The 144,179-nt window shown below is 43.5% G+C and overlaps 1 protein-coding gene across 2 annotated transcripts; it reads left to right on the forward strand.

Annotated features, from left to right (window-relative positions):
* Window positions 1–11,272: 11,272 nt before the first annotated feature.
* Window positions 11,273–113,912, forward strand: scarf2 (scavenger receptor class F, member 2). 2 transcript variants are annotated; one of them, XM_072247984.1, is made up of 11 exons: window positions 11,273–12,214; window positions 12,944–13,002; window positions 13,089–13,190; window positions 25,398–25,914; window positions 47,173–47,391; window positions 48,543–48,671; window positions 69,342–69,445; window positions 80,963–81,080; window positions 89,063–89,187; window positions 108,252–108,404; window positions 111,469–113,912. In XM_072247984.1, exons 1-11 carry the CDS (start codon window positions 12,081–12,083, stop codon window positions 112,701–112,703), a joined length of 2,895 nt encoding a protein of 964 aa, XP_072104085.1. In that variant the 5' UTR covers window positions 11,273–12,080; the 3' UTR covers window positions 112,704–113,912. The 2 variants fall into 2 exon arrangements, with proteins under 2 accessions (XP_072104085.1, XP_072104086.1); XM_072247985.1 differs by having other exon boundaries at window positions 11,273–11,447.
* The last annotated feature ends 30,267 nt before the right edge of the window (window positions 113,913–144,179 follow it).

Here is a 144,179-nt window from a genome sequence, read left to right on the forward strand (position 1 = left end):
GGATGTGGAGAGGATATTTCCTATGGTGCAGGCATCCAGGTCCAGAGGGCGTAGCCTCAGAATAGAGGGACGTCCATCTGGAAAGGAGATGAGGAGGAATTTCTTTAGCCAGAGAGTGATGAATCTGTGGAATTTGTTACCACAGGCGGCTGCAGAGGCCAAGTCATTGGGTGTATTGAAGGCAAAGCTTGATAGATTCTTGATTACCCAGGGCATGAAGGGATACGGGGAGAAGGCAGGAGGTTGGGCCTGAGAGGGAAAATGGATCAGCCATGATGAAATGGTGGAGCAGACTCGATGGGCCAAATGGCCTAATTCTGCTCCTATATCTTATGATCTTATGAATCTTCACCGAAGTGAAGCACTACCCCTTAGGAGATGTAGAAGATCTTAATTCATTAGTACACTTGCTATTAAATGGAACAAAATATCATCTGATATATGGGAACAATCATTATCATTAACCTAGACATAACATTTAAATGAAACAAGCCATAGTATATCTGGAAGGCCAGACTGACCCATGATTGCCAGGTGATGGGGGCCCTGATATAAGAGCTGATGGACAAATGACCATCAAAGCTGTATCTGGTAGCTGACTACCCTGATCTCTTGTAATTAATGTAAGCTGACAGATCTGCTGTGTTCACAGTCTCTCTGGAGCCAGCAGCAGGCACAAGTCAGGTGAAACATTCCTGAAATGTTCCTGAGTTAGTAGGTATTTTTCATTGCTAGCACATTCAATGATATATTCCCATCAGGAAGGCCTTAAAGCTCTCTGCTTCTTTCTGGACAACAGACTCGACCAGTTCCTCTCTACTGTCACTCTCCTCTGTCTGGCAGAACTGGTCCTCACCCTGAACAATTTTTCCTTCAGCTCCTTCAAACCCAAGGTGTAGCCCTGTGCACCCGCATGCGACCCAGCTATGCCTGCCTTTTTGTTGGCTACGTGGAACAGTGCATGTTCCAAGCCTACACTGGCATCACTCTCCAACTCTTCCTACGCCACTACATCAACGACTGCAGAGGTGCTTTCATCAACGTTGTCTCCACCTTTGACTCTGGCCTCAAATTTACTCGGCCCATTTCCAACACCTCTCTTTCCATCCTCGATCTTTCTGTCTCTATCTTCTGATAACGTTTTTCAACCCACTGACTCTCACAGCTACCTGGATTATAACTCATTCCACTCTGTCACTTGTAAGCATGCCATTCTCTTCTCTCAGTTCACCATCTCCACTGCATCTGCTCTCAGCATGAGGCTTTTCATTGCAGAGCAATGATGTCCTCCTTCTTCAAAGAAAGGGATCACCCTTCCTCCACCATCAATGCTGCCCTCATCTGTACCATTTCATGCATGTCTGCTCTTACCCCATCCTCTTGCCACCACACCAGGGACAGGGTTCCTCTTGTCCTCATCTACCACCCCACTAGCCTCTGCATCCTTAACTTCCGCCATCTCCAACAGGATCCCATCTCCAAGCACATCTTTCCCTTAACTTCCCATTTTCTGCTTTCTGCAGGGATCGCTCCCTACATGACTCCCTTGTCCTCTCATCCTTCCCCACTGATTACCCTTCTGGCACTTCCCCTTGCAAGCAGAACAAGTGCCACACCTGCCCCTATTTCCCCTCTCTTCAAGGCCCCAAACAGTCCTTCCAGGTGAGGCAACATTTCACCTGTGAGTCAGTTGGGGTCATCTACTCTTGGTGTGGTCTCCCGTATATCGATGAAACGCGACATAGATTGGGATACTGCTTTGTCGAGCACCCTTGTTCTGTCCATCACAAGAGGCGAGATTTCCCAGTGGTCACTCATTTCAATTCTACTTCCCATTCCCATTCCAACATGTCAATCCATGGCCTCCTATACTGCACTATGAGGCCACACTCAGGTTGGAGGAGAAGCACCTTATATTTCATCTGGGTAATCCTTCAACTTCATGGTTTGAATATCGATTTCTCAAACTTCCAGTAATTGCCCCCCACCTTCACCATTCCCCATTCCTGTTTCCCTCTCTCACCTCATTTCTTAACTTGTCCATCACCTTCCTCTGGTATTCCTCCCTGTTCCCTTTCTTCTATGGCCTTCTACCCTCTCCCATCAGATTCCTTGTTCTCCAGCCTGTCATCTCATTCACCAGTCAACTTCCCAGCTCTTTACTTCACCCCTTTCCTCTCCCGGGTTGATCTATCACCTACCACCTTGTACTTCTTCCTCTCATCTTCTTAGTCTGACTCCTTCCCCCTTCATTTCCAGTCCTGATGAGGGGTCTTGGACCAAAATCTTGACTGTTAATTCTTTTCCTTGGATGCTACTCCAGCATTTTGTGTGTGTCGCTTTGGATTTCCAGGACCTGTAGATTTTCTCATCTTTATTAACCATTTTTCAAATATAATTGAAACTGAAGTCCCCTGCAGAGGAAGCTTTCCAAGTTTCCTGTGTCCGCAACAAGTGAGTGTGGCAGAGGCTAAGGCATTGTACTTTAACTAAGTATGAAGACTGTACTGGACAGGAATTCATCTGAGCACAGAATGACAGATCTATTAACTTATCCTCTGGTATATCTAAAGGCTTTGAGTCCAGTGTCCCTTTAGTTTCCAGTAAATATTTTGGATTTACATGATCTCTCTCTCTTTTTTGAAGAATACACAAGCTCTTTGCTGTTTTTACTAACTTGAAAAAGTGGCACTGATTACCCTCTCTGTACAGCCTGCTTGAGCTGGTGATGACACTTTCGTTGAGGTGCATGTAGTTTCAGTGTGGTTTCTTCTACTAAACTGAAAATTTGATGAGGAATTGTATTCATATGATGTGGGCGATCTTGGTCTTTCCAGGACCATCATTATTCTTGCTTTGCCATTGCCTCTTTCTGGGCAGCGTCTTTCAAAGGTGGGTGACCCCACCCTCCCAGCCAATATCAATACTCTTTAGGGATTGTCTGCCTGGTGTCAGTGGTCACAGAGCCAGGACTTGTAACATGCACCAGTTGCTCATACGATCATCCATCACCTACTTCAGTGGCTTCATGTGACCCTGATTGGGGAGCTAAGCAGGTGCTACACCTTGCCCAAGGGTGACCTGCAGGCTAGTGGAGGGAAAGAGTACCTTACACCTCCTTTGGTAGAGATGTATCTCGACCCCACCACCCAGGAATTATATTCACTTTGTTTATTGTTGCTTCACAGTGGATGAAAGTAAAATCTATAATCTTCCCTCTCAGTTTTTCCTCTATCATTTCTCTCTCATTTTCAATTCACCAAATGCTTGCATACATCCTTTATTTAATCTCATTTGCCACTAATTAATAATGCAAATATGTCTCATTCTTGATTTAAAATTTTGATGTCTCCTTCCATTCTCAAGAGCAAACCACCACCTGCATAGTTGATCACTTTGTATTGACTGTGCATGTCTAATGTACCTACATATACCAGAACAGGATCTAGCAACAATATTTGGTATTTTCCACTCAATAAAGCTGCCTGTCCACGTCCGTAAGTTAATTCTACTTTATTTTAACAAAGGAACCACACAGAGTCTTAGAGGATGCTGCTTAGAAAGGGTTCTTAGAAATGGAAAATATGTCTTAAAGACTGTTGGTAAATTTTGCCTGCCAGACAATAATGGAATCATTCTAGTTATAGAAGAGGTTTGAGAGAAAGGTTTCAGGCTGATTTCAGGACTCTTAATCCTAATCGATTTTAACTTGTGAACACATCTCTCAAATGCCTTGGCTGGTGCGTGTCTATCAGTGCTGGCATCCCCATGCATCTTCTTCCCTTGACCTTCCAAGAAGTAAATGTATGGGTTTGTGAGGCCATTATTAGGTCATGTTCAATTAAGTAATTAGTATAGTTGTTGGATTAGAATACAAGTTTGTTATAGTTTAACTGCTCTGAAGCTTGCTTGAGTTTTTATATAATTCTGATATACAGTACTGTGCAAAAATCTTGGGCACACAGATATAGCTAGAGTGCCAGAGGCTATTGCACAGTACTGTAGTAATCTTATGTATTGCATTGCTCTACTACCACAAAAAAAATTCTATTATGGGCAGAGAATGGGGAGGTGGCAGGAAGAGGGGAATCATAGCTGGGAAAACGGGAAGAGTGAGGGAAGGAGTGGGAAGCACCAGAGAGGTATTCTGTAAAGATCAATAAACCAATTGTTTGGAATCAAATGACCTTGCCTGGTGTCTTAGGGCTGGATGTGTCTACCTATGCCACCTCCCGGCCCTGGCACACCTTCTCTGCCACCTATCCCACAACCCTGCCAAGGCACTCCACCCTCATCATTCCCAATATTCTTTGCTCCCACCAGATTTAAAAAACTTGCTCTCCACTCCACATTGACAAATAATACAGTACTGTACAAATGTCGGCACCCTAACTATATATAGCGTGCCCACAATAGATTTTTTTTGTGGCAGTAGAACCGTGCAATACATAAAATTACTACAGTACTGTGCAAAGGTCTTTGGCACTCCAGCTATATCTGTGTGCCCAAGACTTTTGCACAATACTGTATATTTAATTGTCTAGCGATGTTTTCAGCAATTGTAGTACAGTTGGTTCTGTCATGCCACTGAATCTGGCTACTTCATAAGTTATTTTTATCATTGATATGCCTTGTTTTTGTGTAGTTTTAAACACAAGAGGTACTGCAGATGCTTGAAATCTAGAGCAATACACACTATGTACTGGAGGAGCTGGTTTATTGTTATCCAAGGAATTTCTGTTACCTCAAGAATAAAGGTGATAGCTTTTTCAAAGGTGCCGTCTTTTTCACTGAATCTATTGAATTAATATTAATCTCCGCTTTGCTTCTCAGCTCTTCACTTAGTCTTAAATGCTTTGTTCTTTATGAAACATTTGTGAAGAATCAATGCATCAAAGTTTCTAGCTCACTCTTGAACTTCCAAAAGAATCCAAGTATCAAAAGTAATCAAGATTGGACACCAACCATGCTTTTGCATACTATTATTAGCATTCGATATCAGACATTAAAATCTGTATAATCTTATTATTCCTGAATCTGTCTGAAAGAAGTTCAGCACCCTTATGATATTACTTCCTTAGAGTTGTTCCAGTAGAAGTTTTGTATGTATTTGCTTTGATGCAGTATTACATCCAAACAATTTGCTGTTGTGCTTAACACTCTCAGGATGTGTCAAAGATCATAGATTCACAGGTGTGCAGGTGAGAAGCTTCTTGATGAGCAAACAAAAAACAGACAGAACAAAGTGTCAAAGATCAGATCCAAAGGGAAAGAACCTGAGTTTCAAGGACTGCTGTAGAGTTTTATTTGCTAGATGACTGAAGCCGTTCTGGCTAAGGAGGCGTCGAAGGAAAAGGTGATTGATAGCAGCAATGAAAAATGGGTTCTCAAGAAAATAGGTACAGTATATACTCTCAGTAGCCACATTATTGGGTACAGGAGGTAACTAATAAAGTGGCCACTGAATGTCTACTGAATTTAGTGTAGGAAAACAATACAAGAGACTGATCTGAGAAAATCAGACAATTGACATGGAGCCAAAGGCATATTTGATATGATGCATAAAGCTCTGAACAAAGAGGTAAGGGTTAAGAGTGATCTTAATAATGAGAGAGATAGAGAGACGTAATGCAATTTGAAGATGGAACACTGCGGCTATTGCATTTGGACATTAAGTTATAAGGGGCAAGATAAAGGGTTTTATCAAGACAATTCGTAATGGAAAATAGATGACTGGGTTATATTTGTGTGGTGTCCCTGGAGTAGCGAATGGCTTTGTCAAAGGAGAATGGGATTGATACAGTGTGGTAAAGGAAGATTAACCTGGAACTAATAAAGAAAAGTTGTGTATTGTATATCCTCCAAGAGGACTATAACATTGTTGTTGTTTGGGGGCTTGCGTGCCTCAATGACCCGGAGAGCTGTGCTGGCTGGAGTCAGGGCTTTATACTTTGGCTTTTGGTAGGATCACCCATGCCAAACAGGTCATAGGGTAGCGGCCAGACTAAGGGTGGTCCACTGGTCCTCCAGGGCAGACTAAGGGTGGTCACCCGTCCTCCAGGTTTGCATGCCCGACAGAAGTGAAAATCGAGTGGAAGCTACTGAAATGATAAAGCAAGTCCTGAAGCACTGATGGAGGACCTTTATTGCTGCCCTAAATGCCAGTGGTGTACTGGGGAGTAAGTAGCTAAGTTTTACACACGTTCATCAATATATCTCTTGGATTTAAGGAATGAAGGTGGAAAGGTGGTGGAGTGAGTTGGATTGGGATCAAGGACCTGGTCTCTGGAGCAGATTGTAAACAAGAATAAATACTATTCTTATGTACAAGGCTAGAAATTTGTGTACACCTTTTGAGAGCAAATTGGACATACAAGTGATTTAATATGGAATAGGTCATGTTAGCAACTATTTCTGGGTGATCCCATTAGAAAATGAATCTCTATTTCCATCTGCAATTTTCCTCACAGTGACATTTACCTAGCACCAATTGTCACCCATGATACATTGCACTCTTCTAACATTTCAGGTGTAATTTGGAACATCTCGGTGCAATCTATAACCTTCCTGGAGAAGCCTAAAAATATTGTTTCCTCCATGATAGCCTTTTTTCAAGGGTTTAATGAAAGGGAAGAACTGAAGGAAATCAGTGTTAGTAAAGAAATAAAGGCTGATGCATCTCCACCTCCTGATAATTTCCATCCCAAGCTAGTAAAGGAAGAGGCTCCAAGATGGTGCACCTCTGGAATACTCCTCCACAAAAGTCAATGGCAGCCAAGGCATTAAAAACGTTCAAGAAGGAGGTAGATATATTGCGTTCCTTCAGTTCCTGACTCATGACTGTTCAAGAGTTGAGGAGAAAGGTGGAATATTGTACTAAGATAGATGTTCAGCCACGATCTGAATGAATGGAGGAGAGGTTGTAATGAGAGAGCTATAGACAGTGATGAACGCAAGTGCAGAGTAAGGTATAGAATTGACTTAGACTTGAAATAAATAAGACAACATAAATTAAAGTACTCAGCAACCTCAAAGGTCTTAAGGTGGATAAGTCACCTGGACCAGATGGACTACATCCCAGAGTCCCGAGAGAGATTGCTGAAGAGATAACGGATGCATTGGTCATGATCTTTCAAGAATCGCTTGATTCTGGCATAGTCCCGGAGGACTGGAAGATTGCAAATGTCATTTCACTCTTTACGAAAGGAGGAAGGCAAAAGAAAGGAAATTATAGGCCAGTTAGTCTAACCTCAGTGGTTGGGAAAGAGTTGGAGTCTATTATTAAGGATGAGGTTTCGAGGTACTAGCAGACTAAATCAAAGCAAAATAAATCAAAGTCAGCATGGTTTCTGTAAAGGGAAAACTTGCCTAACAAAGCTGTTAGAGTTCTTTGAGGAAGTAACAAGCAGGGTGGACAGAAGAGAGGCAATGGACGTCATTTACTTGGACTTTCAGAAGGCGTTTGATAAGGTGCCACACATAAGGCTGCTTAACAAGATAAAATCGTATAGCGTTACAGGAAACATACAGGTATGGATAGCAGAATGGCTGACAACCATGAGGCAACGAGTGGGAATAAGAAGCGCCTTTTCTCATTGGCTGCCAGTGACTAGTGGTATTCCTCGAGGGTCAGTATTGGGACTGCTGCTTTTCACATTGATTGTCAATGATTTGGATAATGGAATTGATGGCTTTGTGGCAAAGTTTGCAGATGATATGAAGAGAGGTGGAGTGGTAGGTAGTGCTGAGGAAGCAATGTGATTGTAGATCTAGACAAATTGCAAGAAAGGGCAAAAAAGTGACAGATGGAATACAGCGATGGGAAATTTATGATAATGCATTTTGATAAAAGGAATAATAGTGCAGACTATTATCCAAATGGAGGGAAGGTTCAAACATCAGAGGTGCAGAGGGACTTAAAAGTCCTTGTGCAAGGCTCCCAGAAGGTTAGTTTACAGGTTGAGTTCATGGTAAAGAAGGCAAATGCAATTTTGGTGTTTATTTCAAGGGGAATAGAATATAAAAGCAAGGAGATAATGCTGAGCCTTTATACGACACTAGTCAGGCCACACTTGGAGTATTGTCAACAGTTTTGGGCCCCCTATCTCTGAAAGGATGTGTTGTCATTAGAGACAGTCCAGAGGAGGTTCACAAGGATGATTCTGGGAACGAAGGGGTTAACATATGAGGAGCATTTGGCAGCTTTGGGCCTGTACAACTGGAATTTAGAAGAATGCAGGGGGGATCTCAATGAAACTTACTGAATGTTGAAAGGACTTGAAAGGGTGGATGTGGAGAGGATGTTTTCTATGGTGGGTGTATCCAGAACTAGAGGGCATAGCCTTAAAATTGGGCGGTGACCGTTTAGAACAGAGGTTTGAGTCGGAGAGTCGTAAATCTGTGGAATGCTCTGCCACAGACTGCAGTGAAGGTTAAGTCAATACATATATTAAAGGAGGAAGTTGATTGTTTCCTGATCAGTCGGGGCATCAAAGGATATGTTGAGAAGATAAATGTATGGGGTTGCGTGGGATCTGGGATCAGCCACAATGCAATGATGGAGCAGACTCGAAGGGCTGAATGGCCTAATTCTGCTCCTATGTCTATTGGAAATCCAAAGACTGTCATGGTCTGGTCCGTGAAGTCTGCATTCTGGTTCATGGTCTAGTCCATTGATTCTTATTCCAGGTTTTCCGGTTTTCCCTTGTTCTGTTGGGGCCTTAATTGAGGCACATGATTCTCATTTTGGGCTGGCTACATAAACAGCTCCTGGGTTCAGCTTCAGTTGCTGGACTGTTCCCTTCCCTTCCCCTTCCTTCTGTAGCCCTCGCCTGCTACCTTCACCTGAAACCTCGCCTGAAACCTTTGCCTGAAGCCTTGCCTACTACCTTGCTTGTGTCCATGCCTCCGCTAGGTAGGTCTGACTGTTTGCCGCTACCTTCTGTTGGGAACCGTCTCTTTGTGTCCTCACATCTGCTGGGTAGGTCCGGCCGTTTGCCACTATCTTGAGTGGAGATCTGTCTCTCAGTGTTCTGTGTATGAGTGCCAGCCCTACGTCCTGCTCCCTAGGAGGGGTCTTGACTCTGTGTAGAGCTCCGACCCCAAGTCCTGTTCCCAAGGAGGGGTCCTGGCTCTGTGTTCCATGTTCCTGTTTTCCCTTGACCAAGGCTGTGCGTTCTTGTTCTCTCAAGACCAAGTCAAGGCTTCAGGTTCTCATCCTGTCCATGTGCCTTGTCCTGTAGCCATGCCACATCCTGTAGCCACGTCTTGTCCTCGCCTAGATCTGGAGTCCAAGCCCGAGTCAAGACCTAGGTTCTGGGTCCCTGTCCAGTCTCTGGCTTGAAGTCCTTGTCCAGGTTTCAAGTTCCTAGTTCCTTGTCCATGTTCCGTTTTCCTAGTCTAGTTCTAGCCCAGGCCCTGTATCCTAGTCTCATCCAAGGCCTGTGTCTTGTCCAGTGTCGTTTCTTCCCCACTTCCCTTGCTTGCTTGACACACCTAGTCCTGTTCCTAGTACTTCAGTGTCTGTGGCTTGCATTTGGGTCCGCTCCCAGCGCCCCCGTTATGACAAGGACAAAAACCCAAACAGTCGTGAAATGCTTATGATTGAGCACTGAATGCTCAGCATGAGGTCTTTGGTACAGATCCTCCATGAAGGAATGTGGCAGGCAATAACTGGCAGTCTGAGTCTTAAACGGACAGTGGCAGCTAACCATCCTCCAGGGAATTGGAGCGCCGGAACTTGGATGCTTGCCGCTGTTCAGTCGGGACCATAGCAGAGGTTCCTAAAGATGGCACCTCCTGCACCCATTTCCTAAATTTCTATGTTCTTGTGGCCACCGTGAGCCTATTGCGCTTCCCAACTATCCGAGTAGCAATGACACACTGACCGTGAGCCCTTCATGCACCTGTTGGGTGAACATCCCGCACTCACTCTTTGTGCAGGAATTCCCAACCTGGAATCCATGGATCCCTTGCTTAATGGCATTTGTCTGTGGCATAAAACAGTGAGCTGTTGGACTCCCTCCCCAGTCGCTGTGGCAGGAGCGATCTCTCCCCCCTCCCCCCCTCCCCCTCCCCTCCCCTATCTGTATCTCTATCTCTATCTCTCTCTATATAGAGAGAGACCCTATCAGATGCCAAAGTGTTGGGATGGGCAGTAGTTTTTTGATGGACTGTGGATCATGGATTCTGGGGGCTTTGTTATTGCTTGCATTATGGGTGGTGGGGGTTAACGCTTTTGCTGGAGCAAGTGGGAGGGATAGGAGGGGGAAAGGTTGCTGCCTTTAGTGCTGCTTGTGCGTGGGAGTAGGATGAGGGCTTTGGGGCTCTAACGTTTTCTGTCATTCATACTTTGGGGTTTTTCTTCTGTTTCAAAGATGTCTGTGAAGAGTAAGAATTTCAGGTTGTATACTCTATAGATTCTCTGATATTAAATTGAACCATTGTCATTTCTGAGTTTAGGCCCAATTTAATGAATTTTTCAGGGCATCTAAATGAAAATTAATAACATGCGTGTTATGTAATGAGCACACCAAAAGAAAGTGAAGCCCAAATTCTAGGCAACAGTCACATCATTGTCTGCTAATATTACACAAATTCATCAAGGACATTGGTGCACATACACAGAAGCCCAAGCAGTGTCTGTGTTGTGAGAAAGTTAACATTTCAGGTCAACAATATTGCATAACACATTGTTACACTTTCCACAGTTACTACCTAACCCACTGAGTGTTTCCTGTACCTTCTATTTTTGTTTAAGGTGTTCAGTAACTGTAATACCTTTTTTTATTTTCTAGTACACCCCTCCTTTATTGTGTAATCCCACCACATCTAGCACTCATACCTGATTTATGGATTATTGGTAAAGACAAGGCAATTGTTTTCTTCTGCGTTTAGGCAGTACAAACACAATTGAATTTCTTCCACATCAGGCCGAAGGGATATTGGTGGTGTTATATATTTGGCGGTAAGATGTTTGCGACTAAATATAATTAAGAGCCTAAAAGTTTACGTTACTTGCGACTTGCACTGAGCTGAGCCAGAGAGACCGGGATAAATTCTGCAACATCTATTCTGCAATGGTTTTTTATGAAGGTTATCCCAGATGTAATCCGTTTTTTTTTTGGTGGGGGGGGGGTCTTGTCGGAATTCTCTGAACTTGGGCCCGCATTTTGCGGCAGACTGCGTTAAACTGCAGGGCTTCGACAGCATTTTCCGTTCATACTCACAGGTTTGGATTGTGTGTAAAGAGCAGCCCATTCCTGAACACCTCTGGGAATTGGCCTGACAGGAGGAACTCGAGGAGGTCACGTCGAGGAGAGAACTTATAAAACTTAAGGCAGAGGGAGAGAGAAAGAAAAAAAACTATCCTGCATTGATTCAGTGTGTGTGCGCGCGCGCCAGCGAATGATCCTCCGCCTCTCTTCAAGTCCGGAGCAAGAAATACGGTAACGAATCAGGAATTTATCTTCCTAAGACACCCCCTCTCCACCCACCCTCCCCGCTGGAATTGCCCTGCCGACTTTGCCGTAGCTGCCAAAATTCCGCGGCCAGGACCCAAGCGAGGGGAGGAAAATAAGTGGGCAACTTTACGCGGCTCTGGGAGTGCGTGGAAATTATTTACTCGCTGGATAAAGGATGCAAGCTTGGAAGGGCGACCTGTAGCCAACCCTGGCGAGCTGACGGCACTGGGATAATTTAAACAAAACTCTCCCTCCTTCCAAAAGAATATCAGTCATAACGAGTTTGGAGCTGTTTTTTTCTCCCCCCACAAGGATTTCAAGTATGGAGAGGTGGAAGTAGATCGAAATTGCAGGAAAGGCACAAATCTTCTGATATTCACTCACCGTGGATCTTTTTGGGGGGATTTTAAGAAGTATTTATCTGGGATTACAGTTTGAGGGATGCTCGCAGACTGAAGCCGCTGGATCGGGGAACAGTGCGCTTTCCTTGCGGGATGACAGCGGACTGTGTGTTACGGGACGTCTGTGAAGGGCTGCTGGATGGCTAACGGCTGACTCTCTCCCCCACCCCCCCACCACCCCTTTTACCCCAGTCCTCTGCCGCTGTCTGTGTGAGGGATGCTGAGACGGGCTGTCCCAACAATGGATCCGGGCACTGGCTGCTGCCTCTGGGCTGCCCTGCTGTCTTTGGCGACTCTGAGTCGCAGCCAGGAGCTCAGTCCTAGCGGCAGGAATGTGTGCAAGGCACAAGGGTAAGGAATTGGGGACTGGGGGAGCGTGGGGTGAGGTGGAGCGGGGTGGAGAGCGAAGATCTTGAGATCTCGGTATTCCTTGGCAGATACTGGGGGATGGGGGGCATTCTAGGACACCATTTCGCGAGAATAACAGCTGGGCAGTTCCAACCGTTCGTGAAGCTGTTATCTTTGCAAATTTGCTCTTCAATTAAATTTTGCGTCTTAGTAAGTTTCGCCTGCCTCTTCTCCCAAGGCAGAACTCACACGATACCCTCTATAACCCACATCTGGTGATGAGGTCAAATGGTTCCTGTCTCTTCCCAGTGCTTGTATCAATGTTTTGGTTGTCTGCTTCGCCAGCCACGGCGCCGGTCTCCCCCAAAAATGTAAAAAGTGTAAAAATTATGGCGGGGAATATGATCAATGAGCCGGAGTGAAGAGGTCTGAAGACATCCACCCTCACCCTCCGCCCCCCAGCTCCTGTCCTGGGACTGAACGAGCCTGAACTTCTAAGACTAACCTGAGATGGAGCGCAGTTATTGTTGCTGTAGTTGGAAAGCACGGGGCTGGGGTGTGGTCTGTGAAACCCTGAAGTAAAGAAACGGAGGGGGCAGGATTTTTAAAACTAGAGGTTGTTTCATTTGCCGGGAAGGTTGGGTTAACTTATTATGAGTGCGCAGAATAATTTATAACGGTCTTTGCAAATAAAATATTCTGAAACTGACTTCTCTGTCTCTCCCCTCGAAGTTCTTCTGCAAGTGTGTGTTGCCCTGGGTGGAAGCAACAGGGCCAGGAATGTCCTATAGGTTAGTAACATCAAATATCTTTCAATATTTCCTGATGGTTCATCATGCCCAGTGTCTTGACGCATTCTTTCGCTGTTTCCTTTCAGCTCTGTGTCAGGGAAACTTCACCTGTAAAGCAAATGAAATCTGCGTCAGACCCAACCAGTGCCGCTGTAGGCATGGATATTTTGGAGCCAACTGCGAGACCAGTGAGTAAAACCCAGACCCATCATTGTGAACCAAGTGGTAAATCCCAGCACCTGTTTAACGTGGGGTCCTTGTCCTGCTGAATAAATACATACTCCCTGCAGTTACAAAATCTGAATCAGAATCGGAGTCAGGTTTAATATCGCCAACACGTGTCATGAAATTTGTCGTCTTCGTGGCAGCGATACCATGCAATACATAATAATAGAAAAAAACTGTGAATTACAGTAAGTATAATATATATATAATAGTTAAATCAACTAAGTAGTTCAATAACAAAATGATTAGTGAGGTAAAGTTCATGAGTTCAATATCCATTCAGAAATCGGATGGCAGAGGGGAAGAAGCTGTTCCTGAGCACTGAGTGTGTGCCTTCAGGCTTCTGTACCTCCTCCCTGATGGTAACAATGAGACAAGACATGGCTTGAGTGATGGGGTCCTTAATGATGGATGACTGCCTTTGAGGCATTGCTGCTTGAAGATGTCCTGGATATTATGGAGGCCAGTGCCCATGAAGCAGCTGCCTAAGTTTACAACTCTCTGCAACCTACTTCAATCATGTGCAGTACCCCGCCCCCCCATGCTAGCCAGTTAGATTGCTACATGGTACACCTGTAGAAATTTGCGAGTGTTTTAGATGTCATACCAAATCTCCTCAAACTCTTGATGAAGTATAGCCGCTGTCGTGCCTTCTTTGTAGCTGCATCAATACGTTAGCTCCAGATCAGATCCTCAGAGATATTGACACCCAGGAGCTTGAAATTGCTCACTGTCTCGACTTCTGATCCCTCTATGAGGACTAGTGTGTGTTCCCTCATCTTACCCTTTCTGAAGTCCACAAGCAGTTCAAAAATTAGTTACCCTAGTTGTGTTGGGCACCTGGCTGAGTGGTTAAGGCATTCGTTTAGTTATCTCAAGGTCGCTAGTTCGAGCCACAGCTGTGGCAGTGTGTTTGTGCCCTTGAGCAAGGCACTTAACCACACATTGCTCTAGTCTCTGTGCGAGGAGTGGCGCCCCACACAGACTTCCAATCTGCGCCTTGTAAGGCATGAAAGTGCCCAACGCAGGCCTCTCATGGTCTGAGTTGACGTTCCCTCCCCTCCCCTCCCTTCCCTTCCCTAACCTTGGCGAACAGCGTATAATTCTATGGCCCTGCTAGTTAAAATAACCTTCTCTAATAACCCTTAAGTACTGCTTCTTTCTAAATAGTGTGATCTTGTTGAAGTCCCGTTATCTAATGTCACTTTACACTATCCACATGGCAGCTTTGGTAACATTAACATGACAATTTGCTATTTGCCATTCGTTGATTGTATCGAATGCCAGTCTTTAAAATTCATCTTTAATTTGTAAGCAGAGGGCACAATCTTCAGTGGGTGATGTGAGTAGATGCTGAGCTTCCAGCCACGTTTTAATATTGATAGATGACTAAGAGACCTCTGAGAGGACCTAAACTTTGTTGTTAGGTTTGAAGGATTCAATGACCTGGAGAGCTATGTTGGCTGGAGTCAACCAACCTGACTCTTGGTAGGGTCACCCATGCCAAACAGGTCAAAGGGCAGAGGCCGGGCTAAGAGTGGTCCACTAGGTTCGGGGGTTCAGCTCAGGGCTAACGACCCTGACTGGTCAAACAGAATTGTTACAGAAATGGCAATAATGAATCCTTCGACATCTGAGTGCGAAGGTATTCCTGAGTCTCCATCCGGGACATGCATGACTGACAATAGTGAAAACTGACACGCTGAAGGAAGTCCAGAATAGCACCAGAGATGGAGGACCTTCACTGCTGCTCTAAATGCCAGCGGCGTAACAGGCAGTAAGAAAGTCTGACGAAGAGAGTGACAGACTTTGAAAGTGGTCCCAGATAGAGGCAAAAAATCTCCACCGCACTCCAACTGACAGCATAACTGAAGTAAAGAGCAAAACGCAAGATTTAGAGATGTAAATCTACATTTGCAGTTTCCCGTGTGTGGCCAGGTAAAACGTCCGTCATTGGCCCATGCACGGAAAACTCATATTAAACAGCTTGTGACGAGAAACCCAGGTGAGGATGGTCAGGGCCAAAGTGCTGCAGTATCCGAGACTAGAATAAGGACAGGGTTCTAAGTGAGCCCCTAGACAAGGATCCAGAGTAGAGCTGATGATTGGGCACTGAGCCTCAGTTCAATTGCTCTTTAAATATTAAAATGCTGGCGCCAAAACATGGCCGCCGATTAGCTGGGTGGGCCTGAGTCTTTAAAGGGGCCACGCTAACTCCATCATGGGCTCTAGCCTCCATAGTATCCAGGGCATCTGCAAGGAGCGATGTCTCAAAAAGGTGGCGTTATTCATTAAGGACTCCCCTGCCCCCCATCATTCAGAATGTGCCTTCTTCTCATTGCCGCCATCAGGAAGGAGGTACAGAAGCCTGAAGGCACATAACCAACAATTCAACAGTAGCTATAAAGAAGGCATGACAACGGCTATATTTCATTTGGGAGTCGGGGCATCTAAAGCCCCCAAAATTGGCATGCTCGGGAGCGTATCGTAACACAGCTCATTTGACAGATAAACCAATAACGTAATTTCAAATTACACCACGAATTTTCAGAAAATATTATTATAATTTATTAAATCTTGGTGTTTTCATTTTGTGTTGCCTTTGTATAATGGCAGCACGTGCTCCAGAGTGTCCCAGCTCAGTGTGTGTTAACCACCCTGTCACTGCCAGAGAGGGGGTGGTCTGCAAGATTGATGAAACTCCATCTGGCTGAACTATTACATTCACCAGAACACATTCCCGTCTACGTTTAGTGTTTTATAGGAGGAAGTCCATAATTGATTGCAGAGGTGCATCTTTAGTCTTATAAAGTCACCCTGTATGTATTGGTGTTGTCTTATTATTGCCTCGTATACTGAGATGTAATGAAAAACTTCTGCTTGTGTGCCATCCGGGCAGATCTCGCCGTACGTGATTCCGTTTATTTATTGATTGATTGAGATGCAGCACGGAATAGGCCCCGCTGCCCAGCAATCCCCTGATTTAATCTGAGCCTAATCACAGGACAGTTTACAACGACCAATTCATCTACCATCCCATACACGAAGGCAGCTTAAAAAATATAATGCAATGCAGAATTTGTGTAGCACACCCTCGCTCAGAATGCTGGGGGAACCCGGCAGGTCAGGCAGCATCAATGGAGAGGAATGAACAGTTGAAGTTTCAGACCGAGATCCTTCATCGGGACTCATGAAGAATCAGCAAACTAGTGTGCAGCGGTTACAGAGGGGGTGCGGTATAGATAAACAAATAAATCACAAGAAGATGGAGTGGCGGATCAAGAGTTCATCTTAACAATTGAGAGGTCCATTCAAGGGTCTGATAATGGAGGGCAGGAACTGTCCTTGAATCTAATGGTAGGTGCTTTCAAGCTTTTGATTCTGGTGCCTGATAGGGGAGGGTTGGGAGTATTGGCTGCATTGTTATCTGATCACTGCAAAATATGGAATGCGAAATAATTTTGTACAGAATCCCAGACTCATAGAAAGTAATAGCACAGGCTGAATGTATTGACGCATCCTCGTCCACATTAGATGAGAAAGATTTATTGAGACCATTTGCACTTTCCAGCTCTCAGTCTGTAACTTTCAAATTAGAGCTCATTAAGTGCTCTGCGATGTTATCTTGCAGTGTGATGAGGCTTTCTGTTGCACTTCGAGGCAATGACTTCCAGACAGCTGCAAATATTCCCCCCCACCCCCGCTTCCTTTCCTTTCTTGATCCTTTTACCTTAAACCAGGGGTTCCCAAACTTATTTTATGCCATGGACTCCTACCATTAACTAAAAGGCCCGTGAACCACAGGTTGAGTCAGAGTTCAGAGTTCAAAGTAAATTTTATTATCAGAGTATATATATGTCACCACGTACAACCCTGAGATTCTTTCTCCTGCAGGCATACTCCACAAATCTGTAGGATAGTAGCTGTAAACAGGACCAATGAAAGGTGAAGTAGAACATAGAAGGCAACAAGCTGTTGAAATGCAACTGTAAATAAATAGCAATAAATAACTGGAGCATGAGATGACAGAGTCCTTAAAGTGAGATAATTGATTGTGGGATCATCTCAATAGGTGAATGTAGTAATCCCCTTTTGTTCAAGAGAATGATGGTTGAGGGGTAGTAACTGTTCTTGAACCTGGTGGTGTGAGTCCTGAAGCTCTTGTACCTTCTACCTGATGGTGGCAGCGAGAAAAGATCATGGCCTGGGTGGTGAGGGTCTCTGATGAAGGATGCTACTTTCCTATGACAGCGTTTCATGTGCTCAGTGTTTGGGAGGCTTTACCCATGATGTGCTGTGCTGAATACACTATCTTTTGTAGAACCCCTGCCTTGAATGGTACCTGCTCTCCTAAATAAATAGCAATGATTACTGGCGTTTTAGCGTCAGTGTCACGCAGCAGACAGAAGTCCAAAGGCTGATTCAACTAGATTTCTTTTCCAGAAGGATTGGTAGTAAGTTGCAATCGAGATTTAGTTGCATTAAGTGCGAATTCCTGTGCAGTGGAACAAAAAAGGATTAAACACTGGAGGAAAGCAAGTTGGCTGACCGTCATCAGAGATTCAGCAAATGCAGAATACAGGTACAATGATGAAAACTGTAAAAAAAAGGTTTCCTAATGAAGTCCCTGAAAATTAGAGTGCTAAGAAACAGGAGCTTCTCAGGCAAGAAAGGATTTCATTGATGCTTCTGCACCCATGTTAGGGCTGCTTTTCTTTATTAGTTACATGTGGATTTAGAATCTGAAAAGTGTTTACAGTTTTCCAAGCATGGTCTGGTAATAGAGCTTTCAGGGGCAGGGGCTGGTGGTATAAAATTTAAATTAAAGCTAGGATTTCAGGATGAAGATCAAAAAGTACATTTTTATGCCGCACTTTTTTTTTGGCTCCCAAAAGGCTGCAGAGACACGGGCTGGAACTAGTAGAACTGTGATTCAAAGTCTAAGAATCGTACTGCACAGAAACGGGCTTGTTCACCCACCGTGTCCATGGCAACATTATTGTCCATCTACACTGATCATATTTGACCACATTAGAACCATATCTTTCTATGCCTTGTCAATGTAAGTGTCACTTAATTGTAGCGATTTTATCTGATTTCACCACTAGCTCTGGCAGTGAGTCGAGATATCAACCACTCTCCATGTAAAAACAAAAAAAAAATCCACTATAATGTTCTCTCTGTAAATCTAAGCCCTCTCATTTTTGAGATCCCTACCATGGGCAGATTATTCAGAGTATCTACCCTGGTCTTTGCCTCTTAGAACTTTATATGCATCCACCTCCTCGGCACGGTAGCGTACTGGTTAGCATAACGCTTTACAGTACAGGCAACCCAGGTTCAATTCCCACCACTGCCTGTAAGGAGTTTGTACTTTTTCCCCGTGACCGCGTAGGTTTCCTCCGGGTGCTCCGGTTTCCTCCCACAGCCCAAAGATGTACTGGTTGGCAGATTAATTGGTCATTTTAAATTCCCCTGTAATTAGGCTAAGATTAAATCAGGGTATTGAAGGGCCTATTCCATGCTGTATCTCAATAAATAAGCTATCCTTCAGGAAAATAAACGTAGCCTATCCAAGTTCTCTCCACAACTAAAGTCCTCTAGTCCAGACAACATCCTGGAGAATCAGCTCTGTCCATACCTGCTGGTAAGTTTATGTTGGTGAGGTTGTTATGGGTTTAGAGAAAATTAAGGTTATCTAGGAAAGGATGTGTTGGCATTGGAGAGGGTCCAGAGGAAGTTCAAAGACTCAAAGTATGTTTATTATCAAAGTATGCAGTATAAAACCCTGAGATTCATCTTCCCCACAGGTGGCCATGAAACAAAGAAAACCACGGAATCCATTTGAAGAAAAACATGAAACCCTCCCATGCATTAAAAAAAACAAATTGTGCAAACGACAACAAAAAAATACGAGTGAAAAACACAGATTATAAAACACAAAATCAAGGGAGTCCAGGCATATTCAGTTCAACTCAGTGTTCGTTATCTGCAAGCTGCCCTGATTCAAAATCACCCAAAATAGTAACAAAATGAGAATAGTCCTGGAAATGAAAGGTTTAACATATGAGAAGCATTGTGCTGACTGGAGTTTAGAAGAATGGGGTGGGGGGGGAATGAATCTCATGGAAATCTACCAAATTTTGAAAGATCTAGACAGAGTGGAGGCAGAGAGGTTGTTTCCTACAGTGGGGAAACTGTAAGACCAAAGTGTACAGCCTCAGAATATAGTGTAAGTATTTCCCTTCTAAACAGAGATGAGGAGGAATTTCTTTAGCTAGGGAGGGAACGTCAACTCAGACCATGAGAGGCCTGCGTCAGGCATTTTCATGCCTTACAAGGCGCAAATTGGAAGTCTGTGTGGGGCGCCACTCCTCGCACAGACACTAGAGCAATGTGTGGTTAAGTGCCTTGCTCAAGGGCACAAACATGCTGAGGCTCGAACTAGCGACCTTGAGGTAACTAGACGAACGCCTTAACCACTTGGCCACATGCCCAACACTAGAGGGTGGTGAATCTGTTGCAATTCACTGCCACAGATGGCTATAGAGGCCAAGTCATTGGATATATTTAAAGCAAGAGGTTGATAAGTTAGTGACTAGTAAGGGCATCGAAGATTACAGGAAGGAGAATGGGGTTGAGCGAGATAATAAGACAGTTGCGATAGAATGGTGGAGCAGATTGATGGGCCTAATTCTGCTCCTTTGTCTTATGGTTTTATGCTAGGTGAGCAGAGATGAATGTAGGTAAATCATGATATCATTGAATGTCACAGCATAGGGTAGGAGAGTTGCAGGAGGTAATGCTGCCACAGAACAGTTTAATGCTGATCCCTAATACTGTCTGCATGTGTGTAGTATGCATTTTCTTCCCGTGACGACATGAGTTTCCGCTGAGTGCCCCAATTTACTTCCCACTGCCAAGGGTGTGCTGACTGGTGGGTTAGCTGGTCATTGTAAATTGCCCCAGATGTAGTTGATTGTAGGAATGGATGAGCATGTGAGAGAGTTTTCAGGGAAAAGATGAAGGAATAGGATCGGAGGTGGGATTATTCTGCGAGCTGGCAGGGTCTCAATGGGCTGAAAAGTTTCCTTCTTCATAACATGAAAAAAGCTCTACGAATGTTCAGGATGATAAGTGGCTGCTTCTGTTCCTAATATTTCTGTGGTTGGCAAATTTGAAATAAAACAACCCATAGACCTAATCAGTGTGTAGACTGGAGCAACTTGATTGTTACCATGAATAAAGGAAATGTAGTAGACGAGGAATTGTAGGCAGCTGTTCTGTAAAATGTAAAGATTCGATCAATGTAACTAATGAATAGAAGGCTTAGATCAGGGGTTCTTAACTTTTTTTATGCCGTGGACCTCTTTGGAGATCCGGTGAAGCCTATGGACCCTTCTCAGAATAGTGTACTTGTGTATATATAAAATAACATACAGAAGGTTACAAAAAAAAAACAATTATATTGAAATACAGTTTCTCAAAATATTGAAGAAAAACAAATTCGTGACATAGTAATATGTGCATTTTTTAATTAACACATTAAATAACAAGACTATGCATTTAAAATGTAGGCAAGTTAAAATCAAATTTTATATTTTAAAGACATATCAGTGTGAAGACTGTCATTTGCTTAGCCTGAATAAGACCATTAAACCGTGGGGTGGTCTCTGACAAAGTTTCATGCATGTCATGTTGGACATCCAATTGGCTACAATTTTTTTTTGTTTTAATGTTACAAACGTTGAAATCCTCATTTGCAAAGATATGTTGCAAATGGAAATACAGCTTCCATAGCTTGCTTTTCAAGGCAAGGAGATCAACACAGAAGTCTAAGTCACAAACATGACATCACCATTTGGTGGCTGAAGGACTACTAGGCGCAGGGCTGCCCGATAGTTGGCTAGCTGCATCGCAGAAGCACCTGCAGACAGAAGGACTGTGATCGCATTTAACCTAGCAGTGGGTCTAGTAACTACTGCAATTTTGAAGTAGCGATGAGTAGTAAAGGATATTTTGATGTATTTGTAACAACTGTAAAGTGATATGAAAATCTCTGTGATTTCTATTGGTGGCAAAGTCACAGGCACTGCTAATACTGTGGTTTGTTGCCTACATTCATAATTGAAGGAAATGCCAAATTTCAATCAGAGATTAATGAAAATACAGATGTAATTTTTTTTCCCCATCAAAGTTCATGGACCCCCTGGAATCTATCTACAGACCCCTGAGGGGCCCCAAGTGGTCTGTGACCCTAGGTTAAGAACCCCTGGGTTAGATGATGAATAATGACTGGAATAAAGAATAGAACTCAGTCTGATATGTGAAGATGTGTTAATAATGGTCCAAAAATCTATAATCAGTGGTGAAACGATGTTGCACATGGCCAGACGTAAATGCAGCTCCGCACAAGGTTCTCTGTGGCACGGACCTGCCCTTTCCTGATGCAAGTTATTGTCAGGGGTAGGTTCAATAGAACCTGCAGCAGTGGTAGTGTCATTAAAATGGCTGAGCACCCAATCACATTAAACAGTTCACACATCACAAACCAGGAATGAAGTCAAAGTTTATTTTATTTCAACCATTACATAGCCTCTTAAGTCATAGTTGAGGGAGCTACATGAGATTATGGTAGAAGATAAAGTGTTGTCATCTGATTTCTAAATGGACTTTGAATTCAGAACATTATCTCACTACTTTTCTTTTGTTTCTGTTTTTGCACTAGTTATTAACTATTTAATATACTGTACATATATACTTACTGTAATTCAGTTTTTTTCTATATTTATCATATATTGCATTGTATTGCGGCCACAAAGTTAACAAATTTCACGACATATGCTGATGATATTAAACCTGATTCTGATTCTGAAATAAGTATTCTAAAGATAAAAATCCCTTATTATTTTGTATTTGATATTTGATATTTCAATTACATTTGAATAATCTTGTGTGTGTGTGTGCGTGTATATATATACACACACACACACACACACACACACACACACATACATGCATACATACATATATATATGATGAAGCATTCTTGTTCATTTAAATAATTCATTACAGGTTATATGTAAAAATATGTGAATTACATACATCATCACACTACCACGTGATATGTGTGTTTATCGCTTGAAGTAAGGCCCACATTTCGGACTCCTGTGTCTTTCTTTCAATTAGTTTAATGTTTACAAGTTACAAAATGTAACACTTAAGGTTTGAAATAGTTGCAATAAAAGATTTATAATACACTTGCTATCTTTGAGTATTCGCTAAGGAGTAATGTAGCTCAGAACAATACTAAATACATTAACTAGGACACATTGGGACCTGTACATTTTGACCGAATTAACCGGTTGTGGTTACTCTCCCATAACCGTGAGAGATGGGAGCAGCTGGTGCAGCGCTCATCTGTTCAGTTCCTCTACGACCCAGGCGGGTTGCGGCATCCGTAACCATAACGTAACCGTAACTGTAAATGAACAAAATCAGTGCAGACACCTAGTGCAGATAATCAAAATAATCAAAATGATCAAAAATCAAACCTAGTGCAGATAATCATTGCTCTCCTGCGTAAAGTCAAAACTTAAAAAAAAAACAAAATGATCAAAAATCATTACTTTTTGAATTGGCATCTGCCAAAATGGATGAAATAACACAAGCACACGCAACTGATGCTATTTTAAAACTATTCACTCTGTAACATCTAGTAGCCATTTCTGGCATTTCCAAGCCTGAATCCTTGAAAGCACAGGTCTCAGAACAGTTTTGAATTGTCTTGCTGCTTTTTTTCTTGCCAACTATCAGTGAGAAAAACACAAAGACTCGGCTGACGTATTTAAAAACTGTTCACTCTGAGCACAGTGTAGTGTCTAATGGCCATATAAGTGTACACAACCAACACTAGTTAGAAACCATTCAGCAACAATCCCAGTTAAGCAGCATAGTATCCCAAATAAACAAAATCCTGGCTATTTTCTTGGTGAATTTTTGTTTTTTAAGTGTTGTCCCAAATAAACGGCTGCTACAATTCATTGATGGCCCAATTAACCGGAATCCGCTGTACTCTTTTACACTAAGCCAATAGACTGTTAATGTATTTTGATGCAGGATGTCTTGTCTGTTCATATGATTTCCTTGGGTTATATAAAGCCAGTGAAGGAAGGCTGAATTTTTTTTAATCAACTTTGCCTCTTCCTTTCAACTATACACATGGGAATTTCTAAATTTGTTATTTTCTCACAATAATAATGATGAATCTAATACAAACATGCCAATAAGATTAGCTGTACGGACTCAGTCCCTCGACTCTCTTCCACCATTTAACATGATTATGGTTGATGGAGGCACAATTCTGAAAAACTCAGGCAAAAACATCTAAGTTGCACCATGAAATACTAAAGTTCAAAGTAAATTTTATTATCCAAGTGCATACATGTCAGCAAATACAACCCTGAAGTTCACTTTCCTGTGGGCATGCTCAGCAAATCTATAGAAGAGTAACTATAACAGGATCAATGAAAGATCAACCAGAGTGCAGAAGACAACAAACTGTGCAAATGCAAATATAAATGAATAGCAATAAAATGAGAACATGAGATAATGAGATAAAGACTCCTTAAAGTGAAATCATTGGTTGTGGGAATATCTCAATGGATGAGCAAGTAGGTGTGGTTATCCCCTTTTGTTCAAGAGCCTGATGGTTGTGGGGTAGTAACTGGCCCTGAATATGGTGGTGCGAGTCCTGAGACTTTGCAGTGTGCTGGGGTTACTTGTAAGTTGTAGAATTGTTAGAATATCAATTACCTCTGAACTTTGCAAGGGCATCTCATCTTGACTGTTAAGGTAACTGCTCTTGAATAACATTTGATCTGACTTCCAAAGCATATAGGATCTCACCATCTTCTTCAATTCTTTTTCTCCAGGTTATGGGCACATCTCAATGTATGGGCAAGTGAGTGTAGTTATCCCCTTTTGTTCAGGAGCCTGATGGTCATGGGGTACTATATTCCTTTGCTGAAGAATGATAAGCATTTGAAATGACCTAATATTTAAACAAAGCATCAGAGGTACAGAAAGGGCAATTGAAGATTATAACAGGAGTATTGTAAATTCTGAGATTGCTTTTCTATGTTGGTATATTAAGTATTAGAATGGTAGAGCAAGGATACTATCGCTCAGATCAGCACTTAACTGGTTCCACGACCCATGTACTCACTTTGAGGGACTCTACAATAAATGTTCTGAGAATTATTTATTTACTTGTTTTTTATTTGCACAGTTTGTCTTCTTTTGCACATTGGTTGTTTGTCAGTGTGTAGTTTTTCATTGATTCCATTGTATTTCGAAGTTCAAAATTCGAAGTACATTTATTATCAAGGTATGTATACTTTATACAGCCTTGAGATTTGTCTCCTTACAGGCAGCCACAAAACAAAGAAACCCACTTCAATATGCTCTCCGCCCCTTTGTTCTACTATGAATCCCTGCAAGAAAATGAATCTATATGGTGACATAGATATAGTTGATAACAAATTTAGTTTGAAGACCATAAGACCATAAGATATAGGAGCAGAATTAGGCCATTTGACCCATCAAGTCTGCTCCACCATTTCATCATGGCTGATGACATTTTCCTCTCAGCCCCAATTTCCCACCTTTTCCCTGTTTCCCTGACCAATCAAGAATCTGCCAACTCTGCCATAAATATATGTAAAGATTTGGCCTCTACAGCTGCCTGAGGCAAAGAATTCCACAGATTCATCGCTTTCTGGCTAAAGAAATTCCTCCCTATCATTGTAAAAGGGCACCCCTCTATTCTGAGGCTGGGTCCTGTTGTCTCAGGCTCTCCTGCCATAGGAAGGATCCTTCGCACATCCACTCTGTTGATAGGTTTCAATGAGGTCACCCTTCACTCTTCTGAATTCCAGTGAATACAGGCCCTGCACCATCAAATGCTCTTCATATGACAAGCCCTTCAATCCTGGAATCATCTTCGTGAACCTCCTTTGAACCCTCTTTGGTTTCAACACATCCTTTCTAAGATAAGGGGCCCAAAACTGCTCACAATGTTTGGAGTTATAACTACCTGTGCAACACAGATCACAGGTGGGGTGCCTTTCTCCCAGTACTGACTAAACCACTGTCCTTTGCACTTTCAGAGTGTCCTGAACAGTTCTGGGGCCCAGACTGCAAGGAGATGTGCCTGTGCCACCCAAATGGGCGCTGTGCCGACTCGACGGGTAAATGCACCTGCAACCCTAACCGCTGGGGCCCGACCTGCAACAAGCTCTGCCTGTGCCACAACGGGAAGTGCGACCAGGACACGGGGAAGTGCAAGTGCGAGCCACACCGGTGGGGCACCACCTGCTCCAACATGTGCTACTGCAGCCCCAACTCCCAGTGCGACCCGAGGACGGGCAAGTGCATCTGCCAGCCGGGCTGGTGGGGGCGCAGCTGCCGCAACCAGTGCGCCTGCAACAACTCGCCCTGTGACCAGATGCAGGGCAGGTGCCAGTGCAAGGAGAAGTTTTGGGGGCCAAGGTGTGAACGCTGCCAGTGCATCCATGGGAAATGCAACCCTATCAATGGATCATGTGCTTGCTATCCTGGGTACAGAGGGAAATACTGCACAGAACCCTGTCCCGCTGGATCTTTTGGGCACGGCTGCAGAAGGAGGTATGCTTTACTGATCTTGCTTTTGCTTTGGTCACCTGGGCGCTTGGTAGAAGTGGTAAACCATTACCCTTATCTCCTTCGATCAAGGACAGCAAAGTTGGTTTCTTGCCATAGCTTTGAGTGCACATGCTGTACCCATTACGTAAGCGGACCGAAGTCAGTCTTAGTTTGGCATGATCTAAAGGTAAAGGTGCACACATTTGTTTGACATTAAATGTACCTATTGAAATTTGAGTAATGAGGTTCTTGATGAGATGGAGCTCACAGGGCTTGTGGAGCTGATGGCGAAGAATCCCATGTCCGTTGATAGACTAAAGCTCTAGGCTCCATCAATAAGCCTAGCTGAATGGTATCACCTTACGTTGCCAACTTAATGTGTTTATTTCACGTGAGCTTCACTGGTAAGGCCAGCATTTAACTTCCAAACATAATTCCCCTTCAGTTGACTTCTTAAGTGGTTTCAGTCTTGCGAGGAAAGTATTCCCATAATGCTTTTGGGTGGGGAGTGCTCAGATTCGGATCCAACAAACATGGAAGAATGGCAATATACTTCCGGTTCAGGAAACAGTGAGACTTGAACAGGAAACTTACTGGAGACAGCATGCCTATACCCCTCTATTTCCAGATACAGAGGTTGCAGGATTAGAAGGTGCTCGTGATGAAGCTTTAGTGAATAGCTTTGTAGACTGTTTATTTTATTTATTTGTTGAGATACAGTGCAGAGAAGGCCCTTCAGGCCCTTTGAGCCACGCCACCCAGCAACCCCCCAATTTAATCTTCCCACATCTCGGACTGTGGGAGGAAACCGGAGCACCTGGAGGAAACCCACACAGTGACGGGGAGAATTTACAAACTCCTTGTAGGCAGTGGCGGGAATTGAACCAGGGTCGCTAGCACTGTAAAGTATTGTGCTAACCACTACGCTACTATGCCACAGCAGCCACGCGCCACCACTGATGCGGAGAATGACGGCTATGTTACTGCCTGGACATTCCTTGTTTGGGATGTTGTCGATCTTCTTGGGCTTTGTTGGAGCTGTGCTCAGTCCAGCCAGTGGGGAGCTGTTAATATGCTCCAGGCTTGGGCTTTGCAAAAAAGCTCCACAAGATAGATGAGTCACTCGCTGTTAGACGCATGGACTCAGCCCACTGGAGGAGTCTGGGTGTCTGGTTCAGACAAGCCTAGGGTCAATGGTGATCCCCATGATTTTGGTAGAAGAGTGTTTAATGGCATCAACTCAGTTCCAATCTAGGTAGTGGATTAACAAGTTAGTTCAAGTCTCCAATAATCACAAGCATTGTTTTAGTACCAAGTTAAACCAATGAGACCCACTTCGCAGGCACTGCACCCTTGGAAGATAAGGGGTTAATTAGCTTGCGTGTGTCCTTCTTCTTCTCCTGTAAGGATCCTGTGTGCTAAGAATAGCATTAGGGGAAGCATATCTTAGGCTGTCATTTCGATGTGATCTGAATAACATGGTTGTTCGCATTCAGATTGTTGTGTTTGAACACAGTAATGGACAGTGACAGCACATGACACTCATGAGTTACATCAAGGGATGGACAGGCAAAAGTACTAAAGAACTTATTGGAACTTCTCAGATTAAAGACAGATTGAAGACCATGATTGCCCAGGTCATACAGCGTGATGATGATGAATGGATGAAACTCAACGGCCAACAGTTAGGCTGACCTGCAACTCCTCTTCTCCAGACAAATCCGTCACCTGTGAGAGAAGTGTTTCAAATGCTGACTATGCCAAGATGTACACTTGGCAATTAAGATGAAAAGTATTATCTAACGGGGCTGGAATTTGAAGTGAATAAAAGCTGAACAAGATATAGTTTCTCCCTATCCTGTGTGAATACTGTGCTATGAAGCTGAAGGAAGACATCACCTCAGTAAGCGTCATTATCATCATCATCATCACTACGTGCTAAGTCGTATGACATGGGCGATCATGATCTTCCATCTATCCTTGACCATGATTGTTCTTGCCAAATTATTCTATAGAAGTAGTTTGCCATCGCCTTCTTCTGGGCAGTGTCTTTACAAGACGGGTGACCCCAGTCATTATCAATACTCTCCAGAGATTGTCTGCCTGGCGTCAGTGGGCGCAAAACCAAGGCTGGTGATATTCACCAGCTGCTCCCATGGATTCACATGGCTCTGATCGGGGGCTAAGCAGGTGCTACACCTTGCCAAGGGTGACCTTTAGGCGAGTGGAGGGAAGGAGCGCCTTACACCTCCTTTGGTGGAGACGTGGAGACGTATCACTATCTTGCCCCCCCCCCCCACCCCCGGATCCATAACAGTAGTATTCCCTTAATACCACAATGGGAGAACCTGCATAGATCACCCATCCAGCTGATGAACAGCTATGGGAATGTCTGAGGTCAAAGAAGGACAAATTATATCAAGGAATGCAAGAAGTCTTAAACAGGCCAGGCAGCATCTATGGAGGGAGGAACAGAGTTTACATTCCAGATTGCTAACTTTTTGTTAGAACCTGAAATGTTAATTGTGTTTCTTTACAGTTGCCTCCAGCTTCTGCCTACAGCTTTTTGCCTTTCCATTTGCTCGGGCTTATACCTTCTTCTTTCATTGGGGCTGAAAGTTTGTTCCACCCCAGATCAGGATTCTGATTGACTGCATTTAACAGGATATGGGATGAGGTACAGAGGGAATTTAGCTAGGATAGAGTCATAGAGTCACAGAAAAGTACATCACAGAAGCAGGCCCTTTGGCCCATCTAGTCTGTGCCAATCCATTTAAATTGCATGGTCCCATTGACCTGCACCCGGACCACAGCCCTCCATATCACACCCATCTATGTACCTGTCCAAACTTCTATTAAACATTGAAATCCAGCTCACGTGTACCACTTATGCTGACAGCTTGTTCCACACTCTCACTACCCTCTGAGTGAAGAAGTTTCCCCTCATGTTCCCCTGAAATGTTTCACCTTTCACCCTTAACCCATGACCTCTAGTTGTAGTCCCACCCAACCCCAGTGGACAAAACCTGCTCTATTTATACTGCACATAATTTATATGCCTGTATCAAAACTACCCTCAATCTTCTATATTCCAAAGAATAAAGTCCTAATTTATTCAATCTTTCCTAATAACTTCAGCCCTCCAGTCCTGGCAACATCCTTGTAAATTTTCTCTGTACTCTTTCAACCTTACTTACATATTTTCTGTAGGTAGGACATCAAAATTGCACGTAATACTCCAAATTAGTCCTCACAAACATATTATATCACTTCAGCATAACATCCCATTTCCTGTACTCAGTACTTTGATTTATGAAGACCAAAACTAGATAGAAGTGAACTCATTAAGCTAAATCACTGTGTTATTTTGAAAGGGTTTGTAATGGTGATAGAAGTCACTGATTACATAACGCGATTCATAAAGTCAAAAGACAGACATGCTTGAGTAATAACCAACAGTTTTTCTGCCTCGTACATCCGGCTCAGTTCCCTTTCCACAGCACACAGCTGTTCATTAAATCATTTCTCTGGTTGTAACCTACATTGCCACACCAAGGTCCCCTCTCCATGGTCAAATGGTTCTTCTTCTTAATAGACACAGTCTTCCATCATTTGAATCTGTGTGCCCTTATAATATAGGCTGAGCTTAAATTTGGACAAAATATTCCATCTCAAAAGTTGATTACGTGCCAAATGCGAGTGTTCAAAATAATGGTGGGTGATGTGGGAGGGGAGGAGGTAAATTGGTCTTGGAGTAGGTTAAAAGGTCAGCTCAACTGCGTGGGCCAAGGCTGCCTGTGCTCTGCGGTACTGTTCTATGTTCCATGTGCTAATACTAGAAATCTGAAGTCAATAAAACAATAACTGTTGGATTTACACAGCAGGTCAATCTGCATTTGACAGAAGCCTGAAACTTTGGCTCTGCTTCTCTCTCTGCTGATGCTGTCCGGTGTTCAATTTGCAGAATTTTCTGAGTTGGTTGCATGTGTCCTGTCTGACGGATAAGTTCACAGCAATCGTGGCGTCAGTGCGAAGCAGTTTCATCGAGGAACTGGGGCATAAAGTGGTGGATGAACATGATGCAGGAATGAATTGGGTGAGATAGGCCTTGTTACCAGCCTCCAAGGAAACGTAGTGTTGATGTGAAGCCCGTGTGGGAACATTCCAATGCTGGAGCTGAAGTTGTAAATCTCCCTTTCATGATGCTGGAAAGTACAAAGAAAAAGGACAGAAAGACTTGAATTGATATATTATCCTCAGGGAATTGGGATATCCCAGAATGATTCATTGGCCAAAAGCTTATTGGAATATCACTAACACGAGAAGGTCTGCAGCTGCTGCAAGCTCAAAGCAACACACACAAAATGCTGGAGGAATTCAGCAGGTCAGTCAGCATCTACGGAAATTAAAAAACAGTCGATGTTCTGTGCCACAATCCTTCTTCAGGACTGCAAAGGAAGGGAGGAGACACCAGAATGAAAATGGGGGGGGGGGCAGGGGAAGGAGGATAGCTAGAATGTGATAGGTGAAGCCTTGTGGGTAGGAAAGGTAAAGGTCTGGAGAGGAAGGAATCTGAATGAAGAGAAGAGTGAACCACAGGAGAAAGGGAAAGAGGAACAGACCCAGCAGGGAAGTGATAAGCAGGTGAGAAGAGATCAAAGGTCAGAATAGGGATAGGAGAAGTAGGGAGGGGGAGGGAATTTTTTTTAGATTGGAAGGAGGAATCAATATTCATGCCATCAATTTGGAGGGTACCGTGACAGAACAGAAGGTGTTGTTCCTCCTCCCTGAGGGTGGCCTCATCGTGGCATAAGAGGAGGCCGTGGACCAACATGTCAGAGTGGGAGTGGGAATTAACAGGGTTGGCCACCGGGAAGCTCTGCTTTTGGCAGATAAAGTGGGGGCGCTCTGCGAAGCGGTACCCCAACTTATGACGGGTCTCACCGATGTAGACGAGGCCGTATTGGAAGCTCCGGACACAGTAGCCAATCCTAGCAGATTCGCCGGTGAGGTGTTACCTCACCTAGAAGGACTGTTCGGGGCCCTGAATGGAGGTAAAAGGTATATGACTGAAGTGATATAAAAGTCTTCAAAAATTGCAACAGCTTTATTTGTGGTCACTTTAGAAAACAAGTTGTGAGGTGATATAATAACTGTAATTAAATATTGACCAGTTAGTCCAGTTCAGTGATACTGGTTGAGGGATAAATATCGACTAGTACACTGGATTGAACATCCCTTAATTTGGCTGAATTTGGTTCTGGGAGGTCTGTTCCAAACAGGGGAACAGACCTACAGTTTAATGGCTCAGCTGAAAGACATCACCTTCTATTAAATAAACATTTCCAAAGTACTTTATTGTCGGCTGGTGGTGTAGTGGCATCAGCATTGGACCTTGAAGCAAATGGTCCCAGGTTCGAATTCTGGCTGGCTTCTTGCAGGTGTCCATCCGTGCAGGGTTAAGCATCAAGCAAGCAACTCGGCCTGGTTAGAAACAGACAAAATGCTAAAGAAACAGCAAGGTTGCTACCCGATATGCCACAAGACATGGAGAGGAATAACAGCAACATAATGTCTCGTTGTGAGGACCAGTATGGATTACTTGCTTGGCTCTAAGGTGAGCTTATCAGAAGTATTTAAACTGGAGGAATATACATTTTTGAAAAATTAGAAGATTGGGTGCTGTGGGGATCTAGCAGAGAAAAGGTACTGTAGGTCAGTCATGATTGAATGGTGGGGCAAGTTTGAGGGGTCGAGATGACCCCCTTGCAGCTCTTATTTTCTTGCTGGTCACCAGTCTGAGGCTGTAACCTTAAACATCTGGCCTCATTGCACAGCACTGCAGAGTGAGGCACAGTTGACACTAAAGTGAATGCTTGGGTAGAGCCTGTGAAAGGAAATTTAATGGAGAGAATTACCCACCTGACGTTCTTCCTTGAAGCCAGAAGTAAGGTATACACATACTAGGTACCTAAAAAAAAAGATAAACTGCCTTTCTTGCTCCAGATTACAGCATCCTACAATCTCTTGTGCTTCAACTGAGAAAATATGCATTGTTTGGTTCTGATAAAGGCCCTTCGATCTGTTTCTCTTTCCCACAGATACAACCTGACCTACTAAGTATTTCCAGTATCTTCTTTTTTTATTTAAGATTTCCAAAGTTTGTATTTTTGATTTCCATACCTTTGGTTACCTAGGTTACCTAGGCAGGGGAATACCGTTATTGTTTCCCTGTGCACTAACTTCAAATAAATGCAAGCGGTTTCAGTGAAAGGAACTTGATTTCTTGGGCTGACGTATACATAATAATGTCAATTCCTAGTTGTGGTTCACAGTGACAGAACATTATTCACTTTCACTTAGTCCCATTTTTTTTTTGTAGGTTTATTGGTGTGGTGGAGCTCAGAGGCCTCATTAACTCTCCGATATAAGAATCACACTTGGGCACCATGAGGAGCCTTGTTGTAAATAAGTTTGCAGATTCTTCTGGGATTTTGAGTGAGGTTATAAGTAATTTACTAGAATATGAGTCTGGTTTACAGTGAGTGTTTCATTGTTGAATTGGTGTACTATTAAGATATGAATTCTGACGGCTGGTTGTTGGCTACCCTATATATCACAATAACACATGCAAATATTTTAAAAGGTTGAATAAGTAACAAAGGTAAGCTTATTGGATCTTGGATTAGAAGCATTGCATACAGAAGCAAAAAGGTTCTTTTAACTCCCTTTGAAATACAGATCTATATACATGTATTTCTTGTACATACTCAAGCGATGTAGACGTGGTTGGATGTCGGGCCAGCACAGAAAGAGTTGCCAGCATGTTCCGGGATCACAGCTTCTTGCGGGCTAGAGGCACGAGCGACGGTGACCCCCCTAGGTACACAAATTGGCGAGAGTGGAGTTCGAGGTCAAGTGTGCAGATCCCTTCCTCGATGAATCTGGAGTTCGAGTCCTCGTCCAGAGTGCTTCATAGATCATCAGCGGCGAGTGCTGGGTCGACACCAAAGGTCAAAGCCCGAATGTCATTCAGAAGTCCAGATCGAAGCCCGAGTGCCAGTCTGAAGTCCTGAAGCTGAGGCTCCCTGGCAGAGCTCCAAATGTGCAAATTTATGTGAGTCCGCTGGGGAAGTCAAAGGCCTGTACTCTGTGATCCCCGAGTCTGCCGGAGGCTGGAGCCGAAGACAGGATTAGAGGCAATGCATGCTCATGGGTGGGTGTGTAGATGATGTAGTGGGAAACGAGGCTTGTTTTGTTGTTGTTGATTCGTCGTTTGGTATGTTATGGTCTGTTCTGTATGATCTGCGTTCTGCCAAGTGAGTATGCCAGCGAAATGTATGGTGACACTTGCAGGCTAGACCTGAGTGCATCCTTGAGTGTATTGGCTGTTAATAAACATGACTCATTCCACTAGAATAACACACATACAAGATTCTGGGGGAGCTCAGCAGGTCAGGAAATGAATAAGCAGTCGACATTTCGGCCGAGACCTTTCAACAGACCACATTTCACTGCATGTTTCAATGTCCATGTGTTAAATATATCTGAATCTAAATCTGAAGTACAAAAGACAAGCTATAGCCAGAGTTAGGGTAACAGGACACCATGTTGGAGAAAGTTTGTAACGGCATAGAAAAAATTTATTAAATCGGTTCCAGGATGGGGTGACTTCAGTTATTTCTGGTGTCGAATCTGAGATTGTCTACTTCACAGCAGATAAGTTTCAGAAGTGATTGGAGCGAGGTTTTTACAATCATGGGGATCTGAATCGGGGGTTTACAACCTTTTTTATGCCATGGACAAATACCATTAAACAAGGCATCTGTCGACTCCAAGTTGGGAACCCCTGGTCTAAATAACCTAGGCAAAAAAGATAATCTGTTTTCAATGATGGAAAAATTCAGGCAGTAAGCATTTGTGATCTAGGATTCGCTAACTTAAAGATAATGAAAACAGATTCAATCATTGCTTTCAAAGGGGTGTGTTCTATAGTTACTTGAAAGAAAAAATATTGCTAGCACACAGAATCAGAAGCAGGTTTAATATCACCGGCATATGTCACGAAATTTGTTAACTTTGCAGCAGTAGTACATTGCAATACATGATAAGTGGAAAAGAAACTGAATTACAGTAAGTTTACTGTATATATGTATATTAAATAGTTTAATTAGTGCAAAAAGTGTGGGCACGTGGCCAAGTGGTTAAAGCATTGGACTAGCGACCTGAAGGTCGTGAGTTCGAGCCCCTGCCGAGGGAATGTGTTGTGTCGTTGAGCAAGGCACTTAATCACACATTGCTCTGCGACAACACTGGTGCCAAGCTGTATGGGTCCTAATGCCCTTCCCTTGGACAACATCGGTGTCGTGGAGAGGGGAGACTTGCAGCATGGGCAACTGCTGGTCTTCCATGCAACCTTGCCCAGGCCTGCACCCTGGAGAGTGAAGACTTTCCAGGCACAGATCCATGGTCTCGCAAGACTAACGGATGCCTTAATAAGTGCAAAAACAGAAAAAAAAATAGTGAGGTAGTGGTCATGGGTTCAATGTTCGTTCAGAAATTGGATGGCAGAGGAGAAGAAGTTGTTCTTGAATCATGGAGGCTTCTGTACTGCCTCCCTGATGGTAACAGTGAGAAGAGGGCAGGTCCTGAGTGGTGGCGGTCCTTAATGATGGACGCCGCCTTTCTGAGGCGCCGCTCCTTGAAGACGTCCTGGACTGCGGAGGCTAGTGCCCATGATGGAGCTGACTAATTTTACAACTTTACAGGGAATGAGCTGGAGGATGGAGCTGTGTACACTGGACTGAATAGCTTCAGCAGGCAGAATGTGGCTTCAATGGCCAGAATGGCCTTGCTTTTTAGGGTTGTATAGATTTCCCAGTTTCAATGAATGTAAAATGCTTTAAAAATGTACGTGCATAGAACTATTTTGCAGAAGATGGACTTGCTACAATAAAACAGTGCTGTAGCTAGTAGATCTGCTGCCCCACAGCTTCAGTGCCCTGAGCTCAATCCTGACCTGTGATACAGTTTGTGCGGAGTTTGCACGTTTCCTCTTGCTCTGTATGTTTGCTCTTTTTCTTTGAACCAGAGTTAAGTCATGTCCCGTTAGAGGCTGATTTTCAGATATTAGATTAGATGGACTTCTGGTGAGATGGTGGCACACTTGACTGCAACTGATTCAACAGGGTTAGCCAGTGAGTTGCTCATTGTTGGAGGAACTGAGGAGCTGTTCTTGGTGCGGATTGTGCAGCTGCCTGCATCGGAGAGGTGTTGGATAAGCTGGCGCGTGAAGGAAGTGATCAGTCTGAAAGTGAGTTATTGCCATAGCCGCTTTTCTTGTGTTCATTAGACTCTTTGGGGCATTATTAATGTGGAATGCTGTAAGTCCGATTCACTGACTTGTTGGTGAGTGGCGGGGGAGCTACGTGACCTTGGTGATAGCGAGGACTAGGCCTCAAGCCGTGGTGTCACATGTTTATAGCCACCCAGGAGAGAGGCATCCGAGGCGTTGTGATGTGGCATCCAAGTTGGATTTAGTGCTGCCCCCTGTGTTCGTTCAGCAGAAGACAAGCCATCTTGTGTTCAACTGCAGTATGCTGTAACATTCACGGACTCAGGCTCTTGGACTATGCAGTTTTTTGTTTGTATGACTGCATTTTCCTGCTATCTTCTATGAGCTTGTTATCTTAGATATGCCTTGTGCTGTGTGTGACTATTGATATTGTGTTTTGCACCTTAGTTCCGGAGTAAGGCTGTTTCGTTTGGCTGTATTCATGAATGCTTGAATGACAATTGAGCTTGAATTTGAGATTAGATTACATTATCGTCATATTCATCAGAGTACAGTGAAATTCCTTGTTTCCATGAATCTCACAGAATGAACAGTACACCTAGTAATAATGAAAACTAACAGTAAATACTGTCAAGATATTAAAGGCATCAATCAGTACCACTGCACAACAATTTTTTTCGGAAGTGTTGATTTATCAGAATTTTTTTGTTTATGAAAGTCCGCTTGAAGCCGAACACAAATATAATTTCGGACTACTTGTATCACGTAGGAATTTGGAGAAACAAGAAATGAACTTTTATTGAATATAATGCATTTAGTTGCATAAAGGTGCTGACACTTTGCAATAGTTCAACTAAGCTAAAATGTTTTGTTGATGATTTTCATTTATACTCATTGTCTGAGGTTCTTGCTTAAGTGTCTGACAATAATCAGCCGGCACTGATGGATTCCAGTTGCCTTGATACCATTTCTCCATGACGGAAATGTCCTGGTGAAACCTTTAAACATGTTTGTCACTGTTCTTTAGTGACGTGTTGCACTTCATGGTTTTGTATACTTGAACCATGTTGGCAATCAGCTGCATGTAATTTGGTGCTCTGTAGATGGCAAGAAAATTTTCAACAACATCCTTGAGTGCCTTCCATGCGATTTTCTCCAGTTCCACTAGAAGTTCTTTGAAATACCTGTCATTGATAACCTATTCGATTTGTGGACCAACAAAACTGCCTTCCTTAATCTTGGCATCAGTTATTTTGACTTGAATTATGAATTAAAATAACAAACATCGGTGATTTGCAAAAAAAATGGTGTGGGATGGGGAAATTTCAAGATGATTTTCATGATCAGCAGACCAAAATCCATAAGATACACCCAAAAGTATCCAGGAAGCAAAATCATTGTTGTGAAGTGTATGTGGTCACTGTAGGAAAAGGATCAACTATTATTTGGCTGATGAAGAGGGGATGAACACGGGGCCAAATGGCCTTATTCTGTTTCATTTCCTTATGTTAAAACTGCATGTGGAATATCTACTCAAAAGAATTTTAATGCATTATGGAGATTTACAGTAGCTGAGTAATTCAAAGGATCAGTGAACAATGAGTATGTTCCAGTGTTGAGATGTTCACCATAACGCTCAGTTAAAGTGTCATTTTCCCAAGATGTGCCAATTGTTAAAGATCCCCTCTGAGGTGTTGAGCAGGATCATATAACGTACTAACAGGGGGTGAGCCACTGATACCTGTCAGAGCTGGAACAGCGCGTAAAGGCATTGAGCCACAGGGTGAAATGAAGAGAAATTTAGTATTGTACAAACCTTTGGTACTGGGGTGGAGATATGTGTCTCTATCAAAGGAGGTATATAGTTCTCCTTCCCTCCACTAACCTGCAGGCCACCCTTGGGCAATGTGTAGCACCTGCTTAGTGCCCCGATCAGGGTCACGTGAAGCCATAGGAGCCGGTGGTGGATGGTCCTATGAGCGGCTGGTGCATATCACAAGTCCTGGTTATGTGACCACTGATGCCAGGCAGGCAATCTCTGAAGGGTATTGATAATGGCTGGGGTCATCCATCTTGTAAAGACAGTGCCCAGAAGAAGGCAGTGGCTAACCACTTCTGAAGAAATATTTGCCAAGAACAATCATGGTCATAGAAAGACCATGATTGCCCACGTCATATGACAGATCAGCATGGTGGAGACAATGGAGAGATGAGTTCTTAAACCCAGTGTGTACCTGGTCACTGAATTGTAACCATTCCGACAATTGGATCACAGCTGGGCTCACTGCTGGTGAGCAATGGTAGGCAATATAAACATTCAAAGATCCATTTTATTGTCAAAGTATGTATACAGAATGCAACTCTGAGATTCCCCTTCCCCAGATTGCCAGGAAATACAGAAAAAAACAAGTGAGTCATTGAAAGAAAAGACATCAACCCACCCCAACCCACACACACACAAAAAAAAACTTGCAAACTCCAAACACCCCAACCCATCCCCTGCACAAAACTAACAGATAGCCCACTCGGAAATTAGCAGCTAGAGCATCGAACCCCAAACCCCCAACATGTGAACATACAAGGCAGGACTCCTGGTTTAATGATTCTCACAGGCCCCGGACAGAAAGTGCAGTCGCGTGGATGTTACAATTAAGGATTTGGCCCAATGGTCATGACCTTCATGGTGATAGAGGCCTGCTGGCACTGAGGAAAATATTACCGGGGTAGAATTATTCAGGAGAAGAGTGGGGAAATTGAGAAACAAGCAACAAAACTATATTCTTCTGATTTGAACTACAGTGCCTCATGTAAAACCGGATTCTAAGGATTCAAAGTACATTCATTATCAAAGTACGTATGAATCATACAGCCTTGACTTGATTCGTCAGCTTACTGGCAGCCACAGAAAAAAAGAAACCCAAAAGAACCCAATTTTTAAAAAAAAGACCAACACCCAATACGCGGAGAAGGAGGGGGAAAAAAAAATCACAAATCATGCAAAGAAAAAAAGCTAGCAGCAGCATTCTAAACTAACTGGAGTTCATGGACCCGAATCCTGGAGCGGTCTGAGTAGGCCCATAGTCTTGTTCGCAGTTCGGCCTATTGCGGGGCAGATCTCTGTGAAGCTTGCAGACATGAAGCACGTGGCTGCTGGAACAATCTCACAGCCTCAGTGCCACGGAGAGAGGAATGAACATCCCTGAACAACGAACAGAATTGGCATGACCCTCGGCGTCGGTACCGACACCCTGCCTTTCCAGCAGGGTTTAGTAGATTGTAGGTACTGTTTGCAAGTACAAGACTAAAGTGATCTTGCAGAAAAGTTTGACCGTGTTCCTGGGGCTGAGAGATTGGGAGCAGGCAGAGGCCAGACACGTGACACGGCTGCAAACACTTTAAAGCAAAAACGTGTGGAACTCTTCAAATCAGATCCCAGCACAAGGCAGAGGAAAAATGTAAAACAATCTGGAAAACAGTCTAGACAACAGGAAGATCTGATCAAAACATGCAGGGAGCAACAGTTTGTGGGAAGGCATGCAGAATATTAATGCAATGAGGCCAAGTTTTCAGTGGGGCTTATGAAATGCCCCTTGGCCTCACCCCTCAGCCCTCTCCCGTCATTCCTGTCTAAAGCATTTAGGGCAATGACAGGGCAGTTCACCAGAATGAATGCTTGTTTACATGGCATTTGATTTTAATCCCCACACAGAAACATTAGGTCAGGGTTCAGCATGAACAAATTTCCAATTCCCATTGGCTAATCTCCCAGGTTGGCATCCTGGAGCATGCATTTGTCATAGATGACCAGTTTTCTTCAATAATTTCTGATGTGCATGTTGAGCAGAAGTCAAAAGGTATAAATGAACCACAGTTAGTTCCTTGGTTTCTATTTTATGAGGAAGGACCCAGGGGATGAACTTGTTTACAGTATCGAATGGAGCTCTGTAAGGCTTAAAGATCTGTGAGGACTGCAGGATGCAAGTTTAAGCAAGGACACGTTTTGAACTGTGAGCCTGGAACTCGATGATGCATGTTTAAATTTCACAAGGGTTAAGGAACCAGAGGCTAAGGTTTTTTTTTCTCTTTCACAGCGTAGTGTAGAATGTGGAACGGAGTCACAGCTGATAGCAATTCTTGCTGTACTAACTAAATTTTCCAAATATGAGGACTGGGCAGGAATTATAGGATGAATGTGGGTGGCTCTGAGGAAAATCTGTGGGATAGGCATTGATCTAGAGTGGACCACAAGCAGCCAGGGAGGTTCCACGTAACCTTAGTCAGGGTGTCTTGTTACTGAGATGGGACTGGACTCCATAACCACTCTGCCCCCTTCCTGACGTTTATTGCCAGTCCTTGGCAATTCCCTCCTAACTTTATTGTGAAACAAGCTTCACACTATGGACTATTTGAGGGGGGTGGGGGGTGGGAGTCAAGAAAGAGGTCCACTATCACCATCTCCAAGTCCCTGTTGGGAACAATAGCAAGGAATAGTGAAAGCAAAGTATTTATCATCTCAGAGATGCGATGCTGTCAGCGTTTTTGGTTGCGATCCCTTTTTGTGCTCCTGTTGATGCATGGTTTGCAGTTGGTCCTTGTGGGGCTCCTGCAGCTGCTGGACGGTGGGCAGCTGTCGCTGTGACTGTTAATTCTGATTTGCATTCCCATTCGGACACGTTGGTCCATGGCCTCCACTTGTGTCAAATGAGGTCACCCTCGGGGTGAAGGAACCATCCGGGTAGCCTCTAACCTGATGGCATGAATATCGATTTCCCCTTTATGTTTAAAAAAAAGAATTGAATTGCATTCCCTCCCCCTTTCCCTTCTTCTTCTATTCCCCGCTCTGGCTTCTACCTTTTCTCTTCACCTCTTCCAGGACCCTCCTCCTTCCCTCTCTCCTATGGTCCACTCTCCTCTCCTGTCAGATCCTTTCTTCTCCAGCCCTTTATCTTTCACCTATCACCTTCCAGCTATCCTCCTTCCTCTCCCACTGCCTTTTTATTCTGGTGTCTCCTCCCTTCCTTTCCATGCCTGAAGAAAGGCCTTGGCCTGAAATGTCGACTGTTTATTCACTTCTATAGATGCAGCCTGACTTGCTGACTTCCTCCAGCTTTTTGCATGTGTTTTGCTTGTGATCGTTGCGGGCATGTGGCCAAGTCGTTAAGACATTCGACTGGTGACCTGTAGGTCGTGAGTTTGAGCCCCAGCCGAGGCAGCGTATTGTGTCCTTGAGCAAGGCACTTAACCACACAGTGCTCTGCGACGACACCGGTGCCAAGCTGTATCGGCCCTAGTGCCCTTCCCTTGGACAACATTGGTGGCATGGAGAGGGGAGACTTGTAGCATGGGCAACTGCCGGTCTTCCATACAACCTTGCCTAGGCCTGCGCCCTGGAGAGTGAAGACTTTCCAGTCGCAGATCCATGGTCTCACGAGACTAATGGATGTTTGTGATCATTATTGTTGTTGCTGTTTCTATTCGCTGTTGCAACAAAGCTTCTGTTTGGTGGTGGCGATCCTCTTGGTGTTGATAGAGCCCTTGTGTTTTACGATTAGAGCTCGTGCAGTTGTGTGTTACTGGTGGTATGACTGCACAGTGGTGTTCAAAGTTCAAAGGTTCAAAGTTCAAAATGTAAGTAAGTATATTAACAAGTATGTACATGTTACCATGCACTATCTAGAGATTCATTTCCTTTCAAACATTTACAGGAGAAAATGTAAGTACAATAGAATTTATGTAAGTATTCAAAGGCTGTAAAACAATACATAGAAGATGACAAACTCGGCAAGTGACGGTGGGTGAAGTTATTCATGCCGCATCAGCTGCTGGAATAAGTGTAATAAGTGATCCTAAAATTTACTTTGAACTCTGAACTTTGAAACTGGTTGTGCAGGAGAAGAGGGCGTGGCTTGGATGGTTTGGAGGGGGTGGGGTTGATTATAGAAGCTACTTTCCTGTGCCATGTACTTTATGAGGGGAAGGAAATTGCCCACTTCCTGTAGTCTCACTTCGGGGACGCTGCAGTTCATGTTCCATCTGTTACTTGTTTACCATTTTTACTATTTGTCCTCAGAATCAGAATCTTTTGCACGTTGGATATGTGACGGTCTTTCTTGTGTGCGGTTGTTTGTGCATTCTCTTGTGTTCCTTTGCTTTGTGCTACCCTGCAGAAGATGAACCTCAGAGTTGTACAGTATATGGTATGCATGCGTACTTCGATTATAAATCCAAACTTCGAACTTGGAACTTTTCCGTCCCTGGTCATTGGTATTTCCATAGCAAGTCGTGATGCAGCTAGTTCGGGTAAGCTCCACTTTGCCTCTCTAACAAGATGCTGCAAGGGTAGTTGTTACTATGTTTGAAGATGCTGCTAAAGGTGAGGGGTGCTGTTTGCTGAAGCACAAGTATTGCTGTAGCTGGTGGTCCTCCTGTACTGGAGCGGTTGTAGAAGGAAGAATCACTGTAGGTGGTAAAACTGTTGGTATGACTCTGACTGGTAGATACGTTCTTGGGGTAGATGTTGCCGGAATGCTGTTTCATTTGGCTGTGTTCCTGTATGGGTGAATGATAACCAAACTTGAATTTGATTTGATTTAACTATGATTTGGAATCGGTGGTCTTGCTGTAGGGGAGATATTGGTACAGTTGGTGATACCGCAGGCAGAATGGAGGTGCAGCAGCAAGGATTATTTTAGATTGAAGCACTACTACTGCTGTAAGTGGAGATGGTGTTTGGTGTTGCAGGTTGAGTTGTTGCTCTTGCCATGGTATTACAGTGACTGCGATATGATTGTATAGATGAGGTTGCTACAGATGTAGGTATGGTTGTTACTTTAAGTGTGGAAGCTGCTGTTGTGACTTTAAGTGAGGGTGTTGTGAGATTGAAACTTGTAAGATACGCTGAGCTGGCCACAGGCGCTAAGTAGCGTGGATGGAAGGTGGAGATATTCCCAGCGCAGGGTTTGTGCCTACTTCCTGGGTTGGATTGCTGAAGGGATTGGGAGTCCGACGCCAGGGCCAGTGGCAAGCTATGAAAGAACTCTCAGAGGCAGCCGGACGGAGCAGATGCTGGTTTTGGATGAAGAGGAATGATGGCAGCTGGGCCCTAAAATGACCCATGGGTGGCCAGATGTGAAGGTGGGGGGGAGGAGGGTGCCGAGTTGCACTGTTGAGCCCTCTGGAGATGTAGTGGGCTTAAATTGGTGAAACGTCTAAGTGGGGGGGGGGGGTGCTCACCTGATGGCCCCTGGGAAGCATCTGCTATCCACCAAGTCCCACCTCAAGATCTCTACGCTATGACCCAAGTTAGGATCTGCTTATCAAAGGGATTGAAACATCTAGTCCTATGAGCTCGAACTATAGATGAGGTTGCTACAGATGTAGGTGAGGCTGTAACTTTAAGTGTGGATGTTGTTGTTGTTACTTTAAGTGAGGGTGTTGTGAGATAGGTTGTTGAGGTTCAGGTTGTAACCCTAAGTCAGGAGTTCCCAACCTTTCTTAAGCTAGGGACCCTACCGTGAACCAAGGGGTCTTTAGACCCCCAGGTTAGGAACCCTTGCTTTAAGTTAAGATACTGTTGGTGACGTTGTGGGCGGTGCTACTTAGCAGCGGCCACGTTAATGGTGTTGTCGGAGACGTTGCTTCATTGGAACAAGATGGTATTGGCTCACAGAATGTGAGCAGTGGTTTTGCCTGAGGACGTCCTGGTTTTGGAGCTGGTGCTATGGTAGGAGGCTGTGCTTCCGCAACAGATGTTCATGACTCATTTTTTTCTACAGAAACATCTATTCAGTGTTGAAAAAAACAAAGAAACGTTAGCTTTTATTGGTCACATGTACATCAAAACATACAATGGAATGTGTCATTTGTGTCAACGACCGACACAATCCGATGATGTGCTGGGGGCAGCCCGCAAGTGTTGCCATGTTTTCAGTGCCAACGTACCACGCCCACAATTTACTAACCCTAACCTGTATGTTTTTGGAATCGGGGGGAAACTGGATCACCCAGAGGAAACACACATGGTCATAGGGAGGATGTACAATTTCCTTACAGATGGGAATTGAACTGTGATCGCTAATCCCTGGTGCTGTAAAGTATTGTGCTAACTGCTACACTCGCATACTGCCTGTACACGACTGTGCCTTCCTGCAGTCGGTACCATTGTGAGTACTGGTGAGATGCAAGGGTGTTGATGCCAGTGTTAGTATTAGTCCCAGAGAGCTGTACAATGGGTACAGGAAAGCAAAGTGTACTACAGAGAACTAGGTGAGTTGTGTCTGTTGGCTTTTTAACTGAATGGTCTGTTTCTCCCTTGATGCTATCAGAGCATGATGTCAGAGTTCTGGGTCTTGGATAAAGTTTAATTGATGCAGTTTGCAGATTGGACTCTGTAGAATCACGTTATGATGTGTTTCTGGTTTCTGGTCAATCCCTTTTTTTGTTCCTATTTTGGGCGACTTTGAATCTGAGCGGCCTGCAGATAATGAACTGAACTGAATATGCCTGGACTGTTCTGATTTTGTGTTTTATGCTCTGTGTTTTTCGCTCTTCTTTTTTGGTTGCCGTTTGCACGATTTGTTTTTATTGCGCTTGTGCGAAGGAGGTTGATTTTTTTTCTTTGAGCAAGTTCCAAGGTGTTTCTTTGCTTCATGGCTGTCTATGGGAAGATGAATCTCAGGATATATACTTTTGAAAATAAATGTACTTTGAGTCTTTGAATCAGATATTTTAACTCCATTGAATTAGAGATTAAGATATTTTAATCCCTCAGTTTCAAACTCTTCAATTTTCATTTGAAAGTTGGAGATGTTTCCATTAGTCTTTCACGCAGTGCATCTGCGCCACCCAGCAATCCCTGACTTAACCCCAGCTTAATTATGGGACGATTTACAATGACCAATTAGCCTGTCAACCGGTACGTCTTTGGAATGTGGGCGGATACCAGATCACTGGAGCAGCCTTGGGGAGAATGTACAAACTCCTTACAGACAGCGAAGGGAATTGAACTCGTGTCTCTGGTACTGTAAACTGCTGTGCTAACCACTACACTAGCATGCCGCCTGATACTGCTCCCTCTGACAAGAGTGTTAATAGGCAAAAAAGGGTTGTAAAACTAAGCAGGCACCAGAGTGAAATTCTGATAACAAAGTGCGCTGCAGGATGACTTTGTTAGAAAGAATAAACACAAGGACTTTTCTAAATGGGAAGGAAATTCTGAAATTGGAGGTGCAAAGGGAAGGAGAGTGTCCATTTCAAAGTATATTTATTTTCATGTAACTCTGAGATTCATCTTTCCCACAGACAGTCACGAAACATGCAAACTGTTCAGAGAGGGAAAAAAGAACAACCCATCCTCACATACAAATAAAAACAAATCACACAAATGGCAACATAAAAAGAAACAAGAAAAACCACAGGATATAAAACACAAACTCAGAAGGCATATTTCAGTTCAGCTCAGTGTTCATTATCTGCAGGCCGCCCTGATTCAAAATCGCCCAAACTAGCAACAAAAAAAAAGCGACCGGAAACTAGAACACATCGTAAACGTGAATTAGTGTCCACAATCCACAAACCGCGCCAATTAATCTTGCTCCAGCAGCATCCTCTGACAGCATTGAGGGACAGAGAGAGAGAAATCATTCAAACGCATGGACATTCCCTCAGGAGCAGCAAGCGAGAAGGAGGGAGAGGCCATCACACACAGACACCCTCCCTCTGCAATAGTGAGCGAGGGGCGGGTAGATGGCGCTGATCACTCGCTTGCTGCTTATCTTGTTTCTTTTGTTTTACTTTCTCTTCCTTTTAATGATTGTCTTGAACTGTGGATCATGGCCCTTCAATTCAGCTCGAAGCAAAAAGTGATATCCAGAAGACTTTATGGAGATTTGACAGTAAAAACCTTTGACAACTTGTTCATGCCATGAGTGAAATCATTCACTTACTGTAGGCAGCCCTCATCCATCTACTGACATGCACGTTTCCAACAGTCCATCATTATAATATTCCATAAAAATGTGGTACAAGTTATAAGATCCAGTCTATGTATTTTCTGGCACGCTAGCATGCTCAGAGGCCCAATATGCCAGAATTTCTATGTGAAACAGGTTATGTGAGGTTATTTAATGTGATGGTATGGAGACAGCCTGAGTCTCTATTTAACCTGCTTTATACCTTATTTGAAAGGGACACCAATGGACAAAGCTTAACTCTGGACTAGCACACACTACAGATTATTTGAATGTTTATTTTTTCCATATTAAGGTAGAAAAATCTTTCCTTGGCCTCTCTATTTAGCTAAGAATTGATTAATCAATGAAATATCCACATCATTTGAGGAGGCACTTAATTGCGTGCATGCTTATTTTGAGGTGATTAGTGGTGCTTGCTGTTTATTAAATAGAGGTTCTGAAATCTATTTAAGATCTAACTTCTAAAATAATGTTAGAATATTCTTCTTTGGGGTCAAGAAAATGGAGATGGAGGACTGAAATGGCAGTAAGATGAACTACCTGAAGATAAAAGAGAAGTATCAACTCAGTTCTCCCAGGAAGATTGTTACCAGCTGATGATGCACAATTAGCCAGATGGTCCAGATGCTAAAAGCCTGAAACCTAAGTTGAAATATCACCATGGCAAGCTGTGAAATTTAAACTCAGTTAATAATATGGATTCTGAAAACATCAGCCACAAAACATAATAATAACAACTGTGAAAAGTAGCAAATTGTCACATTTGATTCATTGTTGTCCCTCATGGAGGAAATTTGCTATCTTTAGCTGGTCTGATTGTTGTAACTGTGAACAAAGTCACCAGAGGGACACAGCTGGTGGATATAACTATCTTTATTTGGAACACACGCAAGCTGCAGATTTGAAGTTGAGAGAGAGAGAAAGGAAAAAAGACTCCCGACCCAACATGCAGCATTTTTATAAGTAAAGAACAAAGGTAACAGGACAAGTTCTATACTTACAATGCCCTCATAATACTTCTTTTGAGTTACATGTGACATCCTCCCACCAAAGTGAATCTTAATTACTGTGGTCTCTGAATCAGATTCATGAAATGGGGTGTTGATTGCTTTCATGCATATGCAGACATATATTAGTCAACTGGTGTTTCCTGGTCTGCAACTTACTGTTCCAAGCTGCATTTTAAATTCAACCTACAATCCATATTCAGGTCTGAATGCTGGTTGCTGTTGAGGTTAATATTTTCTAGATACCCTAACTCCAGAATGCATCCTAACATGGCCTAAATGTGACTCCAGACTTATCTTGTGTGATGACTTTTAAATGGCCTAATAAGCCACCTTTTATAAGGGCTATTTGATAGAGTGATGCATAGAATCTAAAATAATATAAATTATGGATGAACCTTCAATTAAGTCAGGGATTCCCAGCCTGGGGTCCATGGACCCCTTGCTTAATGGTATTGATCCATGGCATTAAAAAAAGTTGTGAACCCCTGATTAATTGTACGTGAAAATGCTGGTTCTTTTCTCTGAGCTCCAGATAACACTACAGACAACATGATAGCAGCGATTATCACCATTGACTGTTTAGATTTAATGCCGACATGGTCATAATTTCATGATACAAGCTCATGGCATTTCCCAGGTGTATGAATTAACAAAGTTGGAGACCTGATGATAATGAGGCAGAGGACCAAACAACTGAAATTCTTGGCTTCAGGACCTGCTTTGAACTTTGCCTGGCCTATTGGTGTTAACAGGAAAGGATGACAGTTTTCCAACACGGAAGGAAAAGGGCTGAAAATAGAACCTTAGAAATAACTACTTCAGCGAACACCAGTCCAATTGGCCAGCTTCCATGTTAAATTAGCAGACTAATAAAGGTCAAGAAGTCCAATTAATCAGATAAGCAGCCATTTCTTTTGGCTCAATGTATAAGAAAAGCCATACTTTAATTAACCAATCGGATGAATTTTCTTTTGTGTAACACTAGGTGCGGCCAGTGTAAGAATCACCATCCCTGCACAATCGCTGATGGCCGGTGTCTAGCCTGTGAGCCTGGCTGGAATGGAACCAGATGTGATAAAGTATGCTCTGCAGGTTTCTATGGAGAAGGGTGCAGAGAACAATGTCCTCGTTGCAAGGACGGGCATACTTGCAACCACATCACCGGGAAGTGCCTGCAATGTAATCCTGGATGGATTGGAGCTCAGTAAGTATTGTATTTTTTTTAAGATAAGAGAGAGCTTGTCTGAGATGTCGAAGTGTTGGGATAGATAGTAGTTCTTGATGGACTCTGGGTCATAGTCTCTGGGGTCTTTGCTATTGCTTGCGTAGAGGGTGGTGGGGTTGAATTCTTTTGATGGAGCAAGTGGAGGGAGGGGGAGGGTTAATGCTTTTGCTGCTGCTTGTGTGTGGGAGGAGTGACAGGGCTTTGGGGTTCTCACACCTTCTGTCATTCATTCTTTGGGTTTTTTCTCTGTTTCATGGATGTCCGCGAAGAGTAAGAATTCCGGGTTGTATACCGTATACATTCTCTGATATCAAGTTGAACCATTGAGCTTAGGGTGAACAAAGAAGAAAGTGAATTCTAACATTTTTGTCTATTCCTTATTTTTGAAAAGGCATTGATTTGTGGACGTTCAGCTAGCAGTCATTCGTCCAACAGTGAGCAGGCTGATGCCGCTTAAAGGCAGACCATCATAATGAGCTTGATACTATTCTTCCTGAATCTATATGCACTGAATAGAGGGATAAAGATAATTAATAGGAATCCTAAGTCACAAATTCCTTTGAAAATCCTGTAAACTAACTTTAGTTTCAGGACTGATAACGGGTCTCAGACTGTTTATACCTCTCCATAGATGCTGACTGAGCAGCTAAGTTCCTCCAGCATTTCCTGCGTGTTGCTTTAAATCATCTTCACCGTCATTATGTGACGTGTCGTATGACGTGAGCAGTCATGATCATAACGGTTCTAGGCAATTTTTTCCCCACAGAATTGGTTGGCCATTGCCTTCTTCTGGGCAGTGTCTTTACAAGACAGGTGACCCCAACCATTGTCAATACCTTTCAGAGATTGTCTGCCTGGTGTCAGTGGTCGCATAACCGGGACTTGTGATAGGCACCGGCTGCACATACGACCATCAACCACCTGCTCCCACGGGTGCACGCGACCCTGATCGGTGGCGGGGGGGGGGGTGGGTTTAAGCAGGTGCTGCACCTTGCCCAAGGGTGACCTTCAGGCTGGCAGAGCACTTTACACCTCCTTTGGTAAAGACGTATCTCCACCCCCTCACCTAGCTGGTTTAAACATACTGTTTTTTCTCGTTTCAGTGATGAGTCCATTCTTTGTGTTAACAGGTGTGACTTAAAATGCCAAAATGGAACCTATGGGGAAAACTGCGACTCAGTGTGCACGGACTGCTTCAATGGGACCTGTCACTTTGAAACAGGAGAATGTGTCTGCCACAAAGGTTTCCATGGCCTCTCGTAAGTACTGGAGAGCATGTGGTAATGATGTTTCTGTGATGTGTCATCAGACAACGTGTAAGCATGTGGACCACAAGTATTTATAAACATTCAAAACATTGGCATTCCTTTATGAGACAGCTGCACGGAAATGCTCAATCCAGATTTAATGAAAAGTTTTATGTAAGTGGACATTAGTACTTCAGTTCCCAGGACTGACATAATGTAAATTAGGGAGTGTGATTAATGCTCCTGGTTTTTGGAAGAAAAAGACGCTATCTACTTCTGGATCAAACTTGTTTTTTTCTTAATTATATGAAATGGAAATCTAGAATGTTCTCTGGGCATAAAAAAAGGGAAAGAGGAATATATAGCGAAACTGGGCCTGTAAGAACAAAAATAGGAACTTGAATATCAAGTCGTTGGCATTTGTCTGTCTTGAAGGACAATGGCTGGTGATGATCATCATCACAAGGCTGGGTGGAAGGTATGGAGATCCTGAGATGCCCAGTCGTCAAGATCCCACTCCCTGCCTCACCAGTGTAGTCCAAAGGAAAGCTTATGAAGCAGTATGTTTGGCACCAGCTTGGTTGCAGAGCTGCCAGAAGGATGTTCAATGACGTCCAACCGCCTTAGGGTCTTCCCTCCAGATTTAGCCTTTGTCTCTCCCGAGGCTGCCCACGAAGCAGTGGGGCCATTTACCCATAAATGGGGAATCTGATTCACGAGCACCAGAGCATGTCCACACACCGGTGAGCCTGCGTGCTACGTGTGCAGGGGCCAGACCTCCTCCCCGTCCTCTGTAGTTCAACCTGAGTCCAAAAGGAGTTCAGTTTCCATTTGTTGTCAGCGAGGAGGCACTACATGAGGCTTGCTGTTGGAAAGGCTGTGTACTGGCAGGGAGAGACTCACACATTCAGCTCTCCTTTTCACAACACTGCTAGTCAGCAGTGGAAGCTGAAAGCGAGAGTGACAAGCACTCCCCACTACACTGCCACAATAGACACATCACAACGGCCATTTTGATATTAGTGCTGAGTGTAATATTAAGGTCCTAAATGAGTAGTTTGCATTTGCCTTCACCAGGGATGAAATTCTTCAAAGGAGTAGCAAAGGAGGAAATAATCAAAACAGTAGAAACTTTAAGAAATGGTAGCATGGAGTTATTAGAAAAGATGTGGTGTATGGGATGGCCACAATTTCAAAATTTGTGGATGACTCAAAATCTGACAGCCAGGTGAACTGTAAATTGGACGGGTGTAGGTTGCAGCAAGTTATAAACAGGCTGGTGGAATTGGATGATGTATGGCCGATGGAGTTTAATGCAGAATAATATGAGGTAAGGCATTTTAGTTGGAAAAATAAAGAAAGACAGCATAGAATAAAAAATAATTATTTAAATGACCAAGGGAGTAGAGGGACCTGGGGTTACATGTGAAAATTTCAGGGCAGTTGGGGTAGTTAATAAACCGTACTCAATTATATTTAAAAAAACACCTTTTCTGACTCTCTTACATAGTTAGATTTTTCCCCTCTTCTGCCTCAACTCATCCGTTGTAGAAACCTTTATCCACGTCTTTGTTGTTAATGTTTCCAAAGCATTACTAGCTGCCAGCATTCCTTCTACTCCCTGCAGTCTCGAGGCCATCCAAATCTCCGGCCTTTCCCTTCACCTGCACCAAACCTTATTTACCCAAGAAGCCTGTGCTTACTGGAACTGGTTAAGCAAAAGCTTGAGCTTAACATGTCCCCCCTCCTTTTTGAAACCCTGCATGACCTCTCTCTGTAAAATCAATTGAATTGTAAGTTATAAGACCAAAAGTGTTAGATTGTGACTGGCCCATCCCTTGTTGTGACGTTGGAGACCACATTTGATTGCTGAATAGATCCCAAATTTGCAGATATTTGAGAATACCAGAAAAAAAAAACTTATCCACACTGAATAACATTAGCCTCGGAGGGGCCCAGGTTCACATGCTCATAATGATTGTGTTGGGAGTAAAGTATTTCCAGATGCCGGCCTGCCAGTTGCAATAGTGAAAGATTTACTTCTGCTTTCATTGAGGACCGACAGTTAAAACGGCAGCAACAACCTTCTGAACAGTTTCAGATCTGACTCAAATCACATTTTAGACCTTGCCTTTTCTTGGCACTGGGACTTTGTGCTAGCCACTTCGTAACTTGGCAAACTTTGGGCAGCATGGTAGCCTGGTGGATAGCACAATGCTTTACTGTACCAGTGACGTGTGTTCAATTCCTGCTGCTGTCTATAAGGAATTTGTTCGTTCTCCCCGTGACTGTGTGGGTTTCCTCCGGGTGTTCTGGTTTCCACCCACAGTCCAAAGACGTACCAGTTGGTAGGCTAATTGGTCATTATAAATTGTCCCATAATTAGGCTGGGATTAAACTGGGGGACTGCTGGGAGGCGCGGCTCAAATGGCCTATTCCGTGCTTATCCCAATTTGGTGTTTTAATTTAACTTGTGCAGGCCCTCCTGGCTGCTGAGGTCAGTTATAAGTAGTGTGTTAATGAATTGCCCAGAACAGGACAATATAGAGGTGCAGCAGCAGCAACCCGTTTTAAATCAAAGCCCCCTGCGTTGTCACTGTGGAGTCGGAGTATTCTCCCTGTGACCGCGTGGGTTTCCTCTCGATGCTCTGGTGTTCTCTTTCATCTCTGTTGGTTGGTTAGCCAGTTGCTGCAGATTGTCCCAGATTTTTAAGTTATTGGTAGAATCTGGGTCGGGGGGGGGTGAGGGGTTGATAGGAATGCGGGGAGAACAAAATGGTCAGTGAGGACTCATTAGGACACCAAGTCTTCTGCATAACAGCGTGGGATGTCCACACTGTGTAGGAAAGCCTGGTACTACCTCATGGGCACGCATGTATTCTGTCCTTTCAAAGTCTACTGAGGCATCACCAGCCAGCTATCTCTGCCTAGTGAGCAGCCCCTCATCTTGGGAAGCTGAGACCATGGAAATAAAAGAGAGATTCTATCTAAGCTAATTCTTGAAAGGGAGGAGGCTCAGGGAAGGACCGGGTATGCCTAACTTGGCAAGCCTTCAGCTGGATTTCCAGTGTAATTAGCAAGGTGGATGCTGTGAGTTTGGATAGTTACCTTGGTTATGGAGTCTCCCTCTGAGCTAGGGTAGTTCGGGGGGGGGGGTGAAGAGCAGGGGGATCAATTTTGAGGGCAAATTAGGCATTTATCTTCAGTCACTGAAAAATATTGTCCCCAACAATTGGATTTTTTCCCCTTCCCTCTGTGTCCCAAACATGTACTATGCCCAGTCAGATCTCTTGAAAAATGGCCAGCCATTGATATGGCAGTGCCATGTGCTATGGGATTTATGTCTGTCCAGCAGTGTCTTCAGGTATGCAACTGATGCTAGGAAGCCATTGGCCATACTGAGGGGAATCATGTACAAAAGTGCCAAATGCTAATTCCCTGACGGGCGCTACTTTGCCCAGAAATAAACAGCTGGAGTGATATAACCAAAGCAAGATTTCTTTGAAGTGCACTTTGGATCCAATCTCTAAGCTGAGAAGTTTAAAGTGTATGTATGGCTGTTGAGTGAATAGCTTTGAAGTCAAGATAATGGCCAAGAGCTGTTCAATTTCCTCAGAAGCTTGGGAGACTTTGTTCACACATATGCTTTTGGAATATCCTTCTGTTTTCTACTCGGCAAAAGCAATGACGCCAGGCAAGAGTGGCTTTGTTCTTCAGATCCGGTACTACTGTGACGTACGGTATGTCTCACTTCAGAGCCAGAGGAAAAGCCTGCTCAATTAATAGACCGAGGGAACAGTGACTTTTTCCTGGGGTTGTGCGTGGACGTGCTACCTTCCTGTAGTAAATGACAATCTGTTTCACTGGCTGCCAGAAGCACTCATTGAACGATAGCCAGCATTCCCTCATACTGTAGGATTAATTTGGAGCCCCCGCCTGAAAAACTGGAGGAAGTAGCTGCTGATCATTTCCTGCCCGCGAGCTTCTGGGACAAATACGGGCAGAGGTCACAGAGTCAAGAGAAGGTTGATATTTAAAGCCCTGGTGATTTTCTTCCCTCCTTTGCAGGAAGCACAGCTGTACGAGAACTTACTGAGTCCTTTCCCAAACTGTTGCCTAATTTCTGCACAGATCCCCTTGTCAAGCCATAAATCATCTGAACCAGGAATGTCCTCCTGCTGTTGGGCAATGTCTACACTTGATCCAGAGCAACATCAGAATCAGTTTATTGTCCCTGTCTTACATGACACGAAATGTGCTGTTTTGTAGCAGGGGGCAGTTTGTTAAGAATTATAAAATAAATAAAGAGCAACGGAAGGAATAGTGAGATGATCTTGATGGAATTATGGACTGTTCAGAAATCAGATTGCGGAGGGAAGAAAGTGTTTCTGAATCATTGCCATTGCATGTGGGTCTTCAGTCTCCTTAGCCTCTTCCCCAATGGTAGTGACAAGATGATGGCAGATCTTGGATGATGAGAGGCCTTTGCGATGGTTGCCGCCTTCCTGAGGCGCTGTCCCTTGAAGATATCCTTGATGGTGGGGAGGGTTGAGCCCGTGATGCAGCTGGCTGACTCCACAACCTTCTTCTGCCTCCTGCGATCCTGTGAACTGGAGGCTCCATGCCAGGCGGTGATGCACCCAGTCAGGGCTCTCCCCACCGTACATCTTCAGAAATCTGAACGTCTTTGTTGACATACCAAATACCCTCAAACTGCTAACAAAGTATCGCTGCTGGTGTGGCTTCTTTGTGATTACATCTTACTCGCATCCTTCTGAAATGAAGGTGGAGAAGAATGGATTCTTCTTTTTACTTTAAGAAAATATCTCCATGTTTCTCCTAGATGTTTGAAAATATCTGCTTCAGCAGATCTCTTTTGATACCTCACCGGGGTTACCCTCGCTTCTTGTGAATCCTAACTATGAGTTTCGATAGACTATTCAAAACCAGAGGGCCTCACAAGTAAAGGACAGCACCTTCGACCTTTACTCGTGCAGAATTGACAGGATTGATATAAACACAGGGAAGTCTGCAGACGCTGGAAATCCAGAGCAACATGCACAAAATGCTGGAGGAACTCAGCAGGTCAGGCAGCATCTATGGAAAATAATAAATAGTCGACATTTTTTCAGGACGGGAATGGAATGCGGAAGGCGCCAGAATAAAAAGGTGAGGGGGAGGCAAAGGAGGGTAGCAGGAAGGTGACAGGTGAAGTCAGGTAGGTGGGAAAGGTGAAGTGCTGGAGAAGAAGAAATCTGTTAGGAGAGAAGAGTGGACAATAGAAGATAGGGAAGGAGGAGTGGACCCAGGGGTTAGATGCTAAGAGGCATAACTTCAGGCAGAGTGTAGTCCATTGAGAAGTAAAATCAGGAGAAGTGCGAATTTTGGATTTCTTGAACTCTGAGGGTTGTAAATGATTGATGATGAAATAAGTCAATAAGGAATAAGTGGCTTCATTGAAGGCATGAATTTGTTACTTTGATGACATTATCTAATGTTATATCAAAGAGATTATTGAAAAACCACATATATACATAGCTCCTCTCTGCCTTTCCCAACCGATGTTTATTGTGTTTAAACACCCAATGAGATCTGACCGCACTTGTTGATCCATGCCAGTTCTGTCAAGCATCACAATGCCTTACTTTCCTCAGTCAAATTCACTTACTCCTCTAACATCGCCAGTCCAGGCTCAACCTTTCTCAGGCAACCAGTAGTATAATTCCCTCTGGCTGGGTTGAGTTGTTCTCCAATCTTGGTAAATTTATTTGCAAATGTTTCTTCATCATACGAGGGGACATCATCAGTAAGCTGTTAATTGTGGTGTTTTCTGAATGATTGGCCTTTATATACCAGCAGCTGATGGGCCGTCATTACGGAAACTCAATTGTGACGTACGGAAACAATTCTGTAAACAGACATGTAGATCTCAATCCTACTTAGGAGCCAATGCTGGCAAAATTCCACAAAGATCATCACACAGCCAACCAGTGAAGAGACTTCCTCCCTACATCACAATTGAGTTTCCATAATGACAACCAATCAGCTGATGGATAAGTGTATGAAGGCCGAGAATTCAGAGGACACACCTCAATTAACAGTGCACTGACGATATCTCCTCACATGGTGATGAAATGTTTGCAAGTAAATTGCCAAGATTGCAGAACAAGTCAATCCAACCATCGACCACCTGAGCTACACATTTTCTGAATTACTTCCATAAATCCCTCTGCTTGATTTAATCATCCTTGCTCGGTTTGAAAGCATCACATCATAGACAGAGAAGAATCAGTTGATGTGTACTTGGATTTTCAGAAGGCCTTTGACAAGGTGCCGCACTTGAGGCTGCTTTACAAGCTCATGGCAATACAGGAAAGATTCTAGCATGGTTAAAGCAGTGGCTGATCGGCAGGAGGCAAAGAGTGGGAATAAAGGGAGCATTTTCTGGTTCGCTGCCATTGACCAGTGGCATTCCTCAGGGGTCCGTGTTGGGACTGATTCTTTTCATGTTATATGTCAATGATTTGGATGATGGAATTGATGGCTTTGTTGCAAAAGTTGTAGATGATATGAAGGTGGAGGGGCTGGTAGTTTTAAAAAAGTAGAGAGGCTACAGAACAACTTAGAAGATTAGGAGAATGAACAAGGAAGTAGCAGATGGAATACAGTGTCAGGAAGTGTAGGGTTATGCACTTTGGTAGAAGAAATGAAAGAGTTAACTATTTTCCAAATAGAGAGAAAATACAAAAAAACTGAGGCTCAAAGTCCTTGAGTCCTTGTGCAGGATTCACTTAAGGTTAATTTGCAGGTAGTGTCTGTGGTGAAGAAGGCAATGTTAGCATTCATTTCAAGAGCACTAGAATATAAAAGCAAGGATGTAATGTTGAGACATTATAAAGCACTGCTGAGGCCTCACTTGGAGTATTGTGAGCAGTTTTGGTCCCCTTATCTTAGAAAGGATGTGCTGAAATGGAGAGGGTTCAGAGGAAGCTTACAAAAATGACTTCAAGATTGAATGGCTTGTCATATGAAGAGCGTTTGATAACTCAGGGCCTGTATTGACTGGAATTCAGAAGAATGAGGGGTGACCTCATTGAAACCTATCGAATGGTGAAAGGCTTTGACAGAGTGGATGTGGAGGGGGTGTTTCCTATGGTGGGAGAGTCTAAGGCCAGAGGCCACAACCTGAGAATAGAGAGGTGTCCTTTTAGAACAGAGATGAGGAGGAATTTCTTTTGCCAGTGAATCCGTGGAATTCTTTGCCACAGGCATTGTGGAAGTCAAGTCTTTATATTTAAGACAGAGGTTGATAGATTTTTGATTGGTCAGGATTGAAGGGATCTGGGGAGAATACAGGAGACTGGGGCTGAAAGGAAGATTGGATCAGCCATGATAAAATGGCAGAGCAGACTCAATGGGCCAGATGGCCTAATAATGCTTCTATATCTTATAGTCTTATGGTCTTATCATTATTTAAGTTTAAATTCATCTGTACATTTAACTCTGCTGTCCTTTCCTTTATGTCACTCTCCCCACTGGGTTTGAATATCTTGTCTCTGCTCATTATCTGTTCACTTACAGTACTGTGCAAAAGTCTTAGGCGCATATATATAGCTAGGTTGTCTAAGACTCTTGCGCAGTACTGTAGTAATTTTATGTATTGCATTGTACTTTTGCCGCAATAAAAACAAATTTCATGACACATGTGAGTGATGATAAACCTGATTCTGATATGGGTCTCTATTGTGGACCGAGAGTGGGAAAAGGGGAAGGGAGAGCGGAGGGAGCGGGAAGCACCAGAGAGACATTCTGTAATGATCAATAAACCATTTGTATGGATTCAAACGACCTTGCCTGGTGGATATGTCTGCCCTTGCGCCACCCCCATTCCCAGGAATTCCTTCTCCGTCACCTGTTCCCCTACACTCCACCCTCGCCGTTCCCAACATCCTTTGCTCCTACCAGATTTACAAATTCTCGCCACTCGGCACTGACAACTATGTGTGAGACTCACACAGGATTGTACTATCCATGGATCCATATGCTCGTGACTTTGATCTGGAGTGCTGAAGAACATCATACCTTCCTGTAGAGTCCCCTCCTGCGACATCCATGTGTCCCCAACATCTGTCTGACTCTTCCTGAGAAACCGGAGCAGGCATCCAGACTCCGTGTGATTAGGATAGGGCCTAATTTCATGAAGTCAGAGCGGGGATGAGCTTTTGAGTGAAGCCTGGAAAAATCCCCCCATTTCATTGTCTTCAGACTCAGCTCAGTTCCAAAAATTAAAGAAAACGATATCACTGGAATGAGTTGGGCCTGTAAAATGTGAGTAGCCTGCACTAAACTATGATCATTATCATGAACAACAGGAATTCTGCAGATGCTGGAAATTCAAGCAACACACATCAAAGTTGCTGGTGAACGCAGCAGGCCAGGCAGCATCTCTAGGAAGAGGTACGGTCGACGTTTCAGGCCGAGACGAAGGGTCTCGGCCTGAAACGTCGACTGTACCTCTTCCTGGAGATGCTGCGTTCACCAGCAACTTTGATGTGTCATTAGCATGAGGGTTGCTGTGGGTTTGAAGGCACCTCCACTGCCACCGGAAGCTTCCAGAACTGCATTTTAGAACTTGGCCACTGTTTTAATGGTTCTACATTGGAGAAGATCTCATATTTTGGAACCCATGGGAAGTTTGTGCCATTTCCACTCTTGGATAATGTGTGTACTCGCCCTCCCAGCTTAATTTTATCGATGTAAACCTAACTTATTCATGAAACATTGCCATTGCTCACTCTGCCCCCGTCTTATATGCGTCACTTTCCGTTGTGGCCACTTCATCGAATTTAACAATCCCAATAGCCTTTACTCAGGTGCCATGCGGCTACTATTAAAGTGGATTTCCTCACCAACAGACGAGGAAGAATGTACCGTCAGCCCATATATCGCAGCAGCCTCTGGCTGGTCATCACCCTGTAAATGTACTGGAAAGTGTTTCTGCTCTTTATGAATCTCTCCCACAATTCTTTCATCAAATTCCTGTAGTGAGCTTCCCACAGCATCAGAGTCACCCTGAGCAAAGCCACAAGCCATATCCTTTATCGACTGTGACCATGCTGCAATAGATCTCTTCCTCTGTACCTCAGATTTGGCTGACTACACCATTCCTCCTGCTGTTTTTCTGTTACTGAGTGATACGGCATTAATTTCTGGTTCCATTGCTATTTTTCTTAAAACAAAACAAAGCATTTTGAGCAGTCTCTTATCTCCTTTCTTCTGCATTATCAACTCCAGGATCCAAGAAAGTTTATCCTTAGTTCAGTCCTTTTTTGAATGCATTTTTGCTGGTTACTCGAGATCATTGTTTATGTGCAAGGAGGACACTGACTTAACTCGGTACCATTTCTCTTTCCTATTTGACAACCTGTTTATCTAAGCCTTGAATGAATTGCAGCTACCTGCAGCCATACATGTGAAGGCTCAAGTCCAGGAACAATTTATTGATATAAACACTGGCCCAGTTGTATTCCACAGGCTCATCTACGAAGATGCTCAGGTTTACTGTCCCTACCTCTCTTCCATACCAGAGCCAATCTACAGCTGACAATCATTTATGAGCTGCAAACTCTTTGCTAAACATTTATGTATGTATGCATTTGTTTATTTATTAAGGTACAACATGGACTAGGCCCTTCTGGCCCTTTGAGCCTTGCTGCTCAGCAATCCCCTGATTGAGTCCTAGCCTAATCATGGGACAATTTACAATGACCAATTAACCTTCCAACCGGTATGTCTTTGGACTGTGGGAGGAAACCAAAGCACCTAGAGGAAACCCACGTGGTCATGGGAAGAGGGTACTAACTCCTCCTAGGCAGTGGCAGGAATTGAACCTGGGTTGCCTGTACTGTAAAGCGTTGTGCTGTAAAGCACCACGTCGCCATACCACCCAATGTGCTTTGCTGAACTTCTAACCTATTTTAATCATACTCTTCAACTTAGCTATAAATCTGTCAAGTATATTCTGTGGTGTTGTAAAACTTGGTATTCCACCAAGTCTTCTGCACCCTGCCATCTCAAATTAATGGTGCATTGACAAATGTCCACACCATCACTTGTAGTCACTCCCCTTTCACTGGTAAATATTTGTGCAGTCCCTCGGGATCTCTTTATTGTTCTTCTGCATGAATGTAACTTATAGCTGTTAGACAGCAGCTAATAGTTAATATTCTCTGGCAAGCATAAACAAAATGAGAAATGAAAACATTTGAAACCGCATGCTTTTCCACATTACTTCAGCATATTTCCAAAATTCTCAAAGTGCTTCCTACACAGTGGAGAAAGGAAAATAAATCTGCAAAAGCTGGAAATCAGAAACAAAACAATAAGTGCTTGCATATCTTGATCGGTCAGATGGTCTGGAAAACTCAAGGATTCACAAGGGAAGATCTTTTGCTCCTCTTGCTAGGTTTTGCTTGTATATGGCTCCTGCCCCACAAGACCATAGTGACTCTTAACAGGCAAATGATATGGAACGTTCAACTAATGTCTGGCGTTGAGTGTACAAGTGGCCCAAAAGGAAGGTTCTCATTGTAACTGCAACAGACAACTAACACCACTCTTCAGTGCAAAAATTGATTCATAAATGATAAGGGAGATTACATTTTCAAATGTTAAAGGTAATTTTGGCCTAGGATATTAAGAGCTCTGGATGACAAATTAGAGTTAAGCTATGCATTAGCCAGGATCTGTTTGAACATAGACAGGGTTGAGTGATTCAGAGAACCGTATACAGTATACTGCCTGAATTTCTTCCTCTTCACAGACATCCATGAAACAGAAGAAAAATCCCCATAGAAAGACAGAAAAACGTAGGATTCCAAAGCCCCCCAACTCCTGCCACACCCAAGAAGCAGCAAAAGAATCAACCCTCCCCCCACTTGCTTCAGCAAAATCATCAGCTCCCCCACACATACACACACACCATGAAAGCAATAGCAAAGCCCCCAGAGACATGATCTTGAGTCCATCAAAAGCTACAGTCCGTCCCAGCACTTTGACGACATCTCCCAGGCTTGCGCTCCTTCGCCAGTGAGGGAGCGAGGTATCGCTCCTGCCACAGCGAGAAGGGAGTCACCAGTTAACTGGTTTGATGTTACAGTCTGCACTGTCGTTTATTTAGGCAGCTGCGTTCACAGCAAATAATTTCTAATTATTTGTGTTTCACTACTCTTTTTGTCTCTCTTTGGACGCTGACTGGCTTGCCATATATTACAGTACTTTCTCTTTTGCATTAAATTACAAGTCGGTCTTTTTTAATGGGTTCTACTGGATTTCCTTGATTTGTGGCTGCCTGTAAGGAGACGAATCTCAAGGTTGTATATGGTTTACTTCCTTTGATAGTAATTGTGCTTTGAACTTTGAACTTTAGTTCATCTCTTTCTGGGGTGGTTGAATGAGGAACAAAGTTTGTTTAAGAGACTGGGCATTTTTTTTACTGCTTTTTAAAAATAGTCTTAGGCTTCCTTAACAGTCAGCATACAAAGACAGATCAAAACTCAGTTTCATGAAGAATGAAGCTTTTATCATTGTACTACTCTGCAGAAGAAGATAATGCATTTAAGGCAATGGTACCTTTAAATTGGATTTAAATCCACAGCTTCCTAATTTATAGCCTATCTGACACCTGGATCTAACATACTAACATCTTCTGTAACAACATTAGACAGGTTATAAACTAAAGAGATTTTGCAGATGTTAGAAATTCCAAACAACAGACATAAAATGCTGGAGGAACTCAGCAGGTCAGGCAGCATATAGGTTAGATGCTCAGCATGAAGTCAAAACCAGGAATGAAATGGTTGCAATGGAGCTAGTACCAATCACATTTTCTTTCCTAATGTATTCATGTCAACACTGATAAATTGAAGCTCTACAGGGTGGGAGGGGAGTGTAGTGGTTAGCACAATGCTTTACAGTACTGGCAACCTGGGTTCAATTCCTGCTGCTGCCACGTTCTCCCCGTGACGGCGTGGGTTTCCTCCGAGTGTCCACTTACTTCCCACAGTCCAAAAACATACCGGCTGGTAGGTTAATTGGTTATTGTAAATTGTCCCATGATTAGCTTACGGTTAAAGTGGTGATTACCGGATGGCATGCTGGAAGGGCCTAGTACGCACATTATCTCAATAAAGAAAATATACATAAATAAATATAGTGTTTTCCTCTTTTTCATTGGCTGTATACATATTGTTTCTACATATGGAAACCTGTTGCCTTTTCCAGTAATAATTCCTGCCATAATGACATATTGGAACATTGCAACACCAGGTTATCCATAGGTTCCTTTCCCGTTCCCACCAGTCCACGCAGATTCTTTCTCACTCTGTTCACATTTTTCATTCCTTCCTCCCCCCACCAATTGACTCCATTGACCCATCATTGCCCCCGCCCCCTCATCTGGCTCCACCTATCACCCACCAGCTTCTGTCTCACTTTCCACCACACTTCTCTATACTGGCCCTCTTCCTCAATCCCCTCCCCCTCATTCTTGCCTCCACAGATGCTGCTTAACATGTTGAGTTATTCCTGTTAAGTCATGAATGGTTCCACGCCCGACTGGATTGTGTATTTACCTTGAGTTTACTAAGTCCACGAGCCAGTGGAACACCAGAGTTTCACAGTAATTTATGGTTAAACATTACTAACTATGCTGCCAGCAGGGTAAATATGTACATACTTAGTGAATGATTTGGCCAGTGCACTTGCTAAACCTCATGGCAGTAGGGCATCAGTTTGGATTGTCCAATTTTCCCAGAAATTAGAATTATTCTGTGTGTGTCCAAACTGTGATCATCATGTGCTTCGTTGACCAATACTGAGTAACATATGTTCATATGTTGGTCTATGGCCTCCTCTTGAGCCACAATGAGGCCACCCTCAGTGTAGAGGAGCAACAACATACATTTTGTCTGGGTAGCCTCCAACCTGGTAGCATGAGCATCAATTTCTCCTTCCAGTAAAAAAATTCCCACCCCTCCCCCTTCTTCTATTCCACACAGGCCTCTTACCTATTCCCATCTGCCTATCAGCTCCCCTGGGTTGCGTCCTCCTTCCTTTTCTCCTATAGTCCATTCTTCTTCTCCAGTCCTTTACTTTGCCCACCCACCTGGCTTCACCTATCACCATCGAGCTATCCTCTTTCCTCTCCCCCACATTTTTATTCTGGCATCTTCCCCCTTCCTTTTCAGTCCTGAAGACGGGTCTCAGCTTGAAACTTCGATTGCTTGTTCATTTTCATGGATGCTGCCTGACCCACTGAATTCCTCCAGCATTTTGTGTGTGTTGCTTTGGATTTCCGGCCTCTACTGAATTTCTGTGTGTTTATATTGAGCCTTAAGTTCTGATGGTTACCATTTACTGGACGATGGTGCCATCTCCCAGCCAGAGGTATGTGAACTTTTATTGTAAGGGGTTTCTTCTTTTATGTTACTGAGTAGGCTAATCAAAATGGCTTCTTTGTTATGTTAACTGTTGAGAAAGTTCTCTCTCTAGCAGCTTCTTTGGGTTATAAAGAGAATTGTATTCATTTGCCGACGAGTTGGGATAGATGTTATTCGTTCTTGTGTGTCTGTAAGCTATTGTGTTGCGCGGGCTTTGGGGCAGAAGGTGCAATGGGGACACAGAGAGGAGACGCGATGCCGTAAGCTGGCTGATGGGACGGACCCCGAGCGGGAGTCCATGGCCCAGGGACTTGGGCGAGGAGAGGAGACGAGGACAGACTCGTCTGGAGCGTCTGGTCGACCACCGTGGTTGGTTCCAGGCAGCGGGTCCAGGGGGTCAGAGGGGATCGAATGGTGGAAAGAAGACTCCGTTAATTGAGCTCCAACTGTTGTGCACTGTTGTGCATATGGTGTGTTGTCTGTTATTTGGTGGGGTGGGGTACATCACACAGCATCCATACAAACTTGATTAGCCAGTCTGGCGGGGCCGAAGACTACTCCCTCTAGACGAAAGCGAGCTGAGCGAGCCTGAGGCTTACCAGGGGTCTACATTATGATAAACATATGTCATTGTGTCTTCAAGAAATGCTCGGCAGCCTGGTAAAAATCACTCATTACAGTGTGAACCTCATTCGTTTCCCTCTCTCCCATGCTTCATATTGAAATAGAGGAGAAACAGGAGCCTGAAGACCCACATTATCATCATCATCATTTGCCGTGGGCAATCATGGTCCTCCGTCTGTCCATGACCAGGATTGTCCTTGCCAAATTTTTCTACAGAAGTGGTTTTCCCTTGCTTTCTTCTGGGCAGTGTCTTTACAAGATGGGTGACCCCAGCCATTATCAATACTCTTCAAAGATTGTCTGCCTGGCATCAGTGGTCGCATAATCAGAACTTGTGATATGCACCAGGTGCTGATTCAGTCATCCATCACCTTCTCCCATGGGCGGTTAAGCAGATGCTACACCTTGCCCAAGGATGACTGCAGGCTAGGTGGGAAGGAGCACCTTTGGTAGAGATGTATCTCCATCCCTGACGACCTACACTCAATGTTTTAAGAACAGCTTCTTCCCCTCTGTCATCAGATCTCTGAATGGTCCGTGAACCCATGAAATTACTTACTTGCTGCCTGTTATGCCACAGCCATTTAGGGCAGCAATGAAGGTCCTCCATCTCTATCACACAAATATAGAATTCTTCCTTGCTGTTTCCATAACAATATTTTTTTTGTCCAGTCAGGGTTGTTAGCCTTGAGCTGAAACCCCAAATCTGGAGGATCAGTGCACCACTCTTAGTCTGGCCTCAACCCTTTAATCTGCTTGGCATGAGTGACCCTATGAAGAGTCCAAAACAGAAGGCCCTGACTCCAGCCAGCATACCTCTCCAAACCATTGAAGCACGCAGGCCTTCAAACCCTACGGCAAAGGTTAGAAACATAAAAAAACCTACAGCGCAATACAGGCCCTTTGGCCCACAAAGCTGTGCCGAACATATCCTTACCTGAGAAATTACATAGGGTTACCCATAGCCCTCTATTTTTCTAAGCTCCATGTACATATCCAGGAGCCTCTTAAAAGACCCTATCGTATCTGCCTCCACCACTGTCGCTGGCAGCCCATTCCATGCATTCACCACTCTCTGCGTAAAAAATTTAACTCCTGACATCTCCTCTGTACCTGCTTCTAAGCACCTTAAAACTGTGCCCTCTTGTGCTAGCCATTTCAACTCTGGGAAAAAAGCTTCTGACTATCCACACGATCAATACCTCTCATCATTTTATACAACTCTATGAGGTCACCTCTCACCCTCTGTCGCTCCAAGGAGAAAAGGCCAAGTTCACTCAACCTATTCTCATAAGGCATGCTCCCCAATCCAGGCAACATCCTTGTAAATCTCCTCTGCACCCTTTCTATAGTTTCCACATCCTTCCTGTAGTGAGGCGACCAGAACTGAGCACAGTACTCCAAGTAGAGTCTGACCAAGGTCCTATATAGCGGCAACATTACCTCTCAGCTCTTAAACTCAATCCCACAATTGATGAAGGCCAATGCACCCTATTGCTTCTTAACCACAGACTCAACCGGCACAGCAGCTTTGAGTGTCCTATGGACTCGGACCCCAAGATCCTTCTGATCCTCCACATTGCCAAGAGTCTTACCATTAATACTATATTCTGCCATCATATTTGGCCTATCAAAATGAACCACCTCACACTTATCTGGGTTGAACATCTGCCACTTCTCAGTCCAGTTTTGCATCCTATCAATGTCCTGTTGTAACCTCTGACAGCCCTCCACAATATCCACAACACCTCCAACCTTTGTGTCATCAGCAAACTTACTAACCCATCCCTCGACTTCCTCAACCAGGTCATGTATAAGAATCACGAAGGTTGTAGTCCTCTTGGAGGGAACCTATGAAAACTACTTCACTATTCTCATCTTCTGCATTTTTAATTTATTTTTGTTTACATAAAGCAATTTTTATGTCTTGCTCTTTACTGCTGCTGCAGAACAACAAATTTTATATGTCAGTGATATTAAACCCAATTCTGATTCTAACTGGTGTTGTATAATAAAATGCCTTTGTGCATCCTCTACCCATCTGTGATGAACGAATGGTTTGAGTTGAGTTGAATTTTGTTTACTGGTGGTCTGTGGTTGCTGCTCCTCTGTATCTGCCCCGTGAATGGACCTACCTGTGCATTTGACACCAGTTTGATGAACTGCTGAAGTGTCATTTCAGATTATGGGTTGAAGTCCTTGAGTAAAATTGAACCCATGACCTCCTGACCCCTAGGTGAGAGTGCAATCAGTGAGCAAAGCTGACACTTGATCTTGCTGTCGGAAAAGCAGCCCTGAGTCTGATAGTTGAGACATTTTCCCTTATCAATCGGTTCAGGGCTGAGTTCAATGCTGCAGTTCCGCAGCATTTCATGTGGTTTCACTTAAATGAAGGAGCCGTGAGCAGCTCTGTTAAAGGCAGCTCTGTATCATACTGTTAGGTACGTTAGAATGTACTGGAGTGTTGGCTTACTGCGCGAGCAGATTGTTCCAGTCTGCGTCTCTGGGGCCGGGGTTGGGGGGGGGTGGTGTGGGTGATGGGGGAGGGGGGCGAACATGGGTTGGCGGTGGGGTTATTGGGGGCAGGGAAAACGCTGTGTGCTCATGTGTCTAATTTAGCTTTGGCATGCAAGAGCTGTCTGAGTCTTCAAAGAGATTTTGAACGGATGTTGCACTGAACAGTCCAGCTGGAATATTGCCTGCATCTGGCCACTTCCTGAACTGCTCCACATTCTGAATTGTGATTTTCTAAAAAAAACATTCTCCTTTATGGGGGATGAGAGGGGAGGATGTAGAGAAGTTGTGGAGGGGGAGCAATGGGGACAGTATTGAAAGCATTGTATATTTTTCGCTCACCGACTAAAATTTGGATTCCTTTGCTCTTGTGGTCAAGGGCCAGATATACAGAGATTTCCAAAATGCAAAATGGAACATTTTCTAAACTCCAGAGGGAAAAAAAAAACCTCATGACAGGAATTTGTTTTGACATTAACGTAAATGGTTCTGCTGTTGAATGCTACTTGTGCCCACAGCTCCCTGCCTCCCTGCCTCCCTCTCCCCTTCAGCATTCCTTGGCTTCTGAGGGAATTCTGCTTCCAGCTGGATAAACGGAATAATTCCACTGAAGCCTTTCATGTAGCAATTGGCTGCAAAAATTGACTGTGATGTTTCTCCAGTGGGCAGCTGCTGTTGGATGCAGCTTGGGGTAGAGCAATCTGGATTATTTTTAGCAGTGCACCTAACTCCTCACTCGCTCTAGTGCCCTGAAAAAATCATAGGGTGCTGGTGCTGGGATCTTTTCAGGGAGTTGGGAGGGGATGGGAGGGAGCAGATGGAGGAGGATTACCAGGAGCATGGGGTGACATGTCATGGCTAGACTGAAACTCAAGAAGTAATCTGCTCATTGTGACAAGTTCCATCATCAATGATCCCCACTGTCCAGGCCTCGTCAATTTCTCTCTGCTACCATTGGACAGGAGGTAGGGAAGCCTGAAGCCTCACGACACCAGGTTCAAGAACACCCAGCACAACCTTAAAGTTTAAAGTTCAGAGTTCAAAGTAAAATTTATTTTCAGGGCACATACATGTCACCACATACAACCCTGAGATTCTTTTTCTGCGGGCATACTTCGCAAATCAATAGAACAGTAACCGTAAACAGGATCTATAAACTGTAAACATCAGGATCTGTAAACTATAAACAAACTGTGCAAATGTAGATAATAAATAAATAGCAATAAGTACCGAGCATGAAATAACAAGATAACAGAGTCCTAAAATGAGTGTTCCTATCCCCTTTTGATCAAGAGCCTGATGGTTGAGGGGTAGTAACTGTTCTTGAACCTGGTGGGACGAGTCCTGTGGCTCGTGCACTTTCTACCTGATGGCAGCAGTGAGAAGAGAGCATGGCCTGGGTGGTGGTGAGGATCTTTAATGGTGGACGCTGCTACAGTTTAGAAACACAATGACCACTTTGATCACTTTGTACTAAAATGGATGTTTTTGTTTGAATTTATGTTTAATTTATGTTCTTGTCTTGAGAGTGTGTCTTATATGATGTTTTGTGTTTGTAACATTCCTGCGATTATGTATTTCATTACATCTATGTGTATATGTTACATGTACCTACCCCCTCACTGTCTCAGTCTCTCCTTCAGCATTCCTTGGTTTCTGGGAGAGCTAAAGAAGGCACTTGCACTTTGGAAGGACAAACTCCAAGGCAGAGTACAAAGTAAATGGCAGGATACTTGGTAGTGTGGAGGAGCAGAGGGATCTGGGGGTAGATGTCCACAGATCCCTGAAAGTTGCCTCACAGCTGGATAGGGTAGTTAAAAAAGCTTATGGGGTGTTAGCTTTCATAAGTTAAGGGATAGAGTTTAAGAGCTGCAAGGTAATGATGCAGCTCTATAAAACTCTGGTTAGGCCACACTTGGAGTACTGTGTCCAGTTCTGGTCGCCGCACTATAGGAAGGATGTGGAAGCATTGGAAAGGGTACAGAGGAGATTTACCAGGATGCTGCCTGGTTTAGAGAGTATGGATTATGATCAGAGATTAAGGGAGCTAGGGCTTTACTCTTTGGAGAGAAGGAGGATGAGAGGAGACATGATAGAGGTATACAAAATATTAAAAGGAATAGATGGAGTGGATAGCCAGCGCCTCTTCCCCAGGGCACCACTGCTCAATACAAGAGGACATGGCTTTAAGGTAAGGGGTGGGAAGTTCAAGGGGGATATTAGAGGAAGGTCTTTTACTCAGAGAGTGGTTGGTGCGTGCAATGCACTGCCTGAGTCGGTGGTGGAGGCAGATACACTAGTGAAATTTAAGAGACTACTTGACAGGTATATGGAGGAATTTAAGGTGGGGGGTTATATGGGAGGCAGGGTTTGAGGGTCAGCACAACAATGTGGGCTGAAGGGCCTGTAATATGCTGTACTATTCTATGTTTTGTGTTCTATGTTAGAGGGCAACTCCTTGGAGTTCATCTACATCCTCAGCACTCTAGAGGTTGCTCCCTCTCTCTCTGTCTCTCTCAATGGTGAGAGAGAGTTAGTTGCCAATTCTCGAGTCGGGGGAGCTCGAAATAAAGGCGATGCTGCAGACTGTAACAATGAATCCGCGAGCTGTTGGCCTCCCCTCCCACTGTGGAAGGAGTAATACTCCCTTGCCAGTGAGAGAGTGAGCCTGTGGGATGTTGAACTGTTGGGGTGAACCGTGGTTTTTGGTGGACTAGATCATGATCTCTTTAGGGCCTTTGCTATTGCCTGCATGGTGGGTGGTGGGAGGAGGAGGGCTGATGCTTTCTGCTGGAACAAGTGCTGGGAGGTGGCGGGCTGATGCTTTGTTGCTGCTTGTGCGTGCGAGGGGGGGCTTTGGGGTTCTAATGTTTTTCTGTCATTCATTCTTTTGGGTTTTTCTTCTGTTTTGTGGATGTCTGTGAAGAGTAAGAATTTCAGGTTGTATGCTGTACACATTCTTTGATATTATATTGAACCATTGAACCATATGTGCTTGTGCATAAAACAATGGAATCGGAATCAGGTGTATTTTCACCATCTTATGACGTGAAACCTGTTGCTTTGTGGCAACTGCACAGTGCAAGGACATAAAGTTATGATAAATTACCAAAATAAATTAATGGTACAAAAAGTGGAATCATGAGGTGATGTTTATGGACTGTTCAGGAATCAACTCAAATTTGTACAACAGTGAACTTAACTTGTCTTCAAACCAAATTTGTTGTCTTTTGCACACTGGTTTAATTCCCAGTTTGCTGTGGTTTTTCATTGATTCTATGATGGTTATTATTTTATTATGGATGTATTGAGTATGCCTGCAAGAAAACGAATCTCAGGATTGTATTTGGTATCATGTATGTACTTTGATGATAGATTTACTTTGAACTTTTTGAACTTTTGAACTTTGAATCTGCAAATGAAGCAGAAAGTGATGGAAGTGCTTAGCAGATGGGGCAACATCAGGTTCAGAAGCCTTTGTGAACCATGAAATCTTTCCATAGTGGTTAAGAGAACCCTGAGCTTGTGAGAGAGTGTAATGTAGGTGATGGTGAACAAGCAGGCTATTTCACAGTGTCAAAGTGAACCCAGGGAGTGTGTCAGGTCCGTTATTTGGAGTTTCAGATGCGACTTGAATGATTGCTATAAACGTGGAGTACTGAAACTTTCCAGAGCCCTTGATGTCTTCTTGCCTTACTGTGTTTGGCGGGCAGTAACTGGAGTTCAAAAGGGAGCATAAAAATAGAATAGGATTTTGGCCACAGTCCCTCAGGCCTGCCCCATCATTCAGAATGATCATGGCTAACCGACCTCAGGCCTTACCTCCTCATCTGTACCAGATCCTCATGGGTTTCAATTCCCTGAACATCGAATGAAGCCACCTATTGCACTGACAAGGAAAAACGGGCAACAGGCAGGACAAACAAAATGATTCAGGCAGAGGGATGGTGGTGATTCAATGGACCCAGTTGATCAGTAGGCAGAACAAGAACTGGAATGGCTGACCTGACAACCTAACTTCTGTTGCTGCTGAGAGGATGTTGCTTGAAGAACTTAACAATTCTCCTGTTTCTCCAACCTTTTACCCCTCCCTTTCCTTTTCCAGGTGTAACATGACCTGTCCCTCAGGACTCTATGGAGCCAATTGTGTTCACCCCTGTCCGTGTATTGAGGCCAACTGTGACCCAGTCTATGGCACATGCATTTTGGGTAAGTGTCCCTGAGTTTTCGGAAAAATTACTTATAAATATTAAAGTGACACCTTTCCTGCAGATGGGGGAAGGAATTCCAGAGTCAGTGAAGCATTTCAGTTACCATCCGATTCAAAGTTGAAATGAAATGTTTGTTTTAAGATGACCCCTGGCTTGAAAGCATTTCAGAGCAAATGCCTTGCAAGGTTGATTTAAACTCGTCATTGCTGTAAGAGTTGAACAAAGTGAGAACATTTTCATTCTAGGGTAACCAGACCTTGTGTTCAAATACAGAAACGCAACGTGTCTAAAGATGCAGTCAGTACACTGTTACACAGTGACTGCACCTCAAGAGACAGTTAACATTGGGTCAGTTATTGTGGCCACAATCAGACTGTGCCTGTTTCTCTGGAAACACACTAACTCAGTGCCTGCGTTTCAACAGATAGTACACAATAGCTCAGTGCCTGTACGTCAAGGAGAGAGCTCACTGATGTCGATCCAGCATCATGGACAGGCTGTTCCTCCCTGTGGAATACGTGAGCTTTCTCCAGATTCTCCAATTTCCTCCAAAGATGTACTGGTTAGAAGGCTAATTGGTCATTGTAAAATTGCCCCGTGATGAGGCTAGGGCTAAATAGGGGGGTTGCGGGTGACGTGGCTCAAAGTGCTGGTTGGGTCTATTCCAAGCTGTTTGGCGATATAACCAACGCCTGTGTTTAAGGAGGCACCCAGTCATCTAGTGCCTGTTCTTACGCAGGCAATCAGCATATTTTTTTTTCCTGAGACTCTCAGTACAGTCACATGGTGCTCATGACCTGTGACTAGTCTCTCAGCCTATTCAACCAAGACAAGCAGAAGACTCCTTTTGGATATGTTCCCACTCAAATTGCCTCCTGAAACACCAATGACTGTACATCCTGATGTAATCTGTGCAAAGTTATTTGGTGGCTGTTCCTGACACACCATCAGTACATCGACTCACCCCAGTTGTGATTCACTGGAGACACAAGGAACAATTAGGTATCAAACTTGGACAATTAGTGCAAGTTCACTCTGTGTGTGTGTATACGAGCTAAGAGAGTACTGGCAATCAGATCCATTCCCCTGGCACACCTAATCCACAGTTATATATATAGTCACAAACAAGAGAAAATCTGCATATGCTGGACATCCATACAACAGACAGAAAGTGCTAGAGGAACTCAGCAGGCCAGGCAGCATCTATGGAAAAGAGTATAGTCGATGTTTCAGGCGGAGACCCTTGGGCAGGACACTCAAATGGTCCTGGCCTGAAACGTCGATTGTACTCTTTTCCATAGATGCTGCCTGGCCTGCAGAGTTCCTCCAGCATTTGGTGTGTGTCGTGTTGGCGCGTTGCCAAGTGGTTAAAGTGTCGGTCTAGTGATCTGAAGGTCGCTAGTTTGAGCCTCAGCTGAGGCAGCGTGTTGTGTCCTTGAGCGAGGCACTTAACCACACATTGCTCTGCGACAATGCCGGTGCCAAGCTGTATCAGCCCTAGTGCCCTTCCCTTGGGCAACATTGGTGGTGTGGACAGGGGAGACTTGCAGCATGGGCAACTGCTGGTCTTCCATGCAACCTTGCCCAGGCCTGCGCCGTGGAAACCTGCCAAGGCGCAAATCCGTGGTCTCACGAGACTAACGGATGCCTATGTATTTGTGTGTGTCATATACATATATATATAGTGTTTATTTACCCTTAGAAAGTCCACACACGGTCACTTATTGCCTTAGACTCCTAACACAGTCCACAGACAATGTCTGCACACCTTTATGCAGGATTCATCCATCCATTATGTACTATGTCATAGGACATAGGTGATCATGGTCTTTCCATGACCATAACTGTTCTTGACAAATTTTTCTACAGAAGTGGTTTGCCTTTGCCTTCTTCTGGGCAGTGTCTTTACAAGATAGGTGACCCCGGCTGTTATCAATACTCTTCAGAGATCGTCTGCTCGGCATCAGTGGTAGCATAACCAGGACGTGTGATATAGACCAGTTACTCATACAATCATCCACCATCTGCTGCCATGGCTTCAAGTAACCATGATTGCAGGGGGTGGGGATGGGGAGACTAAGCAACTGCTACACCTTTTCCAAGGGTGACCTGCAGGCTAGCAGGAGGTTGCAGTGCCTTACACCTCCTTTGGTAGAGACTTATCTCCACCCTGCCATCCATGTACAGTATTTTACAACAGATACATGATGCAAAAATAGGGCATTTGCCCCAGCTGGGGCCTCCTTCTGTCTAATCAATCAGCACAAGCCTTTGTCTCTCTTCTCCCACACCTGCTGTCTGACCTCCCCTTAAAATATGTACATTCTTCATTTCAAATAGTTGGCTCTACATTTTCATCACTCTCTGCAGAAAAATATTCTTCTGATATACTATTTAAAATGGAGAAGGCTATTCTTTCATAATCGTCCCTCATTATTTCTTCCCTGCAAATGAGGAATCACAATTAAAATCTTTAATAATTTCAATGAATTAATTGAGTAGCAGAGTCACACTGCACAATAATATCTCCTTTGGCTCACGACGTCCATGACAAATACTGTCCCCATCTACACTAATCCCACTTATGAGAATTTGGTCTGCAGCCTTCTGTGCCTTAGGGATTCAAGTGCTTGTTTAGATACTTCTAAAATATTGTCAGAATATCTGTCTTCAACATCCACTCAGGCAACGTGATCCAAATTCAATCACTTACTGAGTAGAAAACTCTTCCCTAGATCCCTTCAACATCTTCTATTACTTAAACTAAACCAATAGCCTTACATGTGCAATTGGACTGTACTCACTGGAATTGAGAAGAATGAGGGGGATCTCAGATCCAGAACTGGCTTGCCCACAGAAGGCAAAGAGTGGTTGTAGACGGGTCATATTCTGCATGGAGGTCGGTCACCAGTGGTGTGCCTCAGGGATCTGTTCTGGGACCCCTACTCTTTGTGACTTTTATAAATGACCTGGATGAGTAAGTGGAGGGATGGGTTAGTAAATCTCTTAATGACACAAAGGTTGGGGGTGTTGTGGATAGTGTGGAAGGCTGTCAGAGGGTACAGTGGGACATTGATAGGATGCAAAACTGGGCTGAGAAGTGGCAGATGGATTCAACCCAGGTAAGTGTGAGGTGGTTGATTTTGGTAGGTCAAATATGATGGCAGAATATAGTATTAATGATAAGACCCTTGGCAGTGTGGGGGATCAGAGGGATCTTGGGGTCCGAATCCATAGGACACTCAAAGCTGCTGCGCAGTTTGACCCTATGGTTAAGAAGGCATACGATGCATTGTGGGATTGAGTTTAAGAGTCAAGAGGTAATGTTGCAGCTATATAGGACCCTAGCTAGACCCCACTTGGAGTACTGTGCTCAGTTCTGGAAGGATGTGGAAACCATAGAAAGGGTGCAGAGGAGATTTACAAGGATGTTGCCTGAATTGGGGAGCATGCCTTATGAGAATAGATTGAGTGAACTCGGCCTTTTATCCTTGGAGTGACGTAGGTTAAGATAGAGGTGTATAAGATGATGAGAGGCATTGATCATGTGGATAGTCAGAGGCTTTTTCCCAGGGCTGAAATGGCTAGCACAAGAGGACACAGTTTTAACGTGCCTGGAGGTAGGTACAGAGGAGATGTCAGGGTTAAGCTTTTTACGCAGAGAATGGTGAGTGCATGGAATGGGCTGCCGGCGATGGTGGTGGAGGCGGATACGATAGGGTCTTTTAAGAGACTCTTGGATAGGTACATGGAGCTTAGTAAAATAGAGGGCTATGGGTAACCCTAGGTAATTTTTAAGGTAAGGACACGTTCGGCACAGCTTTGTGGGCCGAAGGGCCTGTATTTTTCTGTAGGTTTTCTATGTTTCTCTGTTTCTATCTCATTGAAACCTGTTGATCGTTGAAAAGCGTTGATAGAATTGATGTCCTATAGTGGGGGAGTCTAAGACCAGAGGACACAGCCTCAGAATAGAGAGACATTCATTTAGAGTGGAGATGAGGAGGAATTTTTTTAGCCAGATGATGGTGAATCTGTGGAATTCATTGGCTCAGGAGGCTGTGGAGGCCAAGCCGTTAGGTATATTTAAGGAAGAGGTTGATAGATTCTTGATTAGTCAGGGCATGAAGGGATACGGGGAGAAGGCAGGAGATCGGTGCTGAGAGGGAAATGGATCAGCCATGATGAAATGGTGGAGCATACTCGATGGGCCAAATGGCCTAATTCTGCTCCTATATCTTATGGCTCAATTTGTACTTCTGCTTTCACAATGTTGTGGAGGCCTCAATGAGTTCCTTCAACAGGGTCCCATAACACCATGGGAGCAGGTAGTGGATATCACAAGTCCTGGTTATGCGACCACTGACGCCAGGCACGTAATCCCTGAAGAGAATTGACAATGGCTGGGGTTGCCTGTCTTGTAAGGACACTGCCCAGAAGAAGGCAATGGCAAACCACTTCTGTAGAAAAATATGTCAAGAATAATCATGGTCAAAGACCATGATTGCCCACGGCACATGACACGCCACATAATGATGATGATGACAGATAGGTCAGAACGTTTCTTGTGAAGGAAGGGACGTTAAATATTAGAGGGCATGAATTTAAGGTGAGAGGGAAAAGTCTAAATGAGGCAGGATTTTTACACAGAGTGGTTATGCCTGGAATGGGCTGCTAGTATTGTAGGTGGAAGCAGATATGATAGCAGTGTTTAGGTTATTAGACAGATATATGGAAATGTAGGGAATATATATCATGTACAGGCAGAAGACAGTTAGTTTAATTTGGCATCACGTTCAGTGCAGATACTGTATCGTGGGCCAAAAAACTTGTTTCTGTACTGTACATATATTCTGTGTCGAGGTCGGCTTTTCTTGCTCGTGGTCATTTTTAAACTTGGAGCAGAGGATATTGATCAGCAACCTTCTCCATCTCCTTTTTTAACCCCCATCCTAAATTCAAGGGCCTTTTAATTGAACTGTGCTGATCCCGTTGCTTGCCAGCTGAGATCCTTTACCAGCTGGGAGATGGCACAGTTGCTCAGCAAATAGGCTGAGTTCCTGTCGGGCACCTTCCACTCATTTTGATTCAGCACCATGCAGGGAAGGAAATGAACAGCATTGACAGTTTCTGCTATGCCACTGGGCTCTGAATAAAGCTCAAGGACTTTGGCCATGTTCAAATGGGCCAGCTGCTATTGTAGACATGTTGGTTGTGGGCAGAGAACTCAATCAGCTCCATCATGAGCACTTAGCCTCAGTAGTATCCGGGACATCTTCAAGGAGTGATGCCTCAAAATGGCAGTGTCCATTGTTAAGGACCCCCTGGTCATGCCCTGTTCTCATTACTACCATCAGGAAGGAGGTACAGAAGCCTGAAGGCACACACTCAATGATTCAGGAACAGCTTCTTCCCCTCTGCCATCTGATTTCTGAATGGACATTGAATCCATGTACACAACTCACTACTTTTTATTTCTTTTTTGCATTACTTATTTAATTTAACTCTTTAATATATATGTTAATTGCTATTCACGTTTTTTCCTATTATTATGTATGGCGTTGCACTGCTACCACAAGTCAACAAATTTCTTGACATATGCCGGTGATATTAAATCTGATTCTGATTTGGAGATGTACAGGGCACTGTTTAAACTGGAAGCTGAGAGGAAAACCAAGAAGAGAGTAGGGTCTGCAATCTTAGCACTTCTACTCTCATTCTCTGAACGTCGGATCTCTGCTCTGAATTGGAGAGAGAAAGTGTCTATGTCTGCATATTGGAGGACACTCTGTAGAATTATTGTTGAACAGTTCACTGCAGATCCTCAGAAAGAAGGCTACTCATTGATAAAGAGCTGAAATTCACAGCTTAGGCTAAGGACATTGCCCCGAGGAACAACAGCAACCGAACGGATCAAGGAACCTTTGTGAATGGAACTTTTGTCTGAGCTTTTCTTCAGATGGGAAATACTGGCGTCTGTGTATTAGACAAAAATCACATGGGAGCCCGGCCATTCACTATATTTATCTGAGCAGATGACCGAGAGCACTAATGCATAGATGGCAGGACTGTGTGCCTCATTATTGTGAACAGATCTCTGGATAAGTACTGTATTTTCTTCATACCTTAATTACTAAGTCTTCTTGGAAAGATCGTGTGATTTTATTTCTTCAGAACATGTGAAATAGGAGCATGGGTAACTGTGCAGCCTTCAGTACAGACACAAGAGACTGGAGGTGTGGGAATATGGAGCTACACACAACAAAGCTGAAGGAACTCAACAGGTCAGGCAACATTGGAGGCCAGGAAGAAATTGTCAACATCTTAGGTCAAAATCCTTCATCTTGACTCAGATTTTGACCTGAAACGTCAATAACTTTTCCTCCCACTGATTCTGAGTTCTTCCTGCAGATTGTGTGTTGATGTAGCCCTTCAAATCTGCCTTGCCATTCATAAAGGTCATGGCTGATCAATTCTATTTGCTTCCCCTTTACTTACAGAAAGATATCAATATCTGCTCTGAATGAATTTAACAAATGCGTCTCCCTTGCCCTCTTGATTAGAAAATTCTAAAGATTCTCTGTTCTCTGAGTAAAGAAATATCTTCTTATCTTAGTCCTAAACAGCCTCAGCCTTAAGGCTAATATTTCAATATTGCCATTCATCAGGATAGGGTGAAATTAGCATCATGCCATGGAGAAAGAAAGTTGTGGATAGCAGAATGCATCCAGATATAACAATGTATTAATTACAATACATTAAACAAAAACAAATACGCAGCATATAAAAGGCAAGGAACTGTTCAAAGGAGGAAAGAGAGAGTTAAAATCGAAAGGCAGAACTTTGGCATTTGAACATGATTGTCACTGGTGATGTTGCATCTCACTCCGGGGCGTCATCTGAGTGGGAGGAGTGCTACTGTCTATGTTGAATGTAATAGAACAGTATTGACAACAGCTATTATGTATGTAAGGATGAAAAGGCATTGCATGTTTATTCCTGTAAATAATTTATTTTATTATGAATGATGTTAATATTGATATAAAAAAAACGCTGGAGAGGAGATAACTTGGAAAATGTGTAGCTTGGGTGGTTGGTGGTTGGGTTGGGTTGTTCTCCGATCTTGGCATTCCATTTGCAAATGTTTCGTCACCATACGAGGAGAGGTCAGCAGCGCCCTTGGAGCAGTGCTGATATTTTGGGTTGGATGAGATTATGAAGCTGAAGGAACTTACACAATAAGGGACAAAATTGTGGAGTAATTTGAAAAACAAGGAGTAAGGAGTCTGTTAGTGTGATTTAATGTACTGTATCTGGTATTATATTTTTTTCTTTTGTTTTATAATACGTATTCTCTTGAACTCTGTATTCTTCTATATAGAAATCAATAAAAAATATTGGAAAAGAAAAACACAAGTGATAAATTTAAAACTAACCTTTTATACAGAAGACAGTATAGATTAGCAAGCATAGAGGTGAAGAGTGAATGATGTGCTTTAAAATAGCAGAGTTTTGGGTGGCAGTATTTTCAAGGATTGAAATGATTGAAACCATCCAGGAGAGCTTTGAAAAAATTAAGTGAACAGATAACAAAGTTCAGATTCTCAACATTGAGGAGTGTTTGATGGCTCTGGGCCTCTGTTCACTGGAGTTCAGAAGGATGAAGGGTAACCTCATTGGAACCTATTGAATGTTGAAAGGCGTTGATAGAGTGGATGTGAAGAAGATGTTTCTTGTGAAGGGGGAGTCTAAGACCATAGGGTACAGCCTCAAAATAGAGAGACATCCTTTGAGAAAAGAAGGAAATTTTTTAGTTGTGGAATTTATTGCCACAGGTGGCTGTGGAGTCCAAGTCTTTGGGTATATTTAAGACAGAGGTTGATAGATTCTTGATTAGTCAAGGCATGAAGGATACGGGGAGAAGGCAGGAGATTGGGACTGAGAGGGAAAATGGATCAGTCATGATGAAGTGGTGGAGCAGACTTGATGGGACAAATGGACTAATGGTCTTATAGAATTCGCTAATGTTATAGAGGTGGAAGTGGAGGGGGTTGACTGATGGCCTTGACATGCAGTCTGACGCACAATCAGAATTAAGTGTGACACCAAGAGTGCAAACAATCTGTTCAATTCCAGGATAGTTGCTAAGTAGAAGGATGAACTTCATACCTAGCAAATGGCGTTTGTGATGGGGCAGAGGATGATGGCTTCTTTCTTTCTGCAAGTTAACTGGAGAAGGTGGCTCTTCAATGAACATTGAATGGTTGACATCCAACATCAAAGCAGACTTAGGAACCATGAAGCTAAGGGGAGATGTGAGGTAGTGTATGATCAGAAACTGGTACCACATCATTGGACCACATTTCTGAAAGGGGAGCATGTAGGTGAGAAATAGAAGAAGACCAAGCTTTCACCTCTGAGAATTATCAGATGACTCAGTAGCTTTGGGAAGAGAAGGCAACTAGATTGGAATTAGCCCTTGTAAATTGAACAATGATGGTAATACATTGGAGAAGAAAGACATTCATCTTCATCATAACTATCTTCATGACAAGACGGGTGACCCCAACTGTTACCAATACTCTTCAGAGATTGTTGTCCTGGTGTTAGTGGTTGCATACTAGGACTTGTGATATGCACCAGCTGCTCATAGGACCATCCACGATCTGCTCCCATGGCTTCACATCACCCTGATGCGTTGGGGGAGGAGGTGCAAGGCAGGTGCTACACCTTGCCCAAGGGTGACCTGCAGGCTAGCAGAAGAAAGGAGCACCTTACACTTCTTTTAGTAGAGACGTGTCCCAGACCCGCCATTGGAAAAGATGTGCTTAACCATATCAAAGTTCAAAGTAAATTTATTATCCAAAGTACATATATATCATCACTGACAGATGATACACTTATCACTCACAGTCCCCTGGGAAGACAACATCGATGAAGCCCATGAGTGCAAGTTAACCAAGTATGCAGAGTTAAGATCAGAGTGCAGAGACAGAGGGTGGAAGGTCTCATGCTATCCATTCGAAGTAGGCTGCCGTGGGTTTATTGCATTCACTTTCCAGAAGTGGCTGCATGACCTTGGCTTCACTAGAAGAGAGATCAAGTCAACCAGCAGGGTTGTAGCTGAGGCAGCAGAGAAAGGATCAGCATGGGTGTGGACCAAGTATGTCCAGATGGGCAGATAGTCAGACAGTGTATACATATCTTGCAAACCCTTCAGTAGTTGCATAGACACCTGAAGAGCAGACTATCTGTTGGATGGAAGCAATCAACAACTCTGATAGAGGCAGATGCCAAGTTTTTAAGCTCACCAGTGGGAGGTGATGCTTTAGCACTGCGGGCCCACCACCTCGAGGGAGTCTTGATCATAAGCGGGCCAAAACTCCTGAATGCAGGTGGCAGATCAACTGATGATCCCACCGGTGATAGCACAGGACAGTCAACATCTTAGTCCACCTGTATTTTCAATTCAATTCTATATCATCATAGACAATGCTGAGCTTCATTTTCATGTGGGCTCTCACAGTAAGTACAAAGAAAGACAATAGAATCAATGAAAACCAAAGAAGGATATGTGACCAATGTCATTCGTGATTTGAGCTGCTTTGGTATTGTAGCAAGGCAGGGCGTCTGACTGGGAGGATCAAACTAGTTGCTCAGGTTAAACCTGGGAGTCTGCAGTATATACAGGAGAAGAAGGAAGCTGGAAACAGGTTAGCTGTTTTCAAAATGGCTGGACTAATGGTGGTTTATTTTAGGAGAGGTGTTTGACGATAGTAACAATAACAAAAAAAGGCAGTACCTCAGGAAGGTGAACTGCAAACACTATCACCTAACATGAGACTTGGGAAGTATCAGCAGTAAACATCAGTTACACGCTAGTCAAGCCTCAAACCCTCTTTTCAAAGCAAATAGTCGATATACTCCTCCTGCCTCTTTGATATTTTGATATAATCCCCATTCTCTTGTAGAACACGCTGACCTGCCTCAGGATCGGTAAGCATCACTTTAAGGTGGCCTTCACTTCTCATTGTAAAATTCTGATGAATGGCAATATTAAATTTTAATAAACTTCGTATTGAAATGAAAGAGAAGATGGGTTGGCTGCTTGTTGGTAAGGTTTTTGCACCAATCAGAACAACGAATCAGACCAATATATAAGTGAGCACTCGGCAGAAGCAACACGCAATTGCGCACTGATGATGTCACCTCGACTGGTGATGAAACATTTGCGGCCTAACCTCCAGGCTCAACGAACAACCCTACAAACAAGCCTTGTATTTCTTAACGCGAAACAGAACATTTCAGATTGGCTATTTTGAATATATAACAAAATCACTGAACGCTTCTCAAATATCCACATCCTTTGTAGTAAGTTGTTGGTGCATGGCTTCCTGGAACAGTCCAGTTTATTTCACATCTTATACTCCAACTCTGACATATCACTGACTCTAATTCTCTGATACACCACTGCCCCTCATTCGTTTCCTAAAGTGAAAAACTTTATTTAGATTGATAGCTTTTTTATCACATGTATGTGCATTAAAACATTGAAACAGACAATGAATTACGCTGTTTACTTCAAATCAAATCAGTGAGGATTGTGCTGGGCTGCCTTGAAGTGTCGCCATGTTTCTGGTACCAACACACCTCACTAGCTCTAACTGTGCATCTTTGGAATGTGGGAGTAAACAGGAGCACTCAGTGTGATCTCATACAGTCACGGAGAGAACATATAAACTACTTTCTGACAGCAGCAGGTATTGAACTCCAGTCGGTGATCGCTAGTAGCATAGTGGCTGGCACAACGCTTTACAGAACCAGTGACCCGGGTTCAATTCCCGCTGCAGTCTGTAAGGAGTTTGTGTTTTCTCCCCGTAACCACGTGGGTTTCCTCCGGGTGCTCCAGTTACCTCCCACAGTCCAAAGAAAGCCATTTGGCCCATCGAGTCTGCTCTGCCGTCTCATCATGGCTAATCCATTTTCCCTCTCAGCCCCAGTCTCCTGCCTTCCTCCCGTATCCCTTCACGCCCTGACCAATCAAGAATCTATCAACCTCTGCCTTAAATATACATAAAAACTTGGCCTTCACAGCTGCCTGTGGCAAAGAATTCTGCAGGTTCTCCACTTTCTAGCTAAAGAAATTCCTCCTCATATCCATTCCAAAAGGATGCCCCTCTATTCTGAGGCTGCATCCTCTGAATAGTGCCGGTAAATTGTTCATTGTAAATTGCCCCGTGATTAGGCCAGGGTTAAATCGGGGTGGAACGGCTCAACGGGCCGGAAAGGCCAATTCCGTGTTGTGTTCCAATCAATCAATCAATAAATAAACAGTGTTACGCTAACCGCTATGCTACTGTGCTGCTCCAAAAGCAACCAAACCCTCTCACAAGCATCACGCTTGCAGAAAATCTCCAGTGTATTCTATCCTATGGTTTGTTGTTAATGAAGCAGTTTGAAAGTGAGTAGGTTTCAACTGCTGTCAAGTTGCTCATCTTCTTTTCCTCTCTTCACTTAGGTTCCAACGGGCGAGTCGGCGTGATTGCGGCTGGTTGTCTGATCTTGTTCCTGCTCCTCCTGCTCCTGTTCTTCTTATGTTGTTACTGTCTCTTTCACAAGAAGAATCGAGGAAATGAGTGAGTACTCCAGCACACGGGGATAGGTTCTGATTCATAGCCAGATACGCTCAAAATTTCTCAGCTCGTTTAAGGTCAGGCTGTCGTCCCCTGTTAGGCTGATGAGATGGATGTTTTCTTCCATTGCATTGGGCAGCAAGAAATAACCCAAAACAGGCACTTTCCAGATGATTAGTGTTTTACAACTCTCACTTCAGACTATGGTTCATAAAGACGACAGGATTGGGAACCTGAACGTTGAAGGATTGGTAACATTTTCGAAGGATAGAAATGTGGTAAATGGTATAGAGTCAGTCTGACTTTGTACAATGGACTGGGATGTCCTAAGATCAGGAAACCAGAGGTTTTTAAAAGGTAAGCAGTAATAAATTTAAGAGCTCACTGTGTGAATAGTGTACAAACCCATAATGATTAAAATGTAATAGGACACAATATAAAGGATGTAATAATGGGTAGGAGGCCTCCGTCAGTTAGAGTCGACCTTGGATATTGCTTGCCAGCCGTCTAGGTACGCTAACCTGGGCAGTACAATATGGAGAGCAAGCTGTTGCCCATGTAGCAACCTCCCCCTCTCTAAGCAAAGGAACGGCAGAGATCGATACAGTTTGGCACTCGTAGCGTCACAGAAGTTGCCAGTCAACTTTGAGCTCAACATAGTGCTACCTTAGGGTCTCCAGCTCTAGATTTCTCCCACATGGTTCACTCCCAAAGCCTTCCCTGTGAGTGGGTATAGTGGGCAGCAGAGGTTTGAGATCAGAGTTTTCCTTCTCCTAGATAGCTGACAAGCTCCATCTGCCCAAAGTGACTGGTTTTAAGGCACCAGTAATCTGCCTTTGCCTGTTCTCCTGTCCACTGGACTCAGTAGCTAACCCACACTTGAAGGTCAGAAGCTGGACTTGGTTGTCAGAGGCCATTTGAGCCACACACATTGGGAGCATTTGATAAATAGTGCGATCTTATCTCCATCACCACACTTTACTGTAACAACCTTAAGGAACCAAGAAATAATGGGGACTTGTCAAAAAAGATATACCCAAAAGCTTTGGATAGTTTTACATAGAGGCAAGTAGAATCAGATATGTGAAGGTACCCTGGATGAGGAATTCTAGATGAAGAGTTGGAAGAGTTTTCAGGATGGTTTGTTATAGCAGCATATTTTGGCCAATCAGAAAGCAGGCAATTCTAGTGCTGGTTATTTTACAAGGAGATAGGATTATAATTAATAACCTCAGACTGAAGCATCCATAGGTATTGGCAATCATATATGATTGAATTTTACATTCTATTTGGGGAAGAGAAGAATAGGAACATAATGAGCACCTGAAGCTCAAATCAGGGAAATTATAAGAACAGGAAAGAAGAACCAACTAAATGGAACTAGCACATTTGGTTCAGGGATCTATCAGCTAAGATGCAGAGGTAGATATGAAAGGAGAGCTGTCAGAATATGAAGAATAGAGATATGTAATGAGTGAGAAAAACTATCATGGGAAGTTTCCACCAGTTGTGCTTAACCAAAGAGTTTAATGGTAGTATCCAACTCAAAGCATAAAGATGGTTGCCAGGTCAGAAGATCAAAAATGACAACGAAAGGATTAATAAAGGAGGAAAAATTAGAGCATGCGATATAACTAGTTAGAAGTGCAAGAACTGATAATAATTCTTTATATACATTTCAAAAAGAAAGAATGATTAGAAGGTGAGTAATGTTCCCAAAGGAAGGGTGTCTGGGGCATTAATAATGGAAAACAAAGAGATGGCACAGTAGCGTGTACGGTTAGCACAACGCCTTACAGTACAGGTGACTGCCGCTGCCCGTGAAGAGTTTGTACATTCTCCCTGTGACTGTGTGTGTTTTCTCCTGGTGCTCTGGTTTCCTCCCACAGTCCAAAGATGTACCAGTTAGTAGGTTAACTGTCATTGTAAATTGTCCTGTGATTAGGCTATGATTAAATTGGGGGGCTGCAGGGCAGCGTGGCTTGAAGGGCTGATGGGCCTATTCTTCGCTGTATATCAATAAAAAGTGAATTAAGAAATTATTTTGCATCAGTATTTACTGTAGAAAACAAAAGCAACAGCTCAGAAATAGCACCAGATTGGGAATCATGAGGGAAGAACTGGGGGAAAATTCCAATTATCAGGATAGTGGTTCTGTAGTAATTGTTGGACCTTCAGGCTGAACAGTCCCTGGGTCCTTGACTATATCCTGAAGTCTTAAAAGAAATGATTAGTGAGATAGTTGATATAACCATATAACCATACAACCATATAACAATTACAGCACAGAAACAGGCCATTTCAGCCCTTCTAGTCCATGCCCAATGCCTACTCTCACCTAGTCCCACCAACCTGCACTCAGCCCATAACCCTCCATTCCTTTCCTGTCCATATAACTATCCAATTTTACTTTAAGTGACAATGTCGAGCCTGCCTCTACCACTTCCACTAGAAGCTGGTTCCACATAGATACCACTCTCTGAAGTTCCCCCTCGTGTTACCCCTAAACTTTTGCCCCCTAACTTTCAACTCATTTCCTCTTGTTTGAATCTCCCCTACTCTCAATGGAAAAAGCCTATCGACATCAACTCTATGTATTCCCCTCGTAATTTTAAATACTTCTATCAAGTCCCCCCTCAACCTTCTACGCTCCAAAGAATAAAGACCCAACTTATTCAACCTTTCTCTGTAACTCAGGTGCTGAAACCCAGGTTACATTCTAATAAATCTTCTCTGTACTCTCTCTATTTTGTTGGCAGCTTTCCTATAATTCAGTGACCAGAACTGTACACAATACTCCAAATTTGGCCTTACCAATGTCTTGTACAATTTTAACATTACATCCCAACTCCTGTACTCAATGCTCTGATTTATAAAGGCCAGCATACCAAAAGCTTTCTTCTCCACCCTATCCACATGAGATTCCACCTTCAGGGAACTATGCACCATTATTCCTAGATCCCTCTGTTCTACAGCATTCTTCAATGCCCTACCATTTACCATGTATGTCCTATTTTGATTAGTCCTACCAAAATGTAGCACCTCACACTTATCAGCATTAAACTCCATTTGCCATCCTCCAACCCACTCTTCTAACTGACCTAAATCTCTCTGAAGGCTTTGAAAGCCTACTTCATTATCCACAACACCACCTATCTTAGCATCATCTGTATACTTACCTATCCAATTTACCACCCCATCATCCAGATCATTAATATATATGACAAACAACATTGGACCCAGTACAGATCCCTGAGGCACACCACTAGTCATCGGCCTCCAACCTGATAAACAATCATCCACCACTACTCTCTGGCATCTCCCATCCAGCCACTGTTGAATCCATTTTACTACTTCAATATTAATAACTAACGATTGAACCTTCCTGACTAACCTTCCATGTGGAACCTTGTCAAAGGCCTTACTGAAGTCCATATAGACAACATCCACCGCTTTACCCTCATCAACTTTCCTAGTAACCTCTTCAAAAAATTCAATAAGATTTGTCAAACATGGCCTTCCACGCACAAATCCATGTTGACTGTTCCTAATCAGACTCTGTCTATCCAGATAATTATATATACCATCTCTAAGAATACTTTCCATTAATTTACCCACCGCTGACTTCAAACTTACAGGCCGATAATTGCTAAATTTACTCTTAGAACGCTTTTTAAACAATGGAACAACATGAGCAATACGCCAATCCTCCAGCACCATCCCCGTTTCTAATGACATTTGAAATATTTCTGTCAGAGCCCCTGCTATTTCTACACTAACTTCCCTCAAGATCCTAGGGAATATCCTGTCAGGATCCGGAGACTTATACACTTTTATATTCCTTAAAAGCACCAATACTTCCTCTTCTTTAATCATCATAGTCTCCATAACTTCACTACCTGTTTCCCTTACGTTACACAATTTAATATCCTTCTCCTTAGTGAATACCGAAGAAAAGAAATTGTTCAAAATCTCCCCCATCTCTTTTGGTTCCACACATAGCTGTCCACTCTGATTCTCTAAGGGACCAATTTTATCCTTCACTATCCTTTTGCTATTAATATAACTGTAGAAACCCTTTGGATTTATTTTCACCCAACTTGCCAAAGCAACCTCGTATCTTCTTTTAGCTTTTCTAATTTCTTTCTTAAGATTCTTTTTACATTCTTTATATTCCTCGAGCACCTCATTTACTCCATGCTGCCTATATTTATTGTAGATATCTCTCTTTTACCAAACCAAGTTTCCAACATCCTTTGAAAACCATGGCTCTCTCCAACTTTTAACCTTTCCTTTCAACCTAACAGGAACATGAAGATTCTGTACCCTCAAAATTTCACCTTTAAATAACCTCCATTTCTCTATTACATCCTTCCCATAAAACAATTTGTCCCAATCCACTCCTTCTAAATCCTTTCACATCTCCTTAAAGTAAGCCTTTCTCGGATCAAAAATCCAAATCAAAGATAGGGATGGCTTAATTCACCAAAATTCCCGGGTTTAGATTCAGAGAAGTAAATATTAGATTGAGAAAAAACACATACTGCATTATTCTTTTATTCAAATGGGCAGGGAAATAGAAAGCAGAGAACTATAAGCCAGTTGACCTAACATTTGTCATTGGAAAAGGTTAGAAGAAAATATGAAAGAAATGGGGTACTTAGAAAAGTTCAAAATAACCAGGTTAGTTCATGGTCTTGTGAAAGGGAATCATGTGTGATTGATTTATATGAGTTTGCTGTAGAAGAAACATATCTTGTGGATAAAAAGGAACGGGTAGATTAACTGTTCTTTAATTTCCAGAAGGCATTTGATAAGATGCTGTGTCAAAGGTATTTTGTGAAAGATAAAGCTCATAAATGATAACAAAGTTGTGTGTACAGAAGATTGGCTGGCTAGCAAGGAATAGAGCAGGAATAAATGTCACTTTTTAGTTACTGGTTGGTAAGACTTAATTAGGTGTGCTGAGGGCTCAGCTTTTTACAATTTATCTGAACTTATGCTCCTGAACCAGTGTGGATAACCTTATCCACCTCAACTCTGAATGGATTCCACAACCCGAAGCCCCACTTTCTCGGTCACAACTCAAGTTCTCAGTATTATTTATTTGTTTAATTTATTTATTTCACAGTTTGTCTCCTTTTTCACATTGGTTGCTTGTCTGTCTTTGTTTGTGTGTGGCTTTTCATTGATTCTATTGTACTTCTCTGTTCTTTTGTGAATGCCTGCAGAAGAATGAATCTGAAGGTAGTGTATGGTAACATATACATACCTCGATAATCCTTTGAACTTACATCTTTGACGAAGGCATCAAAATTATGGTTTTTAAATTTGCAGGTCATGTTAAGCATAGGCAGGCTTAGAAATCGATGTAAGGAGATTAGACATGGGAATCTGCCAAACAGAGTTTAATGTGGGAAAATGGTCTATTTTCGCAAAATCAAAGTTTAAAATTGTGCACATTAGTTGCATAATTCAAATACAGATCAGGATCCTCGTGGCATGGATCGTCAAAGGCTATTATGTAGGGTATTACAAATAATGAGGAAAACTACCAGAATATTATCTTTATTGCTTGGGAACTTGAACACAAAAGTAGAGAGGTTTTGTTTCCTGTTACTTAGAGGATTGTTGAAGGTGCTTCTGGAGGACTGTGAGAGTGTCACTCTATATAGGGAAGGATGTAATGAATTTGAAGTAGTTCAAAGAAGGCTTGTTTCATTGATATCCAAAATGGATGGGTTATCTTAAGAGGAAATGTTGATCATTCAAAGTTCAAAGTAAATTTATTATCAAAGTACGTACTGTATATGTCACCATATACCACTCCGAGATTTATTCACTCGAAGACATTCACAGTAAATGCAAGAAACACAATAGAATCAGTGAAAGGCCGCACCTATCGGGATGGACAAATGATCAGTGTGCAAAAGAAAAAAAATTGTGCCAATACAAAAATAAAGAAAAAAGTAATGACATAATATTAACAGTAATAAATATGCAATAAATATGGAGAACATGAGATGAAAAGTCCCTGAAAGTGAGTCCATAGGTTGTGGGAACCGTTCAGTGATGGGAGAGTGTAGTTATCCCCTCTGGTTCAAGAGGTAATAACTATTCCTGAACCTCGTAAATGTGGGTCCTGAGGCTCTTGAACCTACTTCCAGATGGGAGGAATAAGAAGAGGGCATGGCCTGGGTGGTGGTGGTCCATGATGATGGACTATGCTTTTCTGTGACAGCGCTCCATGTGGACGTGCTCAGTGGTGGGGAGAGCTTTACCCATGGTGGACTGGGCTGTATCACTATTCCTTGTAGCCTTTCCCATTCAAGGGCACTGGTGTTTCCACACCAGGTCATGATGCAACCAGCCAATATACTCTCCACCTCACATCTATAAAAGTTTGCCAAAGCTTTAGATGACATGCCAAATCTTTGCAAACTTATAAGAAAGTCATGTTAGAGCTTTGCCTGTCAGAGTTTAAAATAGTGTGAAAAGACTTGAATGAAACATAATCCATTTTGAGTGGATTTGATATGTTGGGTGAGGATCAGGTCTTTTGAGTCAATCAAGAACTAGAGGTCATTCTGCAAATATAAGTACTCGTCCATTTCAGACTGAGCTGAGGTGATTTTTTTCTCTCAAAGGGTCACAAATCTTTTGAATTCGCTTCTTCAAAGGGTGGTAGAAGCATATTTGTTGAATATATTTAAAGTAAAGTTAAATTCTCAATAGTCGGTGTGGTAGATTGTTGCTGGGGGTGATATGTGAGGTAAGGTTACAGTTATATCTGGAACAACCTTATTGATTGGGGGAGCAGATCTGAAGGATTGTATACCCTGTTCCAGCTGCTAACTTGTCTCTTTGTATGCTCCTGTCAGCTGCCTTCTTTGCAGTCAAGTGCACGTGGACGTCCAGTTAGGGAGAAATTTGTCTCTGGCTGCTGACACTAAATCCAAACGATTCTCTTGCTCTCGCTATTCCCCTGAAGTAAACAGAATCAAAGGTTCAGGAGTAGGTCACAAACACAAGCAGATGCTGGAAATCCAAAGCAACCTACACAAAATGCTGGAGGAACTCAGCAGGTCAGGCAGCATCTATGAAAGGGAGAAAGCTGTTAATGTTTCGAGTCAAGACCCTTCTTCAGGACTGAGAAGGAAGGGGGAAGATACTGGAATAAAAAGGTGGGGGGAGGGTAAGGAGGCTAGCTGGAAGCTGATAGGTGAAACCAGGTGGATGAGAAAGGTTAAGGAGTGGAGAAGAAAGAATTTGATAAGAGAGGAGAGTGCACAATAGGAGAAAAGGAAGGAGGAGGGGACCCAGGGGGACGTAATAAGCAGGTAAGAAGAAGTGAAAGGTCAGAGGGGAAGGCATTTTTCACCGGAGGGAGAAATCAATATTCATGCCAACAGGTTGGAGGCTACCCAGACAGAATATAAGGTGTTGCTCCTCCACCCAGAGGGTGGCCTCACCTTGGCATAAGAAGAGGCTATGGATCGAGATGTCTGAACCGGAACGGGAATTGGAATTAAACTGTACGGCCACCGGGAAGTCCTACTTGTGGCAGATGGTACAAGTTAATAGTTAATACTCGGTCTCTACTGATCAAAGACGGTGTCCTCCCCCAACAGTTCTAACATAGCTGAAGAAGGAAGGCTGACCATTCTTGATAAAGGTGCTGAATAGGAGAGACAATGCAGTCTCGTCTTGGTTCAGAGTCTTCTGCCAAAGTTAATGGAGCTGAATTTCAGAGGCATGTTGTCTACAGTGTTTAGAGTAATTTGCAATTACAATTGTGGATGTATTTCTTCAGACTAACTATTCTATGGGTATTTTTGTTGATAGCAGATTCACCGGCTGGACAGTGTACTGTGCATAATTTATGGATTGCTTTGGGAAAACGGAAAGTAAAACCACGCATAAAGAGAGTTGCAAACTGGAAGTGCCAGTACCTATCTAACATTATGTGCTCTATCTCCCACTAGTTCCAACCAAGTCATCACCGTCAGAGGCAAGCAGGCACGGAGACGTTTGCGTGGCACCATCAGCCAGATCAGCACCAAGCTGCCCAGAATTCCCATTAAGCGGCAGAAATTCCCAAAGGTTGTAGGTGAGCAACTCTTCACAAGTACTTTTATATTTACTTCACACAAATGGATATTTCATTTCGGAAGGGAATAACTTGGGAAATTTTTAGGATCTGAATGAAAACTGGAAATTGTGAGAATGACAAAGAAGAGTGGTCAATATTTGAATGGGAGGTTTATAGATCAGCAAAAATGTGAGCTAATGTGGACCCGTATCTGTGGAGTTTATCTATTGTTTATTTCAGATGGAGTTTATACATTTCATGTTTTCATAAAAAGTTGTGCAGCAACATTTTCATCTGAATAGGCCCTTCCAGCCCTTCAAGCCGTGCCGCTTAGTAAATCCCCCGATTTAACCCTTGCCTAATCACGGGGCAATTTTTACAATGGCCAACTGGTACATCATTGGACTGTGGGTGGAAACCGGAGCACCCGGAAGAAACCCAAGCACTCACGGGGAGAATGTACAAATTCCCCACAGGCAGCAGAGGGAATTGAACCCTCAAGATGCTGATACTGTAAACTGTTGTGCTAACCACTACACCGCCATTTTGCTCAAAGCCTCTCAATTTCTTGGCCCCAAGAGGAGCTCTCTTCCTTTTGTTATTTAAGTAAACATCATTCTGAAGAAAGTGAGAATTCTTCTTGATAAGTAACAGACCTTGGTCTGGAAATTGCTTTACAACTTTCTAATGGTGTTATCGTGAATCATAGGAAGGTCATAACTGAAATCCCATAAAGGCTAAGATATTCATTGTGAGACCAAAGGGACAGTATAGAACCATAGAACCATAGAAACTACAGCACAGAAACAGGCCCTTTGGCCCTTCTTAGCTGTGCCGAACCATTTTCTGCCTAGTCCCACTGACCTGCACATGGACCATATCCCTCCATACACCTCCCATCCATGTATCTGTCCAATTTATTCTTAAACGTTACAAAAGAACCCGCATTCACCACCTCGTCTGGCAGCTCATTCCATACTCCCACCACTCTCTGTGTGAAGAAGCCCTCCCTAATGTTCCCTTTAAACTTTTCCCCCCTCACCCTTAACCCATGTCCTCTGTTTTTTTTTCTCCCCTTGCCTCAGTGGAAAAAGCCTGCTTGCATTCACTCTATCTATACCCATCATAATTTTATATACCTTTATCAAATCACCCCTCATTCTTCTACGCTCCAGGGAATAAAGTCCTAACCTATTCAACCTTTCTCTGTAACTGAGTTTCTCAAGTCCCGGCAACATCTTTGTAAACCTTCTCTGCACTCTTTCAACCTTATTTATATCCTTCCTGTAATTTGGTGACCAAAACTGAACACAATACTCCAGATTCGGCCTCACCAATGCCTTATACAACCTCATCATAACATTCCAGCTCTTATACTCAATACTTTGATTAATAAAGGCCAATGTACCAAAAGCCCTCTTTACAACCCTATCTACTTGTGACGCCACTTTTAGGGAACTTTGTATCTGTATTCCCAGATCCCTCTGTTCTACTGCACTCCTCAGTGCCTTACCATTAACCCTGTATGTTCTACCTTGGTTTGTCCTTCCAACGTGCAATACCTCACACTTGTCTGTATTAAACTCCATCTGCCATTTTTCAGCCCATTTTTCCAGCTGGTCCAAGTCCCTCTGCAGGCTCTGAAAACCTTCCTCACTGTCTACTACACCTCCAATCTTTGTATCATCAGCAAATTTGCTGATCCAATTTACCATATTATCATCCAGGTCATTGATATAGATGACAAATAACAATGGACCCAGCACTGATCCCTGTGGCACACCACTAGTCACAGGCCTCCACTCAGAGAAGCAATTCTCTACCACCACTCTCTGGCTTCTTCCATCGAGCCAATGTCTAATCCAATTTACCACCTCTCCATGTATACCTAGCGACTGAATTTTCCTAACTAACCTCCCATGCAGGACCTTGTCAAAGGCCTTACTAAAGTCCATGTAGACAATATCCACTGCCTTCCCTTCATCCACTTTCCTGGTAACCTCCTCGAAAAACTCCAACAGATTGGTCAAACATGACCTACCACGCACAAAGCCATGTTGACTCTCCCTAATAAGCCCCTGTCTATCCAAATGCTTGTAGATTCCGTCTCTTAGTACTCCCTCCAATAACTTACCTACTACTGATGTTAAACTCACCGGCCTATAATTTCCCGGATTACTTTTCGATCCTTTTTTAAACAACGGAACAACATGAGCCACTCTCCAATCCTCCGGCACTTCACCCGTAGACAACGACATTTCAAATATTTCTGCCAGGGCCCCCACAATTTCAACACTAGTCTCCTTCAAGGTCCGAGAGAACACCCTGTCAGGTCCCGGGGATTTATCCACTTTAATTTTCCTCAAGACAGCAAACACCTTCTCCTTTTCAATCTGTACAGTTTCCATGATCTCACTACTTGATTCCCTCAATTCCATAGATTTCATGCCAGCTTCCTTAGTAAATACAGACGCAAAAAATCTATTTGAGATCTCCCCCATTTCCTTTGGTTCCGCACAAAGCCGACCACTCTGATCTTCAAGAGGACCAATTTTATCCCTTACAATCCTTTTGCTCTTAACATACTTGTAAAAGCTCTTTGGATTATCCTTCACTTTGACTGCCAAGGCAACCTCATGTCTTCTTTTTGCCCTCCTGATTTCTTTCTTAAGTATTTTATTGCACTTCTTATACTCCTCAAGCACCTGATTTACCCCCTGTTTCCTATACATTTCATACAACTCCCTCTTCTTCTTTATCAGAGTTGCAATATCCCTTGAGAACCAAGGTTCCTTATTCCTATTCAATTTGCCTTTAATCCTGACAGGAACATACAAACTCTGCACTCTCAAAATTTCCCCTTTGAAGGCTTCCCACCTACCAATCACATCTTTGCCAGAGAACAGCCTGTCCCAATCCACGCTTTTTAGATCCTTTCTCATTTCTTCAAATTTGGCCTTCTTCCAGTTCAGAACCTCAACCCTAGGACCAGATCTATCCTTGTCCATGATCAAATTGAAACTAATGGTGTTATGATCACTGGAACCAAAGTGCTCCCCTACACAGACTTCTGTCACTTGCCCTAATTCGTTTCCTAACAGGAGATCCAATATTGCATCCCCTCTAGTTGGTCCCTCTATATACTGATTTAGAAAACTTTCCTGAACACATTTTACAAACTCTAAACCATCTAGACCCCTAACAGTATGGGAGTCCCAATCAATGTATGGAAAATTAAAATCCCCTACCACCACAACTTTATGTTTCCTGCAGTTGCCTGCTATCTCTCTGCAGATTTGCTCTTCCAAGTCTCGTTGACTATTGGGTGGTCTGTAATACAATCCCAATAATGTGGCCATACCTTTCCTGTTTCTCAGCTCCACCCATAAGGACTCAGTAGACAAGCCCTCTAATCTGTCCTGCCTGAGCACTGCTGTAATATTTTCCCTAACAAGCAATGCTACTCCCCCACCTTTCATTCCTCTGCGTCGATCACATCTGAAACATTGGAACCCTGGAATATTAAGCTGCCAGTCCTGCCCCTCCTGTAGCCAAGTTTCACTAATTGCTACAACATCATAATTCCACGTGTCAATCCACGCTCTCAACTCATCCGCCTTCCCCGCAATACTCCTAGCATTGAAATATATACACCTCAGAAGATTTTTACCACCACTCACAACCTTTCTATCAGCGAATTTGCTTAAACTTTCAATATCATTTATTTTCACCCCAGCCACACTGTCAGCTCTGGTACTCTGGTTCCCATCCCCCTGCAAATCTAGTTTAAAGCCTCCCCAGTAGCACTAACAAACCTCCCTGAAAGGATATTGGTCCCCCTGTGGTTCAAGTGTAACCCGTCTCTCTCGTACAGGTCCCACCTGCCCCAGAAGAGGTCCCAATGATCCTGAAATCTGAAACCCTGCCCCCTACACCAGTTCCTCAGCCACTTGTCCCTCCTCCAGAGCATCCTATTCCTACCCTCACTGGCACCTAGCACAGGTAGCAATCCTGAGATTACCACCCTTGAGGTCCTGCTTTTCAACTTCCTACCAAGCTCTCTATACTCACTGTCCAGGACCTCTTCACTCTTCCTTGCTATGTCATTGGTACCGATGTGCACCACGACATCTGGCTGGTCACCCTCCCACTTCAGAATGTCATGCAATTGATCAGCGGCATCCTTGACCCTGGCACCTGGGAGGCAACAAACCATCCTGGATCCTCTGTCACAACCACAGAACCTCCTATCTGCACCTCTAACTATCGAGTCCCCTATCACCGTATAATTGTGTTTCCTCGGGTAATGTCATTCTTTGCTAGCTTTTGTGCAAGTTTACTTCTGCTATAAATTGTCAGAGCTGTAAACATTTAGCCTAGCAGCTGTGTTCTTGGCAGCCAGTTCTTAAAGGGTCATAACACAATACCAGCCTTAACTTTCAGCTACAGGGGATTGTTTCAGCTTGAAGGAACACTGGGAAGAACCCTTCCCAAAGAGACTAAAACCTGGTCAGGCTGATAGGGAGCAGTGTCTGCAGGAGATATGTCTTTAGAGCCCAAGCCATGTCGTCTCTCCATGGCGACTCCTTGACGGTTGCCTAGCAGTATGTGTTTAAAGTTGCAAAAGGTCGGATTGAGGATAATGAATATAGTTTGTATGTTGGTCTTTAAATACCAGGGAGTGGTATGGTAACGTAACACCACTGCAATGCCAGTGATCCAGGTTCAATTCTGTCACAGGATTTGTACGTTCTCCCAGTGACCATGAGGGTTTCCTCTGGGTGCTCCAGTTTCCTCCCACATTCCAAAGACATATGGATCAGTGGGTTAATTGGTCACATGGGATTAGAACATTTGAAAGTTTTTGACAAGAACAGGCCATTCAGCCCAACAAACCTTGCCAAATTCCTAGTCACATAGAGTGTAGAAATAACTATTGAGTTTAGATTTGAAAGTCTCTAGGTAGTTGATTCCATGTGTCCACAACTCACTGTGTAAAGAAATGCTTCCTGGTGTTAGCCCGAAATCTCCCTTTAACCAGTCTCCACCTGTGACCCTAGTGATCCTTGTTGATGGATTAATTTTGAAGTAGAAGCTGGCATCCACTTTTCTTATACTCTTAATGATTTTGAATATTTCTCTCCTGTCCCCTCTCATTCTACGTCTACTTGGAATAAAAAGATTAAATTCTTTCAATCTTTCTTCATAGTTCATACCCTACAGACCTGGAATAAGTCTTGTCCTTCTCTGAACTCTCTCCAGCAACTTCACACCCCTAGCAAAATATGGAGACCAGAATTGTACACAGTACTCAAGGTGTAGCCTCACAAGCGCTTTATACAGCTTGAGGAGAAGATCTCTAGACTTGAACTCCACTGACTGCATTATATAGCCCAACGGTCTATTAGCCTTCCTAATCACTTCTGTGCATCGTCTAGACGTTAATAGTGATGAGTCTACCAGGAAGCCCAAATCCTTCTCATACACTTTCTAACTCAAGACCCCCTTTGTACATCTGTATCTAATATTTCTTCTTCCGATGTGTAATATTTTACATTTCCTTATATTAAATTTCATCTTCCATTTATCTGCCCAGATCTGTTTATATCTAACTGTATTGATTCTGCTGCCTGAATGTTATCAGCCTGGCCCCCTAATTTTGTGTCGTCTGTAAATTTTACTTAGTTTATATGTTATGTGTTATCCAAATCACTAATGTAGCTTAAAAATAGCAGCGGCCCCAAAACTGTTCCCTGGGAACCCCACTTCTAACATCTTCTAGGTGTGAAAATGATCCTCTCACTATAACTCATTGTTTTCTGTTTTCGAGCCAATTCTGCACCCATTCACAGACCTTACCCTGAACCCCTACCTCCTGTAATATGTTTATTAACCTCTCTTGGGTTACCTTGTCAAAAGTCTTCTGAAAGTCCAAGTAAATGATATCAACCACTCTATTGTGATTATAAATTTTAGTTGCCTTTTCATAGAACATGAGCATATTAGTACAACATGATTTCCCCTTTCTGAACCCCCACTGGCTTTCTGCTAACATGCCTGTTCTTATCAGATGCTGTTTCTTCTCATTCTTTATTAATGTTTCCATTATCTTACCTATGATACATGTTAAGCTTACTGGTCAATAGTTACCAGGGTCAGTGTGGTCACCCTTCTTATGTATCGGGACAATGTTAGCCCATTTCCAGTCCTTATGGATTTCACTAGTCTTCACTGACTTTTGAAAAATATATGTAAGGGGTTTGTATGTATAATTGAGCATCGGGGGCTCGTTGAGCTGGAAGGGTTTGTTACAATGCTGTAGTTCTAAATAAAATAAATAAAAATATTCTAGTAAGCAAAAAGAGCTGCTGTTTTTCAGACTAGTGAGGTTCAAAGAGTGCAGAAGTAAAATCTTGCTAAAAAGCCGGGAATCAAATTTCCTATTTGGCTCAAAGGATCCTGGAAGTGTGTGCAGATTGCTTTTTTTCCCTCTCTTTCTCAGTTAAGCCAATTTGCAGCTGCACACCACTTTTGTTTTGGAAATGTATTAAAGAACATCCAGACCCTTCTCTTTTCTGGAGGAGCTTGTCTCACTGGAAAGCTATGTATTGAAATTAAAGAACCAATCTGCTGTATATGCCCAGCAGGTCAGGCAGTAAATGTGGAAAGAGAAACAGAGTTTGCATTTTGGGTCAAAAACTCTTCTCCAGGCCTGAAGGATTCAGTTTCTCTTTCCATGGTTACTGCCTGACCTATTGAAAGTTTCAGAATCAGAATCAGGTTGAATATCACCAGCAAATACTGTGAAATTTGTTGCTTTCGTGGTAGCAGTACATTGCAATGCCTGATAGTACAAACTGTAAATATATATATATAATATATAAAATAGTTAAATAAGTTGTACAAAAAAAGTACAATAACCATTCAGAAATCGGATGGCCGAGGGGAAGTTGAGTGTGTGCTGTCAGGCTCCTGATGGTAGTAATGAGAAGAGGGCATGTCCTGTGTAATGGGGGTCCTTAACGATGGACGCTGCCTTTTTGAGGCATCGCTCCTTGAAGATGTCCTGGGTGCTGGGGAGGCTAGTATCCGTGATGGAGCTGGCTGAGTTGAAAACTCTCTGCAGCTTATTTCGATCACGTACAGTAGCCCCACCCCCCATCCCAGACAGTGATGCATTCGGTTAGAATGATCTCCACGGTACACCTGTACAAATTCGAGAGTGACATATCAAATCTCCTCAAACTCCCAATGAAATATATTTCAGACTTTCAGCATCTGCAGTTTAGATTATGAGGACACTCAGTCCTCGTTTATTGTCATTTAGAAATGCATACATGCATTAAGAAATGATACAGTGTTTCTCCGGAGTGATATCACAAAAAAACAGGACAAAGCAAAGACTAACACTGACAGAACCACATAATTATAACGTATACTTACAACAGTGCAAAGCAATACCATAATTTGATAAAGAGCAGACCATGGGCACATTAAAAAAAAGTCTCAAAGTCCCAAGTCGATTGACTCCCGAGTCCCCGATAGCAGGTGGCAAAAGGGAGAAACTCCCTGCCGTAAACCTCCAGGCACCGACAACTGCCGATGCATTGGAAGCACCCGACCACAGCCGACACTGAGGCCGCCCGTCCGAAAACTTCAAGCCTCCGTCCAGCCCCTCCGATACAGCCTCCCAAGCGCCATCCTCTGCCGAGCGCCTTTGACCTCACCCCAGCCGCCGAAACAAGCAAAGCCGAGGATTTGGGGCCTTCTGCTCCGGAGATTCCGGTTACCACACAGTAGCAGCGGCAGCGAAGCGGGCATTTCAGAGGTTTCTCCAGATGTTCCTCCGTAGTCTCACGTCTGTCTCCATCAAATCAGAATTGTGCACGGTACCTTACTTGACACATAACAAATATCATTCACCGGAGTGGCTGCGCGCGTTGCGTCATGCCGCCATCTTCTCCTCCTCCCCACCCTGAAGTTACGTGTTTAATTATGTTTTTAATATTATGTACAGATCCTGAGGTCTTTATATTTTGGTTGATTTACTTTCTAATTCTCCAGTGTTGTGTTAAAGTGAAAGTTCCTGCCCAGACAGTACCTCCAGTCTCTCTAACTCTGCTGCCTCTAAACTAACATGTACCTTCCCTTTCACCTGTCGCCAGTGCTCGCTAATCTACATAGTATCCTAACTAGTCACCACTATTCTTAAAATTTTTGATTTCAAGTCCCTCCACGACCTGACCAATCCCAATCTGCGTAATCAGCTCCAGCCCAGCAATCCTCTGAAGCCCCTACACTTCTCACCCTCTGGCCCACTGACATCCCAGAATATCATCTCAGCAGCAGAGATAATACCCCATCCAATTGCTTTCTTCCTTTAAAATCAGGGGTTCCCAAACCTGAGTCAATGGACTCCTCGATTAATGGTAGGGGTCCATGGCATACTGCTTTAAAATACTTCTTCAGGACTACCTCTTTGGACAGATGCCCTCATATTAGGACAGTATGGCAACGTAGTGGTTAGCACAACACTTTATAGTACAGGCGAACTGGGTTCAATTCCCGTTGCTGCCTGTAAGGAGTTTGTACGTTCTCCTTTTGACAGCATGAGTTTCCTCTGGGTGCTCCAGTTTCCTCCCACAGTCCAAACATGTGCCATTTGGTAGGTTAATAGGTCATTGTAAATTGTCCCAGATTAAATCAGGGGATTGCTGGGCAGTGTGTCTTGAAGGATCATAAAGGCTTATTCCACACTGTATCTCAGTAAATAATTGTTTCTTTTGATAAAGCTCCTGTGAAGAATATTTGAACATGCTATTGTTTCAAAGATGCATTATGAATTCAAATTGTTGTTTTACACTCTTGCTAATAAATGGCGTTGAAATGAGATCAAGAATGGACCAATTAATGAACATGTCAGAATTAGTTGTTCTTCCGTTGACTTTACAGTTATTGCATCGGTTCCAATTTTAAACAACCTGTTTTTAGTTACTGCTAAAAATTGGAAACTGCTGTGTTAAATATTTTAAATCTAAACCCTCCTAGGAACTAAATTATAAGTAAACATTCTTGCAGCTTTGTTTAAATATACAAAGCTGCAAGTTATGCAAATCAAACTAACCCTTGAAAATTTTGATTCAGATGTTTAGTGTGGGTAGAAAATTCAAGCTCCATTTCAAAAGAACCTGGCTACAGCTGTCCCAAGTTGGATTTTTCTATACTCAACCTGAAATGAAACTCATAATTGCCTTCACTGGGCTCTTTTTGGGGTATTCATTCATTCGTTATATTTCATGTCGTATGATGAGGGCGATCATGGTTGTCCAACTGTTCTTGACCATGGTTGTTCTTGGCAAACTTTTCTACAAAAGTAGTTTGCCATTGCTGTCTTCTGGACAGTATCTTTGTGAGATGGGTGACTCCAGCTGTTATCAGTACTCTTTAGAGATTGTCTGCCTGGCGTTTGTGGTCGCATAACCAGGACTTGTGATGTGCACCAGTTGCTCATACGACCATCCACCACCTGCTCCCATGGCTTCACATGACCCTGATCGGGGTTGGCGGTGGGGGCTAAGCAGGTGCTACACCTTGCCCAAGGGTGACCGACAGGCAAGCAGAGGGAAGGAGCATCTCAAACCCCCTTTGGTAGAGATGTATCTCTGCTCTGCCACCCATTTGGGGAATTAGGCACTACAAAAATGGAATTTTGATATTATTGTTTATAGAGCTGCCTGGTCAGAGTTGAGTCAGAGAGTCTGTCAAGGTTTATTGATACCTACATGATGTGAAGTGGACATTTACACCCAGATCTCATTGTAATGAGTTTGAAGAGCCAGCTCTATTGTGATAAGTACCTCATGGCTTGTAGCTTCGGGTGGATCTATCAAACTGACCGGTGATCTGTACTTGACTAGCATGGACAGCTTATATTGCCCTTGCCTAATTGTCCACCAGACAATGTTGGTGAACCTAGTGAAGGTATTCCCGTTGTGCTGCTAGGCAGAGATTTACAGGATTTAGAGCCAGTTCCTGCAACAGATTTCCAAGTCAGAATGACGTGTGGCTTGAAGGGTGAACAGGGTCTGCAACTGGTCATGCTCCCATGTGCCTGAAGCTCAGATGACTCGACACCATTTTCTCACGGACAGTTAGGACAGTCTTAGCAGTGGAGTTTGTGGATTTGAGAGGTGCTGTTGGAGCAGCCTAGTGAGTGGATACTGTGCATTTTGGAAAACAAAATCTGTACACTGCATCTCCTGAGTGCTCTGGGCGGTTACTAAAGTAGCAATCAAGAGGATTGTTTTCTACTGTGTGATATTGAGCATCTTGAGTGTTCTTGAAGATGCACACATCCAGGTAAGTGTTCTATCACACAGCTGATTTGTATCTTCTGTGATGGAAAGGTTTTGGTTAATCATAGTCACTTATTGAAGGGTATCTAGTGATTGTCCTGCTGTGACACTGCTCTGTCTATAAAAAATTAATTACTGTTATTCACTTGCCTACTTTTCGATTTGATAAATCCATCCAAAGCTGCATCTGTGATTGATCACAACAGACTTACAGGTAGCTCCCCAGCCACATTCCCATGGCATCTGGGTACATAGGTGGCTTTCTGATCAATTGTGATCCCCCAAATTGTTATGGCAAGTAACAATGCCATGGGGTTTCAGGGTAGTTCGTAACTCTTTCTTGTTGATGATGGTTATCGTCTGCTACTTCTGTGACATGTACGACCATTGTTACGGTCTTGTAAGGTTCTTGGAACTTCCTTCATTTATTCATCATCATCAGTATGCCGTGGGCAATCATGGTCTCCCATCTGTCCATGACCATGATTATACCTGGCAAACTTTTCTATAGATGTGGTTTGTCATTGCCTTCTTCTGGGCAGTGTCTTTACAAGATGGGAAACCCCAGCCATTATCAATACTCTTCAGAGATTAGCTGCCTGGCGTCAGTAGTCGCATAGCCAGGGCTTGTGATATGTACCTGCTGCTCATACAGCCATCCACCACCTGCCCCCGTGGCTTCATGTAAACCCTGATCAGGGGCAAAGCAGGTGTTACACATTGCCCAAGGTGACCTGCAGGCTAGTGGACGGAAGGAGCACCTTATGCCTCCTTTGTTAGAGACATATCTCCACCCTGACACCTAATTTCATCCATTAGCTCTTCAATGTTCCACCACCATGCATTGCTAGATGTGGTGAGATGCAAGGCTTTGGTAGTGAGATCACTTTACTCTATCCATTGCATTCCATTTTTTGCCATGGAGTGTGCATGCAGTCCTGCACTGCATCTTCACCCGGTTGGAACATCCTATCTATTGCATGCTTTTCAGCACTTCAAGTCAAGTCACTTTTTATTGGCATTTCAACCATAACTGCTGCTACAGTACACAGTAAAAATGAGACAACGTTTTCCAGGACCATGGTGCTACATGAAACAATGCAAAAACTACACTGAACTATGTAAGACAAAACACAAAAAAACTACACTAGGCTACAGACCTATCCAGGACTGCATAAAGTGCACAAAACAGTGCAGGCACTACAATGAATAATAATAAATAATAAATGAGACAGTAGGCACAGTAGAGTGTATAGTAGGTTGGAGTCAAGACAGGCTCTGGGTATTGAGGAGTCTGATGGCTTGGGGGAAGAAACTGTTACGTGGTCTGGTTGTGAGAGCCCGAATGCTTCGGTGCCTTTTTCCAGATGGCAGGAGGGAGAAGAGTTTATACGAGGGGTGAGTGGGGTCCTTCATAATGCTGTTTGCTTTGCGTATGCAGCGTGTGGTGTAAATGTCTGTGATGGCGGGAAGAGAGACCCCGATGATCTTCTCAGCTTGTCACGGAAACAGGATTAAACTATAGAGTGAAAGGCTTGCTGGACCATGAGGTTATGGATTGTGGTGGTGCACAGTTTGGCTGTTGCTAATGGTACCCATGCCAGCCCAATGCAGAACTTCCAGGTCTATTCTGAGTCAACCCCATTTAGCATTATAGTAATGCCACTTAACAGATAGAGAGATCAAACCAGGCTTTGACCCCCACAAGGATACTGGTCATGGTATCATGAATGGATGCACCTGCCACTGCTAAAGTAGTGAGAATGATTGAAAGCAGTTTGTCCTTCATGCTATTCCACTCAGTACCTGCCACTGACCGTGGCAGCTAGATCTTTAGGGCTCTGCCAGCCCAGTGTGTGATCTTGTTGTCGAAACACTTTCGGAAGTGGACATTGGAGACTCCAACTCTGAATACATTCTCTAGACTGTCTTCTGTGCTTATTCCGGCTTTTATTCAACTGACTCATCAGTTCATTCAAGTTCATTGTCAACCAATTGTACACATGTACACAGCTAAACGAGACAACATTTCTCCTGGACTCAGGTGCAAAACACAATACATACACCACATGCAGCACATACAGTAAAGAGGGGATGGTCGGTGAAAATCAGACAGAGATCCTTTCCTATTATGCATTAAAATTTTTAAAAATAATGCATATCTTTATTTCTTATGAATCATTTTCTGTGGCAGTGTATTTTTCTGATAGTTTTATTTTGGATGCTGTAATCTGAATGCAAAGAACTGAGTTTTGCCTTTACTTTATAAAAGATGTTGGAAATCATATCAATTGGAATATTTATTTTTATAGAAAAAAGTAGACTTACAGTATGTTTGCAGCTGTATTCCTAAGAAACCTGATCCAGACAATGATACTTGATTATATATCAAAATAAGATAGGCTAGGCTTTATTAGCCGATGGGAAGCAAAACACAATAGTCTGTTATTTGTCAGTTACATCTGTAAGTGATCAACAGTTCAGTCAGTCTATTTTTATACAGTCATTGAAACATTAAATTGTTATGCCACAAATCAAAGCTATTAAGCTCTTTAAACCTACACTCAGTGACCACGTTATTAGGTGATAAAGAGGGCCACAGGAATGGAACCTTGTGTGTTCTTCTGTTGCTGTAGCTCATCCACTTCAAGCTTTGACTTGCTGTACGGTTAGGGATGCTTTTCTGTTGTAATGCATGGTTGTTGGAGTTACTGTCACCTTCCTGTCAGCTTATACCAGTCTGGCCATTATCCTCTGACCTCTCTCATTAACAATGCGCTCTTTTCCCACACAGCTGTGGCTCACTAGTTGTTTTTTTTTTTGTTTTTCGCAACATTCTCTGTAAACTCCAGAGAGTCCAATTTCTGAGATACTCAAACCGCCTTGTCTGACACCAATAATCTTTCCGTCGTCAAAGTCACTCAGATCTCATTATTCCTCTATTCTGAGGTTCGGACTGAAGAACAACTGAGCCTCTTGACCATGTCTGCATGCTTTTATGCATTGAGTTGCTACCACGTGATTGGCTGATTAGATATTTAAATTAGCGAGCAGGTGTACCTAATAAAGTGGCCACTGACTGTATGCCAGCTTCAAGACGAAAAATCCCAATCAGTCACATCTTTCCTCTTTCCACACAATCACGCAGATTACTCTCTCTTGACTGCCTATCCACTCCCTTTCTGAAATCCCTGAAAAATTTTGTATCATCCCTCAGGCAGTAGATGCTGATGACTAATCTATAAAATAATCTTTCCTGTACTCACTCAGTGTTTCCAACCAGATTTTTTAATCTGTGTTCCTTATTCCCCAAACAGTCCACAATGAAAATATCTTCACTCTATCACCCCTGTTTAAACTTGTTGACTAATAAAAAATCTCCTCTCAGCCTTCTTTGCGGTAGACAAGCCTAAAAGGACACCCAATATCATTGAGAACACCACGTATTTTAAATGTCTCTTAAGAGGAACTGGTGTGGCGGTGATTCCCCGTGGCTAGCCTCAAAAAGAGCACTGCGCAAAAGTCTTAGACACATACAGTATATATCGCTAGGGAGCCTAACTTTTTTGCACAGTATTGTAGTAATTTTATGTATTACCCTGTACTGCTGCCACAAAAAAGAACAAATTTCCTGATATACATAAGTGGTGATAAACCTGATTCAGATCTGGGTCTCTATTGTGTACTGAGAGTGGGAAGGGGGCAGGGAGAGGGGAATCATGGTTGGGGAGAGGGGAGGGGGCAGGAAGCACCAGAGAGACATTCTGTAATGATCAATAAACCAATTGTTTGGAATCAAATGACCTTGCCTAGTGTGTCTGGGCTGGGTGTGTCTGCACCCATGATAGCACCCGCCCCTGGCACTCCTTCCCACACTCCTCTCATGGTGCTCCACCCTCACCATTCCCAACATCCTTTGCTCCTGCCAGATTTACAAATTCATTTGATGCTCCACGTTGACTGAAGCTGGGGGGGGGGTGGTTGGGTGTGGGGGGCCACAATTTGCCTCTTCCGCAAACTTGGAACATTGTGTTCAGTTCAGTTTCAAGAAAGATGAGGGGTGACCACATTGAAATCTCTCGAATGTTGAAAGTCCTCAACAGAGTGGATGTGGAGAGGATGTTTCCTATAGCGGGAGGGGACAGCCTCAGAGTAGAAGGACGTCCATTTAGAGCAGAGGTGAGAATGGTGAATCTGTGGAATTTGTTGCCTCAGACAGATGCGGAGGTCGAATCTTCAGGTAAGTTTAAGGCGGGGGTCAATAGATTCTGGATTGGTCAGGGCATGAAAGGATACGGGGAGAAGGCAGGAGATTGGGGCTGAGGGAAATTGGATCAGCCATGGTGAAATGGCAGTGCAGACTTGATGGGCCAAATAGCCTAATTCTGCTCCTATATCTCATGGTCTTATGGTTGACAAATACAGTACTGTGCAAAAGTGTTAGGCTCCCTCGCAATATATATGTGCCTAAGCCTTTTGGACAGTACTCTATGTGTGTGTGCACGCTCTATTGCATAAGACTTTATATTTTCCTGCTTTAGAATGGGGTGGCTTGCGTTTCCTCAATGTTAATAGACACACACATTAGGAAAATTAAAGTGAACATAAATAATTCCATCTTCACGTACAGCTTCAGCCATAGTGACTTAAAAATTAAAGATTAGCCTTATTTGTCCTGTGTACAGTGAAATGTGTTGTTTGTGTCAACAACCAACACAGTTTGAGGTCGGTGAGGGCAGCCTGCCAGTGTCACCATGCTTCCTGCACCAACGTAGCATACCCACAACTTTCTAACCCGAACTCGTACACCTTTGGAATGTGGGAGGAAATTGGAAACCCATCCAGTCGTGGGGAGGACGTACAAACTCATTTCAGACTGCGGTGGGAATTGAATCTCGATCTTACTGTAATAGTGTTACGCTAATCACTGTGGTATCATGCTGAATGACTTTAATATGCTGTAACTACACCCAGTATAAATGGTTGTGATAAGCAAAGTTGATAAGAGGAAGGGTGACCGATATCTTGGTTTGGTATAGCCCAAAACCAAGATAAGTAGACCAACTTCCCATTTCACAAAAGTTTGCCCAGTCTCTGAGACTGTTAGCCTGAGTTAGTTTGAGTAATGAACTTAAAAGTGGACAGGATGATAGTGAAATCAAAACCTGATTGGTGTTTGCCCACATAATCCACTCAACGGTCATCAGCGAACAAGATACCAGACGACAGGCTGGGAGCCCCGGGATGGCTTTACTGCTGCATCTGGCCCATTATCAGCAGTTCTGAAGCTCCTGTCTGTCTCTCTGCTGACAGAGAGTCAGGGTTTGATTTCATCCCGGGAGGCTGGCAGCTTGCCTGAAATATTATTTTCCTTTGCTGCATCAGTTGGTGTGTATTAAGGAGGTAGATGTGGAAACCATGATTAGCAGATCCACCATAATTGCCCTCAGCTGCTACCCACAGCCTAATGAAGTGACCACGTCAAAGCTGGGCATCATTACAACTCCAAGGGCTGGGAATTCTTTGCATGTTCCTGAGCTATTACCATGGTGTTACATCCATGTTAGTAAACGGTTTAGTTAGCACCCTGCTACTTCACAATGCAGAAAGCCTTTTTGGTAGTCAGCACAAAGGTGGCACAGGGAACATGAGGCACTGTGTGAACTAGATAGAAAGATAGATAGATAGATATACTTTATTGATCCCGAGGGAAATTGGGTTTCGTTACAGCCGCACCAACCAAGAATAGAGCATAAATATAGCAATACAAAAACCACAAACAATCAAACAACAAAATGCAAACTATGCCAGATGGAAAAAAGTCCAGGACCAGTCTATTGGCTCAGGGTGTCTGACCCTCCACGGGAGGAGATGCAAGTTCGATGGCCACAGGCAGAAACGACCTCCCGTGCCGCCCAGTGTTGAATCTCGGTGGAATGTGGCTGAAGTTGAATATCCGGTCTACAAAACACATTCCTCGATCGTAATATGACCCGGATTGCACCATCTGTTGTTAACCAGAACAGTAAGCACCCAACTCCTTTACGCTTACCGCTCTTAGTGCACTTCTGGTCAGCCAGAACGGTCTGGAAGCCGTCTATGGAGTAGTTTTGATCGGGTATGTCCTCCTGCAGCCCTGTTCCAGTGAAACACATAACACTGCACTCTCGAAATGTTCTCTGACACCTGGAAGAAGAGAGGGGATTTATCATAAGCAAGAAGCTGTGCCACAGAGAGATGATTTTATCTCTTTTATGAGAGGCAGTGTGTTCATTAAACTTGGAACAGAAGCCGCGAGAGGCAATGGAATTGATAGGCTAAACCTCGCTCACCTTCCTTTCTCCTTCACCGCGCTAATGCAGAAGCACCAGACAAGTGGCTTATCCGCGAGCTTCCAGCAGTGTGCTGCACACGAGATGGTCAGCAATCTGCGGTGCATCGCGACACTTCCCATATTGGGCTATGCCTTGCAGATAGTGGCATTATAGCGTCCCTGTCTGGATCAATTCCTCTGAAATTAAGTTAATAATATATCAGAGGGGCTTATCCCAAGTGGACATAGAGTTGGGCTACTTCTGAAGTACCTGGGATGAAATTCAGTCCCACACACACGCGCACACACCTTTTGTGTTGTGGTTCCAGTGCCTGTGTGCTACCACTCTAGCTTTCACACATTGGCAGTCTGAAGAGAACAGGAGGCAGAAACGTCATCTAATTAATACTGGGTTAATGGTCTGCTCTACATTCACAGTGGAGAGCATCCTAACTGGTAGCATCACAGTCAGGTATGGAAGCAGCAATGTCCATGAGGGGAAAAGCTTGCACAAAAAAAGTTCAAAGATCAAAATAAATTTATTATCAAAGTATACATACCATAGGTAACCTTGAGACTAATTTTCTTGCGGGCTGCTTCTGAAACAAAAAGTGGTGGATACAACCCAGTCCATCCCAGGAAAAGCCGTCCCCACCATTGGGCACGTCCACAAGGAAGCATCATTCATCAGCAAGGACCCACACCATCCAGGCCATGCTCTCTTTCTGCGCCTGCTATTGGGGAGAAGGTCCCATGCAAACACAAGGGATTCCGCAAGAGCTGGGAATCAAGAGCAACCCACACAAAATATGGGTGCTTTGCTGTAGCTTGGTGGGTGGTGGGCACCAATGCTTTTTACTGAAACGGGAGGGAGAAGGGGAGAGGTTGATGCATTGATGCTTGCTGCTGCCTGTGTGAGGGAGAGGGGTCTTTGGGGTTCGAACGTTTTTCTGTCATTCATTTTTTTGGGGTTCTGTTCATCGTGAGTGTCCGCGAAGACAAATATTTCAGTTCGTATACGGTATACGTTCTTTGATAATAAACAGAACCATTTGAATCATTTGAAATACTGGAGGAACTCCGCGAATCAGGCAGCATCTATGGATGATTTCTTTGTCCATTCACGCATCCCCACTTATCTCCCTCCTGACACAGTGACAGATATGCTACACTTGCTCATACGCTTCCTCCCTCACCTCCATTCAGGGCCACAAACAGTCCTTCCAGGTGAGGCAACACTTCACCTGCGAATCTTTTGGAGTCATCTATTATACCTGGTGCTCTCGGTGCAGCGTCCTCTATATTGGTGAGACTTGACATAAACTGGGGGACTGCTTTGTCAAGCACTTTAAATCCATTCGCCAAAAACGGCCAACCATTTTAATTCTTGTCTCCCCTGTTCCGACGTGACCTTCTCCTTTGGCATGACGAGGCTACCCTCAGGCCTCCAACCTAATGGCATGATCATCGATCTCGCCTCCTGGTAATTTTTTTCCCCCTATCAAATTCCTTCTTCTCTAGACCTTTACCTTCCCCACTGACCTGGCTTCTCCTTTCACCTTTCACCTTCCACCTTCTAGCTGGTCGTCCTTCCCCCCCACCCACCTTTTTATTCTGGCATCTTCCCCCTTCCTTTCCAGTCTGAAGAAGGCTTGGACCTGCTGAGTTCCTCCAGCATTTTGTGTGTGTTGCTTAGGTCCCATACAACCAGGTTCAGGAACGATTATTACCCTTCAACCAACAGGCTCCTGAACCAGCATGGATAACTCATTCACCTCAACATTGAACTAATTCCACAACCTATGGACTCAACAAATCATATTCACAAAATAATTTGTTTGTTTGTTTGTATTTGCACAATTTGTCTTCCTTTGCACATTGGTTGTTTGTCCGCTTTTGTGTGTAGTTTTTCATCGATCCCATTAAATTTCTTTGTATCCACTGTGAATGTCCACAAGAAAATGAAACTCAGGGTAGTATATGGTGACGTATATGTATGTTGATAATAACTTCGAATCTTTAAACTTTCGTTTTGAACTTTTCATTAACACCCAATAAAAGGAGCCACTACCTCAATGAAGTGTAGGATTGTCCCATTGACAGAATAACGTTAACCATTGAAGGATAGGACAAACCAGAATATTAAATCAGAGATAGAGAATCCATTTATCCAGACAGGCATACTAAATCTGTGGTGTAATTTTCCAGTGGTATAATCAAGGATGAATTACAATGAATCGTTATGATGGAGCAAAGAGCTGGGGAGCAGGGGACAAGAGGATCCGGTGGGTTATTGTACACAGTGTTCTCTAGACCACCCTGTCAAAAGCCATGTAATTCAATGCTGAGTGGGTGATTTGGGCTGTAGGCATTTCTTTGGCTGGATTTACTATTCCCGTGTTATTCCTTTCCAGTGGCCCATCATGATATGGAGAACACCCTGAACTGTAGCTTCATTGAGCCACCTTCAATGATGGATCAGCCTTCCCCCTCTTGGTCTTCCCATGGCTCTTTCTCATCTTTTGATACAGCAGATGATGGCCCTGTGTATTGTGTGCCTCACGAGGGTGAGTACGATACTTGCATATGTGTGTCCAAAACTAGATTAAAGTTGCCTTTCTTTGTTTCTGAGTTAACCTAATCATACGTTGAATTAAATAGCGCAAGATCTTTTATCAGCTGTTGAGTCAAGGGGGGAGGGTCTTTATTATTAATCGTGGAGAGTTGAGAACTGCTTACTGGTATTTGTGTTGAGAGGAATGATTGCAAACTCAGCAATAATTGAAAACCTTACTAACCATTAAGTTGTCTCTTTCTCCTTTCTCATACTGGAGACTTTAATGGAATGAGTGTTATTAGGACTACCACCAAACATATCTTTATCTCCCCCCTTCTCTGCTTTCCACAGGGATCGCTCCCTCCAGGATTTTCTTGTCTATTCGTCCTTCCCCACTAATCTCTCTTCTGGCACTTATCCTAAAGTGCTAAACACCTGCTCATTCATTTCCTTCCTCGCCTCCATTCAGGGCCCTAAAAAGTCCTTCCAGGTGAGGCAACACTTCACCTGTGAACTTGCTGGGGTCGTCCATTGCGCATGGCGCTCCCGATGGGGCCTCCTCTACACTGGTGAGACCCGGCGTAAAATTGGGGGACTGATTCCTCGAGCACCTTCACTCTATCTGCCGAAAGCGGAACGCCCGGTGGCCCAGCATTTTAATTCCCATTCCCATTCCCCTGCCGACATGTCGGTCCATGGCCTCTTCTTGTGCCAAGACGAAGCCACCCTCAGGGTGGAGGAGCAAAACTTTATATTCTGTCTGGGCAGCCTCCAACTTGATGGCATGAATATTGATTTTTCTTTCTGGTAAAAAAAAATCCATCCCCCTCCCTCTCTTCTTCTATTCCCAACTCTGGTCTCATGCCTTTTGCCTCTCCTCACCTACTTATCACCTCCCCTGGGTCCCCTCCTCCTTCCCTTCTCCTATGGTCCATTCTCCTTTTCTATCAGATTCCTTCTTCTCCAGCCCACCTGGTTTACCTTTCACTTTCTAGCTAGTCCTTCCCTTTCCCCCCATCTTATTATCATGTCACCTTCTCCCTTCCTTTCCAGTCCTGAAGAAGTGTCCCTGCCCAAAATATTGACTGTTTATTCATTTCCATAGACGCTGCTTGGCTTGCTGAGTTCCTCCAGCATTTTGTGTGCCTTGCTGTTAGGACTGGTTGTCAATAGTCCTAAATCTGTCTGTTGGAGTAGTTGTCACCATCAACAACTATTGTAGCTTTTGGTTTGTTTAAGGGAATCCTGTGGTGTAGTAGGTTTTCCACAGGCACTCCAGTTTTTTCCCACATTCCAAAGACATGCTGATTGAAAGCTTAGTTGGCTCCTGTAAAGGATCCCAGATTTAGTTGTGTATTCGGAAAAGAGAATAGGTTACAGAAAAATAAAAGAGGGAAATAGGGCTATACGGGACAGTTCTGACAAATGGAATAGGTTCAATGGCTGAATAAAACCTTCTACGGTGCAAAGTCTTAGGTATATGTATTTATAGTAGTGAGGGAGCTGAAGACTTTTGCACAGTACTGTAGTAATTTTATGCATTGCACTATACTGCTGTTGCAAAATAAACTAATCTCAGGACAAAGAAACATAGAAAATAGGTGCAGGGAGTAGGCCATTGGGCCCTTCAAACCTGCACCGCCATTCAGTATGATATGGCTGATCATCCAACTCAGAACCCTGTACCTGCCTTCTCTCCATACCCCCCTGATCCCTTTAGCCACAAGGGCCATATCTAACTCCCTCTTAAATATAGCCAATGAACTGGCCTCAACTGTTTCCTATGGCAGAGAATTCCACAGATTCACCACTCTCTGTGTGAAGAAATTTTTCCTAATCTCGGTCCTAAAAGGCTTCCCCGTTATCCTCAAACTGTGACCCCTCGTTTTGGACTTCCCTAATATCGGGAACAATCTTCCTGCATCTAACCTGTCCCATCCCTTTAGGATTTTATACATTTCAATAAGATCCTCCCTCAATCTTCTGAATTCCAATGAGTATAAGCCTAGTCGATCCAGTCTTTCATCATATGAAAGTCCTGCCATCCTAGGAATCAATCTGGTGAACCTTCTTTGTACTCCCTCTATGGCAAGAATGTCTTTCCTCAGATTAGAGGACCTGAGTAATGATAACCCTGATTCTGATATGGGTCTCTATTGTTGATTGAGAGTGGGAAGGGGCCAGGGAGAGGGCAATCATGGTTGGGAAAAGAGGAAGGGAGAGGAGAGGTAGTGGGAAGAACCAGAGAGACATTCTGTAATGATCAATAAACCAATTGTTTGGAATCGAATGATCTTGCCTGGTATCTCAGGGCTGAGTGAGTCTGCACCCGTGCCACCACCCCGCACCCCCTGCCACTGCTCCGGCACTCCCCTGCCACCTTCTCCACCCCCAACGTCCTTTGCTCCCACCAAATTTACAAACCCGCCCTCTGCTCCACGTTGACAAATACAGTACTGTGCAAAAGTCTTAGGCACCCATACATGCCCAAGACTTTTGCACAGTACTGTATTCTGTCTGGCTAGTCTCCAACTTGATGGCATGAATATTGATTTCTCTAACCTCTGGTAATTTAACCTCCCTCCCTCTTTCTCTCTTTTCCATTCCTATTTCTGGTTACTCTCCGACCCCTTCTCTCCTCCTCACCGGCCCATCATTTCCCTCTGGCGCCCTTCCTCCTTCCCTTTTTTCCCATGGTCCACTGTCTTCTCCTGTTCATCGCCTTCTTCTCCAGCCCTTCACCTCTTCCACCGACAACCTCGCAGCTTCTTACGTTGTCCCCCTGCTCCCACCCACCCACCTTCCCCCTCAGCTGGTCTCACCTATCACCCACTGGCTTGTACTCATTCCCCGCCTGGGTTCTGTCCTCTTCCTTCCCAGTCCGATGAAGAGTCTCTTAGCCTGAAATGCCGATGGTTCTGCCCCCTCCATAGATGCCTCCTGACTTTCTGAGTTCCTCCAGTATTTTATGTGTGCGTTGATTAAGACTGCCCGCATCTGCAGAAGCTGTTGTGAATATGAAATATAGTGCGTTCTCAATGGCAATGTCCTGACATTCACTTTGAATCTTACAGAGAGTATTATGGAGAGCAGTGTCCGTGACAAGGCGAACCTGGCGGAAAAGCTAGCCCCTCCAGTTAGTGAAGAGGACGCTGGGGAGTACACGTGCTTGAAAGGCGACCCCAATGACATGCTGCTTCTGAAGTTGTCAGACAGCGAAGCCTCCAGCAACGGCTCTGGCTCGACCAGTGGAGCAGTGTACGCCAAGGTAGCCCGACTGTCCAAGCAGTCTAAAGACAGCGACAACAGTATCAACACCAACAGCAGCAGAGCCACCAACATCAGCGGCAAGCAGCCCTCCCCTGAGAGGACCAAACCTCCCCCTCCCGACCCGTCAACAAAGCCCAAGTTATCCTGGATTCATGGCAAATTTAACTCCAACCAACCTAACACGGCGTCAACTACGAGGTCTCCCTCCCTGGATAAAGCAGCCACTCAGACAGAGAGCCACCATATGGCTTCAGATGGCAGGAGAAAGAATCTGAGCGAATCCTTTGTTGGACTTTACGGCAGACAAGATGAGAAGAGAGCTTCCAGCGAGGTCAAGCTGAGGCGCAAGGACAAGGCCCACAGCCGGACGAGGGAACACGCACCCAGCGAACCCAGTCACGGCAGCACAGTGCAGAAGAACAAAACAAGCCCGGAGCAGATGCGGAATCTCAACGGCACCATCCAGAGCGCATCGAAAAGAAGTGGACCGTCACCCCATGACAAGAAGCCAGCGGAGGGGAGGGAGTCGCAGAGAAATCCCCCACAGGCAAAGGGTAGGCCTGAGGTGATTCACCCCCATCTATCCCCAGAGACGGCTACCATGCTGGCTGCCCAACTCAAAGAGAAAACCCAGAGCCTAAATAAGTCAGAGGTGAACATGAGGCAGAACGGGCTGATTCCCACCCACCAGCAGCGGGAGAAGCCCACGCCCCCGCAAAAGGCCAAGCGCTCCTTTGGCGCCAACAGCCAGCGAGCGGTCATTCCGACGACCAGCAACCTTCAAAAGATGATCAGTCCCTCTCCAGAGCAGCAGGAGGCTGCGGGAGGCAGCGCCGGCGGTTCGACCCCGGAGAACTGCAGCTACCAGGAGCAGGACGGAATGAACTGTTCTCAGGCCAGACAGGAAACGGGTGAGCAGACACCCAAAAGGACACCAATTAAAAAGCCTCCGAGGAAGCGCAGCAAAGAGGCAACTTTGGAATCGCATCCAAAGACACCCACCATGTCCCCTCAGGTGATGGTTGTAAAGGAGTCATAACTAGAAACAGCATACTCCCACTGGCTGATGTCCACCTCACAGTGCAGCAGGGCAGAAGGGTGGTTATAAGCCTCATGAAAACCCGAGCTGTGTAGTTGTACTGCACTACAGTGGCCCAACCAGGAGCATCAGATAAATTACTAACTTTTAATATACTGTATGTATCTGAGTGTCTTTTCCCTCACTTACCCTTCCCTGAAGGTCAAATGTGGACCAACAATTCCAAATGAACTAAGTATTGTATTGACTCTGATAGACGACCAAAAAATCTTTCCCATGATCTTATTTTGACTGATCAGCAGTAATGGTAGAGAGAGCCATTGATTATTGCGGATTGTTTATAGAGTTAGGCATCTTTCTCTGGGCAAAAGGATCCAACCTTTTGTGACATCTATTTCCATAAATTTTACAGCAGCAAAGCTTTCTCCAACAAAGGAGCACATCAATTCCTCATCATTTGCTGTGGTCTTTTTCAGTATCAGATTGCTGGCTTTTGTATTTTATTCTTTTACAGCTCTCAGTGACTGAAACAAAATGGATTTAGAGGCTCAAGGCTGGGAGATGAAGGTGACGTGCCTTGCTTAAAAGTTGGTAACTTGCTTGATGCTGCCCTTGCTTCAATGATTTCCACTCAGGCACCTTGCTGGTGAGACGTGGCAGAGAGCAGGAGGTGGAGATGGGAGATTGGCAAGAACCTGAAGTTGGCAGGGAAGGGCTCATTGTTGGCAGGAGATGATGCCTGAAGCAGTTTAGAGTTTGCAGTAAATGATCCTGGAAAACAGAGAGAGCCCGGTGAGCAGAGTTGGCGGTCACAGAAGGGATTGGTTCATTATATAAGTGTCACTGCTGATCACTGGTTTGCAGAGGTGGGAGTTCACAGTGAGATTTTCAAGTCACACTGTATTTGTATTAGCTTTCAGGAGCAACTTGCAAACATAGGTTTAGCCTCTCAAATGCTTTTGATGTATTTTACAGTTTTGCATATTATGTGCGTGAGACATTCGGTAACACTTGGCCATGCTGTCATCTGTGAGAGACGGAGAGGGGAAGAACCTGAGCTGGCTGGGATTACTGTGCTGCTGCCAGCACACTGGGACTCTCTATTCTTGGCGCACTATGTCCCAGCTTCTTTCTGCATACAATCATTTTTATGTGTTTTTTCCAAGTTTGATTAAAAATGCCAAGCAAAAAGAATAAACAAGTTTTCTTTCCTCATTTGCCTTGTGGTTGCGTTTCTCCCCTCACCCCTGATCCCTCTCTCTTAACTGGAGGTAGTCGGATCAATGTCTTTCCTGCGGAGTACGGAACAGTCAGGGGTTGATTCCAGGAATGGAAGGGATTCAGGAGTATGGAGAAGGGTGAGGGAGTTGTGTCTCCTCTGTGAGCTAGCCCACCCTGGTGTATCACCAGCCCTCAGTTTCAGTCCTGTTCAATTAAGCCTCTCATACGGGGTGCTAAAACAAAATATGGGGCATGCTGAAAATCTGAAATTAACAGTACTGTGATGATAACTATTTCTCCCGCCACAAAGTACTTTCCACAAATTTTGTTATTACTGTTTTTTTTTACACATTCAGAGTTTACGATTATTGGAAAGGATTGCACTGATTTTGAGGGAAAAAGCAATATTGAATTTTCATTAATTTTGCCAAGATTACAATCCTTTTATTTACGTACTGAGTACGTAACTCAGAGAACAGGCCCTTCTGGTGCTGTGCTGCCTAGCAACCCCTGATTTGAAGCTAGTCAGACCACACTTGGAGTATTGTCAACAGTTTTGGGCCCCTTATCTCTGAAAGGGTGTATTGTTATTAGTGAGAATTGAGAGGAGGTTCACAAGGATGATTCTGGGAATGAAGGGGTTAACATATGAGGAGCATTTGGCAGCTTTGGGCCTGCACTCGAATTTAGAAGAATGTGTGGCGATCTTATTGAAACCTACTGAATGTTGAAAGGATTATTTAAGGTGGCTGGGGAGAGGATGTTTCCTCTGGTGGAGGTATCCAGAACTAGAGGGCACAGCCTCAAAATTGAGGGGTGGCCTTTCAGAACAGAAGGAAGGAAGAATTTTTTTTTTAGCCAAAGAGTGGTGAAGCTGTGGAATGTTCTGCCACAGACCAGGGTGGAGGCCAAATTGGTGAGTATACTCAAAGCAGAAGATTGGTCGGGGCATCAAAGGGTATGGTGAGAGGGCAGGTGTATGGGGTTGAACGTGATCCGGGATCAACCTTGACGAAATAGCTGAGTGGACTCAATAGGTTGAATGGCCTAATTCTGTTCCTATATCTTATAGTCTTAACACCAGCCTAATCATGGGACAATTGACTATGAACAATGACCCTACCAACTGGTACATCTTTCGACTGTGGGGGAAAACCGAGCACCATGTGGTCATGGAGAGAGCATACAAGCTCCTTACAGCAGCAGGAATTGTACCTGGGTTGCTGGTACTGTAAAGCGTTGTGCTAGCCAGTATGCTACCATGTCAACCCAATAAATTGGGATTGCTGTGTACTTGCTGTTCCATCACAGGTGTCCTTTATGCTTTCAAACGCAAGTGATCTGAAATTTAGTGGCAAATGCGCAATTAATTTTGGAAATTGTGAAGGATGGCATAGAATTCCGTAGACAGGGAAGTACAAAGTCAGGATGTTTAATGTGACGGATCAGTGTTGCTGTTTGGCTCCACGCAAGCTCCCAATGTACTTCAGTTCTCCATCAGTATAGAACATGGAACATAATACAGGCCCGTCAGCCCACGTTGTTGTGCCGACCCTCAAACTCTGCTTCCCATATAACCCCCCACCTTAAATTCCTGCATATACCTGTCCAGTAGTCTCTTAAATTTCACTAGTATACGTTCAGTACTTCTACATCTAACAGTGGACGAAACAACGATACTCCTTCATTCCCACTTCCCATTTGCCAAGGGGGCTATCACAGGTATTTTGTTTGTTCTCTGCACTCCCTCCCCTTCTCTGCGATTTGAAAGAAATACTCAATGGCCACTTTATCCCCGTGTGTAGTGAAGTGGCCGCCGAATGCATGCTGGTGCTCTTCTGCTGCTGGCGCCCACCCACTTCAAGGTTCAATGTGTTGTGCATTCAGAGAAGTTCTTCTGCACGCCACTGTTGTAGCTAAAGGTTACTTGAGTTACTGTCCACTTGACCATTCTCCTCTGACCTCTCTCATTGACAAGGCATTTCTGCCCACAGAACTGCTGCTCCCAGGATTAATTTTTTGTTATCCGCACCATTCTCTGCAAACTCTAGAGGCTGTTGTGCATGAAAATCCCAGGAGATCAGCAGTTTATGAGCTACTCAAACCACCCCTTCTGGCTCCACAGTCAGTCACTTAGATAATATTTGGTCCCAACAACTGAACCTCTTGTCCATGCCTGTGTGCTTTTATGCATTGAGTTACTGCCATATGATTGGCTGATTAAATGTTTGCATTAACAAGTAGGTGTACCTTATAAAGTGGCCACTGAGTCATAGAACACTATTACATAGAAACAGGCCCTTCAGCCCATCTAGTCTGTGCCAAGCTATTATTCTGCCTTGTCCTATCAACCTGCAGCTGGACCACAGACCACCATACCCCTCTCTTCCATGTACATAACCCAAATTTCTCTTTTTCTCATTGTACATATGACTGTGAATGTGTGTGTGTGTGAATCAGTTTATATTTTTGGATGAGTATGTGAAGCTGTGTGTATATCTGTGTATGAAATAGCCGTATGAGTGAGTGTGTGTGTTTGTGCGCCTGTGAACATATGTTTGTATGTCTGTGAGCCCGTTTGTGTACCCAGCTCCCAGCGCAATCAATCAACCCTAGTTTTAAAGCAGCATCAAGTTTTCTGGTGCTGGCACTCAGTGGTAGCTGTGCAAAGCAGGGCTGTTTTCAGCACGTATGGTATCAATTATAAACCACATGATCCCCATTCTCGGCTTCCTCTCTCTTGGTTGATGTATTTTCCTGAGAGGCCCCTCTCACAGAGCTCTGACTGTTAGGCCGTGAATGAGCCTCTTGTCTCAGTCTGACAGGAGCTCTGCATCTCCAACTCCAAATTCTCTGCTGGTTCGAGTCAGTGTTTGGATAAAGGCCTGTGTGACATGCCCAACACTGTTCTGGAACGTATAAAAACACACAGGGCACTCGAAAGAGTTCATGACTCCTGCTAATTTTTTTTTCTCAGTGCTTGCGACTTAAAGTCATTAATTTGAACTCTTGGCAAACAAAATGGCCAGAATCTGCGGGAGTGACTCATCAAAGATGCCAGCCTGGCAGGGTAGCACTTGCCAATAACATATACAGTTTTTACAATTAACCCAAGAGCTGTCTGGCGTTCAGAATGACAACTTGACCTCTGAGGTGAAAAATCAAGCCAAGGGCCTCAGGAGCAGATTAATGGCCAACAGGATCACCTGGGCAACCCTGCTCCCTTTAATATTCCCATCTCCCTAGCTATTAGACTCTTTTTCTCCCTTAGCCACTCTTTGACCTGAAACACAAACTCAGTTTATTTTTCCACAGACACTGTCTGACCTAATAAGTGTTTCTAAATATTTCTGTTTTATTTTCGGATTTCCAGCATCTCCAGGTTTTTGCTTTTGAATCATGTCCATAGGAGGATATGTTGGAGTGGGTGGTGAATGCCAGGTTAGGTAGACGAAGAAAACCAGAGGGATTGGATTAAGAGAGAGAAAGAGAAGAGAATTTAAAGAAAATACTACCTTATTACATTGTTAAAATCTCTAAGAGCAATTTATCACCATCATTATGTGCCATAGGCAATCGTGGTCTTTCCATGATTTCTCTTGGCAAAGTTTTCAACAGAGTGTTTTGCCATTGCTTTCTACTGGCCAGTGCCTTTACAGGACAGGTTACCCCAGCCATTATCATTACTCTTCAGAGATCGTCTATCTGGTGTCAGTGGTCGCATAACCAGGTCTTGTGATATGCACCAGCTCCTCATACGGCCATCCACCACCTGCTCCCATGGCTTCACGTGACCCTGATCACGGGGCTGAGCAGGTGCTACACCTTGCCCAAGGGTGACCTGCAAGTTAGCAGAGGGAAGGAACACCTTACAACTCATTTGGCAGAGAAATATCTCTGCCCTGCAACTCTCTAAGAGCAATTAAAATCTGTGAAAAAAGAAACTCCACATCAAGAGTTAATTCTTAGTTGGGTTAACCGTCAGTAAGTAACATTTGCCACTCAAGTAGAGAGAAATCATCCTGAAATGAACTTTCAAAGGTGACTTTATTTATGCTCTGCAGCCACAGTGACTTCATACATTTCACTGCTTATTATTTCCTTGCTTCATATGGCAGAACTGAACAACTTCTCTGAGAACTTTTGTGAGGCCTCCACTAGTCAGGATCAACCTTGGATGTTGCATCCTATCTGTCTAGATACCCAAGCCAGGTCGGTACAATATGGAGATCAAGCTGTTGCCCATGTAACAGCCTCCCCCTCTCCACACATCTGATGAACCCAAAGGAACAGCCGAGACTGATACAGTTTGGTACCTGCAGCATCGTAGGAGATGCCAGTCAGAGTCGACTTAATGTAGGACTGCCTTAGGACACCAGCTCTGGATCTTACCCTCGGGGTTTACTCATGAAGCCTTACTCATGAATGGGTATAGCTGCAAGGTAATGGAGGTTTGAGATCAGAGCTTTCCTTCTCCAAGATGAGTCGCCAACCACGGCCAACGAGCTCAACCTGCCTGAAGCGACAGGTTTTAAGGTGCCATTAACCTGCCTTTGTCTCTTCTCCTGTCAGAAGGTACGGTTCTACTGGGCTTACTAGCTGAGTCACACATGAAAGCCAGGAGCTGGACTTGGTTGTCAGAGGCTGTTTGAGGTGCACAACATTGGGCGCATTTAATATGTAGTGGGAGCTTATCCCAATTACCTGCCCCGGTTATAACAACCTTAATGAAGCCTGAGAACTTTTACTGTGATGCAATTATTTTGAAAGCAAATTGAGTGCCATTAAGATGTTAAATAAATCCAGTGTGTACTTTTTTGTTGAAGCTGAATAGGATAGGCTTTTTTCTTGATAAGATTACACTGGAAAAGATTCTTGCTTAATCGCACTTCAAGGTTAGTAAGCAGTGTGGTAATAGTCAAAGCTGCTGTTCCACACACAGTATAATCCAAAAGAGTCAGTTAAATTCCAACATGCAACTAGTTCATACTATTGTTCAACCGTACACACCCCGCAATTACACTGCAGTGTGTAATTCATCTGGGGAAATTGTAAATATTATAGTTTCTGTTACTTTATATAAAAACCAACTACACCCCTTCAATTAGGTACATGAGAAATTCTGCAGATGCTGGAGATCCAAAGCAACACGTGCTAGCAGAACACTTTACAACACCAGAGACCTGAGTTCACTTCCCGCCGCTGCCTGTAAGGAAGTCTGTACGTTCTCCCCGTGACCACGTGGGTTTCCTCCGGGTGCTCCGGTTTCCTCCCACAGTCCAAAGACCTACTGCTTGGTAGGTTAATTAGACTGTGTAAATTGTCCTTTGATTAGGCTAGGGTTAAATCGGGGGTCACTAGGCAGCATGTCTGGAAGTTCGGGAAGGGCCTTCTCCACACTGTATCTCCGTCAATCAATAACTACATACAGACATGCTGGAGGATCTCAGCAGGTCAGGCAGTATGTATGGAAATGAATGAACAGTTGACATTTCAGGCCGCCACCGTTCTTCAGGACTAGAAAGGAAGGGGGAAGATGCCAGAATAAAAAAGTGGGAGGAGGAGAAGGAGGATAGCTAGAAGGTGGTAGGTGAAGCCTGGTGGGCAGGAAAGTTAACGGGCTGGTGAGGAAGGCATCTGATAGGAGTGGAGAGTGGACCAATGCAGGAGAGGAGCCGGGGAGCACTGAAGGACAGGTGAGAGGAAGTAAGAGGCTAGAATGGAGAATAGAAGGGTGTTCTAGTCATGTCTGGCACTTTAACAAACTACTTTCACATTCCCCATACTAGATAAATTTGTTCCTTTATTCTTCTGCACATTTGTTGTGCTTGCAGTTTGGGAGAACTTCATCTGATATCCCTTCCAAAATGATATATTTAAAACTAAGTCCAGACAACTGAGTCTTATACAAATAGTAACAAAATAAAAGATGAGATGGTAATTGCTTCAAGCATGCCAAGTGAAACAGTTCAGAAGCCTCCACTCCCAGCCCAGTACCAGGCTTCAAATAAAAACTCCACTCACATAAAACTGTCACCGAGCCAAAGCGGGGCCCATGACCACACGCTGGATCATGAGCTTCCCAGGGAGCCGAGCAGCCCACGTCACCGACATCTGGTAGTTATTGAGAAACAGGAAATTTATAAGGAGGGAAGGTGGTGAACAGCACAGGGAAGGCAGTCGCAGACAGCACTTCAAATAGACCCGAATCTTCATGCTGCATTCATGAACAGTCTTGTGGGGCCCACAACAGATAAGCCCTCAGACGGTGAACCAAATACATCACTCCAAAGTGCTCTACTAAACTTCACAAGATTTCTTGGAAACCCTTGATAGCCTGGGCGTGCCTTCCAGCAATCTTCAAATACACTCCTCTCTACAACACTCCCTGATAAAGCTCATATTACCTCTACAATGCTCCAATACACTTGAATGTGGTCTGCAAGCCTCCTTATGAGATTTGCTGCTGGCTTTTGCTGTAATGCGTTTAATACAATCTTTCTGTTATATTCCCTGTTATTTACCTCACAGCCTGATACCTTTCATGCCCTTCCTGTGATACCCTTTCATATGTCCATAACTGTCCCTGAAATACACTTTGATATGCTCGTAACTGTCACCGAAACTCGCTCTGACATACCCACACCATTCCTTTATAACACTCCCTGATATACCCATCTCTCCCAGTAATATCCATTGATATGCCCACCACCCTCCCTATGCCACCCTCTGAGACACCCACAACCCTCCCTGTAGCATCCGGTGAGACACAAAAACTCTCCCTTTAACACCCTCTGAGATTCCCAAAACTATCCTTGTGATACTTTCTGAGATGCCCACATCCCTCCCCTGTAACAACATCTGAGATGCCCACAAACCTCCCTGTAACACCCTCTGAGATGCCCACAAACCTCCCTGGAAAACCCACTGGGATTCCCAAAACCCTCCCTGGAACACCCTCCGAGATGCCCACAACCCTTTTGGAAACACTGTCTGAGCTGCCTACAACCAATGCTGCCGTACCCTCTAAATGCCTGCCCTGTAACACAGCCTTCACTTTAACTCCCAGAAGCCAATGCCTGCACTACTCAGCAGCACACAGCAGTTCATAAACAGTTCGGACAGATAAAGCAATCGACACTGAGCTGAAGAAAGAAATATTAACACGGGCAACTAATGGGTAGTCACAGGTATAGGATGCAAATAAGAAATGAAAGATACAGAAAGACCAAAACTGGATATTGAATCAATAGCTGAAGAGGAGACTGTTGCTGATTGGCCAAAGTATGTGTGAGATGCATGGGGTTAGAAATATAGCAACACAGAGGGTTAGAGAGATGAAAGACGTCACAAGGTCAGGGCAGGGATTAATGGGTTCACACCTCCGCTTCTGTGTCTGATGGATGAAGGTACCAATCTCCTTCAGGAGACAAGTGCTTAATGACCTAAATTTAAATTCCAATGGAGGGATGACGGAGTGTTTGTTTTATTAAAGGTTCCAGATTTTGGCCCTCTTGAGCAGAACCAACAACAATAAAAAAAGACCTGTAGCAGAGTGTTGTAACAAAGTGCAGCTGTTGCATAGTTCCGGTCACCCAGGTTCAATCCTAGCCTTTCAAAGCTTGCAGTGAGATCTGGACCAGGTGGAAAAATGGACTGAAATGGGCAAACTTCGGGAAAGATGTAAATAAGATTGAAAGAGTAGAGAGAAAATTTATAAGGATTTTGCCGTGCTGGAGGACCTGAGTTATAAGGAAAGATTGAATAGGTTAGAACTTTATTCCCAAGAACGTAGAAGATTCTGGGGAGGGTTGATAGAGGTCTACACAAAGGAGAGCTGAATATGTAAGTCTTTTCCTGCCGGTACATAGCCTCTCCAACAGCAAGCCTTGTGTAGTGCCTCCTCACTGGTGACACATGGAAACTGAACTCCTTTCATACTCAGGCTGAGCTAAGAAGACAGGGAGGAGGTCTGGCCCCTGCACACGTAGCATGCAGGCCCACCAGTGTGTGGACACGCCCTGGTGCTCGTGAACCAGATCCCCAGCTATGGGTAAGTAGCCCCACTGTTTGTGGGCAGCCTCGGAAGAGATGAAGGTTTTGGACTACACTGGTGGGGCCGAGAGGGGGATCTTGATGACTGGCCATCTCAAGATCTCCATACCACTGCCCTGGCTTGAGACGATCATCATCATCCCCCATTGCCCTTCAAGGTAGACGGATGCCAACCAACCAACCAACACAATTATGATGGGTATAGATAGGTTAAATGCAAGCAAGCTTTTTCCTCTGAGGTTGAGTGAGACTACAACTTGGGGTCATGGGTTAAGGGTGAAAGGTGAAAAGTTTAAGGAGAACATGAAGGGAAATTCTCCACTCGGAAAGTGGTGAGAGTGTAGAACAAGCTGCCAGGGCAAGCCGTGGATACAATTTTGATTCCAATGTTTAAGAGAAAGTTGAATAAGTACATGGATGGGAGGGGTATGGAAGGCGATGGTCTGTATGGGACGAGGCAGCTTAAATGGTTTAGCATGGATTAGATGGGCTGAAGGGCCTATTTCTCTGCTGTTGTTTTCTGTGAGTCTATGATCAAGGAGCTGTCCATGTGGAATTTGCACTTCTCCTGGTGATCACATGCATCAGCATGGTGCTCTGTTTTGCCTTCCATGTCCCAAGGGCATGTTGTTTAGGTTATCTGGACGCAGTACAGAGGCATTGACACTGAACATCTCCACCGGGGGAAAAGCACATCGAATCCTACAGTCAAAGAGCACTGCAGCTAGTCTGTGCCTGCCTAATTTTCTGCCTAGTCCCATCCAACTGCAATTGGACCATAGCCCTCCAAAAATACCTCTTCCATGTACCTACCTCTTTAGTGTAATTGAATCAGCATCTACTATATCTGCTGGTAGCTCATTCCACATTTGCACCACCCTCTGTATGAAGAAGTTTCTGCTCAGATTCCCGCCAAATATTACACCTTTTACCCCAAACTTATGACTAGTTTTAGTCTCACCCAACCTGAGTGGCAAAAATCCTGCATACATTCACCCCATCTATACCCCTCATAATCTTGTAAACCTCTGTAAGATCTTCCCTCATTCTCCTACACTCTAAGGAATAAAATCCTAAACTATTCCACCCATTTACATTTGGGAATGCTCTGTGAACTGACAGCAATTTAACAGGCAAAAAACCCTCTTTATATGTTATATGTAAACAAGTGAAAATATGAGAACTTCATGTAAGAATAAGTAAGATATTCCTAGTTGTAAAACAATAGCAAATGCTGGGAATCCAATCATAGACAGAAGATCATAAGTGTGGTAAATTCTGCAGACATTGGAAATCCAGAGCAATGCACACAAAATGCTGGAGGAACTTAGCAGGTCAGCAGCATCTATGGAACTGAATAAACAGTCAACATTTTGGGCCAAGACGCTCCTTCAGGACTCGAAAGGAAGAGAGGAGGCACCCGAACAAAAATGTAGGGGAGGGGAAAGAAGATAACTAGAAGGTGATAGGCGAAGCTAGATGGGTAGGAAAGGTAAGGGACTGGAGAGGAAGGAACCTGATAGGAGAGGAGTGTGGAACTTTGGAAAAAGGGAAGGAGGAGGTGATCCAGGGGGAGGTGATATAGAAGTGAGAAGAGGTATGAGGCCAGAATGGGGAGTAGAAGAAAAGGGGAGGGGGGGGAGGGAAAATTTTATTTATACCTGAAGGAGAAATCAAAATCCATGCCATAAGGTTGGAGGCTACCCAGTCGGAATACAAGGTGTTGCTCTTCCACCCTGAGGGTGTCTTTGTCTTGGCACAAGAAGAGGCCAAGAACAGACATGGACTTGCACTACCAGTTTCAAGAACAGTTACTACCCCTCAACCAGCAGGCTCCCGAACAAATGGGGATAACTACACCCACTTGCACATCCACTGAGATGTTCCCACAACCAATGATCTCACTTTAAGGACTCTTTATCTTGTTATTTCATGTTCTCGTTATTTATTGCTTTTTATTTATATTTGTGTTTGCACATTTTGTTGTCTTCTGCACTCTGGTTGATCTTTCATTGATCCTGTTAGTTATTATTCTATAGATTTACTGAGTATGCCCACAGGAAGATGAATCTCATGGCTGGATGTGGTGACATACATAAGACTATAAGACCATTGGACAGAAGTAGGCCATTAGCCTATCGAGTCTGCACTGCCATTTCATCATGGCTGTTCCATTTTTTCCTCTTGGCCCTAATCTCCTGTCTTCTCCCTATATCCCTTCATCTCCTGACCAATCAAGAATCTAACAGTCTCTGCCTTAAATATAGATAAAGGCAGGTTCCTCAACGCACCCCTGAGACATCAACAGTTGACTGTGGCAAAGAATGCCACATATTCACCACACTCTGGTGAAAGAAATCTGTCCCTCATCTCTGTTCTCAAAGGACTTTTGTGTACTCTGATAACAAAATTTATTTTGAAGACATGTCGGAAAGGGAACGGGAATCAGAACTAAACTGTTTGGTCAATGGAAAGTTCCACTTTTTGGCAGAATAAACTGATAATACTGGCTGACCAGTAAGTCAAGTAGTGTCCATGGGATTTTCTGGGTGCCTCGTCAAAAAACAAATCCAGTTGGTATCACATTGTATTTAGAGGAGCTTTCTGTGCACAAATTCGCTATTGTACATTTCAAATATTACAGCAATGTTGCTACAAGTCCATCCTACTGTACATTTCATCATTCTCCAGTAAGTCATGTTCTTCATCCCACCCTCATGCTTTTCCCCTTCTCTACACTTCCCTTTCTGTCAGGGTGACTGCTAAGGGGAAATTTTGGTAACCGACAACTCACTTCCTAATGGTCAGATGACCTACATGCAGGCCTGATAAGTGCATGTGCATGCATTGTGTTCTAAAGATTGTAAACTGTCTGTTCATATACCTCTGTCAGTTCTCACAAGAGAGCTCAGAGTAGGTATTAGTCCCACACATGAATGTTTACTGTGCCAAAAAAGGATGAACTCCAGGAGAAAGACTTCCAGCATAGTCTCTCCAGATATTTGCAGTTCAGGTCGCATCAGTCTTTGTATGTTCTATCCGTAACTGTGTGGGTTTCCTATGGGTGCTCCGGTTTCCTCCCATATTCCAAAGACATATGAGTTATTGGACTAATTGGTTACAAATCATCCCAGAAATGAAAGAGTTAAGGTATGAGGAGCATTTGATGGCTCTGGGCCTGTAACTCGCTGGAGTTTAGAAGAATGAGGGGAGTCTCATTGAAACATATCAAATGCTGAAAGGCCGATACACAGTGGACATGGAGAGGATGTTTCCTATACAGTAGAGTTTAGGACCGGAGAGTACAGCCTCAGAATAGAAGGACATTCATTCAGAACAGAGATGAGCAGGACACGAGGAAATCTGCAGATGCTGGATGTTCAAGCAACAAACAAAAAATTGCTGGTGAACGCAGCAGGCCAGGCAGCATCTATAGGAAGAGGTACAGTCGATGTTTTGGGCCGAGACCCTTTGTCAGGACTCCTGACGAAGGATCTCGGCCCGAAACGTCGACTGTACCTCTTCCTATAGATGCTGCCTGGCCTGCTGCGTTCACCAGCAACGTTTATAGAGATGAGGAGGAATTGTTTTTGCCAGAGCGTGGTGCATCTGTTGGATTCACACAGAGGACATGGAGAGGATGTTTCCTATAATGGGGAGTATAGGACCAGAAGGCACAACCTCAGAAAACAAGGACACTCATTCTCCTCTCTACTCCCCATAACCTTTAATGCCCTTACCTATCAAGAACCCATGAATCTTTGCTTTAAATATGCCAAAAGATTGGCCCTCCACTGCAGTCTGTGGCAATGAATTCCACAGATTCCCCACCCCCGGCTAAAGAAATTCCTCCCTATCTCTGTTCTAAAGGGCTGTCCTTCTATTCTGAGCATGAGCCCTCTGGTCCTAGACATGCCTGCTCCTGGAAACATCCTCTCCATGTCCACTCCATCTAGGCTTTTCAATAGTCAATAGGTTTCAATGAGATTCCCCTCCTCATTCTTCTAAACTCTAGCGACCACGGGCCGAGACCCATCGAACACCGCTCATACACAAACCCCTTCAGGTTTATGACTGTGAATCTTCTGTGGACCCTCTCCAATGCCAGCACATCTGTTCTTAAGTAAGGGGCCAAAAATTGCTCACAATATTCCAAGTGCAGTCTAACCAATCCCTTATCAGCTTTACATCCCAGTAAGCGAGCTGCTACCTTTGGTGCAATAACATCAGTTCTAATTTCTTGTTGCATAACAGGTGCATTTTTGTGTTTTGATGTGATCTCCCCAGAACTTTAAAACCAGTGGATAAGAAGTTTCCACTTTGGAGTGTATTGGCTGATAAGCAGAGTAGAGTGCCACAATTTACAAAGAATAGGATGCTAGATGATAAAATAGTGAAAGACCCAGCTCAAGCAAATAGTGCTTGTCCTAGTTCAATGACCAGCACTCGCACTGATCACAACCCACTGGCCCTGTCACTGAGCTATTCAACACCAGGGACCTTACCTTCAATCTACCCACCACATTCAATATGTAACATTTTCCCCATACTGAGAAATTCCGGTTAGTGCCTTCCTTTGCTTTCCCGGGAGAAGCTGGGTGTCCCATTTTCATTACAGCCAGAACAATTTGAACAGTTGTCCTAAAATTCGGGGCGTGTCTGTGGTTTAGGAACTTTTCATTTAGATGCAGGATGGCTTTTATATCTGTCTGGAAAACACTTGTGTTGGCTCTGCATTTTTCAGCACTGAATGAGAGCTTTTTAAAGCTGTATCTATGCAGATCCTACAGTTGGTTTACATAACCATGGATCAACATTTAGCATAAATACTCATTTCCTGATTTTTTTTGACAATATCTGTAGAGACAAGAATGAGATTTTACCAATTAACTCTTTGAAGACTGTTCAACTTCCTTATACTTCTGAAACTCAAGTGTAAACTATCTGTTCATAAAAACAAAAGTATTTCAAGTGGAATTGTGTAATGGCCAGGCAGCAGGTAAGTCTTGAGTTTGATAAGCAGTGGTATGTTTTGCTTCTTTAACACTAAGAAATAATTGATTAATCACTGATTTTGCTAATCCTATTAAAAGGTCACTCCAAATGTAATCAGCCAGATGGCCTCTTTGCTTTGTGTCCCATAAGCCTTTGGAATCATAAACTTCTTACTTCTATTTACTACCTAGAAAAAATCCTTGTAGTTATTGCATGTAAAAGCGTGTAATCTTTCATGCAGATGATGGCTGTCTATGTGTGTTTGATTAAAGCCAAACTGATGGCCCTCTTAGGCATTAGTCTTTGCAAACACAAGAAAGTCTGCAGATGCTGGAAATGCTGAATAACACACACAAAATAGTGGAGCAACTCAGCAGGCCAGGCAGCCTCTAGGGAAAAAAGTAAACAGTCGATGTTTTGGGTCGAGATACTTCTTCGGGACTAAGAGGGAAGAGGTGAGATTCCAGAATTAAAAGGTTGGGGAGGGGAAAGAGGTTAGCTGGAAGGTGACAGGTAAAGCCAGATGGATGGGAAAGGTCTGTGGTAGTGGGTCTGAGTGAGTACTCGGGAAGAGTCGGAGTGCAGCAGAGATAACAGAGGGGGACCAGCAAGAGATGGTTTCACTAAACTCCCGTTGAAGGGAAGACTTAAACTTCTTCAGGGTAGGCATCCCTTGAAGATTCACGTTTGAATGGCGGAGCAGACCCAATGGGCTGTATGGCCTACTTCTGCTCCTATATCTTATGGCCTTATGGAAGAGACTTCACAATGGAGCAGCAAATCATAAGGACGAGAAAGTCTGCAGACGCTGGAAATCCAGAGCAACACACACAAAATGCCGGAGGAGCTCAGCAGGTCAAGCAGCATCTATGGAAGTGAATACTCAGTCAATGTTTTGGGCTGAGAATCCTACCCAAAATTGTCCAAAGTATCACACCAAACAGAATTTCACATAATTCAATCAGCTGAGGCTTCCCATTACCTTGGGACCAGTGCATTGTTCATTCAAATTCTAATCCTCACCAAAAAAAATCATTGAAATTATATGAAAGAGCATGAATAGTCTTAACTAAAGACATTCCTCTTGCTTGTTTGAGGTGGTGACTCACATGGGTGAAACCATTCCACAGATGGTGGACACAACTTGGTGTCTCGGCAAAGTACTTACTGCTCTACATTACATCCAGTGGAGGTCACAGCAGGGCCTCTTCTATGATTACTGCCTATTGACACACACTTATCATACCAGGGCAGAACGTAAAGCTAGCAATCCACAAATATATTGATTTTGTCCCTGGTGAATCAGGTTAAAGCGGCTCCCAGGGCACCACTGGGCAACAACATGTCAACTCCTAAAATAAGTTCCCCGTACTGAGCCTGTCTCTCATGGGATGATCACAGCTGGGCTGCATCCCGGCTGGCAGGATTCCTAAGAGTTACAAGTCCTAGTGCTGTCTTTTGTAAGCAATCCATGCTTTGGCAAACTTTCAAAGTGAGCACAGAACATGCCAGTATAATGCAGGCTAAAATGGGGCCACAATGCCAGCACTGGAAATCAAATATTTTGAAAACATAATGATTATCGTGACAGATTTGATTCCTTTGTTCCTAAACTTTGCCCCTCTTTGTCTAACACTTAAAGAATTTCAAGGTTTTATGGATGGATTAGTTTTATGTGATACAGTTGTGATCACTAATCTTTTTTCACCTAATTCTGACCATTAACGTTCTGACTTAATTCCTCAGAACTTCCATTTGCTGAAGTATTTGACATGGAATTCCTGACACATTGAAATCTTATAAGGATTTTACTTGCCCCCTTTCTTCTGATTGTGCTCCTGTTATTAATTATTTGTGCATACACATTCGATGAACAGAAATGGCATCAGAGAAATTGATATCCCGTATCGTTAGTTATCAGAAATGCCAAGGATAACCAACAGAACTCAGCAAGCCCCTCAGCAAGATTCAAAAGCTGCTGGTTTAGTTGATGAAATTAATGCAGTTTTTGTCTTTTTTTTTGGTCCTCATTGCACTTTCCGTATTATTTTAAATCTACTCTAGCTAGAACAGGCACGGCGGATTTCATTTTAACCCTTTATGTTCAGTCAAAGGAACGTAATACCAAGACTTTATAAGGCTTTGGTCAGACTGCACTTGGAGTATTGCGAGCAGCTTTGGGCCTCTTATCAAAGAAAGGATGTACTGGCGTTGGAATGGGTCCAGAGGAGATTTACAAGAACAATGCCGGGAATGAATGGTTTAATTTATGAGGAGCATTTAATGGCTTTGGGCCTGTACTTACTGGAGTTTAGAAGGGTGATGGGGAAATCGCAATGAAATTTATTGAAGATTGAAAGGCCTAGATAGAGTGGACGTAGATGTTTGCTGTAATGGGGGAACCTAGGACCAGAGGGCACAACCTCAGAATGGAAGGACGCCCCTTTAGAACGGAGATGAGGAGGAATTTCTTTATTCAGATGGTGGTTAACCTGTAGAATTCACCACCTTTGACAGCTCAGCTGTAGAAGCCGTCATCTGGTTTATTCAAAACAGAGGTTGATAGGTCCTCGATGATGAAGGGCATCAAAAGTTTCAGCGAGAAGGCAGAAGAAAGGAGTTGAGAGATAATAAATTGGCCATGATGGAAAGGTGGAGCCAACTCGATGTGTCAAATGGGCTAATTCTACTCCTATGTCTTATGGTCTAGCATATAAGGGATTAAAATTGGGCAAATCTGGTTACTTTTCCACAAATGCCCGAAGCTCCCCTGCCATATTTTAAATAGGTTCACTAACTGAGGTTGTAAACCACACTTCTTTTCTGATAATTATATTTAAATGCTATCCACAATGTCACAAGGATTCCTATACTATTCCTATTGCACAATAGAAGTCTGAAAGCCCAGGCGCTAGATATGTGACTAAAATACCTCTTTAAAGGAACATGTCATCAGTTTATTAGAATCTCCATGATATCACTGATGGGTCATTACTATAACATAACAGAGCATTTAACATTCATCATCATCATCATCAGGTGCTGTGTCGTATGACAGGGCCAGTCATGGTCTTTATCTCCATTTAGGTGATATATTAGATTTTAGGGTGAGGGAGGTGGTTGGGGGTTTGGGGTTTGATGTTCTAGCTGCCGTTTTCTGGGTGGGCGATCTGTTAGTTTTTGTGCGAGAGACGGGTTGGGGGATTTGGTGTTTGTGAGTTCTTGTTTCTTTTAAATTTCATATGGGGTCTTTTCTCTCAACTACTATGTTTTTTCTTTATTTAGTGGCTATCTGGAGAAGATGAATCTCAGAGTTGTATTCTGCACATATACGTTGATAACAAAATGAGCCTTTTAACCTATGAGGTATATAACTCCTGAATCTTTGAGTGAGTGCCTTCAGGCTCCAGTGCCAGTTGGACACATTATTGAAGGATCATCACAAGATCACCTTTGATTTCCCTGATCTCATCACCGGTGTCTCAACACATCAATCCTCAGCACACCCCTGACACATCAACTAGAAAGCAAAAACTCTCTGCATTACTCTATAAGTTAACAAAGCAACTTCTCTCCAACTTTTCTATAATAAGCAGTAGTGTTAAATGATAAAAAGATAGCTTGATACTTTTTCCCGTTTATTAGGACTTCTCTCCACAACATTCTCAGGTGGTTAATCTGCAGTTTGGGAGACAGACAATTTCTAAACTCCCCAACCCCCAACCTCTCCTCTCTGTCCTCTGGCTGTCTGAAATTGCATCAAGGATGATGAAGTTGATATGTTACTTTATGTGCTGTCCATAAACAGCTGCATTTGGCCTCTTGGAAAAGCTATTGTCCTAGTTGATCTGTGCTGACTGATATATTTGCAACTCAGGCTCTCGTGCACTTTGAATAATTACTAGGAGTGAGGTGATGATATTATATTCCAGCCAGCATTTATAAACAGTCTGCACTTGGCCAGATCTGATGTTACAATTTCTTTCAAAGAGCTTTTATGTTTATCCGGATTAGAGTGCTTCAGAATATAATAGATAGAATGGCAGGAAAGACCGTGAGAAGTTGCACTGTGTAGTTGAACCTCAAACATGAAAACTCTATATCCGGTGTCAATTCATCTTTTGTAAGTTGGGTGAGGGTTGACTATTTTCTCTCATACTGAGGCTCTGATTTATGCTTTTTTTTCTCCAAGGGATAATTCTGAAACAATAAAGTCTCAAAGATGTTGAGCTCTCACTGTTAGGTATGTGGAACTTGGAGTACTTTCTGTTAGAATGTGCTTTCCTGATTACTGATGTAATTCAATGTGGTGCTTCAGATCAGATCTGAGATAAGGAGACATTTCAGTTTCAGACATTTCCTATCTCCTCTGTGTTTATGGCTTGACAAGAGTTTCCATAAACACAATCAAATCTGAGGAAATGCCAGGGTCTGCAAAAGTTTAATTGGCTCCTTGAAAATTTGTAGGGCCAGAGACAGTTGAAGAAGTAATAACGAAAGAAAGATTCAAATCAGGAAACGCACAAATCAGCCAAGGATTTATGGCGAGCAAGGGATACCAGGCTAATTATGAAGCTGTTGGATGATTTACATGGCCCACTATTAGCTTCACAAAGATGCATTCTAGGACCCAACCTCCTGGGCTTTCATGAAGTTGTTGCATTTTTATATTAATTACTGAAAGCCAAATCCCGAAATGATCAACCAGAATGATACTGCTGATGGCAGCAAATCAGCCCTTCATGTTGAGAAAATAAACGGTATGTGACAATGGCGGAGGCATTGGGAGCAAGAGTGGACCCAAATGCAAGACACATCTTGTGAGGTAACTTAAATTTAGCTTATTGTTCGAAACCAAGAGAGCAAGGCAGGAGTAGGAATAGCGAACTGGACAAGGACTGAGGCTATGACCAGGCTGGAACCAAGGGTCTGGGCTAGGACCCGGAATCAGCTCCCAGAACTACAGGAGACATGAAGAGGCTAGGATATGGACTCCGAGCCCGAGACTGGGCAAGGACCCAGTACCTGGGTCTTACCTCGGGCTCGGACCCCAGAAGCAGGCATGAACATGACATGGGCTAGGGAGAGGAGGAACGTGGGAACACAGAGCCTCGGTCTCGGGAGAGCAGGTACATGGAACCAGGGACACATACACAGAACACAGAGTCGGGACCCCTCCTTGGGTACAGGACATAGGGCCGGGACTCGCACACAGAACAGAGAGCCGGGCCCTCTCCTTGGGTACAGGACATAGGACCGGGACTCATGACCCTCCCACGGGGCAACGGCAAGACGGTCTGATTTACCCCACGGAGGCGAGGACAAGACAAGACCAACATGAATGAACACCAGACAGTACCTATCTAGCTCCGGTGATGGAACTAGACCAAAGTGCAGGTGGGGGCTGCAGACGAGGGCTAGAGGCGAGAGGGGCAGAGAAGGGATTCAGACAAAGGGGTAGGACAGGAATCATGGACTGCCAGGGCCAGGACTAAACTCAGAACTGGAAGCCGCCAGGGCCAGGACTTGACATGGTACTTGAACGCCACCAGGGCCAGGACGTGGACGTGGTACTTGGATGCCGCCGGAGACAGGACATGGTGCTTGGATCCTCTGGGTAGTGCCGAGTTCTTGACTTGGCCCGGGAACAGTAGACAGCGGTTCTTGATTCTTTCCAGCGGGTTAACTGACGGACCCACCTTGATGAGGAAACTTTGCAGGCTCGCTTCGGCGAGGTAACTGGACAGGGTTGCTCCGGTGAGGAAAGGCGAATTACCGGCACTCGCTTCGGCAGAGACTAGGCTTGCTCCGGCCAGATGACATTGGCACGCCGTGACTTTGCAAATGCTCCCGCACCGAACGGCTGAAAGCCGGAGATTATAAACTATCGGTTCAGCTGAGTGTTAATTGCCTCTAATCATCAAAGTCGAGGAACTTGGGAAAACAGGGAACCAACGGTCCGGATCGTAACATAAACAAGCTAAATTTAAAGGGACCCTGATCCGGACCATGACACAGTAAGTCCAGAGCACGTTCCACCAAGCTGTAAAATGTGTTGAATTTTCAAAAATATTAATTCAAAAGAAACCTTCCCTTCTTCACTCTTAATTAATTTATTTTCTATTTCCTTATTTTTAAATTTATTTATTGAGCTACAGTGTGGAAAAGGCCCTTCCAGCCCTTTGAGTGGTATCAATCAGCATCCCCCGATTTATCCCTAGGCCAGTGTTTCACAACGTTTTTTAGCCCAATGCCCCCCTAAAGCACTTTCACACTTGCCAATGCCTCACTAAAGCACCTTTATACTTGCCAATGCTGCTCTTAGGCACAATATACTTACTGGTGCCCCCATAGTGTAAAGACATGTCTACCATATGTCAACATGAGAAAGATGATTCAGCTTTAAGTTATTATTTGTCTTTAATCCTAGCTTACACAGAACCTGTACACTGTAAAGCAGCCTCATTATTAATGTAATCCTTGAGCTTGATGGTCCTTGGCAAGGGCTGAAATATCCGCTTCAAGCTGTGACAGCAAAAGCCTTAAGTCCCCACGTGTAACAATGTCCAAGCAGTTTCTCTTTTTTGTGAGTATGTCGTTCACTGCATTGAAACCTCTTTTAACAAGGTAGGAGGATAGAAATGAAATGAAGAGCAGCTTGGCTCTTCTCCAAAGACCAGGAAACTTCATTTGACAGTGTAGCTATGTACTACAAAAATCAACATTTTTGTTTCTTCATCATTCTGAATTTCAATCATTTCTTCTTGCAAGTTCTCTTCCTGATATGCCACCTTGCAAAGAAATGGATTAATTGCCCAGTCCAGAATTTCCAGATCATTCAAATCCTTGATTCGATTCTGAAAATCCTTCTTCAGTGATTGCAGGTATAAGCAATACTCTTGCAAATCACAGTCTGTGAAAGGGAGTGGCATACTTTCCATGCAGGAAAACTGTGAGGACATCCTTCTCCCATCATTTTGCTTATATTATAAAAGTGGACACTGCACTTTTTGCCTGGACTAATTGAAATTCTCACCCTGCAGTTTCTTATTTAGAATGCTCATTTTGTCATACAGTGTGCTAAGTGTGCTACATCTCCATGTATAAGTTCAGTCTTGTTTCCCAAGCTCCTGACAACTTTGAGTAAAAATTCAACCACAGTGTCAAAAAGATCAAAGAACCATTTTAAGCAAGAGCCTTTTGACAGCCAACACACTTCAGTGTGAAGAAGCAATCATTCAATCTCTTCATTGTTAGCTTGGCATAAATGGTGAAATATTCTGCTATTTAATGAACGAGCATTAATTTTGTTGATAGCAGATATTACAAGAGTCATGCTTGAAAAAACTCATTGGCTGAGGTGAGATGTGGACAATGAATTATACAATGGATTGCAAACAGACCTGGAATTTTTTTCACAAATGCCTCTAAATCTGTCATATGAGGTTCTCCATCTGTTCCGCAAGAAATCATGTTCCTAATCGGAATATTTTTGTCCATATACATTTTCAGCTTGTCATAGATTGATTCTCCATTGATATTTGTTTTTGACTTTTTACAAAAGAGAACCTCTTCATAAACTCTTCAATTTTTGATAAACTGTATACGTAATGCCATTAGTAATGCTTCTTTGTCTCACATAGTTGATCCATCCAGTTGTATACCAAATTCTGTTTTTTGTGGCTCTGTGCCTAGTTGATACTCAATGCCTTCACTCATTTTGTCAATATAACCAGGAATTGCTTTTAAAATACTGGTAACACACACAAAATGCTGGAGGAACTCAATAAACCAGGCAGTATCTATGGAAAAAAAAATACAGTCGACATTTCAGGCTGAGACCTTTTGAAGGCTCTCAGCCCGAAATATCGACTATACTTCTTTTCCATAGATGCTGCCTTGACCTGCTGAGTTCCTCCAGCATCTTGTATGTGTTGCTTGGATTTCCAGCATCTGCAGATTTTCTCATGTTTAAAATACTGGTATCCATTTTGAGAATAGTGGTGAGCACTTCTGATATAGCAGGCATTATTAATCATTCACCAATTGTATGAGATTTTCCACACTTTGCTATCATTTTGGAAGTGTTATAAGAAGCAATGAGACCACTATGAAGCTCATTTTTAGCTTTTCAAATGCTTCGTCTTCTGGAACTGAGTATTACCATAAGTAGCCTTGTCAGGGTACCGTTTACAGAAGTGTTCCTGCAATCTTTAATTACAAAGCTAATAGAACTAAGACCAGTGGCCAATCCGGACATTGGAAGTTTGGAGAGGAGGGGACTTCAGTTAGGTCCACTGCCTGAGGATAAATGGCAAGAGCGGTTCATGGCACTGTAATAGAGCTTTGACCAGTGGCCAGTCGGCATTAGTGAGAGTAAATTCAAGGAAGGCAGGGAAATCACAGTGGCCATAGTCTGAGTGGACAGAGTCAGAGGGGTGATCTTAAGGCTTTAGCTTGGCTTGGGTAAAGAGAGGCTTCACTCAGAGACAGCAAAGGAAAGAAAAGCTCAAGTTTTTTCCTTCTCTTCTCTATATCTGCTCAGCTAGGATGGCAGGGAGGACAGGCAGGATAGTGCAATGCTCTTCTTGCAGGACGTGAGAAGGCAGGGAGACCTACAGTATCCCTGACCACCACAACTCCGAGAAGTGCATCCAGCTGCAGCTTCTAACAAACTGTGTTAAGGAGATGAACTCCAGATCATTTGGGAGGCTGAAGGCGTGATAGATAGGACGTATAGAGAGGTAGTTACACTCAAGGTGCAGGATACAGGAAACTGGGTGACAGTCAGGAAGGGGAAAGGAGTAAGGAGCCTGTTCAGGGTACCCCACTGGCCATCTCCCTCAACAACAGGTATATCACTTTGGATACTGTTGTGGGGGCAGGGGGAAATGACCTAACAGAAAAAAGTCACAGTGGTTGGGTCTCTGGCATTGAGCCTGCCTCTGCGACTCAGAAAGGAAGGGGAGCGAAAAGATGCACGCTGTGGTGATAGGCAATTTGTTAGTTAGGGAAATGGACAGAAAGTTCTGTGGGCAAGATTGAGATTCCTGGATGGTGTGTCGCCTCTCGAGTGCCAGGGTCCAAGATATCTCAGGTTGTGTCCTGAGCATTCTTAAGTGGAAGGGTGGACAGCTGGAAGACATGGTCCATGTAGGTACCAATGACATGAGTAGGACGGAGACAAGGTTCTGCAGAGGGAGTTCAGGGAGTTAGGTGCTAAGTTAAAGGGCAGGGCTTTCAGGGCTCTGATCTCAAGACTGCTACCTGTGCCACGTGCTAGTGAGGACAGAGTTAGGAAGATTATACAATTTAATACATGGCTAAGGAGTTGGTGTAGGATGGCAGGTATAAGAGCTTTGGATCACTGGGCTCTCTTCCAGGGAAGGTGGGAGTTGTACAGAAGGGACGTAGTTTACAACTGAATTGGAGAGGGTCTAATATCTTAGTGGGAAGGTTTATTAATGCTGCATGGTGGTTTTTAAACTAGAGTTGCAGGGGGATGGGAACCATAGTGTCAGAACACTTAGTGGAGAGCTTGTGGAGGCAGATGTTGGTAAGACTTCACACAAAGCTAAGAATCAAAAGGTTGAGCATGGTGTGACAAAATCGAAAAGGGTGGGTACAGAACTGAAGGTGCTGTATCTGAATGTGCGCAGTATACAGAATAAGGTAGATGAGCTTGCAGCATAGTTGCAGATTGGCAGCTATGATGTTGTAGGCATCACTGAATAATAGCTGAAAGATTATATCTGGGAGCTTAATGTCCAAGGATTGTATCAAAAGGATAGGCAGGAAGGCAGAGGAGGCAGTGTTTTTCTGTTGGTAAAAAATTAAATCAAATCATTAGCAAGAGGTGATATGGGCACGGAAGGTGTTGAATTATTGCGGATAGAGCTAAAGAACTGCAAGGGTAGAAAGACCCTGATGGAAGCTGAATACAGACCCCAAAGGATGTGGCCTACAAGTTACAATGGGAGATAGAAAATGCATGCCAAAAGGGCAACGTTACAATAGTCAAGGGGGATATCAATATGCAGGTGGATTGGGAAAATCAGGTTGGTGCTGCATTACAGGAGGGGGAATTTTCTAAAGTGCCTATGAGATGGCTTTTTAGAGCAGCTCGTGGTTGAGTCCGCTAGAGGATCAGCTTTTCTGAACCAGAATTGTTGAGAGAGCTGAAGATAAAAGAACCCTTAAGGGAAAGTATCATCATATGATCAAATTCACCCTGAAATTTGAGAAGAAGCAGCTAAAGTCAGATGTATTAAGATTACAGTGGAGTAAAGGGAATTACAGAGGCATGAGAGAGGAGTTGGCTGGAATTAATTGGAAAAGACCACTGGCAGGGATGACAGTAGAGCAGCAATGTTTGGAATTTCTGGAAGCAATTCATAAGGCACAGGATATATACTTCGTAAAGAAGAAGTATTCTAAAGGAAAGATGGCACAACCGAGGCTAACAAGAGAAGTCAAAGCCAACATTAAAGCCAAACAGAGGGTGTATAATAGATAAAAGATTAATGGGAAGTTAGAAGATTGGGAAGCTTTTAAAAGCCAACAAAGGACAACTAAAAATGTTATTAAGAAGGTAAAGATGAAATACAAAAGTAAGCTAGGCAGTAATTTTAAAAGGATACCAAAAGTTTCTTCACATACACAGTGTAAAAGAGAGGTGGGAGTGAATATCGGACTGCTGGAAAATGAGAAGTAATGATGGAGGACAGGGAGATGGCAGGTGAACTGAGTAAGTATTTTGCATTTGTCTTCATGGTGGAAGATACTAGCAATATAGTAGAAATTCCAGCTGTCAGGGGGCATGAAGTGTGCGAAGTTACCATAAATCGAGAGAAGGTTCTTGGGAAAATGAAAGATCTGAAGGTCACCTGGACCAGATGGTGTACACCCTAAGTTCTAAAAGAGGTGGCTGAAGAGATCATGGAGGCATTAGTAATATAACATATAACCATATAATGATCTTTGAAGATTCTGGAATGGTTCTATAAGACTGGAAAACTGCAAATGTCACTCCACACTTCAAGAAGGGAGAGAGACAGAAGGAAGGAAACTATTGACCAGTTAGTCTGATCTCATTGGTTGGGGACATGTTGGAGTTGATTATTAAGGATGAGGTCTCGGGATATTTGGAGACACATAATGAAATAGACCATATTCAGCATGGTTTCCTCAAGGGAAAGTTTTGCCTGACAAGTCTGTTGGAATTCTTTGAAGAAATAACAAGCAGGATAGACAAAGGAGAATTGTTGATGTTGTGTACTTGGATTTTCCAAAAGCCTTTGACAAGGTGCCACACATTAAGCTGCTTAACAAGCTGTGAGCCCATAGTATTACAGGAAAAATTTTATGATAGGTAAAGCAGTGGATGGCTGATTGGCAGGAGGGAAAGAGTGGGAATAAAGTGGGTCTTTTTTGGTTGGCTGCTGATGGGATCTGTGTTGGAATCGATTCCTTTTGCATTATATGCCAATGATTTGGATGATGGAATTGATGACTTTGTTGTAAAGTTTGCAGATGATATGAAGATAAGTGGAGGGTGGGTAGTTTTGAGGAAGTAAAGAGACTACAGAAGGACTAGACAGATTAAGAGAATGGGCAAAGAAGTGGCAGATGGAATATAGTGTCAGGAAGTGTATGGCCATGCACTTCGGCAGAAGAGATGAAAAGGTTGACTATTTTCTAAATGGAGAGAAAATACAAAAACCTGAGGTGCAAAAGGACTTGGGAGTTTGTTCAGGATTCCCTAAAGATTAATTTGCAGGTTGAATCTGTGTTGAGGTTGAATCTGTGGTATAACCCGATAGTTAAACATACTTTACGTATATGGTTTCAATTTCGAAAATTGTTTTGGGTTGAATCAATTTATTTTTTCAACACTCTACTATGGATCAAGCATATCTGGCTTGGAAAATTAAAGGTATAATACGATTTTGTGATTTATTTTTGGATAATTGTTTTATGTCCTTTCAACAATTATCTAATAAATACAATCTGCCTAGATCTCACTTTTTTAGATATTTACAGGTTAGAGATTTTTTAAATACTGTTTCTCCTACCTTTCCGAATTTATATTCAATGGATATTTTGGAAAAAATTTCAGATTTAAATCCTTTTCAGAAAGGGGTAATAGCAATTATTTATAATACAATTATGAAAATATGTCCAGACATATCTAATAAAATTAAGACTGATTGGGAAAGAGAACTTAAGATTATTGTACTGATTGAAAAATGGGAAAAAATTCTTCAATTAGTTAATTCATCCTCTATATGTGCTAAACATGTGTTGATCCAGTTTAAAGTAGGGCATAGGGCTCGCATGTCTAAAGGTAATTTTTCTCGTTATTATTCTTATATAAATCCTATATGTGATAGATGTCACTCCGAGATAGCTTCTTTAACTCATATGTTTTGGTCATGTCTTTTGTTGAAAAAATACTGGAAAGATATTTTTGATATTATCTCAACTGTTTTGAATACTGATTTACAACCTCACCCAATTACTACCATTTTTGGGTTACCAATGATAGAATCAAATCATTTAACCTCTTCAGCTCGGTCGGATGATTGCGTTTCTTACATTAATGGCTAGAAGATCCATCTTGCTGAATTGGAAAGAGATTAATCCTCCCACCACATTTCATTGGTTCTCTCAAACTATGTTGTGTTTAAACTTGGAAAAAATTAGAAGTGTTGTTTATGATCCCTCTATTAAATTCGAAAAGACTTGGAGGCCATTTCTTCAACATTTTCATATGATGTAATTTGACCTTTTCCAAACTTATTTTATTTCTTTGTAATATTTGTTGAGAGGAACAGAGTCGTTGACACTAATGGTTCCTTTTTTTATGATGTTACATAATAGCCCATGTCTTTTTTTTTTAGTTTAGTTGATTAATACTGTTTAGGTTAGTTTTTTGGGGGGGGAGGATTTTTTTTTCTTTTTTCATAATTTTTTTTTTAGATATTTTTCCTTGTTTTATATTGTTCATCTGTATCCTGTATGATTGGGAGATTTAACATTCAAGTGTCAACTGGGCTTATATTTAACTATGTCAATTACAACAATGTATTCCCAATAACTTTGTATCAATATTATGCTATGTTTATTATTATGAAACTAATAAAAAGATTGAAAAAGAAAAGAACCTGTGGTGAGGAAGGCAAATGCAATGTTAGCATTCATTTCAGGAGTGCTCAAATATAAGAGCAAGGATGTAACGTTGCATTTGCCTTCCTCACCACAGGTTCTTTTCTTTTTCAATCTTTTTATTAGTTTCATAATAATAAACGTAGCATAATATTGATACAAAGTTATTGGGAATACATTGTTGTAATTGACATAGTTAAATATAAGCCCAGTTGACACTTGAATGTTAAATCTCCCAATCATACAGGATACAGATGAACAATAAAGCACTGCTGAGGTCTCACTTGGAGTATTGTGAGAAATTTTGTGCTGAAACTGGAGATGGTTCAAATGAGATTCATAAAAATTATTCCAGGACTGAATGGCTTGTCATATGAAGAGCATTTGATGGCCTTGGGCCTGTCTTTACCGGAATTCAGAAGAATGAGGGGTGACCTAATTGAAACCTATCAAATGGTGAAAGAACTTCATAGAGTGGATGTGGAGAGGATGTTTGCTATGGTGAGAGAGTCTAAGACCAGAAGAAACAGCCTCAGGTAGAGGGGCGTCCTTTTAGAAGGGAAATGGGGAGGAATTTCTTTAGCCAAAGAGTGATGAATCTGTGGATTTCTTTGCCACACGCAGCTGCGTAAGCGAAATCTTTATGTCTATTTAAGGCCGAGGTTGATAGATTCTTGATGTCAGGGCATGAAGGGATTTGGGGAGAAGGCAGGATGCTGGGGCTGAGAGGAAAATTGGATTAGCCATAGTGAAAAGTCAGAGTAGACTCGATGGGCCAAATAGCCTAATTCTGCTCTCATATCTTATGATCTTGATGGCTCCATAGACGGTACTGTATTACAATTAAGACACATGGGGTGTTGCTGATCTGACAGGAATGGAATAAAATCATACTCTAGGTATGTAACATTGTATTGACACACATTCTGTAGTTTCTATTTCTTGGCAGGATTAGAATTCAAGCTTCACTGTCTTTAGACTCATAGACATCACACTGTACATAACTATACATCATTAACAGGGCTAAATTGAAATTAAAATATTAACACAAACTGGGATGCCTGTTAGACGTTGACAATGGCAGCAAGTCGACACAGTGGGTCTGGTCTCGTGCCTCAAGTTAGTGTGCCACTTATGGTCCCCCCTGTACCCAGAAATATTGAAACTCCCCACCCGACAACTTGTATTTTCCCTAATGTCTCCTTAGGACATTTATCCACCTCCTTGGGGGGTGATACCACTGTTTGGAATCACTGCCCTAGCATAATCACGGCACAATTTACAATGACCTGCCAACTGTTTCATCTTTGGATTGTGGGAGGAAACCGGAGCACTGGGAGGAAACCCACGCAGTCACGGGGAGAACGTACAATCTCCTTACAGAGAGTGGCGGGAAGTGAACCCTGGTCACTGGTGCTGTAAAGCATTGTGCTAACCACTACACTATCGTGCTGTGCTTGAATGAAAATTTAATTCACTCTTGTTTGTTCCCCATTTTTTCCTCTAAGTACTTCTCAATCTTTAAATCACTGTTTGCTCAAATATATATTGTTCATTCAGAAAGGCTGCCGATGACCATTGCATTGTACCCAATAAACTGTGCAGGTGCATGGCTGCACAGTAACTGCAATGCTCCCATGCACATAGCCTTTGTTGCCATGCAGCTGGAATAAAGTTAGACAAGAAAAAGATTATGATATGTGAAAAATTTTCTTTGTTGCACTGTATTTCATTATATCCTTCAATTGACAAATAAAATCAGGAGAAGGTGGTGCCAGTGAACAACGCGACGAAGAGTGACATCGTCCAGATGGTTCATGAAACTACTTCTTTCACTTCTTCTACATCTTCTTTTTAGTTCAAAAGTGGTTCTGCTATGGATGGAGCCTGTGTTCAACAGTTTGGTGGTGTGTTATCAGGCCAATTGAGCAATATGTTGCTTTACTGTCTCCCAGAGTTCTGTGAAGCTTCAAGCGAAATGTGCAGCCTCGAAGCCAAGAAGCCTGAAGAAAGGGCGCGAGCTCACGATTGACCTCATTTCTCAGCGAGCTCACCGATTAAAGCACGAGGAAGATTGAAATTGAGGCGAATGTGGAAGGTGAGCAGGTTTTCAGTGCTGTCAACCAGCTTCTCACTTGCTACTGCTGAAGCAAGTTGTCTGGTGTGATGGTCTCTCTTTCTCTCTCTCCCACTCACTCTCCCTCTCTCTCTCTCTCCCTATTGCTTGATGCTCCCAAAGGAAGGCCCCTGTGTTTGAACAGTCTCTCTCTCTCTCTGTCTCCTTAGATATTGTCAGAGAATGGTACTGAAATCCAGGGTTTTGGGAAAGGTTTAATTGACACAGTTTGTGGATTGGACTCTGTAGTTCACGTTACGATGTGTTTCTGGTTTCTGGTCACTTCTTTTATCGTTGCTATTTTGGGTGACTTTGAATCAGGGAAGCCTGCAGATAACAAAAACTAAGTTGAGCGGAATATGCCTAGATTCCTACAATTTTGTTTTTATATTCTGTGCTTTTTGCTTGTTTTTGTTGTTGCTATTTGTGCAATTTTTTTGTGCATGGAGGTGTTGTTTGATGTTTTATTATGAGTGGGTTCCCTGGTTTACTTTGTTCCGTGGCTGTCTGTGAGGAAGACTAGTCTCAGGGTGGTATACTGCATACATGGGGTGTATGGGGTGTCAGGAAGGGGTAGCAGCTCTAGTGGGGGAACATGTCATGTCCTTTTCAAGGCTGTTAGTCTACCTTTGGTCTCCACCTGGCACTCAGCTCTCACCTGTGGCTCCTCGTAGCTGTTTTCATGCGACAGTGGTCATACCCCGGGCAATGGCTTCGACAAGCTGGATAAACCAGATGAGGGTAGCTGAAGGGTCTCAAACCCTCCGTGAGATAGGAATGTCTATCCTAGTATGTGAAGACAGACTCCGGTGCATTGAGTGGATGAGAGCAATGGAAGGTCCAATGGACAAGGCGGCGGTCTTTGCAAGCGCCGTGGAACGTGTAGAGACATGTACAAGACGCAGAAGACATCCTGGTCATCCACTGTGCCTAGTCCCATCTCCAGCCATCTTGACTCTGCCTTGCCACTGGATCCAGATGGGAATTGGGAAGAGAGAGCGAGGCTGACGCTGCCCAACTCTCCCTCACTTAAATCCAAATCACGCGCTAGTCTCGACACCATCAAGTCTCGAGGTCTTCATCGACGACAACGATGGACAAACATGACTGCATACATACTTCATAAATGTACTTTGAACATTGAATCTTTAAAGTCAAAAGTAGGTGATTTTTCAATTTTTATTAAATATTCACAGTATACATATTACAAAAAAAAAATTAAAGCGCTGAGCAGCTTCCAGGCTGTGTAAAAATATCCTGCTCAGAGGAGTGGCTGGTCTGCACAGCTGTAAACTAAAATAGAGACAACATTGCCTGATGCCTTCACAACATTGTCAATTAATTTCCCACAACTTTATACACAAAACATTTAACATTTTAAATCCAATTAATGTTCCCATCACAATCTGCCCCAACACTTTCTTACACTGCACACTTACTGCCCTGAGCAGGATATTTTTTTTCCTATGAATAGTGCTGACTTGGCATTGCCTGGTACTTTCACCCATTCCCCAACGATGCCCTTCAGAGCTCAGTAGATCTCTTGTTATCACCCAATATTGCCACACAATTACCAGCAACAGGGAGTTCTGTGAGACTCAGACCCTCCTGTAATTTCTGATGAGTTACAGCAACTCAGCCCCAAAGTCACGATCATCGAAACCTGAACCCATTAGCGTCCAGCGTAACGTGCTCCTTCAAGACCAAAGCTCCTTTTAAAATTTTATTTATTGAGATACAGCCCAGAATACAGGGTTGAGTACAGGGCTACTGTAGGAAACTTTGTCACGTGGTGTGAGCAGAATTATCTGCAGCTTAATGTGAAAAAGACTGAGGAGCTGGTGGTAGACCTGAGGAGAGCTAAGGTACCGATGACCCCTGTTTCCATCCAGGGGGTCACTGTGGACATGGTGGAGGATTAC

The sequence above is a fragment of the Mobula birostris genome, chromosome 31 (genome assembly GCF_030028105.1).
Source record: "Mobula birostris isolate sMobBir1 chromosome 31, sMobBir1.hap1, whole genome shotgun sequence".
In the NCBI taxonomy this organism is placed as follows: Eukaryota; Metazoa; Chordata; class Chondrichthyes; order Myliobatiformes; family Myliobatidae; genus Mobula; species Mobula birostris.

What these genes read in the sequence shown, in the direction of transcription:
- scarf2 (XM_072247984.1), top strand. Translation starts at nt 12,081, where the DNA reads ATGCTGAGACGGGCTGTCCCAACAATGGATCCGGGCACTGGCTGCTGC. An exon ending in GGGCACGGCTGCAGAAGGAG is followed by an intron (nt 25,915 to 47,172) that starts GTATGCTTTACT and finishes GTGTAACACTAG; the next exon opens with GTGCGGCCAGTGTAAGAATC. An exon ending in CTATGGCACATGCATTTTGG is followed by an intron (nt 69,446 to 80,962) that starts GTAAGTGTCCCT and finishes CTCTTCACTTAG; the next exon opens with GTTCCAACGGGCGAGTCGGC.